At 41.6% G+C, this 104,098-nt stretch overlaps 12 protein-coding genes, 1 long non-coding RNA gene and 1 pseudogene across 16 annotated transcripts in view; 7 read left to right on the forward strand and 7 right to left on the reverse strand.

Moving 5' to 3' along the window:
* Positions 1 to 1,126: 1,126 nt before the first annotated feature.
* LOC107281238 (uncharacterized) lies at positions 1,127 to 3,230 on the reverse strand. The gene is made up of 2 exons (XM_015786728.3): positions 2,631 to 3,230; positions 1,127 to 1,836 (listed from the first exon to the last, which is right to left on the reverse strand). The coding sequence occupies exons 1-2, from the start codon at positions 3,179 to 3,181 to the stop codon at positions 1,422 to 1,424; spliced, it is 966 nt and encodes a 321-aa protein (XP_015642214.1). The 5' UTR covers positions 3,182 to 3,230; the 3' UTR covers positions 1,127 to 1,421.
* Positions 3,231 to 7,066: 3,836 nt separating this feature from the next.
* On the reverse strand, positions 7,067 to 9,650 carry LOC107281372 (uncharacterized). Its single transcript, XM_066311845.1, has 2 exons — positions 8,966 to 9,650; positions 7,067 to 8,069 (listed from the first exon to the last, which is right to left on the reverse strand). Exons 1-2 carry the CDS (start codon positions 9,538 to 9,540, stop codon positions 7,460 to 7,462), a joined length of 1,185 nt encoding a protein of 394 aa, XP_066167942.1. The 5' UTR covers positions 9,541 to 9,650; the 3' UTR covers positions 7,067 to 7,459.
* Positions 9,651 to 12,300: 2,650 nt separating this feature from the next.
* LOC107281239 (transcription factor MYBS3) lies at positions 12,301 to 20,006 on the reverse strand. 2 transcript variants are annotated; one of them, XM_066311220.1, is made up of 4 exons: positions 19,102 to 20,006; positions 17,343 to 18,678; positions 16,799 to 17,208; positions 12,301 to 13,161 (listed from the first exon to the last, which is right to left on the reverse strand). In XM_066311220.1, exons 2-4 carry the CDS (start codon positions 17,583 to 17,585, stop codon positions 12,552 to 12,554), a joined length of 1,263 nt encoding a protein of 420 aa, XP_066167317.1. In that variant the 5' UTR covers positions 17,586 to 18,678; positions 19,102 to 20,006; the 3' UTR covers positions 12,301 to 12,551. The 2 variants fall into 2 exon arrangements, with proteins under 2 accessions (XP_066167317.1, XP_066167318.1); XM_066311221.1 differs by having other exon boundaries at positions 12,304 to 13,161; positions 16,799 to 18,678.
* Positions 20,007 to 28,370: 8,364 nt separating this feature from the next.
* On the reverse strand, positions 28,371 to 30,650 carry LOC107275902 (transcription factor SRM1). The gene is made up of 2 exons (XM_015786625.3): positions 30,088 to 30,650; positions 28,371 to 29,185 (listed from the first exon to the last, which is right to left on the reverse strand). Exons 1-2 carry the CDS (start codon positions 30,591 to 30,593, stop codon positions 28,708 to 28,710), a joined length of 984 nt encoding a protein of 327 aa, XP_015642111.1. The 5' UTR covers positions 30,594 to 30,650; the 3' UTR covers positions 28,371 to 28,707.
* An 8,063-nt stretch (positions 30,651 to 38,713) lies between these two features.
* Positions 38,714 to 41,846, forward strand: LOC136356900 (uncharacterized; annotated as a pseudogene).
* A 10,595-nt stretch (positions 41,847 to 52,441) lies between these two features.
* Positions 52,442 to 54,649, reverse strand: LOC107281363 (transcription factor SRM1). The gene is made up of 2 exons (XM_015787277.3): positions 54,027 to 54,649; positions 52,442 to 53,166 (listed from the first exon to the last, which is right to left on the reverse strand). Exons 1-2 carry the CDS (start codon positions 54,575 to 54,577, stop codon positions 52,629 to 52,631), a joined length of 1,089 nt encoding a protein of 362 aa, XP_015642763.1. The 5' UTR covers positions 54,578 to 54,649; the 3' UTR covers positions 52,442 to 52,628.
* A 10,545-nt stretch (positions 54,650 to 65,194) lies between these two features.
* Positions 65,195 to 67,513, forward strand: LOC9268874 (sulfiredoxin, chloroplastic/mitochondrial). 2 transcript variants are annotated; one of them, XM_015788993.3, is made up of 5 exons: positions 65,195 to 65,412; positions 66,049 to 66,215; positions 67,009 to 67,042; positions 67,143 to 67,236; positions 67,320 to 67,513. In XM_015788993.3, exons 1-5 carry the CDS (start codon positions 65,259 to 65,261, stop codon positions 67,333 to 67,335), a joined length of 465 nt encoding a protein of 154 aa, XP_015644479.1. In that variant the 5' UTR covers positions 65,195 to 65,258; the 3' UTR covers positions 67,336 to 67,513. The 2 variants fall into 2 exon arrangements, with proteins under 2 accessions (XP_015644479.1, XP_015644480.1); XM_015788994.3 differs by having other exon boundaries at positions 66,055 to 66,215.
* A 788-nt stretch (positions 67,514 to 68,301) lies between these two features.
* LOC9270574 (uncharacterized) lies at positions 68,302 to 71,655 on the forward strand. Its single transcript, XM_015788992.3, has 4 exons — positions 68,302 to 68,703; positions 69,680 to 69,965; positions 70,172 to 70,288; positions 70,389 to 71,655. Exons 1-4 carry the CDS (start codon positions 68,366 to 68,368, stop codon positions 71,376 to 71,378), a joined length of 1,731 nt encoding a protein of 576 aa, XP_015644478.1. The 5' UTR covers positions 68,302 to 68,365; the 3' UTR covers positions 71,379 to 71,655.
* A 694-nt stretch (positions 71,656 to 72,349) lies between these two features.
* LOC9266450 (uncharacterized) lies at positions 72,350 to 78,464 on the forward strand. The gene is made up of 4 exons (XM_015787144.3): positions 72,350 to 72,567; positions 74,368 to 74,659; positions 75,133 to 75,249; positions 75,389 to 78,464. Exons 2-4 carry the CDS (start codon positions 74,375 to 74,377, stop codon positions 78,191 to 78,193), a joined length of 3,207 nt encoding a protein of 1,068 aa, XP_015642630.1. The 5' UTR covers positions 72,350 to 72,567; positions 74,368 to 74,374; the 3' UTR covers positions 78,194 to 78,464.
* Positions 78,465 to 79,036: 572 nt separating this feature from the next.
* LOC4340278 (vesicle-associated membrane protein 711) lies at positions 79,037 to 81,844 on the reverse strand. Its single transcript, XM_015785632.3, has 4 exons — positions 81,490 to 81,844; positions 80,670 to 80,860; positions 80,143 to 80,306; positions 79,037 to 79,398 (listed from the first exon to the last, which is right to left on the reverse strand). The coding sequence occupies exons 1-4, from the start codon at positions 81,707 to 81,709 to the stop codon at positions 79,308 to 79,310; spliced, it is 666 nt and encodes a 221-aa protein (XP_015641118.1). The 5' UTR covers positions 81,710 to 81,844; the 3' UTR covers positions 79,037 to 79,307.
* A 4,520-nt stretch (positions 81,845 to 86,364) lies between these two features.
* Positions 86,365 to 88,264, forward strand: LOC4340280 (uncharacterized). Its single transcript, XM_026026221.2, has 2 exons — positions 86,365 to 87,804; positions 87,896 to 88,264. The coding sequence occupies exons 1-2, from the start codon at positions 86,593 to 86,595 to the stop codon at positions 88,262 to 88,264; spliced, it is 1,581 nt and encodes a 526-aa protein (XP_025882006.1). The 5' UTR covers positions 86,365 to 86,592.
* A 4,891-nt stretch (positions 88,265 to 93,155) lies between these two features.
* Positions 93,156 to 94,964, forward strand: LOC112939313 (uncharacterized). The gene is made up of 2 exons (XM_026026222.2): positions 93,156 to 94,379; positions 94,469 to 94,964. Exons 1-2 carry the CDS (start codon positions 93,156 to 93,158, stop codon positions 94,799 to 94,801), a joined length of 1,557 nt encoding a protein of 518 aa, XP_025882007.1. The 3' UTR covers positions 94,802 to 94,964.
* Positions 94,965 to 96,855: 1,891 nt separating this feature from the next.
* Positions 96,856 to 98,681, forward strand: LOC136356966 (uncharacterized). 2 transcript variants are annotated; one of them, XR_010742072.1, is made up of 4 exons: positions 96,856 to 97,430; positions 97,556 to 98,028; positions 98,116 to 98,183; positions 98,307 to 98,681. It is a non-coding gene; the product is annotated as an uncharacterized lncRNA (long non-coding RNA). The 2 variants fall into 2 exon arrangements; XR_010742071.1 differs by having other exon boundaries at positions 96,859 to 97,430; positions 97,524 to 98,028.
* A 2,139-nt stretch (positions 98,682 to 100,820) lies between these two features.
* Positions 100,821 to 104,098, reverse strand: part of LOC4340281 (uncharacterized) — a 3,283-nt gene continuing 5 nt past the window's right edge. Inside the window, exons 1-3 of the mRNA XM_015785650.3 lie at positions 103,504 to 104,098; positions 102,584 to 102,753; positions 100,821 to 101,613 (exon numbers count right to left, since the gene is read on the reverse strand). The exon at positions 103,504 to 104,098 is cut by the window's right edge and continues 5 nt beyond it. Of these exons, the coding sequence (XP_015641136.1) occupies positions 101,098 to 101,613; positions 102,584 to 102,753; positions 103,504 to 103,990 (1,173 nt within the window). The 5' untranslated portion in view covers positions 103,991 to 104,098 and the 3' untranslated portion in view covers positions 100,821 to 101,097. The remainder of the gene's footprint in view (positions 101,614 to 102,583; positions 102,754 to 103,503) is intronic.

A 104,098-nucleotide genomic window follows, 5' to 3' on the forward strand; every position in this document is an offset into this window, starting at 1 on the left:
AAGATAATTAATTGTCTGATAGTAGTAGTAGTACTCCGTACTTTGCATTTTGCTGCTGGACTGGACGTCGATCTCCTGACCTCCGCCGACCAAGAGAGATTTGGAAGACAGAGGAGCAAGGGACGGAAGAACCAAAGTAGGGAGGAGAGCGAGGAAGACACGTCACATAGACTCATACGTGAGCCCTACAGCTTTTTCTATTTTGTTTGTTCGATAGACTTGTATGCGGGTCCTGTTTATTTAAAGTTTTTCTAATTTTAATTTAACTAGAATACCATATAAGCATCACTCAAGACTCAAGAGACAGTGGACCTCCCCTCTCCGTCAACTTCTATATATGAGGATAACTGGGGTGTTTGTTTGTTTTTTTTCCGAGTTAGAGTCTTGTTTTTTTCCTATATCAATACAAAACTTCACATCGTTTGATGCGGGTCATTAAAAAAAATAAACGTCACGTAGGTGCAACGTCACATATGGGACAGTACCATTATCAAAACCATTAAGAAAGATAAATTAAACTGGTTTTATTAGTTGAGACTTGAGAGGGTCTCCGTACATAGTTTACGGTTAAGGACCACGAATTAAACTTGACACGTAGTTTTGGGATGTAAATGTACTTTTTTCCTTCTTTGCCCAATCCACTCCTGGGATATGGGCTCTCAAACAGGTGAATTTTACTCAAGTGAATTTTACAACTCTACTCAAGTTGAGTTGCATGGAAAATTTACTCAAAGTGTCAGAATTTTACAACTCTACACTTAAAACCCGATTGGAGTAATTCCGATTACTCAAGTGAATTTTACAACTCTACACTTGAGTAAATTCCAGTAATTCCAATATATCCCTCTTTACTCAAGTGAATTTTACAACTCTACTCTTCTTACATAAGTTCTCCATGCAACACAATCTTATTTCATGATGGTCATGAACACACGTGTTAGCCCAAAACATGTTGAAATTGTCCAAACCTACAAACAGGTCATGATGACCATCAAGTCCATGATCTTGTTACTTATGAAGCTTTAATCAACTAACAGATGAACAATAAAACACATAATTATGAACCATACAAAAAAACCACATGAATATAAGCATAGGAACTGAGAATGCCAAAGACTTGTAAGATAACTGCAAACGAACTCTATTTTCGAACTGGAATCCAAACCAACTTTAAATGTTCATACAACCGAACTTTATTTTCGAACTGGAATTACAAACCAACATTAGAAATTTATTAAGGTACCAGATAATTAAACAACTGAAACGAAATCCAAACTTTAAACGATCCAGAACATATGAATATGTTCATTATTGAAAACTGAAATTGCTGATACGAAACGAAGCGAAGCGAAGCTGCAGATCAAATCGACGCCATGATACCACCACCACTCTCGACTCTCGAGTCTCGAGCACCACCAAATCTAGCGCCCCATGCCATTGGCGCCGTTGATCCATGGCATCTGAGGAAGAGAAGCTCCCTGGCCGCCGCTGCCGGAGGCGGCGGCGCCGGCAGCCTGGCTCCCAGGTGGGAGGAGGCGGTGCATCACCGGCGCGACGAGGCTGGGCAGGAGGAAGGGGTTGAACGGAGGCGGTGGCACTGGCATGCGGCGCCTGAGGGCGGCAGCGTGCTCGGCGGCCGCCGCCTGCTGGTCGCCGGTGATGCGGCGGCGGCGCCTCTTGGCCGGCGGGGGGACGGCCTCGCCGCGGGCCTCCATCTTGAGGAAGAACTTCTGCGCGTGGCTGGAGACCTGCGCCGCCGTCCTGGTGGTGACAAGGTGCTTGGAGATGTTCTTCCAGTCGCCGCGCCCGAACACGCGCAGCCCCACCATGAACAGCCTGCGTGCGTGCGTACATGCAGCGATCGATCGATCAAAACCGATTAATCCAAACTTTTTTATGGCTCGATCGAGCAAGAACAAGTGATGGATTACTGATTTAGAGGAGTATGCGTGTGTGCATGCATGTTCATCTATACTAGGGGAAAATGGGGATTTGAACTTGAGATGTAATTAATTATTACTAAGGTTTGAGAATTAACCCATTTCTAATAAATTATTACTTTGTATAAATAAACAAGATATATATATATATATATAATTCACAATAAACGACATGATCGTGTATACACATGTAACAGTAATCCCAAGTTCTCAACCATGTAATCGTCCAAATTCGTCTTGCTTGAAGAAACTATAGATGCATGGTCACTACTTTTAGATATGGCTTTGGCCTTCGAAAACATATCCTTTTATATATGTCTTTGGCCTTTGAAAGTCGAAACACAATGTTTGACCACTATTTTTTTAGTGCAAACCATCTAAAACCCCGGAAAAAATATATAATATTGTCAAAAGTATTTTTTGAAGCTGGCCTATACATATGTCTTCTTACATCCAATCAAAACATTTTAAAAGACATTGACGTAAAATTGTTTTAAAGTTTAACCTCGAACATATCCTAGAAAACATATTTTCGCGACTAGAGAGGTACTAGTTAGCTTTTAGTACCCGAATAACATAGAAAAACATTTTTAGATGATATAATTAGCACCATGCCCACATAGATAAAAACAAAAATAGTAAACAAAAATATAATTAATTAGGGATACAGATAATAAGAAGATAAATAACCTGTGTTCTTCCTCTGTCCAAATCACCCTTCTTTTTATTGATGGCGTCACATGTTGACTATTAGTGTGAATCTTTGACACCCCCGCCTCTTTCTCCTTGATCACTAATCCCTCCTTAGGCTGCACCTCCTCCTCTACAACCATCTTCGGCTCTTGATCTGTTTGATTTTCCATCTCCATCTCTTCCAATGGATAATCAAACACTAAGCCCACATTGTTCAACATGGGTCGATGTTCCTCTAGCCTCACAGGGTTACCGTTTGCGAGGGCACTCACATGATCAACCTCACCGATGCTATTGTTGGCATCACTCTTATTCAAGCTATGCATAACCATGGGTTTCCCCGCATTGAGCTTCATATACAAACCTATTACCTGGCCTATGGTCTTCCAAGGGAACCATTCATGGAGTTCCATCACGATGTGTCCGCAATGCTTCTGCTTGTTCCCCTCTCCATCACCACCTTCGCCACCGTTGTTGGGGCTAGTGATCAGTGACCTAGCCTCCTCTATCTCAGATGCCGTCCACCCCTCAATGACTATTGAACCCATGGGAAGGTATGGGATGGCACACAAGAGTTAGTAGTGCAGAGACGGGGTTTGTAGTGTGGAATAGGGAGAAGGGCAAGGTATTTATAGGCTATATGCGCGGCGCAAACCATTGACTATTTCAACAAAAAAAGATATAGCGTATCATTTGATTTGTCAATTGATTAATGGGAAATCTAACCAATATTAAATTTTGATGCATATATGTAGCAAGATATAAATGTATCAGATCTTCCGTATCCATATATATCTCCACGAATAAATTGGCGAGATTTATAAATACTATTATTAATTAACATCAATCGATATATATGGGTTCAGTCGTCCGTAATAACTTGTTATATCAATGAGAACAATCTTAATTAATCGTTCTAATTAACTTAAGATCATTTGTTGATATAACCTCAAAGTTTCTAGTGAGATGTGTGAGTAGCTTAAGATTCAAAAAGAAAACAATGTATGACTAGCTTCTCTCACATAAGTAATCATATCACCCTTAAATAATGTTGATCCGAAGATTTTAGCATGCCATCACTACCACATAACTGCTTAAAAGTGCATCTAGGCCCTTAATTATTTTGGTGGTTAATAACAATCCGATTAGCAAGGACTAATGCTTGCTATTGAGAATGTGTGAAGGAACATTAGTCCGTCATGAGATGATGTTCGATGCAATATCCTTATGTACGAAGCTTTGGTGAAAAGCAGCAAAGAATCCATTTGTAAAATGTAAATTTTCATTTTCTGGGTCAATAGGAAAGCCGTACTATTAAAGGGATGTTGCATTAATTTCTAGGAATGAGAAAAATGCTCAAAATTCTTTGTTGAAGTGGTTCTCTTTCTTGGACATGTTCTAAAGCTGTTTCGGAAATTTCCGTAGTGATGTGAACTTGTAAAAATCGGTACTGGTCTTTTTCGGAAGTCCCCGAACGAGTTTCAGAAATTTATGAACTGTGTTGACTTGGTTGTTTTGGGTACCGCTGTTTTTTGGATTTTTCCGTACTATCTTCGGAAGTTTCCGAAGCTGTGAGTTGAACAAAATTCGGTACTGGTGTTTTTCGGAAATTTGCAAAGGTGCTTCAGAAATATCCAAAATGTACTTTTTAAGTTGAAATTCGGTACTGGTGATTTCCGGAAGTTTCCGAACTCGGTTCGGAAATTTCTGAAAAAGGGAATCTTTACCCACCAACGGGCATATCTGAGGGTCCCTCTTCAAGCCAAGGTTGTTGATGCTACTAAATACTTATGCTCTTGGCTTGCTGTGCATTTGAGATCCACTTTGAGCCGTGCAACCTCATTTCTCCTCTCCACCGACCTTCAAGTTCGGACTTGTTGAGTGTGTGTGTGTGAGTTGTGGATTTGAGTTCATGTGAGTGCTTGGTGTTGACTTCGTGAAGAATTTTTGAGCATTTGTTTCATTTCCAAGATATTCTTGCTTCATCTTTTTACTCTTGGATATTGAGGACTTCTAAACGACTAGGTGTTTCTCTCGAGTCACCGATCTACGTGTGGTTGGCCAGGAGAAGTTTGTGATGGTTGGATGTCGCCTTCGAAATGGAAGAGATACCACTAGTAGAAGTATTGCTTTGTGCAACCTTTTGAGGAAAGGGTTAGCGAAGACCCGACTCTTTGTGAGATCCTCAATGGAGATTAGAACCCCCTTAAGGATTCAAACTTCGGGGAACAACTCATCTTGCAAGAACTTTGGTGACATCTTTTTCCCTCTCCCTTCCTCTATCTTTGCTTGCTTGTGCCTCTATAACTTTAGCTGCTGTTTAAGCTTGAGATTATTTGTTGTGTCTTGCGAGATCCATATTGCTAGTGTGCTAGTAGCTGCTGTGCCATTTTCAGAAATATCCGAAGCTACTTCGGATATATCCGAAAATCCCAGCTTCCGCATTTGTTTGAGTTTTTTAAATTAGCCTATTGACCCCATCTAGGCCTAAGTGACCCTTTCACTGCTCAAAGGTGATGCCCTATCAGTATCGGGTTAGTAAAACCTAGCACTGACAGGCCATTCCCACCCACAACCACTTCTCACCCCAAATTAAACAAGAACAGGCACATATAATACCCCATCAGTGCCGGTTTGTGTACAAAACCGGCACATATAAGGGGGGCCACACGAGTGGTAGTTTTTCTATACAAACCGACACCGATACCCCCAACATAATGCCGACTAGCTAAAAACAAGCACTGATGAACGTCCTCCCCACCCAAACGTGTTAAGTCCCTGTGCCCGAGCAACGTTGAGCGCGCAAGTCTTCCTCTTGTCTCTTCTCCCCAACAATTCTGCTATCGTTCGAGGGAATCATGGTTTGCAATTTCGGAAATTTCAACCCCCCTCCCCTATGTGGGCATATGGAACTATTTTGGCCAAAATAAAATCATTTTTTAAAATTTAGCAAATTCTATTTAAATTTCAATTGTTTTGCCAAAATTTGCACCCCTGGCATGTTCTTCCATATCAAAAATGTAAACTATGGAGGAAATCCGATTAGGACTAGCATAAGTTGTTCCTACATTAAAATGATAGTTCATATACTTCATACATATACATGTCAGTGCAATTGCATAACTTCAAGTTTTTTTATAAAGTACTTCAGTTCAATGCAACTATATGCAAATAATTTCATACTTAACTTATAATGGTAATTGGTTTATTTAATTATACACATAATGTCTCTATAATTCACACCGGCCTTGTACATGTTAAATAAATTGTAATATGTAAATAAATTAATGGTCCATGAATTTAATGTAGTGAATGTGCACATATATTTCTCTAGCTTTGCACACATTTAATTTTTTCCACAAGAGAATTGAGTAAACATTGAAGATAGATGCAGATCATATATGGCTGAGCAATTTATTGTGGTATTAGGATGCATACAGATATGGACCTCATTATCTGAAAAAAAAAATACAGATATGGACCTAGCGCAGTCCATGGACAGTTGACCTTTCTTTTATTTTTCTAGAAGAAATAAAATAATAAATAACCTATGAAGGATGTCACAGGGGCTCTGATATATATATCTACAACAGCCACAATATATATTAAATCTTCAAGATTTATGAAGCTACCAAATTATGCATAATGTTCCGGAAAAAATGATTTTGTCCGTTTGGGAAATCTTTTGTAGTAGTTAACGGTAGACAATGCACGTATACTTTGAGTCGCATGATAGTTGTGCAACCAATTCATGCACAACAAACTTTTCATTATACTGAACGTACATAATGGTGTGTTATATTTTGAGTTCTAATAATTAGGAAAACCTAAGACATCCTTAATCTATGTCGACCAATACAATTGCACATCCTGATCGAGAATGGATATATTATGTGGAATATGCCTATAAATTAATTTCTATATAGAAATAGAAATAAAACTTTGGTTTCATTGAGCATTTATATAATTAATTAAGTTTCATCACATCCATGGTTAAATATTACAAACATTTTAAGGCATAGAGAGTGCCTTAAAAGAAGGTGGGGGGGGGGGGGTGTGCAAATAATCATAGGGAAAATGGTTATTCATATTGACATATACTAGTCAGATACCAAGGATAAACTTGGTATGTTTTAATTGATAGAGAAAGAATAAAATGTGAACACATGCATTAAATGGAATTCGAACGCGGGTGGGTAATTAAGTGCGCACAACAATTCCTTGACCAGTTGTGCTAAGCACAGTTTCATAAAACTGCAAGGAAACTATGTGCACGCAGCTCGACAATGTGCCATCATGTTTGCGCGCCCACTCGCCTTCAACTCCGCTTTGCACGCGTGTTCATCTTTCTCCCTTATTAATTCGATTGATACACCTAGCTAGTTTCATGATGATTGTGGCTGTAACAGCAAAAGCCAAAGACATATATGATATGATGGCACATATATATATATATATTAATTATATTGGGGGTGAAATACATTTATACAGTGCTTAACAGTTAACACAACCAGATTATTGACTACACAAAATGGAAACATGGATATACTACTAGTTGGGATATTGTGTTGAGGCAGACATGCATATAATGTCTTGGCTTCAACACGATACATAGGCTTACTTTGTTGCCATCTTTTAATTATAGGTTTGATCACCATATGCCATCTATATAGACAAGTCGTCTCCTCTAACATACTATACTCTCTGATATGGGTCGCTGATATGTAAACCTGTTGGTTATAAGGTCCACATGCCAGCCACTCAAAGTTAGAGAGCAGTACGTCAAACGACACGTTTCCCATATACATAGACACATTATCAGAAGTTCAGCACATGTTGTTGTTCTGGTTCATCATCCACTGATCCGCAGGAACACCATAAGCACCTCCCTCCTCCTCCTCCTGCTGCTGTTGATAATAATAATAATTAACTGCACCTGCAGGCTCAAAGTTAGTATCAGTTGCTCCCTCCATTGGAGCAGCAGCCATCATCATATGCTGATCATTCCACGCCTGCTGCGTCTGCGCCTGCATCTGCATGAACTGCTGCTGAATCTGGGGGTTGAACAGCATAGGAGCCCAGAACTGAGCGGCGCTGTTCATGGCAGCGGCGGAGGAGCTCGCCGGAGCGATGACTTGCCTGGCGGCGCCGCCGCCGCTGACGGGCTCGAGGTGGCCGCCGGCGAAGGCGAGACTCTGCCAGCCACCGAAGTTATTGTTGCTGTAGCTGTTGGTGCCGTCCATGGCGGCGGTGTCGTCGTTGAGGCCGACGTCGTTGATGCTGTAGCGCTGCTTGTCGGCGGCGGCGCTCTCCACGCGGCGGAAGTACTTCTGGGCGTGGCTGGACACCTGCACCGGCGTCTTGCTTCTGACGAAGTTCATGGAGATGCTCTTCCACTCACCACGTCCGTACACACGCAGCCCCCTCAGAAACTGCCTGCAATTTTCAAATTTAAAAAGTTTTAGGACTGTATAAATTAAATTAAATTAAATTAAATTAAATTTATGATCGAGCTGTGTTCTTTCTAAACTCCTCGCAATATGTAAGAAATCTTTGCGAACTAAAATTGTTTGAGAAAATCTGTGTCCATCGTTCGGTCAGACTCAGAGGAGAAACACTGACTTCTTGTTGTTGTACTGAAGAAGTGAACGGCATTTTTTTCCTTGGACTAAGATGTGGACCTTTGTGCATATAAAGACATAAATATACCACTGCTACTTCCAAAATAGACATGATTTTTTTAAAAAAAGAATACCTTTTAAGGTCAAACGCAATATGTAAGATATGATATATCACTTCGGATACACTATTTTGTCATCTTGTATACACATATTCAGATGCAGTTACATTAAAAAGTATTCTTTTTAATATATTCATATATTAACATGTACAATTATTTTTCATATATTCGGAGAGAGTTCCAAAATTCACATGTACTTTAAACAAACAGAAATAGGTAATTACAAGTGATATTATTTGACTACAATGTCTTACTGTATATATAAGCAGTTAAACAACTTCTCATCATACGCCACAACATAACTTCTTTTTTTTTTTTTTGCTTGAAAGAACTAAATCACTGCACCACAAGGAATCAAAACACAACATGTTCTTATATTTAAGATTGAACCCCCCCCCCCACCCACTCCAAAGAAAAAAAGAACACAACATTCATGCATGCATGGAAACAAAGATGCATAAGAAGATCTCCTAAAGAGTGGAATTTTAATTGAACATACAAAAAGAAACTAAAGACTTCATGCCATGAGAAATTAAAGAATAACACCAGATATATATATCATCCATGCATATGATTAGAATTAAGCATTAACCTGTGCTCTTCAGTGGTCCAAAACCTCCTAGTAGTATTTGTTGGTGCAGCACGGTGACGGCCGCCGCCCTGGTTGTTCACCTCGTCGTCGTCGCGGTTCATCACCACCGGCACCACCGGCACCGGCGGAGCTGCCTGCTCCACCGTCTCCCCCATGGGTGCACCACCAAACACCATGGCACCGCCGGCGCCGCCGCCGCCATAGTAGTAGTTCATGCCGGCGTCGGCGACGACGTTGTTCATGTTATGGTCATCAGCTTGTTGAACCGGCGGCGGCGGCATGCCGAGGAAGTTGTTGTGGTCGTTGAAGAAGTCGAACGTAGGGTCGACGACGGCGCCGGCGTCGAAGTACTGCGGCTGCGCCGCCGCGGGCTCCTCCGCCATGAGCTCAATGTACAGCCCGATTAGCTGATCCATGGTCCTCCATGGGAGCCACGCCTGCAGCTCCCTCACAATGCGGTCGTGCCTCGTGTCGCCGTTGCCGGCGCCGGCAACGAGGGTGCCGGAGTCGTAAGCGTTGGTCAGCCTAGCGATGATCGACCTCGCCTCGTCCATCTCCGCCGCCGTCCACTCCATGGCGATGGAGATCGAGCAAAGAGAAGAGCGAGAGCGAGAGCGAGAGCGAATGCTACTGCGAAACAATGGAGTACAATGTGTGCAAGAGGAGAAGAGGATATGGATGCTGGTGTGAGGGAGAAGAAGGGGGTAGGGCAGTGTATTTATAGGCTGGATGTGTGTGTGGATGCTACCTAGGGGCTTCACCTACTTGTGGAGTGTGTATCTGCTAGATCATGATCATCATTGGTAAAATCATGTAAATATAAGTAACATTTACGTCGAGGGAAGAAATTCGGATCAATGGGACACATATTACCTGTAAAAAGATATATATGTTTGCGGTACGAGGTATATTAATAGTTTCCATACACATAGGTGGTACGTCCTTAGTACGACCATTACGATTTGAAAATATTCCGTGTCAACGGTATGGTACGGTCTGTGCTACGGTCCTTACGATTTGAAAACATTCCGTGTCAACGATAAGGTACGGACCGTACATGAGACTAACAATTTTGTCGTCTTGCGGTACTTTCCGTTATACTTATTTTGTTAGACATAAAAGGGAAAAAATGTTTCACCCATAAGTATAGAATTTTATATATATCTTCTCCTCTCAACTACCTTTACAAATCATAGTCCTATAAAATAGATATCAAACTATACAAAAAGTAGTTCGATGTGACATTGTTACCATAAGTTTATTTTCATAGAGTTGGAGAATTCACTGTCAAATTTCCAACTCGGTGTGGGTTTTCGTAAATAAATGTAGGAGATTGAGATGAGCTTATGCAATCAAGCTAGACACGGTATGCAAAGCAACACATGTGTGACCCCAAATAAAAAATTTCACACATATAAGACATAGTTTTTTCAAATTAGTTTGACCTCATGACTGCTTGCTTTCTTCGCTCTTGTCACTGCAGACAACCCATTGCCGCTTTGCCATGGACGATGCGAGTATGTATGTACGATACGTACGTACGTCTTCTTTAGGGGAGAGAGAGAGGGGTGGGGGTGGGGGAGGGAAAGAGAGTTGACAATGCGTCAAATGTGTGCATCAGATATTTCTCGATCAGTTGTGATATGGTGCTGACAATGTGATATATTTCAGCTTTCAGCAATACAGAACAAACGGCAGCGGAAAACTCATTTGATCGATGTCCATTCAAAGGTTCTACTCTTCCATTTCTGAAATGTTTCACGCAAAATGTTAGAGAAAAATATGAGTATGATAGTGTAGACCGAGTTGTGCATTGAGTTCTAAAACCGATTGATCTCTGCATTTGAAAAAGAAAAAAAATGTCTATGTGTGACTTTGAATATACGGTTTTCTTGACATTTGGAGTGAAATTATATCTTTTGTGAGATGATATATGCAAACCTTTGCCAATGCAATCTTTTTAGTGATTTCTATTATAAATTATATTTTTTCGGGAGGCGGAAATTGTGCAAGGGGACGGACACCTGGTCTCTTCTAATAATTTTTAAATTTTGTTTCTGGGCAAAACCACTGGTTTTGCCGCTCTATAGCACATAGGTTTCCAATCCGGTGGTTTTTTCTATTTATGTTCTCAGTCCATAAATGAAGTTCTCGCATACATGCATAAATGGAAATAATTTTTTATTGGTATGTTTTCTATAGATAGTATATATGCTCATTATTAAATGTCTAAAGGCAGATTCACCTGACCGCTCAACAAAAACCAGTGGTATGTCTAGGCCCACAGGTTTCATCCATTATAGGCAGGTATGGCTATATGCCCACATAAATGAAGTTCGTACATGCATACATAAATTAAAGATTTCTTGCTCGATATGTTTTATGTGGTATATACCAATTATTACATATTTAAATATACCATACATACCCAAGCCTGTGGACAATAAGGGATAGAATATTGGTCTCATGCATGATGATCCATACATGGTCTCATCTATCTCTAATGTCAACCACACTGGACCGTTGATCTTTTGGTCAGCATATGTCAATGCAAGATTTTTACATATCTGAAACAGATCAAACTTGAACCAACACATAATTAATTATCAAATAGAACTATAGTAACCCTTAAAAAAATCCTGTTATTGCACCGTGTTTCTCTATCATAGTCACACTGATAACGATTAATCCTCCCAAAAAAATATGATGTAAAAAGGGGGGGAGGGTGCAAATAATCATGGGGTAAATGGTTATTCATATTGAAATATACTAGTCAGGTATGTTTTAATTGATAGAGAAGGAACAAAAGGTGAACACATGCACTAAATGGAATTTGAACGCGGGTGGGTAAGTGCTCACAACAGTGCCTTGACCAGTTGTGCTATGTGTGTGCCATCATGTTTGCGTGCCCACCCGCCTTCAACTCCGCTTTGCGCACGTGTTCATCTTTCTCCCTTGTTAATTCAATTGATACACCTAGCTAGTTCCATGAGGATTGTGGTTGTAACAAAAGTCAATGCAAGGCCATATATGATATGATGGCATATATATATATATATATATATATATATATATATATATATATATATATATATATATATATATATATATATATATATATATATATATATATATATGTATGTATGTATGTATGTATGTATGTATGTATGTATGTATGTATGTATGTATGTATGTATGTATGTATGTATATTAATTATATTGGGGTGAAATACATTTATACATTGCTTAACAGTTAACACAACCAGATTATTGACTATACAAAATGGAAACATGGATATACTACTAGCTAGGATATTTGTGTTGAGGCAGACATGCATGCATATAATGTCTTAGCTTCAACACGATATATATAGGCTTATTTTATTGCCATCTTTTAATTATAGGTTTGATCACCATATGCCATCTATATAGATGAGTCGTCTTCTCTAACATACTACTCTCTGATATGAGTCATTGATATGTAAACCTGTTGGTTATAAGGACTACATGCCAACCACTCAAAGTCAGAGAGTCGTAATACGTCAAAGGATATGTTCCCCATCTATGTAGACATGTTATCAGAAGTTCAGAACATGTTGTTGTTCTGGTTCATCATCCACTGATCCGCAGGAACACCATAAGCACCTCCCTCCTCCTCCTCCTGCTGCTGTTGATAATAATAATAATTAACTGCACCTGCAGGCTCAAAGTTAGTATCAGTTGCTCCCTCCATTGGAGCAGCAGCCATCATCATATGCTGATCATTCCACGCCTGCTGCGTCTGCGCCTGCATCTGCATGAACTGCTGCTGAATCTGGGGGTTGAACAGCATAGGAGCCCAGAACTGAGCGGCGCTGTTCATGGCAGCGGCGGAGGAGCTCGCCGGAGCGATGACTTGCCTGGCGGCGCCGCCGCCGCTGACGGGCTCGAGGTGGCCGCCGGCGAAGGCGAGACTCTGCCAGCCACCGAAGTTATTGTTGCTGTAGCTGTTGGTGCCGTCCATGGCGGCGGTGTCGTCGTTGAGGCCGACGTCGTTGATGCTGTAGCGCTGCTTGTCGGCGGCGGCGCTCTCCACGCGGCGGAAGTACTTCTGGGCGTGGCTGGACACCTGCACCGGCGTCTTGCTTCTGACGAAGTTCATGGAGATGCTCTTCCACTCACCACGGCCGTACACACGCAGCCCCCTCAGAAACTGCCTGCAATTTTCAAATTTAAAAAGTTTTAGGACTGTATAAATTAAATTAAATTAAATTTATATATGAGCTGTGTGCTTTCCAAACTCCTCGCAGCATGTAAGAAATGTTTGCAAATTAAAATTGTTTGAGATCTGTCCATCGTTCGGTCAGACTCAGAGTAGAAACTGACTTGTTGTTGTTGTACTGAAGAAGTGAACGGCATTTTTTTTCCTAGGAATGAGATGTGGACCTTTGTGCATATAAAGACATAAATATACCACTGCTACGTCCAAAATAGACATGATTTTTTTTTTAAAAAAAGAATAGCTTTTAAGGTCAAACGCAATATGTAAGATATGATATATCACTTCTGATACACTATTTTGTCATCTTGTATACACATATTCAGATGCAGTTATATTAAAAAGTATTATTTTTAATATATTCATATATTAACATGTACAATTATTTTTCATAAATTCGGAGAGAGTTCCAAAATTCACATGTACCTTTAGACAAACAGAAATAGGTAATTACAAGTGATATTATTTGACTACAATGTCTTACTGTACATATAAGCAGTTAAACAACTTCTCATCATACGTCACAACATATAACTTCTTTTTTTTTTTTGCTTGAAAGAACTAAATCGCTGCACCACAAGGAATCAAAACACAACATGTTCTTTTATGATCGACCACCCCCCCCCAAAAAAAAAGAACACAACATTCTTAACCAGTAAATAAACAGATTTCATGCATGCATGCAAACAAAGATGCATAAGAAGATCTCCTAAAGAGTGGAATTTTGATTAAACATACAAAAAGAAACTAAAGACTTCGAGCAATTTACGGTCCTTGAGGAGGTACCATGAGGTACCACTTTTTCCATTGTAAATTTGGTACCTTGTGGTACCTAGGTACTATGAGGTACCAAATCTATCTATCTATCTATTATATACTAAAAGTCCATGAAACTCCCTAAAAACGCTCTTTAGCCGCCACGTGGCGCTCTAATAAAATAGAGAAAATCCTAGAAATTGTAAGAAAAAAGCAAAACATCTATCCCTTGATTTTCACTTAAATTGGTGGGTCCAATATTATACACCGTTAGATAAAATTGATCTTAAAATAAACTAAATACAATGGGTCCCACCTATCCTCTCCTCCCGTGAATTGGCAGATGGAGGATATACATACGTACATGGTATGTACGCTTCCTTCCCCCCTTTTTTTCCTTTTTTTCTTCTTTTTTCCATTTATATATATAATGGATATATTTTTTAAATAATCATAATTTTACAAACAAAACTCTACCATCATATAATGCACTCTTTACTTTGCACTATTATTTTCAAACAATGCACTATTTTAAAATAAATTTTACACAATTATATCGTGTACCTTTCAAATAAACAATATCTATATTAACTAATTTATACGTGCACTTAAACTGATGGCTCCATTATATAAATCATCGGATCTACTTTTTATTACACTGGTCTATCTATTATTCTCAAGTAATGCACTGTTTCAAAATAAGATCTACACCATTATATTGTGTACCCATTAAATTAATAATTTAAAATCTATATTAACTAATTTACAGTTACACTAGAACTGGTGGACCTATTATTATAATCATCGGATCTATTGTTTGCTAATAAATAAAGCGTCCAAAATTCTCTTTTTGCCCACTGCACAATGCACGTCTGCACTTTGCCTTTCGCACGTGTGACAAAGCATAGTGTCTGAGACATCTAAGGTGATCACAACCGCTATAGCGCTACCGCTTTGCCACATCAAATCATATATGGAGATGATTAATTTTGTTAATAACATGAAAAGAAAATTAAAGGTGTGATGCAGCGAGAGAATAATTAAGCACCATGGGTTGTGTTTTTCTCAGCAATAATTAGCTCTCTTTAAGTTGAAACCAAGAGTTGATTACATAACAATTAACAATTATAATGTATTTGTGTTATGTCGTATTTGGATTTTGTACTATTTGTTCGTATAGGTGAAAGGAATCATTATGTTATAAATGTGAACGCAATATTGACGAATATCAATAGAACTCTTACTACGATAAGAGTGATAAAGGGAGTTTAAGGCCCTCTCTTTTTTTCCCGATTCTATATTTTGGATTTTTTTTACGCTTTCTAAGTTTCTAAACGGTGTCTTCTTTAAACAGCATTCTAACTTTTTAGAAGTCAATTCATTTGTTTATACCCTCAAATAGCTATCACATAAATTATATAATTCATCAATTTCAGCTATGCTAAACCTTAAGTACTACTCCCTTCGTTTCACAATGTAAGTCATTCTAGCATTTCCCACATTCATATTGATGTTAATGAATCTAGACATATATATCTATCTAGATTCATTAACATCAATAGCCTAACATAAGAATACTAATAACACTGATATATTTATTTTATTTTTTCAAATAATATGTTTTCATATGGAACATACCGCTTATCCATTTTCATAAGAAAGAACTTAGCTGGCCAAGCCACAAACACGGCCGGAGAAAGGGACTTTAATAATTAGTCCCCTACTTACATTGTGAAACAAAGGAAGTACATATTTTTTTTCATGCGAGTCATGGTGATCAGTAAATTGGTGATCAACGGATCATCAAAGTCGTAAGATGAATATATAAGAGTTGCTCTGAACAATTGTAAATAAGTGTCAAAATTAATTGCTATTAATTAGACATCTAATGGCTTGCTAGCCACAAAATTAATTTCTCTCAACATGTATATAAACATGGACAAAGCTGGAACAAATATTACCATATGTCCCATACAAATATATTGCGCAGTTAATATTCTAATTAGTCATTTAAAATTCCTTAAAATACTCTCAAGCTGCCACGTGGTGCTATAATAAATTAAGGCAAATATTAGAAATTCTAAGAAAAAAAAATCAAAGTATCTATTATTAGATTTTCACTTAAATCGGTAGGTCCAATATTATAAACCGTTAGATTAAATTGATCTTAAAATAAACTAAATACTACGAGGTCCCACCTCGACATAGGTACGCATGTGCGTGCGTGGGTAGGTACGCCTCCCCTCCCTTTTTTCATTTTTCTCTTTCTTCTTTTTTTCCCATGCATATGCTTCCCTCCCTTTATTACTATATCATGCGCCTTCATGAGACGATTTAATCAAAATAATTTTGAGTACCTTGCACTCGCATTTTTAATTTTGCGGCTATACTACACGGTATGTATATACGAACTGTATGATAATTAACTAGCAATAGTTTCTTATTTACTCGAGAAAAAAAACATGATTCAAAAGTCGTAAGTACTTAATCCATCTTCTACTCAAAAGTTTGTGAATGGTTTTTTAAGATACCTTAAGAAAAATAGAACCCTTAAATTATTATAAAATAACATTATCGAAACTTTAGTTTGCCCTGAATCTGAGACAAAATTTCTGAACAAACAATAATCTTACCTTTCAACAATATAAGTGCCCGCGCATACGCGTGGGCCACCTTACTAGTTTTACACTAAATTTTTGATACCTCATGGTATCTCCTCAAGGACCATAGAATTGCTCAAAGACTTCATGTCATGGAAAACTAAAGCATAACACCAGATATAATATATCATCCATATAATTAGAATTAAGCATATTAACCTGTGCTCTTCAGTGGTCCAAAACCTCCTAGTAGTATTTGTTGGTGCAGCACGGTGACGGCGGCCTCCCTGGTTGTTCACCTCGTCGTCGTCGCGGTTCATCACCACCGGCGCCACCGCCACCGGCGCTGGCACCGGCGGAGCTGCCTGCTCCACCGTCTCCCCCATGGGTGCACCGCCACCAAACACCATGGCACCACCGCCGTAGAAGTAGTTCATGCTGGCGTCGGCGACGACGTTGTTCATGGCATGATCATCAGCTTGTTGCACCGGCGGCGGCGGCATGCCGAGGAAGTTGTTGTGGTCGATGAAGAAGTCGAACGTAGGGTCGACGACGGCGCCGGCGTCGAAGTACTGCGGCTGCGCCGCCGCGGGCTCCTCCGCCATGAGCTCAATGTACAGCCCGATTAACTGTCACGCCCGGAAATTCACTAGTAATTTCCGAACTTATTTGTGCATAAAATCCTCGTCCAGGAATCAGCCGAGGTACACAAACTGACAATTTAATATACAAATCCATCATAATAATAACGTTACACACTTACAAAAGAAAAGAAAACAGCAGCGGAATAACGGTCTAGCGATGGCTTCAGCTCCACTCCCACAGGCAGCTCAACTGGGGTATAAGCCAAACGTCTTCTCCTTCTGGATCCTTTTTCTTCAACTGAGGTTGATTGATTATTGCAAGAATGAGCATATGACATACTCAACAAGCCACACAGCAAATATGCAAGTGCACAAGGATACCAAAGGATGGCATAATATAGGCTCATTTGCAAAAGCAGCATTTAGCAAAACATTTAAGAGAAGTAAAACAGTGGAGTAATTAATCAGAAATTTTAATCAACGCTGAACAACACACCCATGCTGCACAGGCCCAACCATCCCGAACAAACAACCATACCCGGCTGTACAGATCTAACTCCAAACCAGGAGCTAAGCAAATTATTACCAGGTATAACATCCATAATTATTATGAGAGGTGTGAGACTAATCACGAAAAACATTGCTCAACCCGCCCATAATCGCGGGCACGGCTATTCGAATAGTTTTACTCTGGCCAGAGGTGTACCACTGTACCCACAAGACAGCCTCAACATCATGTCTACCATGCGTCGCGATACTGGAAAGTACCCGAATAGAGGCTGTGACAATACCCTCTGCACAACACAACTCACCACAGTGCACCATTCTTGGATCATAATCACCCCCTTATAAAACAAGGCATGGACTCCCCAGCGACCCCCGTGGGCTTATCTCCGCCACTTCTCAGTCTGGTGCTCTGCAATGAACCATGCTATACAAAAGGTAAAGCCGTTGCCCACGCTAGCTTGTGGTTGGCACGGTTAATGTTTCACAACAGTAGCTCGCGAACCGGTCCTTAATTGCCATGAGCACGACCTTCAAAACCATGTGCTCACAACCCACCATTAATTATATTTTAATTACCAATTAATTATCATAACACGATTAACCATCGTGAGCTACCATTAAATATAACCATAAATAATAATGTAGTATATATGATTCATCCCATTAGTGAGCTAATGTTTCTAAGCATGGCTAAGCAATTATATCTAACATCTAGTTGAACCAATATATATAAAGCTCAACTAGTCAAATTATAATATCCCAAGGTATCAAGGAATAGAGTAATCAATGCAAACAGGCCATAACAAAGGAATAGATTCACACCACCCGGTGACATTCGAAAATAAATGCACAGTTGAAATAAATAGAGAATTTAAATATATGATCAACATGCTCAAAGGAATTGTGTTTAGGATCTGTGTGACTTGCCTTGCAATATTCGGTCTTCAATTAGTCTTCTTGAATACTTCCGGCGCACTTACGAACCTTCGAAACGACGAAAACGACAAGCTAACACGCAAAACGAGGAAAAAGACTAATAAAAACCAAATAAAAAATACATATAAAGTAAACAAACATGTAAATCATGATTTTAGATGATTTTAGAGACTTGAACGGCCTCATTCCGATTTCATATGAATTAGTTACGAATTTTACAAGATTTAATTCTAATTAAATCTATTAAAGAAAAGACTATTCCAAATTAATTAAATAATTTACAAATGATTTATAACTGAGATAAAAGATTAAAGCATCATCTGAAATAGATTAGATTATATTTGGTAGATGACATATATTAAAAAGAAATAATATGCCACTGAAAAGAGCGAACGGATTTATATGGCTGAGATTAATCTTGACTGAGTCAAGATTGGATCAAGACCCTATGGATAAACTACACCGGTGAACGACATCGGAGAGAGGAAAGCTCACTGAGGGGTGGCGCGACGATGGAAGATGACGGCAGACGGCCGGCAGCGAGGTAGAGGCGGCGACGGGGTCGGGTCAGCGATGGCGGCGACGTTTCAGCGATCTTCGGCGAAGAAAAACCGATGGCCGGGCTTCACCTTGCTCCTGCGAACCCAATGGAGTCGACGGCGACCGAGGGCGACGACGGACGACGACGAACGGCGCGACTGAAGATGGAACAGATCGGCTTCACGGTGACGACGGTGCTCCGATGGCTTGCGTCTTCGCGGAGGTGGCTGCCGGGTTTCTCCTCACTGCTGCGATGCCGACAGTGGATACGGCGAGGTCCGGCGACCACGGAGTCGACGGCAAAGCTTCGCCGGAGATTAAAACATGGCAACGGTTCGGCCTTCACGGTGACGGCGACTTCCGGCGGGGTTCGGCGCAAAAGAACGGGTGGCCGGGGTAGAGCTCTTCACTGCGAAGCCGAGGAAGGTGGCGGCGCTGACCGGCGACGGCCGGGGCGACGGCGAATGGCGGCTGGAGCGGCGGCCGGAGGTGGAGAGAGAGGGAGAGCGTTTCCGGCGACGGCGGAATACGGGACTTGAGGGGATGAGTAGAGGACAACTAGGGGGTCCTTTATATAGCCATGGGAGGCCGGGATCGAGCCCACAACGACGGGAAAAACTCGGGAAAGTTTAGATCTTCGCCGGAAAAAGGAAAGGTTGAACCGCGAAATTGGAAAGGATTTCCATATAAACTTTTGGGGATTTCTTGGGTACAAGGAAGAGGAGATTGAGAGGATTCCATTCCCGCAACCAATTCGGAAATAAGAGCAACGGAGAGGTTGGATTTTGGAAGGGGATCGGCGGCAACAGGCACGGCACGGCTCGGCTCTGGCTCTGTCCAGAGCTGGAAGAAGGAGCACTGTAGCGCAAGGGAGGTAAACTAGACTTTTCTGCCGGCTGAGAGGAAGGGAGGGAATGGGCTGAATTCGGCCCAAGACTAGGAAGGATGATTTTATTGCTTTTCCAAGTAAATTAACCAATGAGATGATCTTTCAATTGTTAAAAATACTTCCAATGCTCAAATAATTCCAAGAAAAATCTTGAACATACTTGGAAACTCAAAGTATTTAATATAATAATATCCAGATCATTTAATGATTAATTTATTATTTAAATAATTGCTAAACTGTTCTTTGTATTATTAACATTAGGAATTGAGCTCCGAAAATTCCGAGAAAATTTCAGAAAGTATAATTAATCATGGAGAATTTAATACAAATTAAATCCATCCATACTTTAAATTAAGGAAATTTTATTTCCCACATTTAACTTCACTTATAAATTAATGAACAGTTAATATAAATTCGATTAATAATTTATTAAATAATTTATAAATCCTGAAACAAAAATCAGGATGTGACATTAACTGATCCATGGTCCTCCATGGGAACCACGCCTGCAGCTCCCTCACAATGTGGTCATGCCTCGTGTCGCCGTTGCCGGCGCCGGCAACGAGGGCGCTGGAGTCATAAGCGTTGGTCAGCCTAGCGACGATCGACCTCGCCTCGTCCATCTCCGCCGCCGTCCACTCCATGCCTCCGAATGCTACTGCGAAACAACGGAGGGCAATGTGTGCAAGAGGAGAAGAGGATAGGGATGTTGGTGTGAGGGAGAAGAAGGTGGTAGGGCAGTGTATTTATAGGCTGGATGTGTGGATGCTACCTAGGGGCTTCACCTACTTGTGGAGTGTGTATCTGCTAGATCATGATCATCATTGGTAAAATCATGTAAATATAAGTAACATTTACGTTGAGGGAAGAAATTCGGATCAATAGGATACATATTACTTGTAAAAAGATATATATGTTTGCGGTATGAGGTATATTAATGGTTTCCATACACATGGGTGGTACGTCCGTAGTACGACCCTTACAATTTGAAAATATTCCGTGTCAACGGTATGGTACGGTCCGTGCTACGGCCCTTACGGTTTGAAAACATTCTGCGTCAACGATAAGGTACGGACCGTACATGAGACTATCACAATTCTGTCATCTTGCGGTGCTTTCCGCTATACTTATTTTTCACTAGACACAAAAGGAAAAATGTTTCATCCATAAATATAGAATTATATATATATATATATATCTTCTCCTCTCAAGTACCTTTACAAATCATAGTCCTATAAAATAGATCAAACTATACAAAAATTAGTTCAATGTGATATTGTTACCGTAAGTTTATTTTCATAGAGAGTTGGAGAATTCATTGTCAAATTTCCAACTCGGTGCGGGTCTTCGTAAATAAATGTAGGAGATTGAGATGAGCTTATGCAATCAAGCTAGACACGGTATGCAAAGCAACACATGTGTGTGACCCCCAAATAAAAAATTTCACACATATAAGACATAGTTTTTTCAAAATTAGTTTGACCTCATGACTGCCTGCTTTCTTCGCTCTTGTCACTGCAGACAACCCATTGCCGCTTTGCCATGGACGATGCGAGTATGTATGTACGATACATACATACATCTTCTTTAGGGGAGAGAGAGAGAGAGGTGGTGGGGGAGGGAAAGAGAGTTGACAATACGTCAAATGTGTGCATCAGATATATCTCGATCGGCTGTGGTATGGTGCTGACAATGTGTTATATCTCAGCTTTCAGCAATACAGAACAAACGGCAGCGGAAAACTCATTTGACCGATGTCCATTCAAGGGATCTACTCTTCCATTTCTGAAACGTTTCACGCAAAATGTTAGGGAAAAATATGAGTATGATAGTGTAGATCGAGTTGTGCATTCAGTTCTAAAACCGATTGATCTCTGCATTTGAAAAAGAAAAAAAACATGTCTATGTGACTTTGAATATAAGATTTTCTTGACATTTGGAGTGAAAATATATCTTTTGTGAGATGATATCTGCGAACCTTTGCCAATGCAATCTTTTTAGTGATTTCTATTATAAATTATATTTTTCTCGGGAGGCGGAAATTGTGCAAGGGAACGGACACCTGGTCTCTTCTAATAATTTTTAAAGTTTGTTTCTGGGCAAAACCAGTGGTTTTGCCGCTCTAGCACATAGGTTTCCAATCCTGGGTGGGTTTTTCTATATATGTTCACAGTCCATAAATGAAGTTCTCACATACATGCATAAATGAAAATAATTTTTTATTTGTATGTTTTTTATAGATAGTATATATGCTCATTATTAAATGTCTAATTAAAGGCAGATTCACATGACCGCTCAACAATGCGTCAAATGTGTGCATCAGATATATCTCGATCGGTTGTGATATGGTGCTGACAATATGTGTTATCTCAGCTTTCATCAATACAGAACAAACGGCAGCTGAAAACTCATTTGATCGATGTCCATTCAAGGGTTCGACTCTTCCATTTATGAAATGTTTCACGCAAAATGTTAGGGAAAAATATGAGTATGATAGTGTAGATCGAGTTGTGCATTCAGTTCTAAAACCGATTGATCTCTGCATTTGAAAAAGAAAAAAAATGTCTATGTGACTTTGAATATAAGGTTTTCTTGACATTTGGAGTGAAAATATATCTTTTGTGAGATGATATATGCAAACCTTTGCCAATGCAATCTTTTTAGTGATTTCTATTATAAATTATATTTATCTCGGGAGGCGGAAATTGTGCAAGGGGACGGACACCTGATCTCTTCTAATATTTTTTAAATTTTGTTTGTGGGCAAAACCAGTGGTTTTGCTGCTCTAGCACATAGGTTTCCAATCCTGGTGGGTTTTTCTATTTAAGTTCTGAGTCCATAAATGAAGTTCTCGCATACATGCATAAATGAAAATAATTTTTTATTGGTATGTTTTCTATAGATAGTACATATGCTCATTATTAAATGTCTAAAGGCGGATTCACCTGGCCGCTCAACAAATACCAGCGGTATGTATAGGCCCACAGGTTTCATCCATTCTAGGCAGGTATGGCTATATGCCCCCATAAATGAATTTCATACATGCATACATAAATTAAAGATTTCTTCCTTGATATGATTTCTGTGGTATATACAATTATTAAATATTTAAATATACCATGCATACCCAAGCCCGTGGACAACAAGAGATAGAATATTGGTCTCATGCATGATGATCCATACATGGTCTTATCTATCTCTAATGTCAACCACATTGGACCGCTGATCTTTTGGTCAGCATATGTCAATGCAAGACTTTTACATATCTGAAACAGAAGCTTGAACCGACACATAATTAATTATCAAATATAACTGTATTAACCCTTAAAAAATCCTGTTATTACTGTGTTTCTCTGTCATAGTCACACTGATAACGATTAATCCTCCAAAAAAATATGATTTAAAATTAAGTTTATGACTGTAGTTAATATGCAACAAATGAAGCATATGTATGCCTTTATCAAGGTATTCTTTGGGATGGGATACATGCACTTATTTTCTAAGTAAAAGATGCACACACCCATTTTGTATTGATGTATTGTGATCGGCGGTGCAGCCCACATATATGATTATAATTTCTTTAGTGCCTTTTCGCAAGGAGCCAATGTTTTTCTAGCTTCTTTGTGCCACATTATTGTCATGTTTCAAGGAAAGTTTTAACTCAATAGGATGCAAGTATGCACAATATTATTATCAAATTATTAATCGGCGATAGTTGGCACATAAGGTAGGGGCCATTTGTGTGTCTAGGTTTTCTATGAAGAGATGACAAGGTATGAATTTTCCGATAAAGGCTTCTACAATCAATTTGGCTTGGGAGATTGTTGATGCGAAAAACACACACTGGTCTAGGAGATTTGCTTAGCTCCAGTGCAGGTCCAAAGCTTGGTGAGATGCGGGCGTGCCAGATAGTTTGACCCTGCAAATAACAAGATATACAAATAGTAGATCAATGAGCCGATTGGCTGACAAGCCGATAGATTAATTCCAGCCGATGCTGATACCAGCCGATAGCGATAGGGTTTTGAGCTATTGGCTATAATTCTGATGTAGATTCTGACGCTTGATGTAAATAACAATATAAAGGCAATCGACTGATGATAATGCAAGAAAGCAACAATACAATCCAATAGAAACCAATCGGCTAATAATAATATGATAGGATAAGTACTGATCCAATGGTTAAAGAATACATCGGCTGGAGGTCCGATGTCATAAAATCCACAAGTTAGATTAAACGGTGAAATCTTTGTTATCATCGGCTAAATCCAACTTATATGCAATCCTTGTAAGTCGATGCAACGTCCAGTTACCTCATCGGCTGAAACCCCGATGAAACCCTTATTGGCAGTCAAAAAGCAGACTAGGGATTATGGTTCTAAACACGACTTAGTAGATCAAACTTAACTGATGCAGCACTAAGTATGAAAAGAAACATAATATCTAGACAATCAAGCCATTGATTGATTTTTAGGGTGGTAGATGCCTTAGCTAATCTAATCTAGTAAAACAATTTAACTGATACCGGCAGAAACCCTAAAGTGAGAGACAACCGATAGTGCTAAATTGAGATATTAAGACTAGATTAACTAAGACATATGATATATAGGCAGGCAAATATATCATCCAAACCGGAGCAATCCAAGAGGTCAAATGTACTGATGCAGCCTTGAACAACGTCGACGTAAACGAGACAATTGCCGGGGGGGGGGGGGTGGGGGAGGGAAAGAGAGTTGACAATGTGTCAAATGTGTGCATCAGATATATCTCAATCGGTTGTGATATGGTGCTGACAATGTGTTATATCTCAGCTTTCAGCAATACAGAACAAACGGCAGTGGAAAACTCATTTGATCGATGTCCATTCAAGGGTTCTACTCTTCCATTTCTGAAATGTTTCATGCAAAATGTTAGGGAAAAATATGAGTATGATAGTGTAGATCGAGTTGTGCATTCAGTTCTTAAACCGATTGATCTATGCATTTGAAAAAGAAAAAAAAAGTCTATGTGTGACTTTGAATATACGGTTTTCTTGACATTTGGAGTGAAAATATATCTTTTGTGAGATGATATATGCAAACCTTTGCCAATGCAATCTTTTTAGTGATTTCTATTATACATTATATTTTTCTCGGGAGGCGGAAATTGTGCAAGGGGACGGACACCTGGTCTCTTCTAATAATTTTTAAATTTTGTTTCTGGGCAAAACCACTGGTTTTGCCGCTCTATAGCACATAGGTTTCCAATCCGGTGGGTTTTTCTATTTATGTTCTGAGTCCATAAATGAAGTTCTCGCATACATGCATAAATGAAAATAATTTTTTATTGGTATGTTTTCTATAGATAGTATATATGCTCATTATTAAATGTCTAAAGGCAGATTCACCTGACCGCTCAACAAATACCAGTGGTATATCTAGGCCCACAGGTTTCATCCATTCTAGGCAGGTATGGCTATATGCCCACATAAATGAAGTTTGTACATGCATACATAAATTAAAGATTTCTTCCTCGATATGTTTTCTGTGGTATATACCAATTATTAGATATTTAAATATACCATGCATACCCAAGCCCGTGGACAATAAGAGATAGAATATTGGTCTCGTGCATGATGATCCATACATGGTCTCATCTATCTCTAATGTCAACCACACTGGACCGCTGATCTTTTGGTCAGCATATGTCAATGCAAGATTTTTACATATCTGAAACAGAAACTTGAACCAACACATAATTAATTATCAAATAGAACTATATTAACCCTTAAAAAAATCCTGTTATTGTACTGTGTTTCTCTGTCATAGTCACACTGATAACGATTAATCTTCCCAAAAAAGTATGATGTAAAAATTAAGTTTATGACTGTAGTTAATATGCAACAAATGAAGCATATGTATGTCTTTGTCAAGGTATTCTTTGGGATGGGATTCATGCACTTATTTTCTAAGAAAAAGATGCACACACCCATTTTGTATTGATGTATTGTGATCGGTGGTGCAGCCCACACATATGATTATAATTTCTTTAGTGCCTTTTCGTAAGGGGACAATTTTTTTCCCGCTTCTTTGTGTTCCAAGGAAAGTTTTAACTCAACAGGATGCAAGTACGCACAATATTATTATCAAATTATTAATTGATGATAGTTGGGCCATTTGTGTTTCTAGGTTTTCTATGAAGAGATGACAAGGTATGAATTTTTCGATAAAAGCTGCTACAATCAATTTGGCTTGGGAGATCCAAGTCCAATCCAACCAGGTCCTAGTATCATAAGCTTTCATGTCAAGTTGTTGGTCACCGTAATCCGGTCCAACCTGGGCCTATCCGATCTTCTTCAACATGCCAGATCTATCTGAAGATGTTGAGCACCAGATGGTATGCTATACAGAAATCAACCTCGATGACCTGCTTTTGGTTTTGATCCGTCGAAACCATTTTGGAGACTATATATATCCGAACACTCAACTACCGATTGAGATATGGGGATTATTGATATCGACATGCACGACAATCCCGTCGACATGAACAACAATACCAATGGCAACATGTGTGGAGCTTAGGTGATTGACGCATATGCCACCAAGGCTTCCAAGGAGGGCAAAGCCGCCTGAGCTGAAGTAGCCAGGGCTAAACATGCCAAGGTTGTTGTTGCCGGTGCCTATGCAACCAATGCAATCGACTTTGGGGACTAGCAAAAGACAATTTATGGGATAGGCCTGGGATGGTGGAAACAATGTTCAAACCCGCCTCTAAAGATCATATCATAGTGCAAGCCAATGACCGCTTTGTTAAAGGTTGAACTTTGATATTCCCGAGAAGCAACTACAGAGCATCCTAGTGCTTTAAGATCACCCTCTATTCAACTTCAGCACGGAATTTATAATGCACAAAGCCAACTTGGTGCAGCCCACATAACATAATACACACATACTCAAGAGATCTAAGGTCTCACAATGGCTGGGGCTGATAATGGCAAGAGGGCACACTCGAGGAGGCACCCTAGCGACGCCCTTGTCAGCGAATCCCCAACAAGCTACAAAGAATGGCTACACGATAGCTACCTCTTTGGGCGAGTTGAGGAACTTGCAATTCGCGAGGAAGAGGAAAGACAAAATTGTGAAATTGTTCAAGTGAAAGGTGGCAAGATAATGATTGGTAGGATCATTGGTGAAGATGATCACCAGACTCACGCTGGAGAGAGAATCTATTCTATGCCACTGAATTTACTCTACTTCAATGATTTACCATTGACTTTGTCTTCCTCTATAATTAATATGCCATTGACTTTGTCATTTTTTTCCTACTATATACCACCGGGATGGATACTTTTCTAAAATACCTAAAATACCCTCCAAGCCATACAACAATTGACAAATGATTGACTCACTAGAAGTTTCGAAAAAATATGAAAGTTTTTGTATAGCCTTCTTACACAATATAGAAGTTTATGTGTGTATTTTAAGATTTTCTTCAAATTTTTTGAAAAACTATTTTTATGGCATATGAAAGAGGAATCACATACACAAAAATAGCCAGATTAGAAAAATAATTGTGTAGCATATGAAAGATGATTTACATAAGATAACATCAAAGCATGAGTATTATATTAGCATATTGACATAAATTATATTTTTTTAAAAAATCGTACATACAAATTGAAAATATTAAAATATGTGCACACTTCATATTATGTAAGGAGGCTATGTAAAAATTTTCATAATTTTTCAATACTTGTAGTAGGTCAATCAATTGTCATGTATTAAAGAGCATTTTAGTTATTTTTTTTGAAAAGTATCAACCACAATGGTTTAATGTAGAAAAAATTGACAAAGTCATGGCATATTATGGAGGAAGACAAAGTCGATGGAAAATCGTTGAACTGGAGTAGTATATATATAATAGATTCTCTCAAAATCGAAAGTCATGCACTCTGAGTGCAATAGGGATGACCTGGAGAGACCATACTACACAATTTGTTATAAAACCGACACCGATAACACATCAATAACCAAACGCCGAAGACCATAGAAGATCCAAACTTGATGATGACATCAAGACATGACATTGTTAACGAGGCTGGTTCAGCCGAGTCTTACATCTAGCCTCTGTGTCATCATCAGTTTGGATCTTCTATGGTGTTCTTCGGTGTCCAGTTTCCTGTGTCGATTTCAGCCTTTGGGGCCTGTTTTCCACAAGACTGGCTCGCAATTCCTTGTGAGTTGCAGAGTTTTCCAAGAGATAAAAAGAAAGGAACTTGCCATTTTGCCAAGACGAGAGCAGTGGAAGGCAAGGGCAAGGCGTCCGGAAAATACAAAGGCGTCAAAACCCGTTGATCGACTTCTAAGATACCAACCACACGACGGTCCATATATATATCAAGGGATAAACTTCATATATACATTTTCAAGACCGAGCGAGAAGTTTGTCAACCGATTGAGCACTCTCCAGGAGACTCCAATGGTCCCAAACATGGCAACAAATTAAAATGATCACAAATATTGTCTTAGCTTCAACAACACACATATAGATTTGCTGCCATATTTTTATTTATTAATATAGTCTGGATCACCATATATATGCGCTATCTTTATGAATAGCTAATTAGATGTTCATAACATGTGTGTTCCATTGTTCAGCAGGAACATCGATCAGCTTCCGGCCACACAAACTTATCACTTATCAGCTGCTCCCTCCTCCTTTGGAGTTGCAGCTTCAGCCATCTTCATCTGCTGATCATCCCAGGCCTTCTGCGACTGCGCCTGCATCTCCATCATCCGCTGCTCTATCTCGGGGTTGTACAGCAGCGGAACCCAGAACGGTGTGTCGACGTTGTTGTTCACGGCGGCGGCGGCGGTGTTGTTGTTGGAGGGGGTCGCCGGAGCAATGTGCCCGGCACCGGGGCCGTGCCCGACGGCGCCGACGACGGCGTGCAGCTGGCCGCCGCCCAAGTTGTTGTTGTTGTTATTGATTTCATGGTGGCCGTCGTCGTCGTCGCCGCCGTCGGCTTCCATGGCCGCGGCGATCTCCATCATGTGGAAGTAGTTGTCGGCGTACATGGAGATCTGCTCCGGCGTCTTGCTTCTGACGAAGTACCTCGAGATGTTTCTCCAGTCGCCACGCCCGTACACACGCATCCCAGTCAGAAACAGCCTGCGGTGAAAAAGATTTGATTAAATTAATTAAGTTCTTCTCTTGAGCTGTTTAATTAGCTAGCTTGCTAACCTTGCAATTGTTTCCAAATTAAGGTTACTAAAGAAATCTGTTCACTTCCTAGAAATGAAATTGGTGTGGTATAGAAACTGATATGATTAATTAATGAGCTGTCATTATGACTGAAGAAGTGCCTATATGTATTTCCTAGAAATGAACGAAATTAAATGTGGACTTTGTGAGTAAATACTACTACTCCTTTGCTACTACTACGTCCAAATTAAACATGATGTTTTCTTATAAAAAAACAAAGAACTTCTAATTCTAAGGTCAACTTTAAATATGTAAGCAATCGACATTGTATACTATATTTTGTCATCTTAACATGTGCCAAACTATGAACATGAACAATGAATTTTCATTTATCTAGACAGAGTTCCAAATTACTACTACATATATATTGTAGCAAAACGGGTTAAAATAATAATATATTTTGACTATATACGGATCACTACTTCACTATATATAAACAACAAAAACTAAAAGGTTATTACTATCAATTTATCATACATCACTTACACTATATTTTTTATTAAAGAACTAGTACATCACTACACAAAAAACAAAAAGAAAACAGTACAACACATGCTTTAATTTTGGACGTGCTTAACCAGTAAATAATATATATATATATATATATATATATATATATATATATATATATATATATATATATATATATCCAAAAGACTGGAATTTTAATTAAACATGCACAGAAACTAGTTAATTAAATTTTCATCTCCAAAAAAGTGGAATTTTGATTAACTAAACATGCAAAGAAACAAAAAAAAAATCATGTCATAAATCAAAGTAGAAGACGTATATACAGATGAAGAATCAACCTGTGCTCATAATCAGTCCAAAGCACATCGTCATCAGCATTGTCCGGGTTCACCACCTCACCGTCCCCGCCGTTCACCGCCACCGCCCCCACCTCCATAGCAGCACCACCATGCACCATGCCGTCGTTGTTGTTCACAACGGGCATGCCGCCGGCAAAAGTAGGGTGGACGACGGCGGCGGCGTCGCCGGCGCTGCCGGCGTCCTGCGGCTGCGCCGCCGTCTCCACCGTGAGATTAACGTACAGATCGATTACCTGGACCATGGTCCTCGACGGGAACCTCGCCTGGAGCTCCCTCATAATGCGGTCGTGCTTGGTGTCGCAGGCGCTGCTGCTGCTGCCTACGCCGGAGTTGTAGGCGTCGCTGACCCTAGCGATGACCGACCTTGCCTCCGCCAGCTCTGCCGCCGTCCACTCCATGCCGAACCCTTCGTCGATGGCGAGGGCAAGGCCGGCGAGCAGTGCAGAGAGAGCGAATACCACTGCAAAACAATGAGAGAGTAGCATATGCAAGAAGAGAGGAGGATCTGGATGTTGGTGTGGGGAAGAAGAAGGGGTATGGCACTGTATTTATAGGCTAAATGTGTGTGGATGCTACCCAGGGACTTCACCAACTAGGGGGAGGTGTATCTGGGAGATCATGATAATTAATCATTGGTAAATAAAATCATGTAAAAATAATAAATTAACATTTATGTCGAAGACGCAGATTCGGATATATGGGATCCATATTACGTAATACCTGGTACGTACTAGGAAGAATATAGAAACGCTTTACGTCAATGGTACTCTCCGTACGTACGGTTTGAAATGTTTCATGTCAACGGTTGTACGGCCTATACGTCACGGTCACACAATTTTGTCGTCTTGCTGTGATTTTTCACATATGACTTAAAAGAAGAAACTTTTTCACCCCAATTTATTAGTAATGTATATATGGCTTCTCTATAACATATAGCTCTACAAATCATCGGCGTAAAATAGATCGTATCAAAGTTCTTCAGAAGCAGCTAGTGTCACAATGTGTGATTGTTACCAAAAGTACTTTGATGGAGGGAGTTCGAGAGCAATTCACTGCCAGTTCGGCGCCGGTCAATGCAATAAATGAAGGAGATTTAGCTTATGCAATTAAGCTATAAAAACGACAGTTTGCATGTAGCACACGTGTGACCCTAATAAATAATTTCATATACTCCCAACTACCCCCACTTCCGAACAACTCTCATTTAATAGGGGTATCTAGGTCATTTACTTCCTTTTAAAATTTGGCTACAAGTATCTTTCTCATTTAATAGGGATATTTAAATCATTTACCTCCCCTTAGAATACGGCCATAAGTAGCACAATAGTTAATTATTTTAAAATAGAGAAAGTAATATTTTAGTTCTACTAGCAAATTTCAATTTGTTGCCTTTATACAATACACATCCTCTCGAAGACCTCTTCATGGACACAAGTACGTGACATATCTTTGGTTTCTTCAAAGAGTTGACTATGTATTATGCTTCACTCTTGTGAAGGGTGCATCATATATCTCTCTTGTGGATGTGCATGATGATGGTGACAAACTGACAATATATGCTATGTTTGCTTTCGGTAGTACGGAACAAAAACACAACATAAACTCATTTTAATGCATGTCTCTTGAGAGACACGCTCATTTCATTTATGAAATTTCATGCAATTGTAATGGGAAATATAGAGTATGATTGTGTAGAGTTGTGTATTGTTCTTCGATATATAATTCTACTATAGACTCATGTCCGCGTATTTAGAAAACTAAAAAAAATGACTAAATGTGTCTTTGAAAGTGTTCTTGACCGATGGATTGAATATACCAAAAAAAGTTACTGAGAAAAAAAAATCTTTTCATTTGTGTTTGCATGTAAGAACCTCATTTAAATGAGATAGATTGAACACATTCATAGAAAATTATGTAGCGCAAACCTAGAAACTATCGTCGGATCTAAAAATGGGTGTTGGAGATTTGTTCACATCACCATGAGTAAAAGTTTTACTCCCATTAAAAATTTTATTACTCATAATTAGTTAAGTATGTGCGTAAAGAGTTTGCTCCTGGTGACATTGACAAATCTTAGATGCCCAATTTTTTGTTCTTCATTACTTTCCATGTTTGCAATATAAGGTTTGCGCTACATATTTTCCCCACATATATACCGCAAAACCTATATGGAATAAAAATATGTGTGTAAGGTAGAGTAACAAAAACTCCTATATTTGTTTAGAATTATTAAAACTCTTGATACTTGTGGTTTCTGCCGCTCAGTTGGCACACAGGTTTCCTTTCGAAGCAGTTTTTACTTATATATGTGCTTGGTCCATTAATAAAGTTCTTGCATGCGTGTATAAATACAAATTTTTTTCTTCATATGTTTTTTATGGTATATATACCTCCTATTAAATGCGTAGATGTCGGGGATAGACATCTTACTAATGAATTATTAAAAATCTATTTATGAATAAATACTAGTGGTTTTTGCCACTCTGCCTCAGCACAAAAAACATAGTGGAATCTCATTTTCATGTCGCTTGAGAGGCATATACTCTTGGTTTATGAAATTTCATGCGATTGTTTTGGGAAATACAAAGTATGTGTGGTTTGTGTGGAGTTACTTATAGTTCTATGATAAGTTAATTATAGACTCGATATCTGTGTATTTAGAAAATGAATAGAAAGTGTTTAATGTGACTTTGAATATAGTGATTCTTATGGATGGATTGAATATACCAAAATAAACTAATTAATAAAATAAACTTTTCATTTATGTTGGTCTACCTATAGCACATTCAATAATTTTTAGAGGAAACTTTTTACCTGAACTTTTAGGTAATTATAGTGTAACTAAGTATAACTAGGGTGTAAATTTATTTTAGATATCAAAACTAAGTAAAACTAGCTTAGTGGTAGATAGGCTGTGCAAATGCGTAAGAAGGTGCAGGTTCGAGTCCTTGCGACTATCCATTTATGTTTGTGTGTAAGAACCTCATTTATGGTTGGAGAATATATATATACAATATATGAATTATTAAAAATCTATTTATGAATGAATACTAGTGGTTTTCGCCACTCTGCCTCAGCACAAAAAACACATTGGAAACTCATTTTCATGTCCCCTGAGAGACACATACTCTTGGTTTATGAAATTTAAGAGGGTGCAAATGAATAAATGAGTAAGAGGGTGCGGGTTCCAGTCCTTGCAACTATCTATTTATGTTTGTGTGTAAGAACCACATTTATGGATGGAGCACACATACATAGCGAAACCTGCATGGAGTGGAAACTTGTGTGCCAAGATGGAGCGACGAAAACCACTGATATATATTGAAAAAACACTGAATACCAGTGGTTTTCGCCGCTTTGCCTTCGTATACAAGTTTCCACTCCATGTAGGTTTTACTATTTGTGCGCTTCTTCCATAAATGAAATTATTGGATGCGTGTATAAATGCAAAGATTTTTTTATATGTTTCCATGGTATATATGCCTGTTATATTTAATGTGCAAGCATATAGACACCTAACCTTTAAATTATTAAAAAAATATATTCATGAACAAATACCACTGGTTTTCGCCACTCCGCCTCGGCACATTGGTTCCTATTCTAAACAAGAATTATTAAAAATTTTTCGTTGCTCTCCCTCACACACAGGTTTTCATATATGCCCCATAAGTGGAGTTGATACATGCATAAAATGAAAGGTTTCCATTCTAGACACACACTTTGTATTTTAATTGGTATATTCCAATTATTAATAAATATTTTAATATACTAATGGTCGGAGGAAAGCTAGCATACATATACATATATATATACCAAAACCTATACAGTTGACAAAAGGGCGCATCAGAAGTAATGTGACCGAAGGTACAGCCCTATATGATTTTTTTTTCTTTAGAAGAATTTCCACAAGGTTCCAAGATTTCCTCTATTAATATCATTTTACATGATACACAATATATGAATGCCACAAATAGATGTGTCGATGTGATTTCTATAATGCTTTAAAAGTCTCTATCCCCTACATATATATCAGGAGGATGGATTCACATAGAGAGAGCAAATAAATGCAGTACAGATTTGTGAATGGATTTAAAGTTGTATTAAATGCATCAAAACCCAAAACTACAATAAATGTTTTATAAAAAAATCATTAAATGTGAATATCTCACATTGGAATAAATATGTGCATGTCATCTTACAATAAAAGTCTAAATTATTTTGTATAAAATAATAAATCATAGAACAACAAATTATACTCATGATTAAATGTTTCTTTGAATATAGTGTTCTTTTTGAATGGAGTGAATGTACCACATAAAACGTATTAAGAAAAAAATATTTTCATTTATGTTGGGTCTACCTATAGCACATTCAATAATTTTTAGTCAGGGGAAAATTTTTCACTCAACTATGGTATAATTATAGTGTAGTTATACTTTAGTTACAATAGAACTAGGGTGTAAATTTATTTTAGATATCAAAACTTGCACTAGCTCAGTGGTAGGTAGGCTGCGGGGATGAGTAGATTGTGGGTTCGAGTCCTTGTAACAACACATTTATGTTTCAATGTAATTAAGGATCTCATTTATGGACGGAGCACACACGTATATATAGCAAAACCTGCATGGATTAAAAAGAAGTGCTAAGCTAGAGTAGTAAAACCACTGCTATTTGTTTAGAATTATTAAAACCCTTAATATCAGAGGTTTCCGCTACTCTTCCTTTGCTACACAAGTTTCCATTCTAGGCAGATTTTATAATATGTTCCTATTCTAAACAAGTTTTGCTATACAGGTGCCATGTCCATAAATGAAGTTCTTGCTTCATGCATTCATAAATTACAAAAAAAGGATTGCTTTGTCAATATGTTTTGTGGCGATATTTGGTCATTGAATTATCAGAAATATATTTGTGAACAAATACCAGTGGTTTTCGTTAATCGGCCTCGAACACAGGTTTCTGTTCTATGCATATTTTCCAATATGTCCCATAAATGAAGTTCATACATGCATGCATAAATGAAAGGTTTCCATTCTAGGATGTATGCCAATTATTAATACATAGTATCATTGTATTTATTAATAAATACAAATGTTTTCATTTATTAATACTTAATGTTTTCTTTAGTATATGCAATTATTCATAAATATTTAAAAGCGCACTGAGTGTCGGAGGAAAGCTAGCATACATATATATACAAAAAAAAACATGTACAACTGACAAATGGGAGTACTAGAAGTATTGTGATTAGTGGTGCAGCCTCTATATGATATTCTTTTCTTTAAATGCATGTCCACAAAGGTTCGACGATTTCGTGTATTAATATCAATTGACAGGATACACATATATAAATGCCACAAATAGATGTGTTGATTTGATTTCTACAAGGCTTTAAAAGTCTCTATCCCCTACATATATATATCCAGGAGAATGGATTCACAAATAAATGCAATACTGATTTGTGAATGAATTTAAAATTATATCAAATGCATCAAAACCCAAAACTACAATAAATGTTTGATAAGAAAGTCATTAAATGTGAATATCACATATTGGAATAAATATGTGCATGCCATCTTACAATAAATGACTAAATTATTTTGTATAAAATAATAAATCATAGAACAACAATTGATACATGTAAAATCTCTAAATATTTCTTTGTATAGTCATAATAAAAAATGGAAAATGTCCAAATACCCACTCCCCCTAAACTTTAGATGGAAGTCCGTCTAGAACCCTAAACTTTATAACCGGACATCTAACCCACTGAACTTTGCCATAACCATCCATATATTACCCCCTACGGTGGTTTTGGACGATGGTTTTGCATATTTTAAAAGCTTAAACGAACAATTTTGAATAACTAATATAACATATTTGCATATCATCAGTTATAAGTTATCAATTTATCCTCATACAATGATATCATGCAATTATTATGTTGGTACTTGTTTGTAAGTAAGAGCTAATAAGAAGCAAAAAGAATGATTTAAGTCAAAATTTTAATATATATGTCCAAAGTGTATGACATGTGATCAAACTTATCCAACTTATATACAAATTAGATAAAAATCACTATGCAAAACCACCTTAGGGGTTTTATAAACGATATTGTAAACTTTAGGGGGTTGAATGTCCAGTTTCTAAGTTTAGGTGCTAGACAGACTTCCATCTAAGGCCTAGGGGGTTATTTGGACTTCCTTTAAAAAATTGTAATATCATTATCAATAAGAGGTATTTGGTGTGATTAGTGTGTGTTTGAGAGATAAAAGGAGAAGATTGAGAAGATATGAAAAAAAGGTGAGCATTAGTATATGATTACCTGAATATTATTTATTTTAAACTTAGAAAATATATTAATATAATTTTTAAATTAACTTTTCTACTGCTTTCTATTTGTATTTTTTTAAAAAAATACACCATTTTACAGTTCTGAAAACTTGAACTAGCTCAGTGGTAGATAGGCTGTGCAAATGAGTAAGAGGGTGCGGGTTCGAGTGTTTGTGTGTAAGAACCTCATTTATGGATGAAGCACATATATGTGCCGAGACAGAGCGGAGAAAACCACTGATATTGAAAACCATTGAATACTAGTGGTTTTCGCCGCTCTGCCTTAGTATATAAGTTTCCACTCAATGCAGGTTTATTTGTGTGCTTCTTCTATAAATGAAATTATTGGATGTGTGTATAAATGCAAAGATTTTTTTATATGTTTCCATGGTGTATATGCCTATTATATTAAATGTGCAAGGAGATAGACACCTAACACCTAAATTATTAAAAAAATATTTATGAACAAATACCAGTGGTTTTTGCCACTCTGCCTCAGCACGTTGGTGTTGACAGAAAACACGTGGGGTGGGAGATCTGCTTAACTCCAGTGCAGGTCCAAAGCTCGCCTTCGGGTATATTAGCGTGCCAGTTGATTTGATCCTATAATCAACAAGAAATACAAGCAAAGAAACCATGGTTAAATCTATAAATGATAGCCGATCGGCTAGATGCCGATGACATATCATTTATCTTTGAGCCGATGTCATATGAGTATCGATCGGCAGTCATGAATAAGTAAAGAAGAACTAAATCTACTCAATCGGCTGTAGATATTAACGATATATACTCCTTATATCGATATATACTTAAATCAAGTGATTGGGATAGATCGGTCACCATGCCGAGACAGTATAAATCACTTAGATCGAAATATATATCAATAACATGACTATATATGTTTATAGCATAGCCGATCAGATAGATCTAGCATGTATCGGCTAATACTCCGATACTACTCTATATCAGGATATTAAAGCAAGAATAATATATCAAACAAGGCCTAACATATTTAGATACAGCAATATCTTGATATAAATGGCAGATTTAACATGTCAATGAAGTATATGGAACAAATATAGTTAAATCAGATACGATCGGCTGAAACTCCGATGCTATTCTAATCAGCAACTAGAAGGCAGGCTAGAGATCGATATTCTAAGCACGACTTAATAGGTCAAACTCAACTGATACAACATTAAGTATGAAAAGAAGAACGATATCTAGACAATCAAGCCGCTAGAAGTTTCATAGAATGGTAGATATCTCATATAATCTAGATCAACGTTAAGATCTAACCTAATCGACTGCCCTCTGCATACAGATGTTAGCCGATGGTAGATTAGGTGGCGATATTGCTAGAGATTATATGAGATATATGATAACTCGACGAATTATATAAACAAGATTAGAGTATCATAAAGATGGAAGCACTAATCCTAAGAACACAATCCGTCATAACGAATTTTACCTCTTGTTGAAGATCAAAATCGATGCAGCTCAACCCGAAAGCAAAAACTCGTCGAAACAAAACTAAAGCAAAAGGGTGGCGATGCGCCAAAATTGTATTGAACGTGTGTTCTTAATTACATAGGGCTCGGGGTCTATTTATACCCAATAATTACAAGATATGCCCATACTGGACACGACTATTATCTCTAACAAACTCTAAGATACCATAAGTCTTTGCGGCAGACTTTTGCCCACATTTATCTATAAGGAATCTACATAAAATATTCTAATTAATAGATACAATTGCCTTCCCAGGACTCTATCCGTGCGTGGCAATCATCTTGAAGTACATTAACTTGAACCCGATGTCGCGTACAAGTCGTATTATCGGAATCGGCTGTATCGGCTTACTTAGCCCAACTCAGACCTAGCCGATCCTAACCGCAGCCGATCTGGACTCCAGCCGATTCCTGCTCTGTTTCCAAACTCGATCTCCGCCTCCGACTTCGCTTTGATCCAATCCTCTTTCCTGACATAGATGTTACCAAATTTGGTTGTTAACACATGCCCCCCAAGTCCAGGATATTCGATAATGTTCCGGATTTGCCGTGTACCGACTCCGAGCAAGTTTCGCACTCCGCCGCTTTTGACCGTTATTCCAGCGCTTTAAATACTAACCGTTACCCCCGAGAAATCTCACGCCGTGACTTCCGTTTTCACCGCTCAAGCGAAACCTTTTCTCTCTCTTCTCCGGCGACTCGTCCGGCGCAAAGGCGATCTCTAGGCGACTTCCTCTTCGACGAGATTTCCACCCGCAACAATGTCGTCTTCCGCCAGTCCATCCGGTGCGCCATCAGCCGAATATGCTGAGGTAAGTTCTCATCGGCTAAATCCCCTTCTTTAGCAGCAGATTGATTTTCTCCTATCTCATATTGCTCTCTTCCTCTGAATCGCTTTGGATTTGTAGCACCTCTCCAACCTAATTGCGATTCCTAGCCTGTCGCATGAAAACCACTACTTTCTCGGCCTAGTCGGCAATCCTGACCCCACCGAGTTCATTGTTGGTGAAACCAATAGGATCCCCTTCAGATTAACCAACCCAGATCTAGGTCACTGGAAGAATACCTTCAAGTCCTGGCCGTCTCTAGAGAAAGTTCCACTAGAAAAGAGCTGGACTACATGGTTCAAACGTGTATCAGCCAGCAAGAGGGTCCACTAGGATGAAATCGGAATCGGCCAAGCACTAGACCTTACTATAACAAACTCGGCCAAAGATGAACCCCTGATGGCAGCTGCTTCTTACTTCTGGTCAAACACCATTAATGCCTTTTTGTTCAATCAAGGGCCGATGACTCCAACTCTCATAGATATCAGCATGATCACGGGTCTGGATGTCACCTCATCGGCCAACCCTATGAGTTTGAACACAAAGAACCAATATGACTTCAAGACCAAAAGCATAGGAGGTTGGTCAGGTTACGTAGCAGCATATATGGGTCAAGGCTCGGTCACCCCTCGGGAACATGTGGCTTTTTTGTTAATGTGGCTAGAAAAATTTCTCTTATGTGGATCAAGTTGCGGCCCCACAACCAACTGGCAATTTCTAGCTGAAGCTCTAGAAACAAAGAGACAATTTCCCTTGGGCAAAATCCTCCTCGGCTATCTATACCAGATGTTGAACAATGCATCGGCTAAAATAGCCATCGGCTCAGTAGTTGGAGCAGGTGGACCCTGGTGGCTGCTACAAACCTGGTTAAACCTGATAGTTATGAAGGTTGTCAATCGACCATCCGTATCAGAAGCTGAGTTCCCAAGACTAGAGCCGATTGTAGGAGATGATGGAGAAGAGCGTACTCATCGGAGATGCACATCATACGGAGAACTACTCAAAGATTGGTTCTGCAGCTTCTATGAAAGCTTTCAAAAAGATGCTCGAGTTTGGTTTCTTTATGAAGATTCTACAGAACTTGAACACCCATTGGACTTCAGATTCGAAGACATCAGCCATGAAGTATACCAATCGTCCAGGGAAATTTTCTCAGCTGCAATCAGCCCATGCATCCTTCCTGTTGGCATTCATCAAGGAAGAAACATCCAAGCTTCCTATGAATTCTATCATCCAATGAGCTCAGCTGGACAACTTGGAATGGGCCAACTCCCAATCGGTTTATTCTTTGCCGACAAAATCCAATGCCGAGGAGAAATTTCATCAACCCTGATGATGGATCGGCTGCTCAACTTGCAAGGACCCCCTCTGGGCAGTATTGACAACATAGAACTGGCAACATTCAGAAGCAAAAACTTTGACAGGTGGTGGGGCGAATGGAAGCTGCATCTATTCCACCAACCAGCTTCAATGTATATGACAGACCTCTTTCCAGATGTTGTCCCTCAAGTAAATCTTCAACTTTGCTTGATTTCATTTACATAGCTGTTTAGCCGATTAATCTCAACTAATCCTCCTTCAGACAACAGAATCTTCCCCTCCTCATCAAAGCAATAGTGGCAAGGACATCCAATATGCCCCAGGTTTAATTCCTAACGGAGGTGGGCTATCTCCTCCGGTTATTGGCTATGATGCCCCCAAGACCTCAGCTCTTCTTCAAGGGCTCATCAGAGAACCAGCCGATGCCGGCAAAAAGAGGAAAACCAGATCGTTGGCTGTAAACATCGCAGCCCCAACTAAGAAGAAGAAGACAAAGAAAACCAAACCAGCCGATGATCTGCCTACCCTAGATTCATCCATTGAACAAGCTCTGGATGAAGAGATAATTGAAGACGAAGTTGATCAGGCCGCAGCCGAAGTAAGCGATACTGAGAGAACACCATCGGCTTCGCCCAAGCAAACCCCTCCAACTCCTGCTTCGGTCCACTTTTCAAGAGTAAGCAACTTTCTTTAATTCCTCTCATAATTATTTATCTTATAGCCGATCACTCCCAAGTTTTATAACTGTAGAAAAAGAAGACTGCGGTGAAGAAGAAATCGGCTGCAACAACATCTAAACCAGCTCCACCAGTAAGATGGTTTTAACTTTCATTAGTTAATTTTCAGCCGATTTTGTCTGACACTTGTTTCCTTTCAGCCTTTTCCTCCTCCTGTACAACAATCGTCAAGCGACCAAACCTCTTCAGCTGTGGGAAGTCATCACGTCGAGGAAGAAGAACAACCAGCTGCTCCTGCTATCCTAGTAAGTTTTTCTTTGTCTCAACAAGCATTCAGATCGGCTATGCTTGTTTGTCCTCTAACTGCTTCTAAATTGTTGCTGCAGGTATTAGCCGATCTCTTCTCTTTTGACATCAGAGACTATCTTGATGAAGGAGAAGAAGATACCACAAGCAAAGCCTTAGCCCCTTTATCTGATGATGTGAAGAAAACTCTGGAAAGTATCTCTGATCGGCTAGAAGCATCATCACTAGAGAGCTTGGTGGTTGATTGTGGTTCAATCAGGGCTCGGCTACATGAGATTCAGGCTCTAATCCCATATGAACTAGCCAATATCCTTACCCCAGCCGTTTACCTTGAGCAACACCAATTCAAACTAGAGAAAGCCAAGTTAAGACTGGCCGAACGGAGAGAACGCAAGGACATTGAGGCCACTATCCAAGCCAATCGACAACTTGTGCATGAATAGAAGTCTAAGCTTGATCAACTATCTGAAGGCCCAATCAAGTCTAACATTGATCGGCTTGAGGCTCACAAGATTGAACTCTTAGCACAACTTGAAGAATGCAACGCTGAACTGGATATGGAGCACAAAAAGCTAGCCGATCTCCCAAAGTCTATTGAAGAACAGAAAGCAAGACTCAAATCGGCCATTAAGCATGTTGCTGATCTGACCAAGTCTCTGAAAGTTATCCCTAGAACCGACACTCAAGATGCCCAAGCCATAGAAGAAGTAGAACAGATTAGGCAGAAGGCTATATCGGCCATCCAGCGATACTTATCTCAATAATCTTTGTGTAATAGGACTTAGAAATTTTGTAATCGGCTAAGACACTCTGATACTTTACTGTCTTAACAATCCTTTGTGTCGATTGATATGACTTTGAAATTTGCTAAAAAATTTTGCATTGCATTTTGATATATATGTGCCCCCCTAGTTTTACAATGTCAAGAGCATTGATAAAATTATAAAACAACTAAGGGCGATATAACAATATCGGCCATTGTACATCGGCAAACCACAACCGATTACACCATGAAAAACAACTAAGGGCGATATAACAATATCGGCCATCTTAAGGCGATGTAAACACATCGGCTGTCATGCATCGGCAATATTAGCCGATCATGCGTTAACCCAAACACTTGGGTAATATTTCTTCAAATATTTGCCATTGAGCGCTCGCCCATAAACTTCACCATCAAGCCCTTGCAACATATATGCTCCCTTAGACACAACCTTATGAATTTGGAACGGTCCTTCCCAATTCGGCGACCACTTGCCGAATTTACTATCACGAGTACCAATCGGCAAAATCAGCTTCCATACAAGTTCTCCTTCCGAAAAATCTTTAGGTACCACTTTCTTATTATAATGCCGAGCAACACGTTCCTTATCCCTAGTAACCTTCGCAAGGGCTCGCAATCGTGACTGAACCAAATCCTCCCTCTCATCAGCCATAAGGTTGTAATATTCATCGGCTGTTAAATCGTTTTGCAACTCCGTTCGTCGAGAGCCGATTCTAACCTCCCATGGCAAAACAGCCTCATGCCCATAAACAAGTTTGTAAGGAGGAACTTGAATCAATCCATGACAAGCCATCCTATAAGACCACAATGCTTCGGCCAACTGAGTATGCCATTGCCGAGGATAATCAGAAATTTCCCGCTTAATCAATTTGATCAAACTTTTATTAGACGCCTCGACTTGCCCATTAGCTTGTGCATAATAAGGTGAAGAATTCAACAACTTGATACCCACGCTATCGGCAAACTGAACAAACTCATCGGACACGAAGATTGAACCTTGATCCATAATAATAGTTTGAGGAAGACTAAATCGGTAGATTATATGCTCCTGAACAAATTGAATAGCATCCCCAGAATCAACTTTCTTCAAAGGAATCGCCTCTACCCACTTGGTGAAATAATCAGTTGCCACCAATATAAATTTATGTCCTTTACTCGATGGTGGGTTTATCATACCGATCATATCAATTCCCCAACCTCTGAACGGCCATGGCTTAATAATAGGATTCATAGCCGACGTTGGTGCTCGCTGAATTGCTTCGAACTTCTGACAATCCTGTATAATATCTGAAACAATCTTCCAGCATTATTGGCCAAAAGTACCCTGCACGCCGAAGCAACCACTTCATCTTGTGAGCCGATTGATGAGTACCACAGATCCCTTCGTGAACTTCGCCGATTGCAACCTTAGCCTGATCGGCACTCAAGCACTTAAGTAATACTCCATCAATCGTCCGATAATAAAGCTCATCATCCAACAGTGTATATTTTAATGCCTTATATCTTAATTTCCTAGAAGCCGATTGAGATGGATTACTCAAATACTGATGCACATCGTACCTCCAATCATCGGCTGACATCGCTGCAATTTCAACTTTAACATCTTTGATCATTGGCTTATACCCCGACGTCCCTTGAGCTAAATCATTAGCTTCAAGATTTTGTTCTCGAGATACATGCTTTAAAGTAACCAGCCGAAACTCTTTCATTAGTTCCAGGCACTTCTCATTATAAACCATCAATGTATCGTTCTTGCATTCATATTCTCCTGCCAATTGACTGATTACTAGCAAAGAATTCCCCATGATTTCAATGGTATCGGCTTCAACTTCCTTGAGTAATTGCAACCCCTTGAGCACTGCTTCATACTCAGCTTGATTATTGGTCGCATATGGTTTAATAATATAAGCAAACTCGAAACATGCCCCCTAGGGGAAATTATAACTAAGCCGATGCCACAACCATGAGTACATATCGACCCATCAAAGAATAAAGTCCATGGCACTATTTCAACCGAGCCGATTGAATCATCACGATGCTCTACAATAAAATCGGCTATAGCTTGTCCCTTAATCGCTTTCGGTGACTCATACCGAAGATCAAACTCAGTCAAGGAAAATATCCACTTTCCAACTCTTCCCTTTAATATTGGAGCCGATAGCATGTACCTGACTACGTCGGCTTTGCATATAACAGTGCACTCGTTAGATAATAGATAATGTCTCAACCTTGTACACAAAAAATACAGACACAAGCATAACTTCTCCATAGGAGAATACCGAGTCTCAGCATCCAAGAGCCGTCGACTGAGATAAAATACAACTCGTTCCTTCCCTTCCAACTCTTGAATCAAAACCGAGCCGATTGACTTCTCACCAGCCGATAAATATAACCTTAACGGTATTCCTTTCTGTGGAGGAATCAAAACATGAGGAGAGCTGAGATACTCCTTAATATTATCCAAAGCCTTTTGCTGCTCTGCCCCCCAAGTAAATTGCTGATCGGCTTTCAACCTCAATAAGGGTGTAAAAGGTTCCAACCTTCCAGACAAATTAGAAATAAACCTTCTAACAAAATTTATCTTGCCGATCATCTCTTGTAGCTCTGTCTTATTTTCCGGGGGCTGAATCTTCTTGCTCGCATTAACACTCCTTTGGGTTACCTCGATCCCCCTTTCATGAACAAGAAATCCCAAAAACTGGCCGGCCGACACACCAAAAGCACATTTTGTCGGATTCATCTTCAAGCCATATTTTCTGGTTCTCTCGAAAACTTTCCTTAAATCAGCTATGTGGTCCTCCACTTCTTTAGATTTGACAACCACATTGTCAATATAAACTTCAACCAACCAGCCGATTAAATCATGATATATATAATTCATGGCCCTTTGATATGTTGCTCCAGAGAGCTTCCAACCGAAAGACATGACGACCCATTCAAATAAGCCGATTGCACCGGGATATCTAAAAGCTGTCTTATGGATATCTTCCTCAGCCATAAAGATCTGATTATATCCTGCGTTCCCATCCATAAAACTCAAAATTTTGTTTCCTGATGCAGCATCAACCAGCTGATCGGCCACTGGCATCGGATATTCGTCCTTTGGTGTAGCTTTATTCAGATCTCGAAAATCAATGCACACCCTGACCTTGCCATTCTTTTTAATAACCGGAACTATGCTAGAAACCCATTCAGCATACCGGCAGGGATGAATAAAACCAGCATCATACAATCGTTTGATCTCAGCTTTAACAGGTTCGAGCATATCGGCTTTACATCTCCTCGGAGGTTGCTGGCATGGTCTAACCCCTGGCTTGATAGGTAGCCGATGTTCAACAATCGATCGGCTGAGTCCGGGCATCTCATAATACTCCCAAGCGAAGCAATCTCTAAACTCTTTTAAGAGTTCTATCAGCTTAGTTCTAAACTCTGGAGATAAGTTCTTGCTAATAAATGTCGGCCTTGGCCGATCACCTGGACCTATATCTATTTCTTCCAACTCATCGACCGACATGAAACCTTGACCTTCCTTGTCATCGAGATCATCTACTGTATCCTCGGTGTAGACATTTGAACCCTTCACGACGCCCTCAAAGTAATAGCTTGGGTTCTCCATCTTCGATTGGCTGTATATCAGAATCGGACACTTTTAGAAAATCTCCATCCCAGACTTTTCCAGATAAACAATCAAGGCCATCCATCTCCCAAAGGGCTAAATCGGCACTGGCAACATTAACTGACCTGTCGGCTGGCACGATCTCTATCTTGTTGCCTTGCCATTGAATCAAGCATTGATGCATAGTCGAAGGGATGCAACAATTGGCGTGAATCCAATCCCTTCCAAGCAACAAGCTGTACGAACCCTTCCCATCGATGACAAAAAACGTGGTAGGAATAGTCTTGTTGCCGACTGTCAGCTCCACATTTAGAACACCTCTGGTTTCCGATGGATTACCACCAAAGTCTTTGAGCACCATATTTGTCTTGATGAGATCCTCGGCGTTCCTACCCAGCTTCCTGAACGTAGCATAAGGCATCAAATGCACCGCGGCCCCACCATCGACCATCATCTTAGACATCGGCTTCCCATTGACGTAACCGTTTATATACAATGGTTTAAGATGCCAATTCTCTGTCCCCTCAGGTTTCTCGAACACTGCCTGTTCTGGTGACAGAACCAACTTAGCCGATCCCTCTTCGACTTCATCGACATCGGCCTGATCGATCCTGAATTCAGCTGGCAATGTAAAGACCATGTTAATTGGTGCCGCTATAACACTCTTCCCTTTTGCCAACCTCTTCGCCTCATCGGCCGCAGCATCATCGGCTATAGGAACCTGATTCTTAACACGCCACTCCTGTCTTGGCTTTGGTTTCTTCAGCCGATGGTTGATTTCCTCTTCAACCTCTTGAAAACGCTCCCTGTTCCTCAATCTCTAGACCCTCCTTTTCTGATTCTTCGTGAAAATACTAGAAGGACACCATTGATTCTTCCTGATTACCTCACCCTCTTGGCCACGATCTTGATTCATCGGACCCAATCTTTGATGAACAGGAAGTCTTGCTTGTCTTAGCCGATTACCTCTACTATATGACCGGCTCGAGCTCTCGACGATATCACTGCACCCAGGGCAGTTTTCGATGGATGGCAACCTCATCCCTTCATTCCAGCACAACCCCAATGAGGATCAAAACCATCGTCGTATTCTTCATAATGCCTCTCCTGCTGCTTATCATACTTCCCTTGATACTTGTCGATAATCTTAGCCGAATTTACTTGAAAACCCTTTGCACGGACCCTATCGGCTGCTTGACCAGCTGTATGCACCATATTAACAGGAAAAGGATTACCATCGACCTTCATCGGCTTTTTGGAATCATCAAACCTAATCTTGCCCCCCTCAATGGCAACCTGGATTTGCTGTCTAAAAACCTTGCAATCGTTAGTAGAATGAGATCCAGAATTATGCCATTTGCAATATCTCTTCTTGCCTAATTCCCCAGCCGATGGGATTGTATGACCAGCAGGAAGCTGAATTTGCTTTTCTTAGAGTAGTAAATCAAAAATCTTGTCAGCTTTGGTAATATCAAAGTCATAATATCAAAGTCATACTTTTCCTCTTTTCCAGGACTTTTCACCCATTGGCATGGTATGACCTTTTTGCTCCTCACCCATTCGGCTGCAGCTATTTCGGAATCATCTTCCTTGTCATTCGACCCATACATGTATGGACAAACGTGATTAACTTTCTTAGAGCTTTTCCTAACTTCCGCCGACCAATGCTCATGCAAGGTTACCTTCTGTATCAAATGAGATAAGCTATCAAAGTCTTCGGACGAGAATTTCTCCCTGATTGGAGGAATCATACCCTGAAAGGCCAAATCGGCTAACTGAGCATCAGTCAAACTCAAGCTAAAGCATTTGTTCCTCATCTCCCTGAACCTCTGAATATACTTGTGCACGGGTTCATCATGCTGCTGCTTGATCGCTGTCAAGTCGGACAACTTCATCTCATGAACCCCACTGTAGAAATAGCTGTGAAATTGCTTCTCCAAATCGGCCCAACTATTGATCGACCCATATGGCAAAAAAGAAAACCAAGTAAAAGCTGATCCAGACAGAGATAACCAGAATAACCTAACTTTCAAAGCGTCTACAGCCGATGCTTCACCACACTGAGCAAGGAATCGGCTGATGTGCACATAAGTCGACACGCCCTCTTGTCCTGAAAACTTGGAGAAGTCTGGAATTTTAAACCGATTAGGGAGAGGGACTCTTTCAAACCACTCAGGATAAGGCTGCCGATACAAGCTTCCAGTCTCTTTTGGTTTAAGCCCAAATTGTTCTCTCATTACATCAGCAATCACATCGGCCCACGGTCGTTGCTGAGCTGCTCCTTGTGGCTGTTGTTGCATGGGCTCGAACTGACCATACTGAGATGCGAACTGGGGCTGAGCCAATCCTCCTGGCTGGTGCTCAGGAACCATCTGAGGCATCACTGTGCCGTCCGGCTGTGCATGGTGAACCAAATGCTCTGGGATGACCTGATTTACAAACTGCTGTACAGGCTGACCACCAGGTACTGCGAACCCGGCCGATGCATTTACTGACCCCGGGTGCTGAATCGGCTGAACGATCTGCTGTCTCAACGGAGTCTGTTGGATCGGCTGCTGAGGCTGCTACCTTGGTGGCGTCTGCTGAATCGGTTGCAGTGGCTGCTGCCTTGGTGGTGTTTGCTGAGCTGGTTGTATGACCTGTTATTGGATTGGTTGTACAACCGGCTGGATTGGTGGTGTCTACTGAATCAGCTGCTGCTGCACTGGATCAACAATAGGTGGAGGTGGCAGAAACATGGCAGCAACTTGATCTTGGGTTAGCCGATTAGTAGCCTGCCCGCCATGCTGTGGTTGTTCCCATGTTAACAACCGAGGGTTCACCAGCTGTCCTGGTGTCATAGCTAGTGTAGCATGCAAAGGAGTCGACGCTGGCGCCGTCGACTGAGTTGTGGGTGCAACAGAGGGAACTGCTTGAACAAATGGCTGAACATCGGTGATCAAAGATCGATAATTTGGGAAGACACCTCCTTGCAAGTAAACTGGGCCTACAGCCTGATGCTCAGCTATCGAACCATCGGCTATTGTCTTCATCATGTTTGACAAGGTATTGACTAATACCCCGGACTGATTGATCAAAGCATGATGCACAGCGTAATCAACCCGATCTTGGAAGTTATTGAAAAAATCTTGTGCTAGTTCACTATTCTGATTAAGATTTCCTCCTTGTGGCTCCTGAGCACCATCACCTTGAACGCCATGAACTCCTTGAGAATTGTCGCCTTGATCGCTTGGGGAGCCGTCGGTAGCACCTTTAGTACTCGGCTGGGCCGAGCAGCCTGGAGCTTGTTTCACTTCTCCATCTTTAGAAGAACCGGTCCCGGGACTATCAGCAACCACTTTTATTTTATACTTCTGAACATGTGTCCCCTTGCGGGTCTGCATAAATGAGTTCAGGAACTGATCCCGTGCTTGCTGCAGCATTGCTTCAAACTCCTCCTTCTGCTCAGGCGTGAATTTCTCTGGATCGATCGGTATGACGTTGTCTTCAATGATGTCAGTCAATCCCAGCTTCAACGCCTTGCCTTTAACGGAACCTGGGCTAGATAGTGGTGGTGGTTGTTTCTCGGCCATGAGGAAGAACTGACTTCTGACTTCTTACAAGTCCCACCAGGCGTGCCAAAAGCGTGTTGACAGAAAACACGTGGCCTGGGAGATCTGCTTAACTTCAGTGCAGGTCTAAAGCTCGCCTTCGGGTATATTAGCGTGCCAGTTGATTTGATCCTATAATCAACAAGAAATACAAGCAAAGAAACCATGGTTAAATCTATAAATGATAGCCGATCGGCTAGATGCCGGTGACATATCATTTATCTTTGAGTCGATGTCATCTGAGTATCAATCGGCAGTCATGAATAAGTAAAGAAGAACTAAATCTAATCGATCGGCTGTAGATATTAACGATATATACTCCTTATATCGATATATACTTAAATCAAGTGATTGGGATAGATCGGTCGCCATGCCGAGACAATATAAATCACTTAGATCAAAATATATATCAATAACAGGACTATATATGTTTATAGCATAGCCGATCAGATAGATCTAGCATGTATCGGCTAATACTCCGATACTACTCTATATCAGGATATTAAAGCAAGAATAATATATCAAACAAGGCCTAACATATTTAGATACAGCAATATCTTGGTATAAAGGGCAGATTTAACATGTCAATGAAGTATATGGAACAAATATAGTTAAATCAGATACGATCGGTTGAAACTCCGATGCTATTCTAATCAGCAACTAGAAGGCAGGCTAGAGATCGATATTCTAAGCATGACTTAATAGGTCAAACTCAACTGATACAGCATTAAGTATAAAAAGAACAACGATATCTAGACAATCAAGCCGCTAGAAGTTTCATAGAATGGTAGATATCTCATATAAATGGTAGATATCTCATATAATCTAGATCAACGTCAAGATCTAACCTAATCGGCTGCCCTTTGCATACAGATGTTAGCCGATGGTAGATTAGGTGGCGATATTGCTAGAGATTATATGAGATATATGATAACTCGACGAATTATATAAACAAGATTAGAGTATCATAAAGATGGAAGCACTAATCCTAAGAACACAATCCGTCATAACGAATTTTACCTCTTGTTGAAGATCGAAATCGATGCAGCTCAACCCGAAAGCAAAAACTCGTCGAAACAAAACTAAAGCAAAAGGGTGGCGATGCGCCGAAATTGTATTGAACATGTGTTCTTAATTACATAGGGCTCGGGGTCTATTTATACCCGATAATTACAAGATATGCCCATACCGGACATGACTATTATCTCTAACAAACTCTAAGATACCATAAGTCTTTGCGGCAGACTTTTTCCCACATTTATCTATAAGGAATCTACATAAAATATCCTAATTAATAGATACAATTGCCTTCCCAGGACTCTATCCATGCGTGGCAATCATCTTGAAGTACATTAACTTGAACCCGATGTCGCGTACAAGTCGTATTGTCGGAATTGGCTGTATCGGCTTACTTAGCCCAACTCAGACCCAGCCGATCCAAACCGCAACCGATCTGGACTCCAGCCGATTCCTGCTCTGTTTCCGAACTCGATCTCCGCCTCCAACTTCGCTTTGATCCAATCCTCTTTCCTGACACAAATGTTACCAAATTTGGTTGTTAACAGTTGGTTCCTATTCCAAACAAGAATTATTAAAATGTTTTCATTGCTCTCTCTCACATACAGGTTTTCGTATATGCCCCATAAATGAAGTTCATTCATGCATAAAATGAATGGTTTCCATTCTAGGCACACACTTTGTATTTTAATTGGTATATGACAATTATTAATAAATATTTTAATGTACTAAGGGTCGGAGAAAAGCTAGCATACGTTCATATACCGAAACCTGTATAGTTAACAAAAGGGCGCATCGGAAACATTGTGATCGGAGGTGCAGCCCTATATGATTTTTTTTCTTTAGATGCCTTTCCACAAGGTTCCAAGATTTCCTCTATTAATATCAATTTACATGATACACATATATAAATGCCACAAATAGATGTGTAATGTGATTTCTATAATGCTTTAAAAGTCTCTATCCCCTACATATATATCAGGAGGATGGATTCACATAGAGAGTGCAAATAAATGCAGCACAGATTTGTGAATGGATTTAAAATTGTATTAAATGCATCAAAACCCAAAACTACAATAAATGTTTAATAAAAAAATCATTAAATGTGAATATCTCGCATTGGAATAAATATGTGCATGTCATCTTACAATAAAAGACTAAATTATTTTGTATAAAATAATAAATCATAGAACAAACATTATACTCATGATTAAATTTGTGAATGAAAGTTTTACTCATGGTGGTTACGTGGACAAATCTTAGACGTTGTGAAATGTCACATACGCGCCATGTCAACACCACGTAGGACGAAGACCAGGTCAACATCGCCATGTAACGTGCCACGTCAGCGAAACCGCTCTCCAAAACCGCCGAGGGAGTCAAATTGCACTTGTTCTAAAAGTTTAGGGGTTAAGATATTTGGTTTTACGGTTCAGGGTTATGGATTAGATTCGGGTCACTTTTTAGGGAGTCAAAGTAGACTTATTCTTTTTTTAAGAAATAATATTGTTTTAATGAAAAATAACAAAAATGGAAGCCGATCCGCTAAAATTGTAAGTTCAATACCTGTCAAATTGCGGTTGTTCAACGGGGTTGTTGGTCCACTAAAAAAATAAAAAGTACATGAACAGTGTTGTACAGTGTTGTGCAGTGGCTGTTGTCTTTTTTTTAAAAAAAAATTTTTATACCCTGCCGAACTGGTGTTGAACTGCGGTAGTACGGTTGTTCGATGGGTGCTACACTTGTAATTTTATTCTGCTAATCTCTATTTTTGCAATTCTGTATTAAAAAAATATTATTTCTAAAAAAATTTCAAGAATGGCGGCGAGCTCGAGCTTGGATTTGTCGAAGACTATGGCGGCGTCCGGGTTCCTGATCTTCCTTCTCCGCGGCCCAGCGGCGCCCAGCGCTGTCACCCTCCGGGGAAGGAGCGGGAGGGGCGGCGGCGGCCTCGCCTTCTCCGCTTCGTCCTCCAATTGTAGGTTCTCGTCGTTGCATTCGTAATTTCGTATGGCCTTTTGCAACCAGTAGTGCGAGTAATTTAGTTTAGGTGAGGGATTCGAAACCAAGAACTTGATTCGGTCGATGCAAAGAGTAGTGAAATGTGTAGGAGTAAGGTTTGGGACTAGTTCTGATGGGTCTATGGAAGGGTGTGCCCTTGATTTCCGATTTCAAGAACAGTGGAGCCATGGCTCATCACTTCAGCTCCAGAAAGTTCAGAAAAAGAGGAGTTAGATTTTGTGTTCTGCGCAATTCAGTACAATCCTGATGGGTCTATATATGTAAGGGTGTGCCCTAATTTCCCATTTCAAAAACAGGGGAATCATGGTTCATCACTTCAGGTCCAGAAAATTCAGACAATGGGAGTTCATTTTTGTGTTCTGCGCAATTCAGTTCAAAGCATCCCATTCGTTATGCTATGTTACATCTAAGAACTGCAATTGGGTTGTGATTAGGATTGTTCATAACATGTGTTCCACTGTTCAGCTGGAACATCATAAGCAGCTGCTGCTGTAGCTCCACACAAAGTTATCAGTTATCACTTATCAGCTGCTCCCTCCTTTGGATCAGTTGCAGCTTCAGCCATCTTCATCTGCTGATCATCCCAGGCCTTCTGCGACTGCGCCTGCATCTCCATCATGCGCTGCTCTATCTCGAGGTTGTACAGCAGCGGAACCCAGAACGGTGCGTCGACGTTGTTGTTCGCGGCGGCGGCGGCGACGTTGTTGTTGGAGGAGGTCGCCGGAGCAATGTGCCCGGCACCGGGGCCGTGCCCGACGGCGCCGAGGCCGGCGTTCAGCTGCCCGCCGCCTAAGTTGTTGTTGTTGTAATTTTCATGGTGCTCGACGGCGCCGACGACGGCGTGCAGCTGCCCGCCGCCCAAGTTGTTGTTATTGTTTTCATGGTGGTCGTCATCGTCGTCGCCGTCGGCTTCCATGGCCGCGGCGATCTCCATCATGTGGAAGTAGTTATCGGCGTACATGGAGACCTGCTCCGGCGTCTTGCTTCCGACGAAGTACCTCGCGATGTTTCTCCAGTCGCCACGCCCGTACACACGCATCCCAGTCAGGAACAGCCTGCGGGGAATTAATTTAATTAAGTTCTCTTGAGCTGTTTAATTAGCTAGCTTGCTAACCTTGCAATTGTTTCGAAATTAATTACTAGCTTGCTAACCTTGAGGGAACTAATGACCTGTCATTATGAGTTTATGACTGAAGAAGTGCATATATGTTTTATTTCCTAGAAAAGAACGAAATGTGGACTTTGTGCGTAAATACATACAAATGTACTATAGCTACTAGCTACTACTTCCAAAATAGACATGATTTTTTTAAGAAAGAAAAGAATTTTCTAAGGTCAATATTGAATATGTCAGCAACTGAGATATCCCATCGCGCGCATCGGCTACATATATTTTGTCATCTTGTATATATATATTATTCACATAAAGTTATTAACAGTGGCAAACTATGAACATATACAATGAATTTTCATTTATCTAGCTAGATAGTTCCAACCTACAGATTTTAGCAAAATAGGTAAAAAGAATAATATATTTTGACTATATATGGATCATTATATGTAAACAATAAAAACTAGCTACAAGCTTATTATCATTTTTTTTGTGAGGAAGCTTATTATCAATTTATCATGCATCACTTACACATATATATTTTCATTAAAGAACTACAGTACATCACTACAGAAAATTTTGAAATAGAACAGTACAGCATGCTTTATGTTTCGACGTGATAAAAAACAAAGAGTGCTTAACCAGTAAATAATTTACATATCCAAAAGACTGGAATTTTAATTAAACATGCACAAAAATTAAAAAGTAAATAATTTTTCAACTCCAAAAGAGTGGAATTTTAACTGAACATGCAAAGAAACAAAAAAAATCATGTCATAAATCAAAATCAGATCAAGAATCAACCTGTGCTCATAATCGGTCCAAAGCACATCGTCATCAGCATTGTCCGGGTTCACCACCTCACCGTCCCCACCGTTCACCGCCACCGCCCCCTCCTCCATAGGAGCTCCACCAAACACCATGCCGGCGTCGACGCCGTCGTCGTTGTTGTTCGCAACGGGCATGCCGAAGTTGTCGTTCGCGAGGCCAAAGGTAGGGTGGACGACGGCGGCGTCGCCGGCGCCGCCGGCGTCCTGCGGCTGGGCCGCCCCCGCCTGCGCTGCTGTCTCCGCCGTGAGATTAAGGTACAAGTCGATTACCTGGACCATGGTCCTCGACGGGAACCTCGCCTGGAGCTCCCTCATAATGCGGTCGTGCTTGGTGTCGCCGGCACTGTTGCTGCTGCCGGCGCCGGAGTCGTAGGCGTTGCTGACCCTAGCGATGACCGACCTCGCCTCACCCAGCTCCGCCGCCGTCCACTCCATGCCGAACGTTGCGTCGTCCATGGCGAGGGCGAGGCCGGCGAGCAGCGCAGAGAGAGCGAATGCTACTGCAAAACAATGAGAGAGCAGCATATGCAAGAAGAGAGGAGGGATCTCTGGATGTTGGTTTGGGGAAGAAGAAGAAGTATTGCCACTGTATTTATAGGCTAAATGTGTGTGGATGCTACCCAGGGACTTCACTAACTAGGGGGAGGTGTATCTGGTAGACCATGATAATCAATAGTAAAATCATGTAAAAATAATAAATTAATATTTTGTCGAAGACACAGATTCGGATCTATGGGATATGTATTAACTAGGAATATAGAAACGCTTGCGATTCTAGATACATTAATTGTTCCGTGCATGTAGTTGCGTCAATGGTACACTCCGTACGGTTTGAAAAGTTTCATGTCAACGGTTGTATGGCCTGAATGTCATGGTCACAATTTTGTCGTCTTGCTGCGTTTTTGCACCTAAGGCTTAAAAGAAAAACTTTTTCACCCCCACTTTATTAGTAATGTACATATGGCTTCTCTGTATAACATATAGCTCTACAAATCATCGGTGTAAAATAGATCGTATCAAAGTTCTTTAGAAGTAGCTAATGCCACAATGTGTGATTGTTACCAAAAGTACTTTGATGGAGAGAGTTCGAGAGCAATTCACTACCAATTCGGCACCGGTCAATGTAATAAATGTAGGAGATTGAGTTTATGCAATCAAGCTATAAAGACAGTATGCATGCAGTACACATGTGATAATAATAAATAATTGTACATACTCCCAACTACCCACCCACTTCTGAACAACTCTTATTTAATAGGGGTATCTAGTTCATTTACTTCCTCTTAAAATTTAGTCAAACACATCTTTCTCATTTAATATAGGGGCATTTAAATCATTTCCCCCTAGAATACGGTCATAAGTAGCGCAATAGTTAATTATTTTAAAATAGAGAATGTAATATTTTAGTTTTACCGGCCTGCTTCAAATTTTTTTGCCTTTGTACAATACACAATCCTCTCGAAGACCTCTCCATGGATGCAATTACGTGACATATATATGTTTTCTTCAAAGAGTTGACCATGTATTATGCTTCACACATGTGAAGGGTGCATCATATATCTGTCATGTGGATGTGCATGATGATGCTGACAAACTGACAATATGCTATGTTTCCTTTCTGCGGTACAGAAAAAAACACAATAGAAACTCATTTTAATGCATTCCTCTTGAGAGACCCGCTCATTTCATTTATGAAATTTCATGCACTTGTTATGGGAAATGTAGAGTATGATTGTGTAGAGTTGTGTATTGTTCTTCAATATGTAATTTTAATATAGAGTCATCTCTGCGAATTTAGAAAACTAAAAAAAATGACTAAGGCTGTGTTCGCCATGGGTTGTTCCCAACTTGATTAATTAAGTACTCCCTCCGTTTTTTAATAGATGACGCCGTTGAATTTTTCTCACATGCTTGACCATTCGTCTTATTCAAAATTTTTATGCAAATGTATAAGATATAAATCACACTTAAAGTATTATGAGGGATAAACAACTCATAACAAAATAAATTATAATTACGTAAATTTTTTGAATAAGACGAATGGTCAAACATGTGAGAAAAAGTCAACGGCGTCATCTATTAAAAAAACGGAGGTATTATTAGATTTTTTTTCAAAAATGGATTAATTTGATTTTTTAAGCAACTTTTGTATAGAAACTTTTTGCGAAAAAACACACCGTTTAGCAGTTTGAAAAGCGTGTGCGCGGAAAACGTGAGAGATGGGTTGGGAAAATGGGCGTCCGAACACAGCCTAAATGTGTCTTTGAAAGTGTTCTTGACTGATGGATTGAACATACCACAAAAAACTTACTGAGAAAAAAGTCTTTTCATTTGTGTTTGCATGTAAGAACCTCATTTAAATGAGATAGATTGAGCGCATTAATAGAAAATTATGTAGCGCATTAATAGTAAAATTTTTACTCCCCTTAAAAATTTTACTCATAATTAGTTAAATATGTGAGTAAAAAGTTTACTCGTGGTGACATTGACAAATCTTAGATGTCCAATTGTTTGTTCTTTAGTACTTTCCATGTTTGCAATATATGGTTTGCACTACATATTTTTCCCACAAACATACCGCAAAACCTATATGGAATAAAAATATGTGTGTAAGGTAGAGTAACAAAAACACATTTATTTGTTTAGAATTATTAAAACTCTTGATAGTACTAGTGGTTTCTGCCGCTCAATTGGCACACAGGTTTCCTTTCAAGCAGTTGTTACTTACACACACACACAGTTGTTACTTACACACACACACATGCTTAGTCCATAAATAAAGTTCTTGCTTGCGTGTATAAATGCGAATATGTTTTTCTTGATATGTTTTTTTATGGTATATATACCTCCTATTAAATGTGTAGAGGCCGGAGATAGACACCTTACTAATGAATTATTAAAAATCTATTTATGAATAAATACTATTGGTTTTTGCCACTCTGCCTCAGCACAAAAAACATTGTAGAAACTCATTTTCATGTCTATTGAGAGACACATACTCTTGGTTTATGAAATTTCATGCGATTGTTATGGGAAATACAAAGTATGTGTGGTTGTGTGGAGTTACTTATAGTTCTACGATAAATCAAGTATAGACTCGATATCTGCGTATTTAGAAAATGACAAAAAAGTCTAAATGTGACTTTGAATATAGTGATCTTGTGGGATGGATTGAATATACCACAGAAAAACTAATTGAGAAAAAAAACTTTTCATTTATGTTGGTCTACCTATACCACATTCGATAATTTTTAGGGGGGAACCTTTTACTCTAACTATGGTGTAATTATAGTGTAACTAAGTATAACTAGGGTTTGGCATGGAGTGGACGACGGTGGAGCTGGGGGAGGCGAGGTCAGTCATCGCTAGGGTCAGCAATGCCTACAACTCCGGCGCCAGTAGCAGCAACAGCACCGGCGACACGAAGCACTGCCGCATTATGAGGGAGCTCCAGGCGAGGTTCCCGTCGAGGACCATGGTTGAGGTAATCGACTTGTACATTAATCTCACGGTGGAGACGACGGCGCAGCTGCAGGACGCCGGCGCCACCGCCGCCGCCGTCGTGCACCCTACTTTTGGCCTCGCGAACGACAATTTGGGCATGCCCGTTGTGAACAACAACAATGGCATGGTGTTTGGTGGTGCTCCTATGAAGGAGGGGGTGGTGGCGATGAACAGCGGCGACGGTGAGGTGGTGAACCAGGACATTGGTTTTTGCCACTTTGCCCAGGCACAAAAAACACAGTAGAAACTCATTTTCATGTCTCTTGACTGACACATACTCTTGGCTCATGAAATTTCATGCGATTGTTATGGGAAATACAAAGTATGTGTGGTTGTGTGGAGTTACTTATAGTTCTACGTTAAGTCAAGTATAGACTTGATATCTGTGTATTTCGAAAATGACCAAAAAAAAGTCTAAATGTGACTTTGAATATAGTGATCTTGCTAGATGGATTAAATATACCAAAAAAACTAATTGAGAAAAAAATGTTTCATTTATGTTGGTCTACCTATACCACATTCGATAATTTTTAGGGGAAACCTTTTACTCTAACTATGGTGTAATTATAGTGTAACTAATATAACTAGGGTGTAAATTTATTTTAGATATCAAAACTTGAACTAGCTCAGTGTTAGATTGGTTGTGCAAATGAGTAAGAGGGTGTGGGTTTGAGTCCTTGCAACTATCCACTTATGTTTGTGTGTAAAAACCTCATTTATGGATGGAGCACATATATATAGCAAAACCTACATGGAGTGGAAACCTGTGCCGAGACAGAGTGGCGGAAACCACTAAATACCAGTGTTTTTCGCCGCTTTGGCTTGGTACACAAGTTTCCACTCCATGCAGGTTTTACTATTTGTGTGCTTCTTCCATAAATGACATTATTGGGTGCGTGTATAAATGCAAAGATTTTTTTTATATGTTTCCATGGTATATATGCCTATTATATTAAATGTGCAAGGAGATAGACACCTAACTGCTAAATTATTAAAAAAAATTTATGAACAAATACCAGTGGTTTTCGCCACTCTAACTCAGCACATTGGTTCCTATTCCAAACAAGAATTATTAAAATGTTTTCGTTGCTCTGCCTTACACACTGGTTTTCGTATATGCTCCATAAATGTGTGATTGTTACCAAAAGTACTTCGATCCAGAGAGTTAGAGAGCAATGCACAACCAATTCGGCACCGGGCATGCAACAAATGTAGGAGATTGAGCTTATGCAATTAAGCTATAAAGACAGTATGCATGCAACACATGTGTGACCCTAATAAATAATTTCACATACTCCCAACTACCCCCACTTCCAAACAACTCTCATTTAATAGGGGTATCTATCATTTACTTCCTCTCAAAATTTGGCCAAAAGTGTCTTTCTCATTTAGTAGAGACATTTAAATCATTTACCTCCCCCTAGAATACGGCCATAAGTAGCACAATAGTTAATTATTTTAAAACAGAGAAAATAATATTTTAGTTTTACGAGCATGTTTCAATTTGTTGCCTTTGTACAATACACATACTCTCAAAGACCTCTTCATGGACACAAGTACGTGACATATCTTTGGTTTCTTCAAAGAGTTGACTATGTATTATGCTTCACTCATGTGAAGGGTGCATCAGAGAGACAAACTGACAATATGCTATCTTTGCTTTCGGCAGTACAGAACAAAACACGACAGAAACTCATTTTCATGCATGTCTCTTGAGAGACATGTTCTTTTTCATTTATGAAATTTCATGCAATTGTTATGGGAAATATAGAGTATGATTGTGTAGAGTTGTGCATTGTTCTTGGATATATAATTCAAGTATAGACTTATCTCTGCGTATTTGGAAAACTTAAAAAAAAACATGACTAAATGTGTCTTTAAAAGTGTTCTTGACTGATGGATTGAATATAGCACAAAAACATATCGAGAAAAAATATGTTTTCGTTTGTGTTTGCATGTAAAAACCTCATTTAAATGAGATAGATTGAGCACATTCATAGAAAATTACGTAGCACATACCACATATGTGGGGTAAACCTTGAAACTATCGTCTGATATAAAAGTGGGTGTAGGAGATTTGTTCGAATCAGTATGAGTAAAACTTTTACTCGCATTAAAAATTTTACTCGTATTTAGTTAAATATGTGAGCAAAAAGTTTACTCATGGTGACGCTGACAAATCTAAGATGTCCATTTTTTTTTATTTTTCAATACTTCCCATGTTTGCAATATATGGTTTGCACTATATATTTTCCCCACATATATATCGCAAAACCTATATGGAATAAAAACATGTGTGTAAGGTAGAGTAGAAAAACTACCTGTATTTGTTTAGAATTATTAAAACTCTTGATACTAGTGGTTTTTGCCGCTCAGTTGGCACATAGGTTTCCTTTCAAGGCTGTTTTTAGTATATATGTGCTTGGTCCATAAATAAAGTTCTTGCCTATGTGTATATATGCAAATATTTTTTGTTGATATGTTTTTTATGGTACACACACACACACCTCCTATTAAATGTGTAGAGGCCGGGGATAGACAACTTACTACCGAATTATTAAAAATGTATTTATGAATAAATACAAGTGGTTTTTGCCAGTCTGCCTCGGCAAAAAAACACATTGGAAACTCATTTTTCATGTCCCTTGAGAGACACATACTCTTGGTTTATGAAATTTCATGCGATTGTTATAGGAAATACAAAGTATGTGTGGTTGTGTAGCGTTACCTATAGTTCCACGATAAGTCAACTATAGACTCGATATCTGTGTATTTAGAAAATGAATAAAAAGTGTTTAAAAGTGACTTTGAATATAGTGATCTTGATGGATGAATTGAATATACCACAAAAAAACTAATTGAGAAAATAAAATTTTCCTTTATGTTGGTCTACCTATAGCACATTCGATAATTTTTAGGGGGAAACCTTTTACTCTAACTATTGGTATAATTATAGTGTAACTAAGTATAACTAGGGTGTAAATTTATTTTAGATATCAAAACTTGAACTAGCTCAGTGGTAGATAGGTTGCACAAATGAGTAAGAGGGTGTGGGTTTGAGTATTGAGTCCTTGCAACTATCCATTTATGTTTGTGTGTAAGAACCTCATTTATGGATGGAGCACATATATATAGCAAAACCTGCATGGAGTGGAAACCTGTGTGCCGAGACAGAGCGGCGAAAACCGCTGATATTGAAAAACCACTTAATATCAGTGGTTTTCTCCCCTCTGCCTTGGTATACAAGTTTCCACACCATGCAGGTTTTATTATTTGTGTGCTTCTTCTATAAATGAAATTATTGGATGCGTGTATAAATGCAAAGTTTTTTTTATATGTTTCCATGGTATATATGCCTATTATATTAAATGTGCAAGGAGATAGATACCTAACCGCTAAATTACTTAAAAATATATATATTTATGAACAAATACCAGTGGTTTTCGCCCCTCTGCCTCAGCACATTGGTTCCTATTCCGAACAAGAATTATTGAAATGTTTTCGTTGCTCTCCCTCACACACAGGTTTTTGTATATGCCCCATAAATGAAGTTCATACATGCATAAAATGAAAGGTTTCCGTTCTAGACACACACTTTGTATTTTAATTGATATATGACAATTATTAATAAATATTTTAATGTACTAAAGGTCGGAGGAAAGCTAGCATACGTATATATATACTAAAATATGCACAGTTGACAAAAGGGTGCATCGAGAAGTATTGTGATCAGATTCGAGGTGCAGCACTATATGATTTTTTTTTCTTTAGATGCCTTTCCACAAGGTTCCAAGATTTCCTCTATTAATATCAATTTACATGATACACATATATAAATGCCACAAATAGATGTGTTGATGTGATTTCTATAATGCTTTAAAAGTCTCTATCCCCTACATATATATCAGGAGGATGGATTCACATAGAGAGAACAAATAAATGCAGTACAGATTTTTGAATGGATTTAAAATTGTATTAAATGCATCAAAACCCAAAACTACAATAAATGTTTTATAAAAAAATCATTAAATGCGAATATCTCACATTGGAATAAATATGTGCATGTCATCTTACAATAAAAGACTAAATTATTTTGTATAAAATAATAAATCATAGAACAACAAATTATACTGATGATTAAATTTGTGAGTAAAAGACTCATGGTGGTTACGTGGACAAATCTCGGACGTATATTTTTTATTCTTCTGTAGTTTCTATTTTTTATTGTTTGGTACTTTCTAGGTTTACACTATATATATGGTTTGCGCTACGTATTTCTTCACATATATAAAGCAAAAACCTGCGTGGAATAAAAACATGTGTGATAAGGTAGAGTAGAAAAACCACTGGTATTTGTTTAGAATTGTTAATACTCTTGATACTAGTGGTTTCCATTGCTAAGTCCGCACATAGGTTTCCATTCAAGCCAGGTTTTATTATATATGATGTGCTTGGTTCATAAATGAAGTTCCTGCAAACGTGTATAAATGTAAATATTTTTTTCTTGATATGCTTTCTGTGGTATATATACCTCATATTAAATGTGTAGAGAGGATAGACACCTTACTACTTAATTATTAAAAATATATTTATGAACAAATACTAGTCATTTTCGCCACTCAGCCTCGGCACAAAAAATACGGTGGAAACTCACTTTCATGACCCTTGAGCGACACATACTCTTGATTTATGAAATTTCATGCAATTATTATGGGAAATACAAAGTTTGTATGAATGTGTAGAGTTGTGCATTCTTCTACAATAAATCAAGTATAGACTTGTCTATGTGTATTTACATAATGAAAAAAAAACATGTCTAAATGTGTCTTTGAATATAGTGTTCTTTGTGAATGGATTGAATGTACTACATAAAACGTATTGAGAAAAATATTTTCATTTATGTCGAGTCTACCTATAGCACAATCAATAATTTTTAGGCAAGGGAAAATTTTCACTCTAACTATATATGGTGTAATTATAGTGTAGTTATACTTTAGTTACAATAGAACTAGGGTGTAAATTTATTTTAGATATCAAAACTTGCACTAGTTCAGTGGTAAATAGGCTGCGGTGATGAGGAGGGTGCGGGTTCGAGTCCTTGCAACAACCCATTTATGTTTCAATGTAATTAAGAACCTCGTTTATGGACGGAGCACATATGTATATATAGCAAAACCTGCATCGATTAAAAACATGTGCTAAGCTAGAGTAGTAAAACCACTGGTATTTGTTTAGAATTATTCAAACTCTTAATATCAGTGGTTTCCGCAGCTCTTTCTTGGTACACATGTTTCCATTCTAGTCAGGTTTTATTATATGTGTCCAGGTCTATAAATGAAGTTATTGGATGCATGTATAAATGCAAATATACATTCTTAATATGTTTTCTATGGTATGTATGTCTACTATTAAATGTGTGAGGAGATAGACACCTAACCGTTGAATTATTAAAAATATATTTGAACAAATACAAGTGGTTTTTGTTACTCTGCCACAGTACATAGGTTCCTATTCTAAACAAGTTTTGCTATATAGGTGCCATGTCCATAAATGAAGTTCTTACTGCATGCATTCATAAATGGAAAAAAAGATTGCTTTGTCAATATGTTTTGTGACGATACTTGGTCGTTGAATTATCAAAAATATATTTGTGAACAAATACTAGTGGTTTTCATTAATCTGCCTTGAACACAGGTTTCTGTTCTAAGCATATTTTTCCTATATGTTCCGTAAATGAAGTTCATACATGCATGCATAAATGAAAGGTTTCCATTGTAGGATGTATGCCAATTATTAATACATATTTTCATTGTATTTATTAATAAATACATTTTTTCATTTATTAATACTTAATCTTTTCTTTAGTATATGCCAATTATTCATAAATATTTAAAAGCACTGAGTGACGGAGGAAAGCTAGCATACATATATATATATAAACATGTACAGTTGACAAAAAGGAGTACTAGAAGTATTGTGATCAGCGGTGCAGCCTCTATATGATACTTTTCTTTAAATTCCACTCCACAAGGTTCCAAGATTTCGTGTATTAATACCAATTGACAGGATACACATATATAAATGACACAAATAGATGTGTTGATTTGATTTCTACGAGGCTTTAAAAGTCTCTATCCCTACATACATATCCAAGAGGATGGATTCACAAAGAGAGAACAAATAAATGCAATACTGATTTGTGAATGAATTTAAAATTGTATTAAATGCATCAAAACCCAAAACTATAATAAATGTTTAATAATAAAGTCACTAAATGTGAATATCTCGTATTGGAATAAAGATGTGCATGCAATCTTACAATAAACGACTAAATTATTTTGCATAAAATAATAAATCATACAACAACAAATTTATACATGTAAAATCTCTAAATGTTTCTTTGTTTAGTCATAATAAATAAAAGGAAAAAGTCCAAATACCCCCCCCCCCATAAACTTTAGATGGAAGTCCATCTAGCACCCTGAACTTTAAAACCAGACATCTAACCCCCGCTGAACTTTGCGATACCATCCATATTACCCCCTAAGGTGGTTTTGGATGATAGTTTTGTATATTTTAGAAGCTTAAACGAACAATTTTGAATAACTAATATAACATATTTGCATATCATCAGTCATAAGTTATCAATTTATCCTTATATAGTGATATCATGCTATTATTATGTTGGTACTTGCTTATAAATAAGAGCTAATAAGAAGCAAAAAGAATAACTTACGTCAAAATTTTAATATATATGTCCAAAGCGCATGACATGTGATCAAACCCATCCAACTTATATATAGCTTAGATAAAACCACTATGCAAAACCACCTCGGGGTTATATAAACAATATTGTAAAGTTTAGGGGTTGAATATCCGGTTTCAAAGTTCAGGTGCTAACTAGACGGACTTCCATCTAATGTTTAGGGGAGTTATTTGGACTTTCTTTTAAAAAAATTGCAATATCATTATCAATAAGAGGTATTTGGTGTAATTAGTGTGTGTTTAAGAGATAAAAGGAGAAGATTGAGAAGATATGAAAAAAAGGTGCGAATTAGTATAAAATTACCTTAGTATTAATTATTTTAAACTTAGAAAATAGATTAATATTATTTTTAAAGTAACTTTTCTATAAAAATTTTCTATAATACTTTTTTAAAAAAAATACATCATTTAACAGTTCTGAAAATATGAATGAGGGACTTTTCTCTCCATTGTGGTTGAAATTAACGTAGACGTAGCCTACATAACATCGCAATTACTCCATCCGTCCCAAAAAAAACTTTATTTTTTGGTTTCTGTGTCCAACGTTTAACCATCTGTCTTGTTTGAAAATTTTATGAAAAAATTAAACAATACTAGTCGCGTATAAAGTACTATTCATCTTTTATCATCTAAAAAAATATTAATCATAAAAAAAATTTAAATAAGACGAAGAGTCACGTTGTATCACAAGGGAGTATCTTCTTGGCCCATAGGCCCAATTATCTCGACGTACGAACCAAAGCATCCACTGCTCCGGCCCAAAAGGTACCAATCGTTCCACTGGGCCAAAACTACGGCCCATACATGTGGATGGGCCAAGGCTGAGGCCCATCGAGACGAGGCCCAAATAGTTCTTGTGGTACAGATCGATGCGACACTCTGACACGTTACGCTCTCTCTTCCTCTCGGGAGATCAAGAACCTGGTGGCGACCAAGAATGGCGGCGAGCTCGAGCTTGGATTTGGTGAAGACCATGGCGGCGTCCGGGTTCCTCCTCCGCTGCCCTGCGGCGCCCAGCGCTGTCCCACTCTGGGGAAGGAGCGGGAGGGGCGGCGGCGGCGGCCTCGCCTTCTCCGCTTCGTCCTCCAATGGTAGGTTCTTGGTCCGCTTCGTCCTTGCATTCGTATTCCCTTTTGCAACCAGTGGTGTGTAGTTTAGTTTAGGGTGAGGGATTGGAAACCAAGAACTGGATGCGGTCGATGCAAGGAGTAGTGAAATGTGCAGGAGTAAGGTTTTGGGACTAGTCCTGATGGGTCTATGGAAGGGTGTGCCCTTGATTTCCCATTTCAAGAACAGTGGAGTCATGGTTCATCACTTCAGCTCCAGAAAATTCAGAAAAGGGGAGTTAGATTTTGTGTTCTGCGCAATTCAGTTCAATCCTGATGGGTCTATGTAAGGGTGTCTGGGTGTGCCCTAATTTCCCATTTCAAAAACAGTGGAATCATGGTTCATCAATTCAGTTCAGAAATTTCCCATTCGTTGTGTTATGACACATCGAAGAACTGCATTTGGGTTGTGTGATTAGGGTTGTTAAGAATTAAGTATCTTGAACCTGAATACATAGCATGGGAATTAAAGGCTCACAATCATCTAGTAGTATGTAAAATGAGCTAATCGACATTTTTTTTTCTTGTCTGGGAAATTCTTTAAGTGGGAGGCTGGGGGGTTCATTTCGATGTTTGGATTAAAGCTGAATGCAGAACTGGATTGAAAATTTCATGATGTAGGTGCAGCTGTTCCATCCTCCCTAAGTGACTCAGAGAAGAAGGGCCCTGTGGTGATGGAAATTCCACTGGACAAGATTAGGAGGCCACTGATGCGGACGCGTGCCAATGATCCAGCCAAGGTGCAAGAACTCATGGACAGTATCCGTGTCATTGGCCTCCAAGTACCTGTGGGTATCTCTAGTACCTTTATGCTTTATCACTTTCCTGTCCACACAAGTACCACTTGTTTGGTTAATTCATGATCTAGCAATGAAGGATTCTGCTGAATTGAACATTTTGGTTTGTAATCAGTACAGGGTAATTTACTTATTTCTGAATTCCAGAATCATGCTTGTACCTGATCCACCTTAGTGAATAAACTGCAGTTTGCTATTAGATGAAATTAAGCCAAAAAAGAAAAAATAATATTTTTCCTAAGTCAAATGAACTTCATGTGATATTTCCTCATAAATTTGGTTTGTGCCAAATTAGATCCCAATTTGCTTACATATGGGAAACAGTAGTTGATTTGAGAATTCTTGTCTTTACCTGATATATCATTTGGGACCAGTTTTAGTTATACGAACTTGCATTCATCTCATTTTTACATGAGTATGTTCTCACACTTCCATATATTTCACATTGTATCTAGATTAATCTGAAAAGAGGGGAGATTGCAACTGTGGCATTGTAGTCAGTTGATACTTGATGCAGTGGCACCTCACGCTTTCATTAAGCTCGAGAAAAAAATACAAGATTTGGTGGGACAGGCAACCCTCCAATTCCCTTAAAAATGAACTTTTCTTGGCTTAGTTGACAGGCTTGTTATCCTCCAGATCAATCATACTGGAGTGTCTTGTTGAGAACTGGGGATCCGAATAACCTGTAGTGTACAGAACTTGGTGATCAATAACCTAAACTGCTAATATTGCGGCGTTACTTTTTAGTTATACTTATGGGTTCAATTTTTTAATATTGCAGATTGACGTACTGGAGGTTGATGGAGTCTACTATGGTAAGTAGTCCTGACATTCCCAACTTGTAAACTCTTCCCTCGCCATTTCAAACACAGAACCGTTTCCCTTTTGCTGAAAACTCTCCTGCATTATCTTCAGGTTTTTCTGGATGTCACCGCTATGAGGCTCACCAGCGCCTAGGTCTCCCGACTATCCGCTGCAAAGTCCGTCGCGGGACGAAAGAAACACTAAGGTGAGCCCATCTTCCTTTAGCTTGAACGGTCCACTATGAATTTGATAATTTGACAGCACTCAAGCTTGAATTCGTTCTTTCAGGCACCATATGCGATGAAATTGGAATGGACATACTACTTCAGTCAGAAAGTGATAATCTGTGTACCTTTGTGTTCATATGCTATACTCCTGTAATTGTAATCCTCCATACTTGTAAATGTTACTCGAACAGACTGGTCCATTACTGAATAGTACCTTTTTTAACTGTCTCAGTAAATGGAAATTTTAATCTGCTACTCCCTTGCTTACTTACTGAATAGATGGTCCTTATTCTCTACTTCATTAAAAAAGTTGCTCAGACTGTTTGCGGTTCTCTCCATAGGATAGGATGCTAGGATTAACTTCTATTCTTAGGGATTTGGAGTTCTTTGTTTAACTGCCAATTTGCCTGAATGATTTGCAGATGAGGAAGGCACTCTGCTTGATTTTTCTTTGAACCTCAACTGATCAAAACTTCAAGGGAGTAAATTGAGGTGTTATCTCCAGGTGCTTCAATGCAACTATGAAAAGTGAAAAACCGTAACCATACAGAAAACAATCTCGATGTATATATCTCGACCTGTGAGATTTGAAAATTTCGGAATCTGCATATTCCTATCAAAATAAAAAAAATGCTCTAAAAATTTCAAGAAAAAGTGCTTTGTTCACAGTTGATGCCTTTCTTTTCCCTGAATACTGAATGATATTGTAACCATTATTATAAAGTTTAAATTTGTATTTAAATAAATTTTCTACTAAATTCATATATAACAGTATTTTACGAAAACAAAACCGTTTAGAAGCTCGGGAAGGTGTTGCGTTAATCCATCGGTTATTCTATTCTCCAAAAAGAACAGGCCATCCCTTGAGGATTAGTAGGGCAGTTTCTAGTGGGCCTAGTTGGGCCGGATGCGAAATTGGGCAGAACAGTAGATTTCTCTCGTAAATAAGTCTATTTTGCGTCCCTCATTTCTTACCTGCGATCTCATTGGACCCGGCCCACTAAGTAATCATTTGTCTTCTTCTCGAAGGCAAAAACCACAGTGCGCAAGGCAGCGGCTTTAGCACGCGCGCAGACAGCAGCACACGCGAGCGGAGAGGAGACGGGGATGGCGGCGGTGGAGGAGGAAGGGAGGTGGGAGCCGACGGCGGCGGCGGCGGAGGAGGAGGAGATGGGGGTGGAGGCGGAGGAAGCGATGGAAGACGGGGAGGTCGAGGGAGAAGTTGGTCAGCAGCAGCAGGAGGAGGAGGGGAATGGAGACGCGGGAAAGAGCGAGGAGCACGGCAGCGCGGGGGGGCGTATGGTGTGGAAGAAGAAGCATCACCACCACCACCAGCCGCGGACGCCCGTGGCGGCGGAGAGCCGCGCCACCTGGAGGGGGGGCAAGGGCAGCGGGAAGGGGAGAGGAGGAGGAGGAGGAGGAGGGGGGTTTCACCACTGCCCTTGGTATGGCGCCCAGTAATAGTAGCCCTAGGCGCCATCTAATCCTAGTTCTTTCTTGATTCAGCGCGTTGTTGGATGCATCCTGTTTATAGTTTACTAGTTTATGCTTCGTAGGTGATATCGATGCTTTGCTTCAATTAGATGCTTCTTGACTTCTTGTGGTGGAGAAAAGTGGCTAGCAACTCACTATGTTTTAGTATCGGTTTTGGTTAGTGCTGCATCCAGGCAAATATATGTGGGCAACACAATGCACCACCACATTGGGTTGTGGAATCACGGGTGTCTGCCCCTAGGGGGATCAAAATTGATGGAGATTGCGCGGATTCTATAATTAGTTGGTGTCCACTTTACGATTTCTTCGTTTGTGATGCATCCATGCAAGTATATGGTGGCTTGTGGAAATTTTATCATAGATCATACAGGTCGCATTAATGTGTTTAGTTGGATCATGCAGCGAATTTGGAGACTTAGGGTCTGACAGTAGCCTGTACCCGTAGAAGAGGCTGGACACCAGGATCTAGGGAGGTTTTGGTTCCATTTTGATGATTTTTCTGTAATTAATATGAGGTGAATAGTTTCCATCTTAATTACTGGATAAATTGTAACACATCGTTCTTCATTTTTGTATTTTTCCTTTTCAGTTTGTATGCCTGCTTTCAGCTTTCTTGCAACATCTAATTTTGGAGACTGAGAAGCACTAGTATAGTAGTAGCTGTACCTGATTAATGTTTGTTGTATAATTTCTGAGGTACTTCTTAGAACCTTCTATGCTTTTTATTTTGTTAATTTGGCCACTGTTGGCTTCCGGTCCCGATCATTGTTGATTTGTTTTAAATTGCCAAGTCTAAATGTGAGTGATTTGCTCGTCGTTACTGCCATATTTTTTGGACAATAGCAACTGTAAGTGTTCTTTGAATATACCAGGTCTCCATTAGTGATGCTTTGCATTGCCTCAATATCTTCTCTTTCATTTTTAAAGGAATCTGCAACCGGACAATCTGAACAGATTTAACAAACCAGGGGTATATGGTGGTGCTATTATCATCTGCAATCACATGACTAAGAGGGGGTTCTTCGAGAAGAAACTTTTTGGGCTTCCAGGCTACGCTGCAACTTTCATAAAGAAGATCAGAGTTGGTATGCTTCTCTTTGTGTTTGAGCTTGGGGAAAGAAAACTTTATGGGGTATTTGAAGCTACCTCCAATGGAGCACTGGACATCCTTCCAAATGCATTTACTTCTTTGAGGAAGCCCCGACCAGCCCAGGTAAGTTTGCTTTAGTTATTGGCTACGCTCTCCAAGTTTCATGTCCTCATAGTCTGGGTCATGTTCTTTCCGATGTTTAATTGTTGCTTCTTGATTTCCTCTTGGTAAGTATTTCCAGTGATGTTACTAAGGACTGCTTTTACAGTTAAAATGCAGAGAAACATTGATAACGGTTATTTTATTTTTACCCTGTGGATGAAATTCAGGTTCTCTTCAGAAGAATTTGGTTCTGTAAGCCCCTCGCTGAAACTGAGTTTTCTAGTGCCATCAAGGGAAACTGTCTCTATCCCCAAATGTCCTTCTTTGGTATATCGTACCAACAGGTTTGCTATGTCAAGTTTTGAAATTTGTGATACTGACGTGATTATCTTTTAGTGTCTCTAGAACTTGCTTACTGCTAATTCAAGTTTTTTCGTAGTATAGGTTTTAAATCTGGTGCACCTGTTTGCTTCAAAGAGGATTGAACTGCAGCCATACCAGAAACCAAAATCTAGAGTTATATATGATTACAAGATCTCTCTCGCTCATCTTGGCCGAGAGTTCAGTCCTCGCACTCATAACAAGACCTTTTCTAGCCATTCGTCTTCCACGTTTTGCAATAACAGATTCTCATTGCCACGCAGTTCTTACTTGTACACCAAACAGAATGCTAAGCATGATGCTTGCAAATATGAATCTCCTTTGCACTCTCCACTTAAGTCTGTGATCTTCAAAGCACCAGATGTCAAAGGAGAAAGCTTAGAGCCAAATCCTGATTATATACCACTTGAGCTAGATGATTCTAAGTCTGACAGTGATGCAGATCCATCAGATAGTTTGGAAACTGTAAGCTTCTATCCAACACTAGAGGGCTGCATCAGCTATGAGGATCAAGATCTCAAACCTTTCAATGGAAAATTCAATGGCGATGATGGGCATCATTCACATGTGCTGATTCGAGGGCTCAATTCTGAATGTGAAACAGATCGAAACAGTGTTTTTTCTCGCAATGTGAAAGAGAGGCAATCAAGCTTGGCCAAGGGCGGCAAGGGGTGCAAACGCAAGGCAATTGTCGAGTTTGATGAGCAATCATCCCCAAGGAGAGGTTGTACCATGAAAAGGGTTTCATTCAGTTTCTCTGGTGAAGAAATTTCAGTTACTTCTGAGAAATCATTGCACAGGCCTACTGCATTTGCTGAACTACCTAACACAAGGGAATCATCTGCGGAAGAAGGAAAGCAAGAAGTCGGTTGCGTGGTTCAAAAGGCTCGGAGCAAGGGGGAAGATGTTTCAGCAAAGATCAAGCTGATGGGCCTATCCTTGCCTGAAGCACTTAGAACTAATCGTGTCCATAGCTGCTCCAGCAATAGTCAATCACTGGTGACTCAAACAGGTATCAATCTGACCTGCACACTTCTCACGGACAAGGAATGAAAGTAGTAGAAGCACAACCTTTCAGTGTTGAACTGGCAGTCTGGTAGTAAGATAAGGGTCTTTCACTGGCTAAACGGTAGTTTTTTTTTTTTTTTTTTGGCACCAATGCTCACCTTGAGAGGAATTTCTTGGAGGGAACTTCTAGGTAGTAGTAAATCCTAGAATGGCATCAGTATGCTTTCGCCTCACATTGCTAGCTGCTGTAAATATGGCATGTTTGCTGTTTTCACTTTGTAAGGAGAATCAAGCACAATATTTAACTGAGATTTTTCTGGCATTTCGTGGGCACTCTTCTGCATCTACATGGATCATGGATGTTTGCTGTTTCTTGTTTTTTTTTTTCGTTGATGTGATGTTCAGCTGTGAGCCTGTGAATGTGATCATGTCATAAAGATGACGAAACTTACAAACCTGTGTTGTTCATGAACGTATCTTCTCTAGTCTGCTGGGTTTTTTTCCTCTTAAAAGACTACCGTAGCTGTTCTGCACCAGTTTATGTTTTGATCAAAGAAAAGCCGAAGATCTTCTGAAGAAATTTCTAATCGTGATTATGTATTTACATAAAACTCAAGTAACAAAGCACCATCAAAATTGAACCTTTCACAGTGAAATTTCTGCGAAAATGACGTAGAATTCCTAATTTCAAATGGACTTCAACGAGGGATTTGAGCTTCCAATTCAGCCCTAATGCCTGGACTCTCCAGGGATCAAGTTGTGATTTCTCTTTATTTCAGGGACTTTTCTGTACTTTGTGGCTGGGCTTCAGAGCTTTGCTACACTTGTCACCTCTGTACACTCCTGGGCCCCTCAATGCAGGAGTACACTTTGCAAAAGAAAGAGATTCGCAAAAAAGTTTTTGTAATCTTCTACAGCAAAATTTCTCCAAATCACTTTTTCAAAAACCAAATTTTATGTAAAAATCACTCCTACTTTGTTGAAGTGGAAATTGGAGGAGAGAGAAAGTGGAGGCCTCTGCCATCTTCTGCTCCTCCCAGCTGCTCTGCTCCTGCTTTTTACCATCTTCAAGTCTCAACTCTCAAGTGAGAAAATAAAAAGATCAGAAGAGAGCAAAAGGAGGAGGAGAAGAAACCACCAAGAAACAAAGCCATCAAGAACTCCTCCTCCTCCCGTCGATAATCTCGCCGCCGCATTGCACGATCAGACCCGCCGCCGCCTCCATTGCCTTGTGGTATTTTTTTTTCTCGCCTCTCCTTCTCCATGGATGTGTTTCTGCTCCCATTTCTTGTTTGCTCCGTCTGCGGCCTGTGTTGTCGTTGTTGTTTGTTCATCGCTGTGGTTTCTGTTCTTGCGGTTGGATGATCGAAATCGAATCCCTTGTTCATAGTGCCGTGGATCTTTTTTGGTTTGGATGATGTCTTCTTGTTCCTAGTGCCGTGGTTCTTGCGGAGGAAAACCCCCTCAAATCGTTCTTGGTAGGAAGGGAATTTGTGTTTCGCCTTTCTTGGGCACTAAACCCTTGCAAGAACCCAAGAACAAGGGATACAGCTAATATAGTGGTGAGTTTTTTTCTTTCTTTTTTGAGGTAGCGTGATTTTTTTTCGTTTCCTTTTTTTTTTCCTTGATGATCTTGGACTCGGTAGGAACGCCACGTTTTGCACGAGATCACAGAAGCCATGTTTTTGGCAAAGCTCATCCCAGCGGATAGGTAGAGCAAAACCAACACTTGTGGGGGTGTCGATGGATTGCTCGTCTGATTCTGATGTGTAGGATGCAGATTATTTCACAAAGCCTCAATGTGTGACGAAATCATGTTCAGTTGTCCGGTTTTTTTTTTTTGGGGGGGGGGGGGTTGAGCAATCAGCAATCTGTGCTTCACTTTGAGTTTGAGGCTTTGAGCCAAAGTACATGGATGCTGTTTTTTTTTTCCTTAGTGCCAAATAACTTTTCTAAAGCTTGTGGTTCCTGTAAACATAAATTGTCTTCTTGGTATTGGGCATGTTAGATCTCGGATGCGAAAGAAAAGGAAGTCCAATTTTGTGTGTATCAGTTGAATTCTCTTGTCCTTGCAAGTTGCAAGCGTGTATTGGTGTTTGTTTGAAGGTTTGCAAGATTTTGATCCTAGCTAATACACTATGTCAAGGGAAATCCTTTACTTTTCTTTTTTTTTTCAGTTCAGACTTCTTTTATGGTGACAAACAACTCCAGGCATCTGTTTTCAGAGAAAACAGCCCACCTCAGCGTTTAGTTATACACAAAATATACAAATGGTCCATCAAAGAAATGTAATGAAGCATTTATGCAGGATAGTGTGTGCCTTAGTCATGGAAAATGGAAATTGGTTGCATATGGAGCAGTGCTAAGCTAATAAACCCTTGCTTGTACAATCATTATCTGTGTGCACTTATGTTCTTGCTTCAGTGTGATGGCTCTTGATCCTGTTTGATAATGGTTACTCAACTGGTTGGCTGAAAAGAACTGTTGCTAAACTAGTGAGTGTTCAGTTTAATTGCGATATTATCCTTTTCACATTTTTTTTCTGAGCAATTCGTGTTTCACAGTTTGAGGTTTTGAGCCAAAGTGCATGGATGTTTCTTAGTGTCAGATAGCTTGTCTAAAACATGTGATTCCTGTAAACATAAGTTGTCTTTCTTGGTGCTGGACATGTTAGAGTTCATAAGCAAAAGAAAAGAAACTCCAATCCTGTGTATATCTGCTGATTTTTTTTGTTATTGCAAGTTGCAAGTGTGTTTGCTTGGAAGTGTGCAAGATTTTACTGGCTAGTACTTAGTTTGTGCGAATCTCGACATGTATGAGCTGTTGTTGTAGTTTTATTTCATTTCCCATGCTGACTTACTAAAAGAACAAGTTGAGTTTGTCTGCAAATCTATTGGCTTCATTGTTCATGCCATCCCTTTCTGTTTTTATCTATTATATTTGTGGTTTTTGTGTGCAATGCCTGCTGCAGCAAAGAAATCATATGCAAATGTCTCCTGACTTATTTACGTTGTCAACATTGCATGTTATCAAGGATTCCAATGAACTTTCGGATGGGCAAGGCACATAGCAAGGAGGGTTCAACTTATGATGGTGCAATTTTTCTGTGCAATCGCCTGACCAGGAGGGAGTGCTTTGAGAAAAAGCTTTTTGGTCTTTATGCTCATTGTGCTGATTTTATACAGAAAGTGAAAGTTGGTGCAACTTTATTCTTGTATGACACCGATCAGCATAAACTTCATGGGGTGTTTGAAGCAACTTCAGATGGATCAATGAACATTATTCCCGATGCATATGTCTCATCAGGAAAGCGGTATCCTTGTCAGGTACTCCCTCCATATTTTAATGTATGATGCCGTTGACTTTTTGATAAACGTTTGACCTTTCGTCTTATTCAAAAAATTTATGTAATTGTAATTTATTTTATTGTGACTTGATTTATCATTAAATGTTCTTTAAGCATGACATAAGTATTTTTATATTTGTATAAAAATTTTGAATAAGACGAATGGTCAAACGTTGGTTATAAAGTCAACGGCGTCATACATTAAAATACGGAGGGAGTACAATTTACAAATACTTCCGATGCTTACCAAGAATTGTCTTGTATTACTGTCTAGGGTACCTTAAAATTTTAATGCAATGTCTAAGATAGTCTGTTTATTTTTATATTTCACAGCTAGATAACTAATTTATTGCTTCCTATGTTTAAATGTCAATCGCAATTATGATATAGATCTTCCTGACATATTATAAGAATTGTACTAATTCTTCTCCTGTGGTATTTCACTAAATCCAGATACGTTTCAAGAGGATTTGGTTTTGCAAGCCTTTAATGGAAAGTGAACTTCATGATGCAATACAGAATAACTTTACGTCAAAAAACAAGCTTAGATATGGTTTGTCACATCAACAGGTTTGTTCCACAGTTTTCTGGTGTTCTATTGATTCACTTTTTTTTTTAGATAATGGATTTAAATAAAACCTGGCCTCTACATCCCATTCTATTGATTCACTTAGCTTCTGAATTACCTAAGAATGTTTCTCTTATGCAGGTAGTAAGGCTTCTACACTTGTTTTCTTCAAGGAACAGACTACAGCCTCGTCAAAATCAGAACTTACAGGATGAACTTCCAAAAGAATCTGAAATGTCTTCCCTGGTCAACCAAACTGATATCCAGTCCAGTTCAAACAGCAGTTCGCATGGTTCATTCAAAAGCCCCTGTCAAACATGTTCCTCCTCCACTCATGGGGAACGCGCAGCAACCTTGAGTCACAAATTAGCTGATCCTATGCCATTAATGCACAGAGGACTGAAACCATACACCTCTGGTGCAGTTAAGTCCAAGGACAGCTCAAGGTTTCCCTTGCACATTGGCGCAAATACGGACATTGTCACTGTACCCGTTAGCCAAGAAGCAATGGATGACAGGTCTAGTGATGACTATATACCACTACCACAGGAGGAAAATACTTTAGAGGGAATCGATGATCTATCTGATTTACTTGAAGATGAGAGCTACTCTTCAGAATCTCAAGGTACCATTGACTCAGAAGAGCACGGTACTTTCCACCAAGCTTGTGCTATAAAGGAAGATGAATGCTATCCACCAGTGGTAAATTTCAAGCTCCGTTCTGATAGTGAAGGACGATCAAGTGTGTTTTCTCGACTATTGGGGAAACCTAGAACTCTTGGTCCAAGAAAGAAGTCCAGTGCCAAAGCATTCCCATCAATGTCTTCCGGTCACCTTCCTCAGAGGAAAAAACAGTGGAGGAAAAAGCAGAGCAAGCCATTTCCATGTGATAGAGATGGAGTATTGGGTACACATCAAGCTAATAAGCTGAGAAGAATTCCAGCTTTGGATTATTCATTTGTCTGGGATGATGGTAGTCGATCCACCAATTCCTTTGGTAGAAAACCAAGCGATATTCAGACAAGTTTAGAGCTTTGTGAACATGGGAACAAATGGGATATGTGTACTAAAGAACATAGCAGAAGCAATGAGTTCAAAAGGCTGTTTGTTCCTGAAGCAATTAGAAAATTGATCAGGCCCTATGACAAAGAACTGAGTATACCCCCAGTGTTTCCTGGAGTTCATGATGGCAATGAAGTCAATTCCAAAGAAGAAGTAAATGATTCTTCTTTGGATTTGAAGCGGCGTGGTAAGGATGACCAGGATTTCGGTGATGAGAATGATAATGTTGAAGAAGCAACATGGAAGAAGAGGCGGCTAGCAGATGCATCCTTCTCCCAAGAGGAGTATCTGAGTGGTGGTGTGTTGGTTCCTAAAGGCACCGAAGATATGGATATGCTAGCGATATCTGATGGAAACTGTAAAGACAAGAGTATCTGTTTGTCACCTAGAGACACATGTGCTGAGATGGCTAGAGCTTGTCTTCAAACCAAGGTAGTCCTGCAAGATGAACAACAGAAGAACATTCAAGACTGCTGTGAAGAAGTTGCAGGTGTTACATCATTGATTCTTGAACATTCTGAAAGTATGGACTTATTGCCCAAGCGCAACTGTAGGAACATGAAGACTTGTCTGAATATTGAAACGAAGAGCCAGGTGGCTTCTGGTAATTTGGAAACCAGAAGTTCCCTTGAAGATACACAGAAGCAAAGTGTTAGGAGCTGCCATGGAGTGATCAACGGTGATAAAATATTGCTCATGGAAAATTTTGAAACCATGGATGTCTTACCCAATCATGATGAAGATTGTCTTGCTAAGAGTACTTTTGTTAGGAATGACAGTAATCACCTGGAAACTGAAATGCCAATGCAGGAGAAACAATCCCCAAGTGTTCAGAACTGCTGTGAAGCTCTTCATGGTGATAACATGTTGATTCAGGAAAAATCTGAGAACATGCTCTATAAGATCGATGCAGACTCAGACTGTGGAAAAAAGAAGAGTGTGTCATTTGACAAAGCTTATAGCAATGTAGCGGGTTCTTCTCTGGAGACCCATGTGCCCATGCAAGAACCCCTCCGAATAGCTTCAAGCTGCTGTGAAATAGTTAATGCTGATCAAGTGTGTGCTGGAGAAGTTGGTAAGAACAGTTTCTCTCTTGATGAAAATGGTGGCTATGTTACCTGCCCCTGTAATACTACGTGGGCTCTAGAAAATGCAATGGCCATGGACACAGTGGAGTCTATTCATGGTGATATTGGAAACAACAGTAACAATTCAGCGGCCTGTAGAAGTATGGGCTCTGATTATATGGAGGAAGTGCACCAACTTGTGACAAACTGTTCTGAGATATCTGCAGCAATTCCTGAAAGCTCTGGAACTCTTAACAACTTCGCTAAATGCTGTGGAGATAGTGCAAACAAGAATAGCTTATTGGATCAAACTTCAGAAAATGTGAGCACTGATCATCAGGAAGTCAGTATGCTCCCTCAGGACCAACATTACCACAGTTGTTCAGGTGATACTTCGTCTGCTTTGGAATATTCTGATACAAATGCAGGTGATGGAGATAGTGAGCACAGGAATTCGTTTGATCAGAAAGGCGGTGAAAGTATGTACCCAGTGACAGGAGTCCTGCTGCAAGCAGAGCAACACCAGAAACTTCAAGGTGAACCTGAATCATCATCTTCCCATGAAATCTCCAATTCAGGTTCCTTCGTCGTCTGCGCTGAAGATAGCCGAAGCAAGAGTGGGCTGTCGGCTGATAGAATGGTTACTGATCTTGAGACCAATTCGGAGTCTAGGACGGGTTTCTTCAACACTTCTTCCAGTGAGTGTGGCGAGAACTTCAGCGCCTCCGCTTCGAGCAGCGAAAACGCGCAGCAGAAGCTCAGCGGATCGGCTGTCTCTGCAGAGGTGGCCAGACTCCAACATGATCCTGGAGAATAGATGAAGTTGCGGTGAGCCGGTGACTATGCTGCATTGTGCATTCGCTACACAACGCAGCAGCAGCCTAACTTCGGTTCAGAGGAGTTTGTCCACAAGAACACCATTTTATTTTTATTTTTCTGTATTTGAACTCAGCAGAGCACCAAACTTATGCAGTGACACTGAACTGCACCCCCCTTTTTTTGTCGTTTGGAATCTTTGGATGTTAGTTTCCATATGTTTAAGCGTTTCTGCAAATTAAGGAAAATTTCCTGGAACTATTATCACCCTAGCTCCCAGAATTATCTTGTCATATCTGCTTGTGTTGCACGAGATGTTGAGAGTGGATGCTGACTTGTTCTTTTACCTTTTTTTCAGTTCATTCACTCTGTTAGTGCCACACTTCAGTTATGTCAGTTAGGATTTTTACCACAATTCTTATGCCTGTTTTTTTACCTGAGTTTGACACGTTTGTACAATGTACAGTACAGGTGACTGAAGTAAAATTTGAGCTGTACACGTTCAACACGTTGGTACAAGGGAGTAATAAAAAACTGCCGAGGAAAACTTTCATCTACTATACTGTGTACTGCAATATAATTTCACCATAACTTAACAAAATTACAAAATTATACCTAAGTTATATAAATATTACAATACTCTGCATTGTACCTATAGTGTAATTATATTACAATTATCCTATAATAATTATATTATAGTTACACTATAACTATACTATAGTTAAATTTGGAAGTTTGTTTAGCAGTTTTTTTAACAATTCCCTTGTACAATGTAAACAAATATGAGTTGTGACTTGTGAGTTGCACGCACAACAGCAAGAGAAGTAGCCAGAAAACAAGTACAAGCACAAAGGGCCGCAGTATGCAGACGCAGCTGCAGCAGCAGCGAAGAATATTGATAGAGTAATAGTAGAATTCCCATGGTCGTACAGCTCCAAATAGGCGGATTTATGGGGGGCAAAGATTACATCTTTCATTGAGTTTGCACAATCAACACAGCATGATTACACAATAAATAGTAATCTCTACACAAAAACCACCCTGACCTATTGCAATGGTGTTGCAATAGTTCAGCAGCACTCACCAGCACACCACACAAAGACATGGATGGCATCTCACCTAATACAAGTAGGCAAGGTGAAGCCATGGCACATAAAGACGAGCACAACGTATATTATTACCGTGAGGAGGAATATCAACGCAATCCTGCACACGGAGTAATGTGAGCCATGTTAGTTTCTGCAGAAGGCAGATGGAAAAGGATACAACAGCAGTCAAGTAAACAGATCTGAGAACTCATTAATATAAGGACAAATCTTCAGAAAGTGTGAGCTATGCCACATCACTGCTTGACGCAACAAAAGGAAAATGAGAAACTGACACTTGCTTGACGCAACAAAAGGAAAATGAGAAACTGACAAACTATCCAGAACCCCAAAAGTAAAACCAGATTTCAGAAACCAGAATGTCCTCCTTGGCTCCTTATTTACACACGATAACATGGTTACCATTCCAAATCGTATCAATACAGTTGCTTCGATTTCCAAACCTTGCTTCTCCTTTAGCCAGAAGACTTATGCATGAATCTTACAAATACAAAATTACGCAGAACTACTAAACACCAAAATAATTATAGCGACCGTTTATTTGTTGCATACAACATGTTACCAATCCATAAAGTAGCAATCATTTGTGCTGCATAAAACATTGGAAGGTTTTGTTTTTTACTGCATTTTTTGGCACAATATCCAGCAATCAAATTATTATAGAGTGAGGTTACTATGGAGCAGGACTAAGCCAAGTCCATTGCAGATGTAAAATACAGTGTAAATAAATTCACAAACCAAACAACAGTACCTAAGATGGTAGCAACTAGCAAACACAAAAGGAAAACTCAAGGTGCATGCTAACATGGGGTATCAAAATGTTCTTTATAGGAAGATAACATACGTGAGTTTAACATTTCTCCACCAGGTGGTATTTCTGAAGCGGCGAGCTTGTCGTTTAAAACGAATTGTATTTCCTTGCATATTTGCAGTCTTGTCGACCAACATGTCCAAACGATCACCTCTTTCAAGGACTTTATCAATATTGTCAATCATAACAGTACGGACCTGCGAGAGGGTAATGAAGAGTGAACATTTTGAATGCTGTAAGCGATCTCGACAGTATGCTTCTCTAATAGAAGGAACAGGACTCTGCTTTTGTTGTAGTTTTACCAAAAATCACAGTATTTGTAAAAATAAGCAATGTAAATATGATGACGCTTCAAGTACTGTGTGTACTTCAAAAAAAATATTGTGTGTGAATCCATGATCGTTGCACTTCTATCTTACAATGTTTGAAAACGCAGTGCATACTTATTATAATTTTTCAGATAAAATGTTTTACAGGATAGCACTGCAGAATATAAATGCAAATAAATTATGATGGATTTAAGTCATGTTCACACATGAACAACTTAACAGAAGCAATACCTGACTGATTTCACCCCTCATACGATTTATTCTGTCTGCGTTTGGGTCATTCGAATAGTAATCCATTTGCTGACTCAAGACCCTCGAGAACTCATCATTCATGCCATAAGCAAGGGATGTCAATGCAGCACGGCCATATGTCTTCACGAACCTTCCATGGATATCCTCAAGGAACGCAAAGGGGATTCGCCCTACAACAGAACGAAGTTAATAAGTCGCTATTAAGCCATTCACATAGTAATACCGCACAAAAAGAGTCTGCAGCAAGCCATGCTCAGACAAATCTGTTGGTTATCAAACCATTTAGTTTTAGGTGACGCTTAATGTGAAAGGCGTCGATTGCGCAATACAGAAAGTCAGAAATCTGACTCTTAACACGCATAAACCGCAACCTTTAGAGGCACTAAAATTTATTGTTGGTTTAGGAAGGTTGCTCTAGCCCAGCTCTCCTCTTGCTTCCTAGCTCAAAAAGAGCCTTTTGAAGCATTGAATTTCGTTTGATCAGGCAATTGCAAGACCCAGCTGAAAAGCTCAACTCGTCAAGTACCATCTATTGTCAGATGCCAATTGGCTAGCTCTGACTCGCACAATCCCAACCCTGTTTGTCCCTACTCCCGATCTAATCTACCAATGACCAATCCCCGAAGAGAACCACCTGCAACTGCAAAGCCAGCAGCTATCGGAGACGCGCATACAGACAAACCCCGCAATCAACTCCACCGGACGGATCCCCGCGATTCCGCCCGAAACCCACCCAAACGAAACTCAAAAATTCCCCCACCATACATGGCGCGGCGAGAGGTGGGATGGGGAGGCTTACGTCCGGCGGCCTCGTCGGCCATGCAGAGCGCGGTGATGCCGTCGGTGCGCTTGGCGTGGAAGACGTAGCGGTCCTGCGTGTAGGAGACGTGGCTGTCGGCTCCCCCGCCGGGGAGGCGCTCGAGGACCTGCCGCGCCACGGCGCCCGCGTTGGTCGCCGCCGCGCTGTGCTCCGCCAGCACCACCGTCCCGCGCGCCACCACCGCGTACAGGATCGCCATCTCCGCCGCGCGCCTCGCCTCGCCTCGCCTCCCGCCTCCGGCTGCCGTGCGGACGCGGAGGAGGAGGAGGAGGACGGCGGCGAGGGGGAGGTTGAATTAGTACTAATAATAATTAGAAGAAAAGAAGGAAAAATTAAAGGAAGAAGAAGGTTGGGGGGAGGAGTAGTATTTGGCGGAGACAGGTTGGATGGGGTGGGCTGGATGGGGCCCACCGGGGGGGGGGGCGTGTTTTGAGCTGGGGGTAGAGCCCCACCTTTATAATGTAGAATTGCGGTGTTGGAATGTGTTTGGGCTGGAACGCTGACGACGTACGCCGGTCGGTCGTTTATTCTATTACTACTACCACTTGGGTATGAGTATGACTCTATGAGCCGCCGTCCCGCGGTTGGGTTGCAAGTTGGCACCACCTGCACATTGCTGCGTTCGCTCCGCTCTCTCCGTTAATTTATTTATGGGATTTTTTCTTACACGAGATATCGCTTTATTATGATTCGTACAATATCATACTTTTGATGCAAGTTGACTCCGCCGCCGCCACGACTCGATCGAGCAGGCACTCGATCCCCTAACTCCGGCGCCAGCGAGACCCCCTCAGTCTCCCATCCCCTACTTTCCTTCTTCTCAAGCCTACAACGGCGAGGTGCTTACACCCTAAAACCGTGTTTTGTGACTCCCCGCCGTTGCCTTCTAACCCATGTCGTCATTTGTCCTTGCCACAAACACTGACCCACCGTCAGTTGCCAACCTAATGGTTCTAGCGCCTTGCCATTCACCTGTGTCTACTGTCCACTGTTGGTCCTTCGTCGCTCTTGGCCATCCATCTTAGCCCTCGGAAAACCCTATCTTCCCCCACCCTTATCCCCCTCCGACCTTAACCCTGACCTAAAACCCTAATCTGCATCTCGACAGTTTCATAAAATATAGTTGCATTTGAATAGCATAGGTAAAAATGATCATAAATTTTTAGCTAGCCATCAAAGTAGGAAACTAAACTCGGTTCTACAACTCTTAGCTGTATCACTAAATAAAAGGTGATGAGAAATAGATAGTTTTTAAGGGTGTGTTTAGTTCACGTCAAAATTGAAAGTTTGATTGAAATTGGAATGATATGACGGAAAAGTTAGAAGTTTGTCTGTGTAGAAAAGTTTTGATGTGATGGAAAAGTTGAAAGTTTGAAGAAAAAGTTTGAAACTAAACTCAGCGCAAGTCATACTCCCTCCGTCCCAAAAAAAAAAAGCTCAACCTAAACAATGATGTGACATCCCCTAGTACAATGAATCTAGATAATTCTTTGTCCAGATTCGTTGTACTAGAAAATATCACATCCCCTTTTAGGTATCATTTTTTTTTTGGACGGAGGGAGTACTGTACACAGCAAAATTATGAACAGGGGTCAGAGGATCAGATCAATAGGATTATAGGTGTGTCACTTGTCAACCACTTTTTGCAAGATGTTTTCGAGTCGACGAAAACGTTTGTAAGAATTTGGAGATAAATTTTGATGTAAACATCTGAAGTTTTGTATATTTAGATATGGATGACGAAAAATATGTAGGTTCAGTTTAGTGGAACCTCAACCAAACCCTCTGCTGTTTGGAATCAGACTCCTTTGTTTATTGATGAAATCAAATGGTGGGTGAAGCTTTGATCGATGGTGTGCATCCGGATCGCAGATGATTTCACATAGGAAAGAAATCTGTAGCGAATCATCTTGTGTCTGAATTTTGTACTACGTTACATGGTTGAGTAAATGAAGCGATAAAAATTGTGAGATTTTCAGAGTTCAGACAACCATGTGGTGGAGTCTTGAATTCTTGACGTTGTGCAACATTCGCGACATGTATAATAATGAGAGCAAGTTTAATACTTATAGTATAGCTCACTACTAGCTCCAATTCATTTATAGACAATTCATATAATAACTGCTTACTATACTATTAATATATGGTCCCACCTATCATACACACACTGTGTCTTGGAGTCCACGCTGTAGCTGGCTACAGATCTATAGCCCACTGCTCTTCTCTCTTATCTTTTGTCTTATTAAAATATATTTACAGCCGGCTAATAGATGCTATTGTACCTGCTCTGATGAGAAATTTCTTAGGCCATCCACAATGGGTACCCCTAAGCGTGTCCCTGCTCACGGCCGTCGCCGCTCCGTCCGTTTGCCGTCCCCCAGCAGAGGGGCGCGTCTCCCTCCACTCCTCGGTCGCTTTTCGTTGAGCCATGGAGCTAGGGGACGCGTTGGGCGACGTCGTGGCTTGAGGACACGGCTCCCGCACCTGATTTTTCCCCTTTCACCCTTGGCCTCTTCGCTGGGACTGGGAGGCCCATGGCGGTGGGGAGGAGACGGAGTTGGCGACGACAACGACCGGCGACGACCCCGCGATGGAGACTGCTCGGCGACGACCCCGCGCCGCTCGCCATCGGCCACCGCGCCCGGCCCCGCGCCGCTCGCCGTCCGCCACCGCGCTCGGCGAGAGAGAAGGAGAGGTGACGACGGGTGGCTCAAGATAGAGAGAGAGGAGAGAGGCGACGGCGACGACCAGATCCGGCCACCGCGCGTCGCGGCAGCCGTCGGCCACCAGCCGGCGACGGGCGGAGGGCTTCCTCGCGCGGCGGCGGCGACCAGATCTGGCGCAAGCTGTCGGCGGCGCGCCGGTGGCTGGGGAGGGCGCAGGCTGTCGGCGCGGCGACAGCTGGGGAGGGCGAGGAGGGAGGCAATGGCGGTGGCTGGGGAGGGCGAGGATGGAGGGGACGGCGACGCGCGCGAGAGAGGGGAGTGATTGGCGATGCGCACATGAGAGAGAGAGAAGAGAAGCATCGGTGCGGTGGGGGAAAAATGTCGTCGGTGGGCTGGAGGATAGAGGAAGGGTAGTATAGGAAAATACCAAATATGGGCTTTTTGGTTGGGACACTCATTGTGGGTTTGAGTGTCTTCATCCAGTTGCCTTATATTTTGAGGAGCCCATCTAGGGATACCCTCCATTGCAAGTTGAGTTCCCCTAGAGTGTCCTCAGTTAGTGAGGACACTCTAGGAGTGTCTCACATTGTGGATGCCCTTAGGCCTTTCACAGTGCAATGATGTGGCGCTTTGCTTCGTTGACATGGAGGAGAAAAGGAGGTGGGTCCCGTGCCCTCGCGAGGTTTACGCCTCCTAGCTAGGGTGCGAGTTGCTCATGCCCAAAAAAGCAAAAAGCAAACGGTCCCCTCTCTCTGCTACTCCCAAATCTTCCCCATTCTACTCTTCTTCCCCGCCAACTCTCACCACCATGCCAACAATCGAGCGGGCTTGGAGTCACCGGCGATGCTGCCGAGTGCCGACGAGGAAGGGGAGAAACCGAAGGATGGGAAAAAGCGGCAGGGCAGGTTGGTTCGCGGCGATGGCGAGGGAGGAGCGGGCGGAAAGGAATGAGCAGCTTGCCAGATCCGCGGTGCCAAGCTCGCCGCCGAACTCGTCGCCGTCCCCCGCTCCGGTTCGCCGAGCTCGTCGCCGTCACCCGCTTCCGCGCCGTCGACATTGTCGCCATCTCCCGCTCCTGTGCCGCCGACCTCGTCGCTGTCTCCCGCCCCGCGTCGCCGACCTCGTCGTCGTCCCCGCGCTCTGCTCCGTGTCGCCGAGTTCGTCGCCGTCCTCCGCTCCCGCGCCGTGGAGATGAGATCAAGGACATCGTCGCCGTCCCTGCGCTCCGCTCCGCGCCGAATCCGTCGTCGAGCCACTGCCGGGGGTGGAGGGGCTGGTGAGCCCTCGCGCCGCTGCAGCCCTCCGCGCCCTCGTCGCCAGCCAGAAGTGGAGGGGCTGGCGAGATCTCGCGCCACCGCCGCCGAACTCGTCGCCGTCTCCCGCCCCGCGCTCCCACCCGCGTCGCCGAGTTCGTCGCCGTCCTTCGCCGAAGGAGAGGAGAGCCGGCGCCGGCGGAGGGAGGAGGGGAGCCGGCGCCGGCGGAGGGAGAAGGGTTGAGAGAGCCGGCGTGACTGTGAGGAAGTAGTTGGGGGATTTGGGTATAGTAGTATGGGTGGAGATTTATATTTTTCTCTCGATTTTAGGGTGGTTACTGTAAAATTTGGACTCCTTTGCAAATTTATAAACATATGAGAGCTGACATGGAAAGTTACAGGGGCTGAAACAAAAAAGTAAGTCACTCATGAGGCTATTTGCACTATGGGAATACAGAAACTTGGATCCGGCTCTTCATCCTACGTGGAATGAGATAGGGGAACGCTGTACTGTGAGAGGCCTCTTTGTGCAGGTCCATCTAGTGTGTGCTGGAGGGAGGGAACGGGGAACGTGGCAACTGACACGTCTCGACCTTTTTTGTTGCAGGGGGGCGATGGTCTTTTGCCATTTTGGTCCAAATGTGAGTGCGTTGCCGTTCGAGAGGGAGGAGGAGAAACAGTAGGAGAGGTTAATGTGAAAAGCGAGTTCTACAGGTGGAGTAGCGGAGATGGTCCGCATAATGTTCGTTTCCAGGGGTTGCGGCTGTGTTTAGAGCAGGGTGAAAAATTTTGTCGCGTTGTATTGGTTATACGGACATATATTTAAAATATTAAATATGGTTATAATAAAATAAATTATAGATTTTGCCTATAAACTGTGAGATGAATTTATTAAACCTAATTAATCTGTTATTAGTAAATGTTTACTATAGCATTATATTATTAAATCATAGAGTAATTAGGTTTAAAAGATTCGTCTTACAATTTACACGCAATCTATGTAATCAGTTATTTTTTCGTTTATATTTAATACTCCATGAATGTCTAAATATTTATACTTCATGAATGTCTAAATATTTTGATATGATGTGAAAATTTTTGACAGGGATACAGGAGTGAATGCCCCGTTGCTGGATGGACTGAGAAAACTCGCACAAAACACGATGCATTCCTCCTCTTCCTCCCCGTCGTCCTCCGTTGAGATCATCGACGCCGACGCCTTCCGCTCTCGCTCCACCGACCCCGACCACCGCCGCGCAGACGCCGCCGCCGCCGACTCCCCGTTCCCGAGGTCCGTCGCCGACCACATCGCCTCGTCTCTGCGCACGCAGGAAGCGGTCGACGCCGTCTGCAAGAAGTACGGTGTCCTGGCGGAGTTCGCCGCGCGCCCCGCCGGCGACCTGCGCGCGTGCTCGGCGCCGCCGCCGGGCGCCGCGTGCGTGTACGCGCGGGCGCTGGAGGCCGGGATGCGCCTCCCGCTGCACCCCTTTGCCTGCGAGCTTCTCCGCCATCTCGGCGTCGCGCCGAGCCAGATCACGCCCAACGGGTGGCGCGTCGTGGCGGGGTTCCTCCTGCTCTCCCACCACGCCGCCGCGCCGCCGTCGCTCGCCGTGTTCCGGCGCTTCTTCAGGCTGTTCTTGTCCAAGCTGAACGGCTGGTACCACTTCCGGGGCAAGCGCGGCGCCGGCGCCGACGGGGTGCTCTTCACGGGGTTGCCCAAGCTCAAAGGGTGGAAGGGAGGCTTCTTCTTCGTGTCGTCGCCGTCGCCATGGCCGTGCCAAGTGCGATGGGGCGGGCCGCCGCCGTCCAAGAGCTCTACCGCCGAGCCGGTGCTCAGCGGCGAGGAGATGGAATTGGCGGGAAAGCTTCTGCACTTGCATGGCGGCGCCGCGGTTGATCTGAGGACGTATCTCTGCGAGAGCAACCTCGCCGCGGTGTTCTCCTCCAACCTCGCCGGCGCCGCACCACCGCAGCCGCCGCCTCCTCGTCCTGCTCGTGCTAAAGGTAAGTTTCCTTTCTCCGGCGAGTTCAACGCACAGAAGGTGAAGACCGAGCCGGAGAGCGACATGCCGTGGTGGTCGCCGTTGTCCGGGAAGAAGAGGGGGTTTGAAGCAGAGGAGAATAACCCGCCGCCGTCGCCGACGCCGACGCCGCCTGCTCCGCATGGCGGCTCGTGGTCGTGGTCGGCTTCCGGCATGTGTTCCCCGCCGCCGGGCTTCGCGGCGCACGTGCCCGACAAGCACGACGGCGACTCGGCCGACTGGAAGGCCGCGCGGCAGCTGCTCCAGGCCATCGTCACGCCGTCACGGGAGCGCCGGTTCCCGGCGGCGAAGCCCTCCGACGTCGTCGCGTCGAGCTACCTGACACTGCTTCAGGTACGCCTCCGCCGCGGCCGCCATTGACGCGAACCGCTCAAGAATCGTCGCGTGCACTTGCCTTCATTCATGTCGTCGTTGTTTGGCGCAGGCGGCGAACTACGCGTCGTTCTCGTTCGGCTACGCGCTGGAGCTGGAGGAGAAGCTGCGTGCGCGGGAGCGCGACGCCGCCGCGGAGGCGGACGCCGTGCGGAAGGAGCTCGAGGAGAAGGCGCTGCGCGAGCTCGCGGCGGCGAAGGCGGCGGCGGTGCAGGAGTACCTGCGCTCCGACGAGCACAGGCGGGAGCTCGCGGCGCACGCGCTGGAGGGGTACGAGCGCGGCATGGAGCGTCGCGCTCCGGCGCCACCCGCCCGGATACAGGTAGTGTTAGATAATATATCTCATCCTGTATCTTATCCCATATTATTTCCTTCCAATCGGATTCGAGAACGGATATCTATTTGTATATCTAATTCATAGATATTAAATATAATAAAGTAATTGAAGTATTAAAAGAGATACATCAAGAAAAAATTATACAATATTACATGTGAGTATGTAAAATAGTTATTAACCAATCTTTTATCATATTTTTTATCATATTTTTAGGTGAATCAATAATAATTTTTCATACATATTTTATAATACGGAACATATGGGCGGATACATGTTTTCCCGTATCCTAACCCATATTTATGGCATGCCACATCTTAGGTACTAAAGGTTTGGCAACCTGAAAAAGCATCAAAACAACCCCTACTAGTTAAAATTTGAAGCACCCAACCAAAATATATTCGTGAATCATTTTAAGCATAGTACTATAAAGTCTTGTTCAACATAGTTCATTCATTTCAGCCCATCTCATTCACAAAAAGAGTGAAGAAAAATTCGAGCAAAGCAAAAACATCTCAAAACCACAAATAACAAGAAGGAATCCTGACACAAATCATCTATCATTCTCAACATCTCCCACAATCATAAACAAATTAACTAAATTAACCAAACTTGCCTGATGTTGAGGCAATCAAGAAAGCGGGGATTAGATAAGACAACACACATGGAGTGACTTCTATCAAACATTCTCCCGCGAACAGTGCTGGTAAACTCGAGTAGACGGGCAGCACCAACATCCACAGTTCTTAACCTCGGTTGTTTTTTTCTTGTGATGCTTCTCCACCTTCGCACACAGTTTCTTCGCTGTCTTGAGCATAGAACGAAGCGAAACTTGCGCACGGACGAACTCGCTACCAAACCCGCCGCCTCACTACGAGGGATGAAGAGAGAGTAGGGGTAATGTATTTAGATTTGAAATGGGTTGGTTTCTACAACAGATTTTAAAGAGCAGATACTATCTAATTGGCCTTATAGGGTGCAGATGGGGTTTTGGATTATTCTGCTCACTTGTTTGAGGAGATGGCTGAGGGTTATAGAGTGCAGAGCGGGTTTTAGATTATTGGCATGTTTTGCTCACTTGTTTGAGGAGATGACTGAGGGGATGGAGTGCTAATCTAAACAGTGCTAAGAAGGAATTGAAAAATGCTTTGGTAGAGCTGGATAACAAGACATATGACAGTGGACTTTTTGACAGTGAATGGAAAATCAGATATGAGATGGAAAAGGAGATGGAAAATATTTACATTCAGGAGGAGATCTGGTGGCAGAGAAGAGTGGCAGAGAAGAGGAGGGGAAACTTGATTTTACAAGGAGATGCTAATACAACCTTTTTCTATAAGCCCTGCAAATGGAAGGTAAAGGAAAAGCCATATCTTCTCTTAAGGGGATGTTAATATCACAAAGCTCTCACAAATTAAACAACACATGCATATTATAAGGGGTTGCTTGGAAAAGAAGAAAGCAGGGAAGTTCATCTAAGTCCTGAAATCTGGCAAGATAAGTTGAGACTGACTGAGAAGGAAAAAGTTTAGATGGTTAGACCCTTCTCTTCAAATGAAGTGGACAAAGTGATGAAGACTATGAAAAACAATACAGCTTCTAGCCCTGATGGGTTGCCTGTGGGTTTTTATAAACAAATGTGGCCTCATATAAGGGTTTTAGTTAAAGAGATGTTAGATGACTTACACATGGGTGAGCTGGATATAGATATGATCAATTATGGGGTGATTTCTCCTTTGCCAAAAATCAGCGATGCAAACACAATCAAACAGTATAGACCCATCTATCTACAAAATGTGACTTTTAGGATGATTGAAGTGGCAAACAAAGTGATTAGTTGGTCTCAAACTGCCTTTATACCTAGAAGGAATATTTTAGAAGGTTGTTTTATTTTACATGAGGTGATGTATGAGTTGAAAATAAAAAGGGATACTGGGATTATCCTCAAAATTGACTTTGAGAAGGCTTATGACAGGGTAAAATGGGATTTTTTGTATGAGGTCATGGAGAAAACGAATTTTGACTCCATAATGGTGGGATGGATAAAAAATATAACTGAAGATGGGAGAGTGAGTATTAACATTAATAGTAAACAGGGACATTTTTTCAAAACTTACAGGGGTTTGAGGCAAGGAGACCACTTGTCTCCTATCCTTTTCAATCTTGTGGGTGATGCCTTGGCTGCCATTTTGGATAAAGCCAAAGAATGGGGAGTCCTTGAAGGTCTGGTTCCAAACTTAGTGGATGGGGGTTTGACTCACCTTCAATACGCTGATGATACAATCCTATTCATTAAGAATTCTGATGAGAACATCCTTGCCCTTAAGTTCTTATTATTCTGCTATGAAGAGATGTCAGGGATGAAGATTAATTATCAGAAAAGTGATGTATATGTCATAGGGGTGGAGGATAGTGAGGGATTAAGAATTGCTAATATGCTGAATTGTAAGATTGGTAAGATGCCTTTCACATACTTGGGTTTGCCTATGGGGGTTGACAGAATTGGGATGAGAGACCTATCTCCAATCTTTCAGAAAGTTGAGAAGAGACTTCAGTCTTGGAAGAGCTGCCACTTGACTTATGGCGGCAGGGGGATCAAGATTAACTCATATTTGTCTAGTGCACCCATGTATGCTATGGTTTTCTACCTTTTGCTTGAGGGGTTTCACAAAAAAAAGGACACAATTAGGGGGAACTTTTACTGGCAGGGGGTTGGGGAAAAAAGAAATATCATATGATAAGATGGGATGCTCCGTGCAAGCCCAAAGAGTTTGGGGGAATGGGTTTTTTGGATACTAGAGCAATGAATCTTTGCTTGCTCAGTAAATGGGTTATGAAATTGGAAAGTGGAGCACCTGATGTTTGCTTGGAGGTACTGAGAAGGAAATATTTGAGGAATTGTAATTTTTTTCACAAGGAATGGGAGTGGTGGCTCTCAATTTTGGATGGGTTTGTTGAAATGCAAAGAGTGGCTTTCTAGGCTGGTCACAAAAGAAGTGCACAGTGGGAGAGATGTGAGTTTTTGGAAGGATGTTTGGTGTGATAATGTACCTTTGAAAGTTATCTATTTGAAATTAGTCATGATCAAAATGCTACTGTCAAGGATATGGTGGTAGAAGGAGAATGGAGCTTGGAGTTTAGAAGAAATTTAGATGAACAAAGGGGTAGAGAGGTTGGGGAGCTTGTAGAGATAATTGGGGAATCTCAGTTGGGGACTGATAAAGACAAGGTTTATTGGCCTCATACTAAAAAAGAGGTGTTCACCACAAAATCAATGTACATAATTTTAACTTTTAAGGGTATTAGGGATATTGAAATGAGGGCAGTTTGGAAAGATAGAATTCCTCTAAAGATAAAACATTTTTTGTATCTAGTTGGGAGAGGTAGACTCCCCTGTGCTGAGCAATTGGTGAAAAGGAATTGGAAGGGGGGGAATGAGTTCTGTAAACTCTGTTTACAAACTGAAAATACTAACCATGTTATCTTTCGTTGCTCTTTAGCTGTTTTTTTTTTTTTTTGTCGTGGATGGTAGGGAAAGGATGAACGTGACAACTAACACGTCTCCAGTAGTTTTGTTGCACGGTAACAGAGTAGCTGCAGGGGGCAGTCACATTTTGGTGCAAATGTTGTGTTGGGTTCATGATGGGGAAGGAAACTGGAGAGGTAAATTAAAGAAATGGAGAGTCGACAAATGTGGAAATATGAAACAAATATGAAAGTGTGAAAGTAAGAGCATTTACGAACCACAGCTCAAGCAAGCCTAACAAAAAAAAATTAAGAGACAGATGTGGAAATGTGAGAGTGAGAGCAATTATGAACCACGGTTCAACCCACTGGTCTTAGCCAAGTCTATGAGGCGAAGATTTGGGATAAACTCGGGTCAACGAAGCAGTGATGGCGGCATCCCTCGCGGTTCATCTCTCCAAGCTACAAGATGTGGCGATGGAGTTGATTGTCGCACCACCATGGCCCTTGGACACACCACCTTCATTCTTTTCCTCCTCGAATGATTAAGCTGCTAATGAAAGAAAACGGGTAGGGGAAGCTTTTAATTTTTTAGCCATTAGATGTGCTTCGAGGGGAGAAAGACATTTTCTTCGCATGTGGGGCTAGGGAATCATACTCTCACTGTGAGTTTGAAACCGAGCGCCGCTTGTTGTTACATAGGAGTAACATTGTAATTATATTTACAATATAATTACACTTCAATTATATTAGAGTTATATTTGAATGTTTTTATATAGTTATTCTCTTATATTATCTATGGTTGTGGCCTATGTTGCGAAACTAGAGAGAGTTTTTTTCCCATTTTTTTATCATTATTTATATTTATTTAATATGTTAATGTACACAAGGAAATATCTCTTCAAGAGATTGAAAAAACAATCTCCCGTGTATAAATTGGGAAATGGATTGATTGTAATCCCTTAAGGCGAATGTTTCATCGCACGCATTTTTCTTTTAAATTTGGTGCAACTGGCTGTAAAATTACTTTTAAAAATTGATAATGTACAACATAATAATACTAATCACTCCACCAAAATCAATTTCAAAATTGACCTACATATTTTTTAAAAAGAATTGGAGGAAATTTAGGTTTGAGTAATACCAAACAATTGATTTGTCCTTTTTTAATTATTATTTTTCAATATGGGTTTGAATTAAGACTTGAGATTTTATGAAGTGGTATATGTATTGTATAATTTTTACTAAATTCAATAAGATTTTTTATATACAAACGAATGGTGTTTAAATGAATGAAATGATATATTACGAGAGATGTAGGAATGTTCCCCATAAATTAGGATAAGTATCCTCTGTCTTTAAAATCATGTGACTTTATCATTGACACGTGTGGATTCAATATAGGCAAAGGATTTCAATCCCATAAATTAAGTGCAAAGCGCGACACTCAACCACAGCACGTAGTACGCGCTGTTGGTTGGTATTTCCTCGCGAAGCCCAACCACAGCTCGCCATGCCATCCTCTCCACGCTCCTCGTCGTCGTGGTCGCCGCCGGCCGCCGCGCGCCTCGGCCGCGCCCGCTCGCCCAGCACCGGCGGCGGCGGCGGCCGCGCGCGCGCTTTGACCGTGGCTGAGAAGACAACGTCGTGGCTGCGCACGGCGGACGCGCTGAGAGACATCACCGGGAGGTGCTCCATCCCGCGCGGCTTCACCGCGCTCCTCGCCGGCGACCTCCCGGCGTGCGCGCCGCCGCCGCCGGGTGCGGCGTTCGTGTACGTCGCGGCGATGGAGGAAGAAAGGCTGATGCGGCTACCGCTGCAACCGTTCTTCGCCGCGGTGCTCGCCCACTTCGGGCTCGCGCCGAGCCAGCTCACGCCCAACGCGTGGCGCCTCCTCGCCGGCTTCGCCGCGCTCTGCCGCCGCGCCGGCGTGGCGCCGCCGCCGCCGCCGCCGCTGACCGTGTTCCGGCACTTCTTCACGGCGATCGGGTGCCCGCCCGGGGCTTGGTACTCCTTCCGCGCCAGAGGCTCCGCCTCCACCGGCTCGCTCTTCACCCGCCTGAGCAACGTGACGATGAACCCGTGGTGGAAGGAGCAGTTCATCCTCGTCTCGTCGCCGGCGCCATGGCCGTGCCCCGTGAGGTGGGGGAAGCCTCGCAAGCACGCCAACTTCCCTCCGGTGCTCACCACCGCTGAGAAGGACATGGCGACCAAGCTACTTCTTGCTCGCGGTAGCTCGTTGATTGATCTCACAACGTACAACTCCATCGCCGCTGCCAAGAACATCATCGCGCCGCCGCCGCCGCCGCGAACTCTCAAATCCGAACGGGCGTACGCGTCTGTCAATGCCATGATGAGGGAACCGCGGCCGCATAAGGCACCCATGGCGGCGGCCGCAGAGGAGGTGGATGTGAAGAGCGAGCCTGATTTGGACGGACCGGCGTGCGCACCGTCGTCATCGAGGAAGAAGAAGAGGAAGATGGTGGACGACGACGCCATTGCAGTGGAGGGACCATCCGGGCACGGCGGCGGCGGCGGCGGGTGGCCGGCGCTGTACCCGGCTTGCCTACCGCCACCGGGCTTCAAGAAGCTGGACGACGACGACGACGGACACGAGGGTGGCTGGAAGGCGGCGAGGCAGCTGCTGCAGGGCGCCGTCACGGCGCGACGGGAGCGCGCGTTCGCGGCGTCCAAGCCGGCCGACGTCGTCGCGGCGAGCTACGTGGCCATGCTCCAGGTTAGCTTGTCTCTCGCTCTCGCGTGCGTCGTGCACGCGCGCGAGGTCTGTAGCTGACCTGTTTGATCGATTGCGTCAATGGCGCGCAGGCGGCGAACCACGTGGCGTTCTCGCTGGGCTACGCGCTGGAGCTGGAGGAGAAGGCGAGGGCGAGGGAGCGCGACGCCGGCGCGGCGGAGGCGGCCACGCCGCGGGAGGAGCTGGCCGAGGTGAAGGACGAGCTCGCCGAGATGGAGACGGCGGTGGAGGCGATGAGGGCCAAGCTCGCCAAGGCAAAGAGTGCGATCGCGGCGGCGGCGGCGTCGGCGGCGCAGCCGGAGCCGGAGAGGATCAAGTCCTCGTGGGGTCCAGGGGGAGCGCGCTCCGCTCGCCGGAGAGGGACGAACACGGCGTGGAGAGAAGAAGCAAGCAATGAAATGTAAGGCGGTGGAAGTGAAACTATCTTTTGAAATTTGGCACAAAGCAATAGGTTCAAGGGAGCTCGAAATTTCAAAATTCTACGTAAACCTAGCAGTCTGAGGGAGCTCCAATGATTTTGATGAAATTCAAGCGAATTTGTAAGCCCTTGATTAATTCTGGCATTATTTGCAAAAAGTTTTAGGGCCTCCTTCAGTTGCATGAATTTTTTTTTTTAGGCCCCGAGCCCTCGGAGGCTCGGAGGCGTTCAAGCTCGCCGCCGACGAGGTGGCCCTGTACCGGCCTTTGCCTGGCAGGTCGGAGTTGCATATTTTGGCTCGGGACGCGATGGAGTTTGCGACCTCTGATGCCCAACAGTTTCGTCTATGCTCATGACTGAGACTTCACAAGATTGGAACAAAATATGTGACAAAATTACTGTTTTTTTCTTCTCTTTTAAGTGTAAATCTATTATAGCTCTTGCATATACTTGGTCACTCTACCCGTTCATCCGAGCACGATTCAGGCTTTGATCAAATATTGGAAGAGTTGTTTCGGTCAATGCTTCAGCTCATCTCTCCCTTTATGATTAAATTTTATAAAATATTCACTCCATCCAAAAAAAACAACCTAAGATGGCTTATCCCGCCTCTTCTAATAAAATGAATCTAGACATAATGTTTAGATTCATTGTATTAGGAGGGGTCATATTTCTTTCTAAGTTGGCTTTTTTTAAATGGAGGGAGTATATTTTTATATATATTTCCTCCGTCCCATAATATAAGGATTTTGTTGTGATTCGTAGTACTAGGATCACATTCCAACAAAATCTCTTATATTATGAGATAGAGAGAGTACATATCGATTTTGAATATAATCTAACATTCACATCTTCACATTTAATTACCTGGATCACATCCCAACAAAATCCCTTATATTATGGGATGGATGGAGCACATATCGATTTTGAATGTAATATAACATTCACATCTTCACATTTAATTACCTAGTACACGCCGTTTTTAGTGTTTGTGTGTGTTTTTACCAATTTATTTACAAACACTTCTTTCAAATATCTCAAAGGTGTCACCACCACCTACCTATTTATGTGGTCCATATTGTCCACTATTACACTTGAAATTCAAATAAGTGAATCCATCGTCAAGCTGTGAGGCATATGGATTAGCATCATCCATTTACATCGAATTTCAACAAAAATATGTTTTTTTCCAATTAACTTTTGATAAAGTAATATGTTTTTAACGCATAGGTAGTTTTGACGGCTTGTTTGGTAACTTGAGGGAAAGGGATTAGGAGTTTACACGAAGAAATTGATGATGAGATTAAGATGGGAATTTGATTTTTAATCCCAGTATCTTGTTTGGTAGAGGTGATGGTAATTGACAGGGAGTTTAGTTGGAGATTAGGTCATTAATAAAAACAGATGGCTGAGATTTGCTTAGTCAAAGTAAAGAAGGAATTCCCTCCCAATTACCTGCCCCATCCCACCAAAATTCACATGTCTCCCAATCAAACAAAACACTTAATAGCTTCATCCCTCTAAACTCCCAATCCCTCCTAAAAACTCCCTCCAACCAAACGGGCCGTGAGGTGTTTTCAGTAAAAACCGATGACGTGGGAATGTGTAATTAAGTTGTGGTCCCCTCTCCCGCTCCTGGCCCGGCCCAACTCAGTCTCTCTCTCAACGTTCGTTGCGTCTCGAGACTCGTGACTGGAGCTTCGAGACTGGCGGCGCAACTTCCAGGGGTGGAGCCACCACCCGGCTAGCCCAGGCAACTAGAGATGGCAACGGGGCCCCGCGACCCGAAACCCGTTGGGTTTCTACTCTATTAGGGTGTATATACGTTCCAAACATCATACCCGTGGGTACATCAACGGGCAAAACCTTCACCCATCGGATACGGGTGTGGGTACGTTCTCCTGTCACCTGAACCCATTAACCCGTGGGTTGAAAATACCCGTAGGCCTAGCCCAATAAGCAAATGGCCCAAGGCCCACAACCATCAAAACCCTAGGTATAAATACTCTTTTCCTCACTCCTCTAAACCCTATTCCCCTTCTCCTCCTCTCCTCTCCCTCCTGCTGCCGTTTAGCCGCCGGCCCCCATCACCCAAGCGGCGAAGCCACTGCCGCACCGCACGGATGCACACGGCGCGCCACCGCGCACGGGAGCACGCACACGACGGCACGACACGTCGACACCCCATAGGCGCGCACGACCGCAGCACCTGCCGCCGCCCACCAGCCGGTCTCGGTCGCGCCGGTGGAGCAGGGGCGCCACCGTGCGGGCAGCCGCCAGCGTGGGAGGGGGGGCGCTGAGGGCGGACTAGTAGGGGCGCCGCTGTGCGGGCAGTAGCCGCCTGGGGAGGGACGCCGCCTCCTGGGGGCGGGACAGCCACCGCGTCGGTCGCCGCCTGGGGCACGAACGCTCGGTCAGCTCTCGGCAGGAGCGCCGCCGCAGGTGCAGTGAGGTAGTAGGTCGCTGGATCCGGCTGGGGCCGTGACCGTGAGGCGCCACATTTTTTTCCCGCATCGTCTGTTCCATTCGTCCCCTCCAAATTCCAATCGGTCGTTCCTGTTCCCATCCCCACACCAGCATAGCATGGCAGCAGGCTCCGGCAACGACGACGGCTGGTGATCCTCTTCCCCTTTGTTCTTAACTGTTGCATTGCAGCTATATATCTAATTCCCTTGCCTCGCATCAACTAACCCCCACGATGTCCGAAGGGACGCCACCTCCACTGACCATCCACCGTCAGATCCGGTGGGTACACAAGACAACACTGGTAAAGGAGTTAAGCCGGCGTCTCCTGCGACACTTCCGCCGCTGCCTCCTATCACCGAAGTAACGGAACCCCTTTCCGGTGTAGTCGTCCCCGATCCAGTCCACAAGGTTCCCAAGGCAAAGGCGGGTATTTCTCCAGCCTTAGTGCCCGTGCTGCAACCAAAAGACCTATAGGAAGTGAGCTAGACCGTTACTTGGATGAGGATTTGGTGGACAGTCGCACAAAGAATTTCAATGTTTTAGATTGGTGGAAGGTGGCTGGAACTCGGTTCCCTGTTTTGAGGAGGATAGCAAGGGATATATTTACAATTCATGTTAGCACAGTTGCTTCAGAATCAGCTTTTAGCACTAATGGGAGAGTTCTTAGTGAGCATCGTAGTCGGCTCACTTCTAAGTTGTTAGAAGCTCTAATGTGCCAACAGGATTGGCTTCGAAACAAGTACAAAGGTTAATTTGCACTTGCTGTTATGCAATTAGTTAATTTCCTTCTAACTACAAACAAATTATTTACTTTTATAATTCTGTGTTTTGCAGTTGATGAGAAGGACAAAGAGCAAGCTTCCTTTTGGTCTTGTCTTCAAGACATACAAGAGGGTCTTCAGGTTATTGCTTACTCCTCTCTAAAACTTTCTCTGTCATTTCACTTGTGTCACTCTTATGTAACAGCCAAAAATAAATTGCTCCCTAATTTGACTTATATTTTGTGTACTGAACTACTTATGTAGGAACTTACTATTTGAGAATTGAGACTAGAAGAGGATGGATGTATTTTGCTTTCAAGAATTGAATTGATGTTGATGGAGGAAATCCTAGAGAGGCTGCAAGAATTGAACTACTTATGTCATTTTGGTTGTAATGATTTCGTATGTTCACTGTGTGTGAACACTTGAATGTTGTTGGAGGAAATCCTAGGAGGCTGCAAGAATTGAACTACTTATGCCATTTTCGTTGTAATGATTTTGTATGTGTCACTGTATGTGAACACTTGAAGAGTTGAACTCTAGAGCTTTAGACTGATGTGGACCAGTAGGTTGATGTGTTGATTTGTTGTCATTAAACTTGCTGGAATGATGATATTGCTGCATGCTTTGAGCTTGGAATGATGTTGCATGCCTGGAGCTTGGTTAATAGGTTATGCATTATTTGAATTATCATCTTATTATAATTGTTGATTTTGCAATGTGGTTGCATGGCTTGCTGTTGATTTTGCAATGTGGCAGCCTGGCAGGCTGTATGTATCCTGTATGGTTTGTTTGAGCCTTAGATTTTCAATTCTAGTGTGTACATATCACTGCAGCTAACCTTATTGAGTTATTGTTGTGCACAATTAAAATTGTTGCAACGAGTGTGGGTACCTATCACCCGTGCGGGTGCGGGTATGGGGAAATTTCTCACCCGCGAGCGGGTGTGGGTTTTGTAGTGGGCAGATTTAGTTTCAATGGGTGAGGGTACGGGGACTGGAAACCCGTCGGGTCCATACCCGTTGCCATCTCTGCAGGCAACCGTTTGGGCTCGCATGTGAAAACTCCATTAAATTTTAATATTCTTAAATAAATGGCAAAATTTGCTATATGACACTTAAAAAATGTGTAATTAGCTGTGGAACACCTCAAAAATGTGAATTGGCTATAGGACACCACAAAAGAGTGGTAATTAGCTACTAGATACCGGAGATATTATTTTATTATTTTCGATGGAAATGAAGAGAGAAAAAGCGTTGAAAGTACCGAATGCCCCCGCGTCGTTTTTCTTGTGCTGGAGTCGCACGCCATCAAGAAGCCGCCGTCTGGTGCGGCGGCGGCGCAAGCGCATTAGATTCCGCCCGGAGCAGCAGGCCTCGCAGCAGCAGTTGCCGCCTCGGGTGTCGGCTCCGGCGGCCACGGCGAGAAGCCCTGCTGAGCCTGGCCGCTCTCTCCTCACGCATGCACGCACTGCTCGCTTGCTTCCTCAAATCTTCTCCTGGGCCAGGCAGAGAGGCAGAGAGGGGACGGAGACCAGTGAATGCCATCGCCCAGGCTCCACTGCAGGTTGTCGTCGGCGAGCACGTACTGATACGAGCCCATGAAGTAGCACCACCGCACGTTGATGCAGCAGCTGCCACCTCGCGTTGGCGTCGTCATCCTCGCCGGTTGCTGCGGCGCCGCTGCGCTGCGTGCTCTTGAACCAGCCAAGCCGCTGGTCGCGGCCTTATTGGACACCGCCGCCTCCTCCTGCGGCTCCACATTCTAGTCCTCGACAGTCGACATCGGGCTGCCGCAGCGGCGGCGAGGGCGCGGCGCGGCAGAGCGGGCACGATGCGGGTGTCCGCGGTGATGGCGGCGAGAGCGGCGACGACGCGGGCGGAGAGCGCGGCGCGGCAGGAGCTGGAGCGGCGCTGCGTGATGGCAAGGCGTGCGCCTGCTACGACATTGCGCTGCTTGTGCTGCTGTGCGCGGTCGGCGTCGTCAGGGCCATCGACGCCCAGGCCTCGTTCACGTACGAGCCCGCCGGAGCGGCGGAGAAGGATGGCGTCGGCGCCGCACTGTGCGCGATGCGTCTCGTTGGGAGGAAGAGGTCATGAAAATAGATGAGAGACTGATATCCTTGGCCCACATAGGGCAATTTAGTCTTTTTTGATTGTTTCTCTCTTCATGTTGTTCGGAAATAATAAAATAATATCTTCGGTGTTTAATAGCTAATTATCACTCTTTTGCAATGTCCTATAGACAATTCACATCTTTGTGATGTCATATAACTAATTATACGTTTTTTAAGTGTCCTGTAGCAAATTTTACATAAATAAATTGATGATGAAATTTCCATAGTAAATAATAGTTATAGTGAAGCTTAGTTCGGGCTCAAAAATTTTTCTAGCTCCACCACTGAATCCAGACAGCGAAGAACACAGCGTTTCACGCCCAAATGCAGCTGCCGGACGACGAAGAACAAGAAGCCAGCAACGGCGAGGCAGCTGCCGCAGGGCATTCTAACCGCGTCCAATCTAGCCTAGGGTTTACAAAACCGAACGGTTATTATGAGGCTACCATGCACAGTAACCTTTTCAGTGGATTCTGGCATTAGGTGCAAAGTTTTAAGGCCTCCTTCAGTGGACATGAATTCCTTTTTCAAGGTTTGTAGAAATTAAATCGAATCGATCCTGATGAAAAAAAAGTTATACAAAATTCATGCAGTCAGAAGGAGGCCTAGCATTCCCTGCATTCTGCACAGAACTTCCGGAAACCCAGCATAGAAGCCACATGTGACACAGAATTTTGTACAGTGGGAGACTTACCCATAGTCTCACCCTTGGCAGGTGATCCATCACAGTTTTCTTTATGTTACACCATATGGAATGAGGGGATATACCCAACTTACATAGTGATATGCACACTGTAATAATATAATGGTAGAGAAATTTTCCCACGAACACTGACACCACCTGAAGGTCGTCATTTACAAGCAGGTGAAGGGTAAGGGAATAGAGAGAAAAATAATAAAAAGGATAAATAGCCAGAGAGATCCCAGAGATCTCTGTTATTAACTGTCAAGTATCTCAAACTCTGAATCCTCAATGACATCCCATGATTCCTTCTTGGATAGTGAAGCAGGTGGAGTTGGTTGTGGAGGCCGGTGGCTATAGTCAGTAGAAGATGCAGGTTTTCTTCTTACTGAATCCCGCCGGACTGAGGAGCTAGCATAGTGGAGGCTCCTCCGATCTGACAGAAGTGAATCCATGTATTTGTCCATGACAACAATATGGGCACTGTCAGCGTCGCTAAGCTCCTCACCGCTAATGTATCTTCTACCATCTCTAGAAGATTCCACATCCGAAGGTATTTCGGACCACTGATCCATGCTTTGCTCAGATTTTGACTTTGCAAACACCCATTGGTCAATGCTTTGATTGGATCTTGTTTTTATCAACACACGATCATCTGGCGATTGATAACCCTCTTGAGTGCTTTTCACACTTTCAATTTCACAAACATTAGGCGCAGAATCAGACTCTATCTCATTGACGTGATGAACAGAACCTGGTACATTCTCATCTACCTGCAAGTACAGGTGGTCACGATAAATAAGCAAAATAGTACCATATCTGCAAAACAAAGCTCAGCATATTGCTTTTGCGCTTAACACCCAAATCATAGTTACTATATCCAAATGGAGCACCTCACTGTAAGATGAGTAGAAAGCCTCCAGGGGATGCTTAAAACTAACACAATTACACAAGCTATATTTCATACAAGATAGTGAGATACAGATGTGTCCTGATGCCTACAACCAACCGGTGAAAGTGTGCATGATTTATTGATTTGTGCAGCTTAACACTAACATATTCGCAAGTCTGAGATATGTAGATTCTAAAGCGAATTCATACTCTAGTATTCCACCTAATTTCAATGATCATGTTTCAACAATAACACCCAAGAATTTTATAGAATCCAGCTCAATTATGTGCTGCTTGTCAATTGGAGATGATGCTCATTTATGTTAAGACCATGTGAAGAAAGCAGTAACACGAAGAAAAAAATGCATTCCCTGATTATATCCAAGTTTCTATCTGTTCCCATTGTATCTGAATTGACTACCAAGATTAGAAATCCAGAACTAAATTGAAATGACACTAATGTCTGGTCCACATCTCTGAGCTGTTGCCTGTTTACGGAAGAAATTGTCTCAGGCTCTCAGCATGCATCAACTATCCTGCTAGCATTGTATGGTTTCTCAATAATACCATGGTTCCCAAGTTTAAGTCCTAGACTCCTAGTATGATTGAGACAAGACCATTGGTGCAATGGTGTGTGTAACCATTGCGATTCAGACAAGACTATCCTGCTAGAAAATGTTCACTTTCTAATTCACGATGTGGTGCAATGGTGCAACCATTGTGATTCACACAAGATTATATAATATCGGAAACTCGGAATGCATACAACAAAAAATAAGTCACACCACAGGTACATAAAACAATATAAGAGGTAGCGTATACTTCTAAAAAAGCATAAATTACTAGACTTACCTCTGAAGTATGTTCAGTAAGGTTCGACTCAAGCAGCGTAAAGTAGATCTTCCAGAATACATCAATATCCATGTAAGAAGGGCAGAGCCTAGCTCTCAGAGATGCTAAGTCAGGTACAAGTTTTTCAATGGCTTCCATATGATCCCTTTGGATATCGGAGATTATAGAATCTGTGAATTGCAAAATCAGTAAATAAGTATGGCATTTAGACAGACTTATATCGCAGAGCTAAATAACAGCCACAAATGATTCTCCTAAGATGAGCTCAGTAAAACAACTCAAAGACATCCTGATTCCAAAAGCATAATTGAAATCTTCAAAAGTTACAGTATGGTTCTGTAAAACTTCAGTGATCCTAAGAAGTGAATGCAACAATGGCTAGAAACTGAACCAGCAAAAAGCACGGCACAAACAAGATATGTTTACCTCTCAGTATTTCCACACAAACATTTATTAAGTAATACCTGCTGCCTATATTTGGATTGTCCCTGTTATAGCTATTATCATTAAACCATTCATCAAATCCATAATGAAGCATCTAGTTTATTCTTTGCCTAGCTATGAATTTGAGCAACTCAAATAATTTCTTTTGCCTTGCCACACTCTGTACTTTCTAATAATGGCAATGAATGCTCTTCGATGAGTAGAGCAATTGATTTCTTTCAATTTGGCCCAATAATTCCCCACACCATAACTTTATACTAACCTCAGATAATCCTAGATGAATTCCTAAGAGAAGTACTTTTGCCTCATAATTTCACTAGAATCACAAGCATGAAATCCAATATATATCCCGAATCAGCAACTTTTTACACTCATCTCGACTTCCAACACATCTACCACGAAACCAGGGGTGCAATCAGTGCGTGATGGATGCATAATTAGCAACAAGCATAAGTATATAGATAATCGAGCATTACTCTCATCGAGCGCGAGCACGGGGAAGTCAATCCACGCCTCGGGCCGCGCCGCAAGGGCCTGCGCCGCCCCGACGACGTCATCAGCGACATCAGCAGCGGCAGCGGCAGCAGGGGAAGGGGAAGGAGAGGAGGCCGTGGAGGAAGCGGCGCGCGGGGACTCCGCGGTGGTGGCGGAAGCGGAGGCGGAGGCGGAGGAGAAGGCAGGTTCGGGGAGGGCGGCGCGGCGGGCGAAGCCACCGGTGAAGGAGCCGCCGATCTCGGCGAGGTCGGCGAGGATGCCGGCGAGGATGGAGGGGGAGGGCGGCGTGGCGGGGCGCGGGGAAGGGGAGCGGCGGTGGTGGTGGTGGCGGTGGGTGGGGGTGGCGGGCGGGGAGTCGACGGTGAGGTGGGCGGGGCCGAGGAGCGGGTGGAGGAAGCAGGCGATGTCGAGGATGTGGCGGCCTAGCTCGGTGAGGTCGTCCCGGACGCCGCGGAACCCCCGCGCCATCCCTCCGCCCTAGGGTTAGGGCTCCGGCGACGGCGGCGGCGGAAGAGGGACTCTGCGGCGGCGGCGGCGGCGGCGGAAGAGCGGGTTTTCCTCCTTTATTTGCTTGCG

Source organism: Oryza sativa, chromosome 6, assembly GCF_034140825.1.
Source record: "Oryza sativa Japonica Group chromosome 6, ASM3414082v1".
In the NCBI taxonomy this organism is placed as follows: domain Eukaryota; kingdom Viridiplantae; phylum Streptophyta; class Magnoliopsida; order Poales; family Poaceae; genus Oryza; species Oryza sativa.

What these genes read in the sequence shown, in the direction of transcription:
- LOC4340278 (XM_015785632.3), bottom strand. Translation starts at nt 81,709, where the DNA reads ATGGCGATCCTGTACGCGGTGGTGGCGCGCGGGACGGTGGTGCTGGCG. An exon ending in GGCCGACGAGGCCGCCGGAC is followed by an intron (nt 80,861 to 81,489) that starts GTAAGCCTCCCC and finishes GTTCTGTTGTAG; the next exon opens with GGCGAATCCCCTTTGCGTTC. An exon ending in TGAGGGGTGAAATCAGTCAG is followed by an intron (nt 80,307 to 80,669) that starts GTATTGCTTCTG and finishes ACCCTCTCGCAG; the next exon opens with GTCCGTACTGTTATGATTGA.
- LOC107281372 (XM_066311845.1), bottom strand. Translation starts at nt 9,540, where the DNA reads ATGGAGTGGACGGCGGCGGAGATGGACGAGGCGAGGTCGATCATCGCT. An exon ending in TGGACCACTGAAGAGCACAG is followed by an intron (nt 8,070 to 8,965) that starts GTTAATGCTTAA and finishes TGAAAATTGCAG; the next exon opens with GCAGTTTCTGAGGGGGCTGC.
- LOC107281239 (XM_066311220.1), bottom strand. Translation starts at nt 17,585, where the DNA reads ATGCTGCTTTTGCAAATGAGCCTATATTATGCCATCCTTTGGTATCCT. An exon ending in CTGCTGTTTTCTTTTCTTTT is followed by an intron (nt 17,209 to 17,342) that starts GTAAGTGTGTAA and finishes CGGGCGTGACAG; the next exon opens with TTAATCGGGCTGTACATTGA. An exon ending in TGGACCACTGAAGAGCACAG is followed by an intron (nt 13,162 to 16,798) that starts GTTAATATGCTT and finishes TGAAAATTGCAG; the next exon opens with GCAGTTTCTGAGGGGGCTGC.
- LOC107275902 (XM_015786625.3), bottom strand. Translation starts at nt 30,593, where the DNA reads ATGCTACTCTCTCATTGTTTTGCAGTGGTATTCGCTCTCTCTGCACTG. An exon ending in TGGACTGATTATGAGCACAG is followed by an intron (nt 29,186 to 30,087) that starts GTTGATTCTTCA and finishes TTTTCACCGCAG; the next exon opens with GCTGTTTCTGACTGGGATGC.
- LOC112939313 (XM_026026222.2), top strand. Translation starts at nt 93,156, where the DNA reads ATGCCATCCTCTCCACGCTCCTCGTCGTCGTGGTCGCCGCCGGCCGCC. An exon ending in GCTACGTGGCCATGCTCCAG is followed by an intron (nt 94,380 to 94,468) that starts GTTAGCTTGTCT and finishes AATGGCGCGCAG; the next exon opens with GCGGCGAACCACGTGGCGTT.
- LOC107281363 (XM_015787277.3), bottom strand. Translation starts at nt 54,577, where the DNA reads ATGCTGCTCTCTCATTGTTTTGCAGTAGCATTCGCTCTCTCTGCGCTG. An exon ending in TGGACCGATTATGAGCACAG is followed by an intron (nt 53,167 to 54,026) that starts GTTGATTCTTGA and finishes AATTCCCCGCAG; the next exon opens with GCTGTTCCTGACTGGGATGC.
- LOC9266450 (XM_015787144.3), top strand. Translation starts at nt 74,375, where the DNA reads ATGAACTTTCGGATGGGCAAGGCACATAGCAAGGAGGGTTCAACTTAT. An exon ending in GAAAGCGGTATCCTTGTCAG is followed by an intron (nt 74,660 to 75,132) that starts GTACTCCCTCCA and finishes CACTAAATCCAG; the next exon opens with ATACGTTTCAAGAGGATTTG. An exon ending in ATGGTTTGTCACATCAACAG is followed by an intron (nt 75,250 to 75,388) that starts GTTTGTTCCACA and finishes TCTCTTATGCAG; the next exon opens with GTAGTAAGGCTTCTACACTT.
- LOC107281238 (XM_015786728.3), bottom strand. Translation starts at nt 3,181, where the DNA reads ATGGGTTCAATAGTCATTGAGGGGTGGACGGCATCTGAGATAGAGGAG. An exon ending in TGGACAGAGGAAGAACACAG is followed by an intron (nt 1,837 to 2,630) that starts GTTATTTATCTT and finishes GCACGCACGCAG; the next exon opens with GCTGTTCATGGTGGGGCTGC.
- LOC9268874 (XM_015788993.3), top strand. Translation starts at nt 65,259, where the DNA reads ATGGCGGCGAGCTCGAGCTTGGATTTGGTGAAGACCATGGCGGCGTCC. An exon ending in CTCCGCTTCGTCCTCCAATG is followed by an intron (nt 65,413 to 66,048) that starts GTAGGTTCTTGG and finishes TTCATGATGTAG; the next exon opens with GTGCAGCTGTTCCATCCTCC. An exon ending in GGTTGATGGAGTCTACTATG is followed by an intron (nt 67,043 to 67,142) that starts GTAAGTAGTCCT and finishes CATTATCTTCAG; the next exon opens with GTTTTTCTGGATGTCACCGC.
- LOC9270574 (XM_015788992.3), top strand. Translation starts at nt 68,366, where the DNA reads ATGGCGGCGGTGGAGGAGGAAGGGAGGTGGGAGCCGACGGCGGCGGCG. An exon ending in GGGTTTCACCACTGCCCTTG is followed by an intron (nt 68,704 to 69,679) that starts GTATGGCGCCCA and finishes TCATTTTTAAAG; the next exon opens with GAATCTGCAACCGGACAATC. An exon ending in GGAAGCCCCGACCAGCCCAG is followed by an intron (nt 69,966 to 70,171) that starts GTAAGTTTGCTT and finishes GATGAAATTCAG; the next exon opens with GTTCTCTTCAGAAGAATTTG.
- LOC4340280 (XM_026026221.2), top strand. Translation starts at nt 86,593, where the DNA reads ATGCATTCCTCCTCTTCCTCCCCGTCGTCCTCCGTTGAGATCATCGAC. An exon ending in GCTACCTGACACTGCTTCAG is followed by an intron (nt 87,805 to 87,895) that starts GTACGCCTCCGC and finishes TGTTTGGCGCAG; the next exon opens with GCGGCGAACTACGCGTCGTT.